Below are 125,839 nucleotides of genomic sequence, written 5' to 3' on the forward strand. Positions count from 1 at the left end.
ACTCAAAACTGTTTTTCAATGAAGAAAAAAATAGCTTTCCTAAAAACACGTAAAAAAAGAGAAGAAAAGATATCTAATTTTTTACATCCATTGTGGGATGAATAATAGGAGGTTTAATTTTAATAATATATTTAATAAATAGATGGCGTTAAATATTTGAATGCTTATTGTTATATTTATTATCAAAAGCATTTATAAAATTTTAAAATTATTAACTGTAATATATTATATAACTGTCAAATATGTCTGTAAAAGTGGCATTTTACTTAATATTTTATAAATATTATAATTTTCAGATGTCCTCACTACGTCATCGTGACGTCATGTCATCGCTACGTCATGTCATCGGTACGTATTTTTTTTTATTTATTTATTTTATTCAACAGATGATTAGAATTGATGATGTACACATACCTAATATGGATGAAAAACATTATTCCCTCAAATTTGTAAATATGAATGAAATTTTTATTTCACTTAATATTTTCTTTATTTTTTAGATTACCTTATCAATTTTCATCTCATATTATCAATTACACATTAATGAAAACTTTTTATACTCATATTTTTCTTTCCAATAATTAAGAAGATAACCAAGTATATTCAAATATTTAAATATTCTTATCCTAACCTATTTATACTTAATAACATTACATTCATCATATTATTTTTTAACTTTTAGAATATCATAATAGGCTTGATAAGTCCCACAAAAATTTTTTCCTGATGATAGCCAAACCTTATCAATTCCTTTAATTTAATTTTTATAATATAATATTTTATACCTTCTTTTTCCCCCCTTTTTTGATCTTATTTTTTAATTACCTTACAATTAATTAACCTTAATCTTAATAACATTACATTCATCATGTTATTTTTTAACTTTTAGAATATAAAAGGCTTGATAAAAATTTTTTTTGATGATAGCCCTCCAATTACTAGAAATATGCATCTAATATTGACCCATCTACCGGTTTTACATTTTAATGTTTGTTTAATTTCAACAATAGTTTATTTATATTTTTGCCTGATTTCTATATTTGTCTAGGCTACCCCTAATCACTCACATTGCTACAAAACATGATGAATCTATTATTAAAGATAAGCAAAGAAAATAATGACGATTAAACAAACGTCTTACCCGTTATAGAGTTACTGGTAGACATATTATTTTTTAACTTTTAGAATATCATAATAGGCTTGATAAGTCTCCCAAAAAATTTTTCCTGATGACTGCCAAACCAAACCTTATCAATTCCTTTAATTTAATTTTTATTATTTTGTCTGTAAAAGTGGCATTTTACCTAATATTTTATAAATAATTATATATTATAAAGGTATATAAACTATTTATCTACTTACTTTTTATAAATAAATAGCTTATACTCATTTGGATTTGGACCTTGAAAATAATTTTAGGAAGAGACATGATAATTAAATTTAAAAATCAAATTGTAGTTGATTAGTGATTTTAAACTCGGCTAATTACAATATTAAATTTGTTAATTTTCAATTAATAAATGATTATATTTATTTAATTAAGGTTATATAATAATTTAAATAATAAAAGTCAATTAATCTTCAACTGTTAATGCTAAATTAATATTTAGTGAGTGATATTGATATATTTTTAACACAGAATTTGATTTCATGCTGACAGAGTGAACATATAATCTAATCTAATAATTAAAATGGTATTCATTTAATAAAAAATTAGATAGTTTTATTAATTTTTAAATAATAAAATTAAATCTATATATTACTCAATAGAATTATAAAAGAAATCGTTCAGGGGGCTTAAAAAAAATTATTTTTAGTTTAAGGGGATATTAAGGAGCAATTTTTAAAAAAAATTTTGTTTATCAGTGGGCTGGCTATTCAAATTTTTTAGGGGGCTCGAGCCCCTGCACGCCCCCTCCTAGCGACGCCACTGGTTTAATTATTCAACAGGATGAATAAATTTATATAAATTTTTACATTTAACGCTGATAATATAAAATTATAAACAAAAATTAAAATTAAAATAGAAAGTATGACCATATAAACCATAAATTTTGTAAAATTATTTTATTGTAAATAATAAATTAACTTTATGTAAAAATTTTATAAAACATAATAAAAGAATATTTATTAAAATTATAAGAAAATTGAATTTAACAACAAGTGATTAAAATATTGTAAAAATAACTAAAAGTTTTAATTTTATTATGTGTTGAATTAATGAGGTAATGATATTAAAGCTCCTTGATCAGCTATTTAAATAAACTTTAAATACATCTAGGAAAATAAATATTTTATTGATTTCGTAAAAATATAATTTTGAGTCACAGTGACGTCTTATATCCTCATAAATAACGTTGACATAATGATTTCTCTCTGGCCTTATAATATATCAAGGTAAGACCTAATAAATTGATGTTCATTTAAGTTTATACAATTTTTTTCTTTAGATTATCAAATAAATAAACTATGACGACAAACTAATTATGACGATATTTACGTCCTACTATGTAAGCATTATAAATCTCACGTCATATTTGTGATCATATGTTTTATATTTTAACAAAACTAAAAAATGAATATTAATGTTTATAAAGGTGTTTTTTATATAGGAATGAATCAAGATCTATACACACGGAAAATACTCAAACATAATTTAAGAAATAATATCATGTATATAATTTAATATTAGGTAAAGAATAAAAATAATTTATAATTTGATTTAAAATTTATGCTTTAGGCATGTAATCTTCAAATCATCATAATATCAGAAAACCTGAAATTAATTATCACAATATATTATCTAGTCATTGATATATGTAAAACAGTGATTATAAAACTTTAAATGGCATCTGAAGATCCTAAATCTCTTTTAAATATAAATAAAAAACTTGATAATCCAGAAATAAGAAGGGAAAATGATCAAATTTTAAAAATGCATGATGAAGAGGGCATTAGAAGAAGAGAAGCTTTGGCACGTAGACCCTCCTACAGGCAAATAAAACTATATATACATATTGTTATATATTTTTGTATAACTTAATATATAATTGTAAATTAAAAAATTTTTTTTTTATATAATCCTTAATTATTTAATATTAATTAATTTTTATATATTAATTTTCATTTTAAATTTTTACTGATTCTGATATAATGTATTTTAAATATTAAGAGTTATTTATTCATTTTTTAGTTGGCATGATGAAATTTTAAAAAAAATTACAAAATTTTTAAATTTTCAATTATTTTATTATATACAGTAAATATTAATCTTATTTTTTAAAAAATTTCATTTTCAACAAAAAATATTAAGATTGTAAACCAGTCTAAACCTAAATTAAAATAAGAAACTGAAATATTAATAATAAGTATTTCCCCTTTATATTTGAAAAAAATATTTTTTAGATAATCTATATTTTTTTACTTTGTTAACTCTCACTCTTGGTAGAATAACATTGTTTTTCTAATTCCAAATTTATGGAAAATTTATTTAATTATAAAGCTTTAAGTCACATGCAGGGCCCTCTAAACCCACTAAGTGAATGAGAAAGAAACCACTCCCCCCCTCTTCCCCAAGCATCAATAATGCAGGTAACTACCCCTTTCATTCTACCTGTCATCACCCACTTGAATATTAAAATTTTGACTAAATTCGCTCCTCAGTTTACCCCTCAATGCTACAATTTTGTCACAAATGTATCCCCTAAATATTAAAACTAATTCCTGCCAATCCACATTCACCTATTCAATCCAATCCGATATTTCGTTATATTACTATATAACTGTTACGATCCGATATTTATATTGATTATTATTTACCATCTATCTTTGAACCAAACTAACTAATTTTCATGAAGCGTATTTTATTCTCTAAACGTTAATCATCTCATATAAAATATGGGCAATGTTTATATTGCTAAATTGCTCGATTTAGCCTTTTTAAAAACGGCTAAATTAATAGTCAAAATAATAAGCTTCAAAATTTTGCCAATAGATATTCAATTATGTCACCTGTGAGAAAAATCTCTAAACCTTAGTAATTTTATTTTGGCTAAAATCTTAGCCGTTTTCAAAAATCGGCTAAATCGAATCGTTTAACAATGCTAGTTGAATGTGACTCCTTAGATATGTTTAAACCCTTTTCTTGTTGCTGTTAATATAACAAAATATAATCAAATTTTTAGCTACATTTGCTTTTAAAATAATTTGATTTTTTTTAAACATTACAAATAAATTGAATTTTGGTCCTTTTATTAATATATTATTATGAAATTAAATTATATATAAAATAAAAAATTCTGATATTTTTAAAAAACGCTCTTAGAACAGATTTGATATCTAATATCGGCCATGCCCTATTCATTATAATATAGTTATAGGAGAAAATTTGATCCTGAATGCACCAATAGAAATATAAATAGCAAATATTTTAGCAAAGTGATATATTCTTCAGGGTTTTATATTTTATATAGTGCTACAACAACCATCTACAATCAACTTTTGTTGAAATTTTGAAATAGAAGATTTGATAATATTTTTTTTACTATCTTATTCTTAGTGATGTAAAATTGATTACTAGGTTTTGTCTCCACTTTTGTAAAAGGATTTTTTTTTTAACATTTTACAAAAATGTTATAACATATATACAGAGTTGGGCAGATCCTCAAAAAAAGAATTCAGATACAGATATATTCGTTTTAAGAAAAGAGATCTTGGATACAGATACTATTATCTTATAAAAAATATCAAAATAAGATATTTGTATCTTTTGCTAAACGAGAGTATCTTTACAAGATACTTTTTATAAAATAATTACATATCAAATTAGAATTTAATTATAAAATATCATTTTATATAATTTATTTGTAAAGAACATATAAGTATATACTATAATTAGAGAAAAGATATTAATTAATAATAAATATTATTAAAGCTTATTTTGTAATAAGAATGAATATTTACAATAATTGATAAAATATTTCAAATTATCATGTTTAATGATGAGGTAGATTATTTAATCAAGCATTTTAGTACTAATTTAGTAGCCCTTTCATAGACTAATATTTTTATGGATTTGAAATATAAATTTACAATAAAGAGCATTTTAAAATATTAAATTTATTATTCGTGTTTTTTAATCTGTAAAAATGTGAACTATTTAAAACATAACATATATAAAAACTATATAGAAAATATAATGGAATTAATAAAAAGAAGACTGCCATTTAGATCCGAAAAAACTTAAATAGTTATTTCGTACTATTTATATTAAATCAATTTTTCAAATAATTTCTCATTAAGCCTCCGTTTCAGATTATTTAACATTGTGTTAAAATAAAACTAAACACCTTTCAGAGCTGATGAAGTTATTGCAGTATTATACTTAAAAAATAATAATTAAGTGTTTCTAATATTTTACTATTTTTGGGATAATTCAAAACCTCCAGCTCAATGTTGCTTTTATTATTAAACTCAGAAATATTTGTTTTACTAAAAGAAAAATTTTATTTTCCTGGTTATTAGATGGTAAATCGAATGGCGTTGTAGTTTGATTATGTACTACTACATCTAGGGTTTATTTTAATAATATAGTTTGAAGGTTTTTTAAACATCTGACTCAATCCATAAGTTCCTAAAGTATGGACATAATAATGATGCCAAAAAATGCCTATATTCATCATCATAGGGAAAAACTCAATATTACAAACTTGAATTTTCAAGTTTACCTAAGTTCTTGAGCAATGAAGTCATGCTGTATGAGCTATTCCATGTTATGCATGGAACTTTCACAGTGGCGTAGCCAGGATTGATTCATGGGGGGGGGGGTTTAAATTATTTTTGAGGGCTTCGCCCCCAAACTGCATTTTAAAAATTTGCCAATTTTGTGCTTTATTGGTGTCTAACCACTATAGTAGCCAGCATAAATGAAAAAAATATTAGTAACAAAGTTTTGGCTAAATTTATGATTAATACGCGGCTGAAAGCATTATTCTGAAAATTTTATCAATGTTTAGTCAATTGTAATTAATTCAATCCATTCGGTATAGAAAGAAGAATAAAATCGCCCCCCCCCCCAACCAACTTTTCATTTTTTAGGATAACTCAATATATCTTATTCTATGTTAAAAATAATTATTTTAAATAAATTTTTTCATATAACAAAATTTTGCAGAGAATTTCATTATAGATTTTATTTATTATTTATACAATAAAATAAATTTTCAAAATGTATAAATTTTATACAGATTATATTAAAAATTTGTTCTAAATAACTATATTTAAAAAAAATGGAATTACAATAAAATATGAGTAATTCTTGTGCGGTATTTAAAAAAATCTAATTTAACAATTATAATATAATTAATATAAATGAGTATATTAATAAAACATAAATAATTCTTATTAGAGATCCGCAAAAGTAGGAAAATCGGGCTGGGTCGGGCCTAATATTTTTAAAAAAAATTCGGGCCGGGTTGGGTCGGACCTTGGAAATTTTTTAAAATATATCAATTTTATGTTAAATTTTTTATATAAAATAAAAATATTTTATTTATAAAAACTAGACGCCATATAACATATATCTTTTATTTTGAGTAATTATATAAATGAATTTCTATATTTAAATAAATTTGGGCCAGGCCGACAAAACTTTTTTAAAAAAAAATCAGGTTCTGGCTATCAAAACTTTAAAATAATTTTGGGCAGGGCCGGGCTTGAAAAATTAGGCCCGATGCAGATCATATATTCTTAGTGCAAATGCAATATATTTATTAAAAATAGTATAATATATAAATATTATGACTAAGAATTCATTATAATTACGTTTTGATTATAAAAATTTTATGACTAAGATCATAATATAATAATATAGCAATTTTATAATTTGAATTTATAAAGAGAGGTCTACTTTTCTCTGAGATTTGACTAATTCATCTAGAATCAAATTTTTATCTAGAATAATCTCCTTATAAATATTTAATATTACGGCTTTCACCGTATTTCTTAAATAGGTTTTTAACCTTTTCAAGTTGAAAAAGACCCATTAGTACAGATGCTAATCGGTAAGGTAGCTAAGATAAAAAGCAATGTTTTGATATTAGGCAGGGAATCTAAATTGCAATTATACATGGAAAGGGCCTGCAAAGCATATTTTGGCTCAAAGAGTACTCTATTCTGTCAAAATTTTTATACCAAAATTCGACATCACAAAGTAATTTATCATACGATCCTGAAAATTCATCAGAATAAAACTCTGAGATTTTCTTAATATCCTCTCGCGTTTCAAATGTATTTAGACTCAACCGGCAAAAGAAAATAAAAGCTGTTTAAAATAAAATTGTGACTAATAAATCTTTCCTTTAGTTGAAATAAAAATGTATCAATAAAGGGAGTAAAAATATTTATTTTATAAAAATCCTCAATCGTAGATGCATCAATATTTAAGCGATTGGACTATATAGAAACTACTCTAGGTTTAAAATTCTGGTCCATCATGGTATGTTTAATATAATTTCTAATTTTCCCTGGGGGAAATTAAAACTACATAAATATATCACTTGAACTAAATAAAATAAAATTCACAGTGTGCCACCTCTATTCAAGCTAAATCAAAATAGTTTTTTTTATTAATTTAAAAAAAAGAAAGTTAGAATTAAATCGCTTATAAACTTCTACCACGTTTATACGAAAACATTAATCACTTTTTTATCTCACAAATCCTTAGAAAAATTTTGAACGATTTATCATCGGCAACGACTGAATTACCTTTGACCTTTCCAAAATCACAATCCTCCGAAACATTTTTGAAACCTATGGATCCTCCTTCCTCTCATTCTCATATTTCCTCTTTTCCCTTATCTCAAAACCAAAGCTCGCTCATACCCTTGAAATTCGCTTTAGCCCCCAATTTTTCCATCGTTGAAGCCCCCCAAAACTCTTCTTTGATTTTGGGGGGAGATTATCACCCCTCCATACAAACCCTTCTTCAGCAACATCAACAACAAATGCAGCTTCAGCACCACCAACAACAGCAACAGCTGTTTAGAGCAGCTTACCAGAAAATGCTAGGAGGCGCTTCGGATCATCAGCCTTTATCCTTCGCCGCAGATCTGACCAACCTTTCCAACCTCCCTTATTTGTCAACACTATCAAATTTACCTAACCAACAGGCTTCCGCTATCGTCCTACCTATATCGTCTCTCCTTGCTTTAGGTTCCTTTCAAAATAACAGTTTACAACAAAACATGCAGAACGTACCCATAGTTCAAAATTCGCCTCGCGACATTCAGTATTTACTAGACAAGCAGAATATTAGTTCGCCGAACCTACAAAATATGGACTCTACCCTAAGCCAAACGATGATATTTTCCACTCACCAAGAACCCAATTTACTTAAAAATGATAAGATTAAAGGAAAGCAGAGCGTTGCTAATACAAAACTTGGCGATAATATCACACTATTTAATTCTAAAAATGCTGATAACAACGAGCCTCATAAGTCAACATCGGGGGAGATAAAAGTTATTAAATCGAGTCTCTCCTCAAATATCCTTACTACTATTAGCAATACCCTTTTCGATACGAATTCGGAAAAAGGCGATATTATCAAGAAAGAGCATGCAACATCATTGCTTTCTCCCCCGAGCCATAACGATAACGGTTCAGATAGAAATGATTCATCTGTCAATTCCCCTCATTCTCTTTCATCCCTGTCTCCAAACGCTACATTTAGTTCCAAATCCTCAAGTAATCATATACGAATGTTAATATCTATAATTACATTAAAATACTAATATCTAATATATAAATCATTTGAGTTTATTTTATTAATAGGATTCTTTAAAGATTTTTAGAAAGTGCAATTTGTCATTCAACTCTATAGCATTGTTGAGTTTAAAATCTTTTTTTTTATCGAATGCCAACAATTAAACCTTTCAAACTTGTTTCAACAAAGCAAATCATATATATAATTTAAGCTTATTTTGTAAAAACTTAAACTTATTCGTGTTAAAATATTGTTTTTCTAAAGTTTATATAAAATTTTTTTTACGATAATCAATTAAAGAAGTTAATTGTCCCCAAAAATATAAACCGTATAGTTTAAAAGTCCTCATAACATTTATGTTGTAAATTCCTTATAAAAAAAACTATGGAAACCCCATCTTATAATTCTTATTTGTATCCAAATGATCAACCTTTCTGGGAAACTCCTTACGAATTTAACAATCAAAATCTTTTAAATGATTATGATGGATATTTTGATAGTAAATTTCTTTATTTAAAATAAGTTGTAATTTCTATTTTATTTTAAAGGTTGATCTTGTAATTATCGTAAAACCTTAAATAATTTAAAGATCAAAGCGAATCAGATCGTCTTCCTAGGATAGGTCTCGATGCTGATAACGCTATGTTTAGACGGCACAACATCCCAAGTCCTACTGATCATGGCAATAACAATCTTTACCCACCCACTAGTTCTCTCCCCCTATCTTCGACCGTCGCCGTAAATTGTATGACTATCCCAAAATCTGAAAGTTTTTTTAACGATTACCATCAAACACTTACTTCCTCTCAACTATTAAGGTCCGCTCCCTTGCAGTTATCATCTGAGACTCATGGTAACAATAGCAATATTACCAATACGACAGCATTAGGATTAGCCTGTGGGCCCAATCAGCCACCTTCATTTATCAGGATTCCGCGTAATAATTATAAAAAAATGAAAAAAATTTATTTAAAAAAAAATACAATTATATTTTCTAATCAAGTCAACGAAGCTTATTACCAGCAAATGAATACCAGCAATATTCAATCACAGAATCTTCCTAACATGAACCCGACCAATATAAATAACAATCTAGTAAATTCTACCAACATTCATGTACATCCGCAACATCCAGTCATAGAAGAGGCTGCACGAAAGAGAGAAGTTCGACTACTCAAAAATAGGTTTACTTTAAAGATAGGGTTGAATTTATTTTTAAAAAAATTTATACGTTCATAGTTTTATTTTTTGGGTTGGCCAGTATTTTGTTTATAAAAAATTTGGTCTCATTACAATCTGGTCTGGATTTATATTTCTCGGCCCGAGTTTTAAAAAATTTGAATTTGTCTTTAATAAACTTTATTTTTAAACCTTTTAATTTTGAATGTCAAAAATTGTAGAGAGGCAGCAAAAGAATGTAGACGCAAAAAGAAAGAATACGTAAAATGCTTAGAAAACAGGGTTGTGGTCTTGGAAAACCAAAACAAGGCTCTTATCGATGAGCTGAAATCGCTCAAGGAATTGTATTGCCAAAAACAAGAATAGAGGGCTGCGAAAACTTTTTATCAAACAATTATATTCGAATAATTTTAATTGATAGGAAACAAATAATTTGCTATGTACATAAATTTTTTTACGACCTATATAATAATTAATAAAATATCCTTTTTTAGGAAAAGTTTATTTGACACAGAAGTTTGATTATTAAGGATTTTAATTTGAATTTGAAATGCAAAATATATTAATTCAATTTTATTATTAGTCCAGCTTGATTTGATTTTCGACAGTTCCATTATATTTTTAAATTAATTTATCTGTTCAAAATGTAAATATGTCGTAATTTATATAAAGTTAGTTTTTAGTATCATCCATCCAAATATGTAAATTACAATGTTGTATTTAATTATATTATTAATTATGTATTAGGTTTTTAATCATCCAAATATTTATTGTTTACAAAAAAATGTTTTATACCGGCCTATCTGCTCAAAAAAAACACTATTTTATGAATTTATTTTCTTAGTTCAATAAATTTTTTGCGATAAAATTATAAAAAAAAAACATTCTAATCATCGGTACTTTTAAATATTATTTTGTCAATATTTTTAAAGTATACTTATAAAAAACATTCACGCTATATTATTTTGTCTATACTTTTTATTTGTCTATAAATACAAAAAAAATGGTATTTTTTTATGCAATATTCGGAAGCGTGGAAAAATGTTATTTGACAACGCACTATATACATTTTCATTTGAAATCAAACCAGAATCGTTATTTTAAATAAGTATTTAATAAAACTTTTTGCGAATAATTTATTGGTTCTTATATGGAAATCGAAAATTTCTTTTTAAAACTATACCTGTGATATGACAATATTAATCTGCGAATATGTTGTATTTATATCAAACTATCGACTGGCGGTGACGCATCATTTTTTCGCCGAAAATTATTTTTGAAACGTTAACTTACGCCTAGACCTATGTATCGCCGTTTCACATCGGCTGAGACGTTCTTTTCTTAACCATCGGCTGACAGTGACTACCGATTTTCACCATAAGCTGAGGGTAATGATGTATAGCTTTGAGCGTTATTGATTTTTTCATGTGTTTTATTAAAATATTAGATAGCGTTGTAATTTTATCTTAAGAATATTTTTTAATCAGCTGATTCCTTTTTCACATTTGAATTTTTTAACAAGCTATTATTATAGTTTATTAATTTGAATATCGTTTATATTTTAATTTAATAGATTTGCATAAGCATGGATATTATTTCATCATCTGGTTCTGAAAATTCAAAATCAGATGAATTAGATAAATATTTTACAGTAACATCTTATATTGAAGGAACTAATTCATACTTACCAAATGTAAAATGTGCCCAAAAAGTATTATATTAGTTTCAAAATCTTCAAGTTCCAATTTAAAACTACATTTGATTGTAGTATTAATTATTTTATTAATTATATATAATATAACTAAGTAGCTATTAATAATTTATTTTAGTTTGTTCTAAGTAAAAATCATTAAATTTTATATATTATATACATAGATAGAAAAGGATATCATTTAGAATTTTTTTTTATGTCAATTTTTTAAATTATAATTTAAAGTAAAAGCTATTATTTTAATCAAGGATTTTATATTTTAATTGCTGAACACAATTTGAAGTATAAATTTATATATTATGATATATAAAAGTGATATCTTTGAATCTACTATACCTAGAATTTTTATTTACAATATAAAAATATTAATTATTGTTAGAGAGTAAAATAAAATAAAAAAAAAACAAGACGAAATTTATTTTGATTTTATTAATTTAAAAATATAACTAAATCTAATAAATTTTATATCTATATATACTTTATAAAATTCAATTTAGTAATAACAATCAAAGGAACTATTAAATTAATATTATATAAAGTGAAAGAAATAATAAAATCAGCTTTAAGTCAGGCGCATACGCAGGAATTTGGCCTGGTGGGGGAGGGGGGGGGATAAATTTTTTTAAGAAATATTATTGTTAATTAAAAATATCAAGTACAAATTTATTAGGAGTAATAAATATTTCTAATACACAATTTTAAATTATATGAAATATAAAAAAATTATATATATAAACTGGCACATAAAAAACTATAAAATAAATGTGAATTAAAAAATATAAAGTGAATATAACCACCATATGAATCACTTAAATGACCCAAAATAGAAATTTGAATTTTTTGAGCCTTTAAAATTTATATGTAAAGTATAAAAAATTTAAATGTTGGAAATATAAATATTAATACACAAAAGGTTTCTTAGGAATAATTGTATTTTATATTATATTTACTATGTAAAATCTAATCTTCGTTGGGATTGAGCTAATTTTTCAATTACTCATCCTTGCTTGGCGTCAAATGCCTATAAATATTTAAAAGAACCAAACCATTCAATCCACTTTCAGAAGTTGTACTTTTGAGGTATGTTTTTCAGATAACTGCAGGCCCGGTTCCATGGCCGGGCCGTATTTTTATATTTTTAAATATACCTGGGCCGGGCCTGAATTTTTCTAAAAAAATTATCCAGGCCAGGCTGTATATTTTAAAACCAAATATTTGAAATTAGCTGTAAAAATCAAAAATAAATATAATTTATTTAAAAATATCCGGGCCGCCTGAAAATTTTATTATAAATAAAGCCGAGCCAAGCCTGAAAATTTCTTTTAAAAAAACCTAGCCCGGGCTGAAAAAAATTTTAAAAAATCCTGCCGTGCCCTGCAAATGGTACCACTGCAGGGCTCTGTTATTCTTCTTAACAAGAGAATGTTCTCTCATTAGTTTACTAATGGGAAGAGTTGCTAATATATATATATATAATCATTTTAATACATTGAGAATATAATCTAAAATGTGTTTAAAATTATACAAAGCATCCATAGCATTTTTGGGACTATATCTTAGTTAATCTTTTAAACATAGTTATTCAGCTAATGCATCAAACAAATATTATATTTATATATCACCATCTAAAAAAGATTGGGAAGGCTTTTGTGGAAGTAATATCTGCTGATTGGTAAGTGCTGCATGATGAATTAAAAACCATTCATTTATTTGGAGTATAGTTTTATAATACTTTTCTACTGATCTTATACTAATATTTTGACAATGAGCTTGCCTTGCTGCAAGTAAGTCGAGGGAGACAAATATTAAGCACGTATAACTTTCCTTTTAACTCATAATAATATATAAAATTGAAATTCTTCATCAACATTAGCTCTAATTATCTTGTCTAATAAAATGCTCTCCGCTATTCCCATCTTCTTAATCAAGTCAATGCCATGTTTTTGAAAAGTATTACATAAAATAGTTGTATAATTAAATAATACATTTTAATGAGAAAATAAATTTGGAATAAGTATTGAATCCAATAATTTTCTTGCTTCTGAGTAAATATTTCTTTCAAGCCATTGTGATATTTTAGTAATAGCATTAATAATAGACTCTTCTAACTCCATAAAAGCTGTTACTTCTTGATGGCGGAGACTCGATCTCGTTGAACAAGCTTGCAATTTCTTTCTCCCTGTTGGACAAGGAGTTTCAGAGATAATTATTATTTGACTAGAAATTTAGATAAATAATACGCCACTAAAATTTGAAAATAATAGGTAAATTACGCCAAGGAAAACTTGAGATCGAAATTAATTGATAAAATAACTTAGTAGATGAATGTGATAATAAATGTAATTAAATATATATATGAGATAGGAATAAATATTATAAAATATAAATTAATATTAATAATAATATTTTTGAAAAATATAATCCGGCATCTGCATTTTTTTGGCTGGGGGGAGGGGGGGGGGTTTGTCTTCCATTCCCCCGCTGCGTACACGCCTGGTTGCAAGGGTGATATGTATATAAAAGAAGAAGAAGTTCGATCTCGTATATATTAATAAATAATTACCTCTGAAATTGAAAAGTAAATTTACTTACCAAGCAGAATGAGAAGTTATAAAGTCTATGGTTGTGAAATATGAGCAATTATAGTGGCATATAAAGATAAATTGTAAAGAACGGAGATGAGAATGGTTAAATGAATGTATGGGATTTAGATCTGCAAAGCCCAGCCCATTATAAATTTTTGCACGAGTTACCCTGACCTTAATTTTTTGGCCAGGCCCGTTTTTAAAAAATTGCTTAGCCTGTTATGATTTTTAAAAAATGCCCGGCCTGTCAAATTTTTTTGTAAATTTTTCGGCTATCCTATTTTTCATATCCAAATCTAATTTTTTCCTAATGTCGATTGCAGCTCTTATATCTCTTCTCTATTGCCATCTACAACAATCGTTTTATAAATTAAATGTGTTTGAGATCATTTATAGATTTAGTAATTTGGTTAGCTTTAAAATATACAAAGAAATAAGCTTATTGTAATTTATCTTCAAAATAGTATTGATCGAAATATTAGCCTAAAATTTAAAAAAATATAAATTTTAATGCTCGGGTTTAGCCTATTATAGTTTAAATAAAGTTTAGAGACTTACGAGGCCCTGCCTTTTATTTATGTATAAATTGTCAGGCCCGTATATTTTTTATATATCATTTGCCCAGCTCATTAAATTTTTTGCCCGTCCTATTTTAATTGAAAAATTTATGTGAGATATCTTGAGAGAGAAAAACAAGCAAGGAATAGCTAGAAAGGATTGGAATAGAAGCGATTGAAGTGGTGACGAGAAAAAATAGATTGAAGTAGTTTAGACATGTAGAATGAAAGGCGATTGAGTAAACAGATGTGCCCTGATGAAAGTCAGGGTTGCTAGATCTCCTGCTTTTGGCGAAATTTATCGATTTTTTACTTTAGTTTGCACCAAAACACGCTGTCTATTGATTTATGCTCTCCCATTTTTTTTATAATAAAAATAACTTAACCAGAACTTATGCCATCATTTAAATTCAATCATATATTTAAAAGGTCAGTTTAACATCCAAAAAAATTCTTAAATCGTAATACCAAAATAACTGGAATTCCACTTATTCATGGGTCAGAGAAGATAAAGAAGCTGGGGCATGCTTTATTATCAATAGACATAGAAATAATTACTATGAAATGATATGCCAAATTCAGCAGATCCACAAGCAGGATCAAGATAAATTATTCTATATATTTATAAAGAATAAATCTTATTATAATATTATATATTAATAATTCTAAGAAAAATGCTTCGCCTGGCAACAACTTACCTTTTTAGTAAAGGCATGGAGCATAAAGTGAATGCACAGATCTACTCACGCCCAATTTTAAAATACAAATAAAGTAAAAATTAGAATGTGATTCCTTTAATCCAATCCCAATTTTTAAAAATGCTCAACGTGGGTGCAAAATATTTTTATGAGCTAGGCTGGAATTTCACTAATTTTTTTAAAGCGTAAAATTAGATAAATTTATATATTAAATTATTACAAGTATAAAAGTATTTTATGGGCGGAAAAAAAATTAACGGGTCAGTCCAAAAAACCTTTTCAAAAATTCCCACAGCCCAATTTAGCATAAAAACTTCCATCTAGCCCAAGTAATAATATTCAAGGTCACTGCCTATAATCGTTTTACATATTTAAATACCCAGAATATATAATAGTTTATTTTTTTAATATATAAAAATATAATATAAATTTAATTGCTATAATTTATTTATGCATTTTTTTCCGCTATTGATTAAAAAATTTCACAGGGTCTTAATAATCCAAAAAATAAATAAATTGTTTTATAATATAAGGATGTTATTGCTATTCTTAAAAAGACAATATAGAGCGCAATTTATAAAAAAATCCAGATATTTTATAATATATTTCATTATAAAAATAAGGAATATTTAATTTATCCTATAACGAATAAATAGTGTTTAAAAAAATTAAATATCTTTAAATTTCATCATTGCCCATGCATCTTTAAATTGCTGATTCCTGCATTACAACATCTGACATTGTATTCCCACAATCACTAAACTTTTTCCAGGTTTTCGACGGATTCATTTCATAATCTTTTAAGTAAGCCTCAAATTCGGGAGCCACATAAAATAAGCGACCGGTGTGATGATTGTGATTAGATGATATATCAAGTTTTAAAGGAGGTTTGCCTTTTGTTGTAATAATGCAAAATACGTATTAAATATATCATAGCGTTATGGTTAATTATTCCAAAAAACCAAAAATTTTTTTTTAAAAAGTGTCTACTATAAAAAGATAAGTTTCCTTAATAAATTACTTTTCGATTATCGAAAAAACCCTAATCTAAAAAGTGTTTTATAATAATTCATGGGGTGCAGCGATGCCCCACAAGGGTTATAAAAACCTTTTATCCATTATAAAATGTTTTTTAAATGATCGTTCGCATTTTTGGGACAACTCAAGCTATTCACGAGGACGTTGCATAAAAAGTTATAAATAAGACATCTAAGGAGGGACTGATTGGCTAAGGACTCCATAAGACATGTCTAATATAGGCTACAAAGTTCGGTATTTAAGTTTTATTATAAAAGTCATACAATCCTCCCATTACAGACTTCTAAACGGAACCGCCGGTATAATTATTAGTCCCCTAATGTTCTCTTACTGTTCTAATGCCTTTTCCAAAAGTAATATTTGTCTTAGAGTTTAAAAAAATCTCACCTTTGATTATGTCCGCTGCTTTTTCTGCAATCATAATAACAGGCGCGTTAAGGTTGCCAGAAGGTATAGATGGCATGATAGAAGCATCGACCACTCTGAGATTACCGCTCGTCCCATAAACTCTTAATTGCGAATCGACTACAGGCGAGGCTTAAAAAATAAATTTATAATATAATAGTTTTTTTCCCATATAATAATAGTATGGAAGGAACCTCTGATTATTTTATGATTTTGCAATTATCTAATTCCAGGGCTGTGTTGATCCACAAATCAACTGGTAAAGTTTCGGTTCTATAAACATTTCTAATGTTTTTTTATTTATTAAAAATAAAAATGGTTAACTTAATTCAATTGAATAATAAACGTATACTATAAAAAAATAAAATAAATTATAATATAATATAAAATCTTTAATGATGTTAGTTGTGCAAGTGTAGAAGGTCCAGGCTGTAAATTTGGCAAGGACGAAATAAAAAGAGCAGTCAAAAAGATGAAAAAAGGGAAGGCAGCGGGTTTAACGATAACGAGGGTGGTACCAGAGATGTTTAAAGGTACTGATGACTTAGGGATTGAATGGTTAATGAATTTAGCAAATCAAATTGTCACAGAAGGATTATTCTCGAGGATTGGCGAACAAGTATAATTATTCCAGTATACAAGGGGAAAGGTGATACTTTAGATTGGGGGTCTTACAGAGCTATTAAACTTTTGGAACATGCAATGAAAATATTTGAGAAGGTGATAGAGAAGCGGGTAGGGAACAAGCTAAAATTGATAAAATGCAATTTTTACATCGATGAGAGCAATTTTTGTGGTGAGACAAATACAAGAGAAGTATCTTGCGAAAGAAAAGAAACTGTATTATAGTGCGCACAAGTTTAGCGTTTCAAAACGCAAATAATAAATTTTAAATGCATTCGTTTAAATTGGACAGCATTTTTTTTTGTTTTAAATTTAGACGTTTCATATTAAAAAAAATAATAATTAACGGTACAATTTAAACATAGCTGCGTTTACGTTTTTTATTTGCGTTTTGAAGATGGGTCTTGAGAAAATCAGGTGTGGAAGAATGGCTGGTTATGGAAGTAATGTATGTGGGAGCACAAACTGTGGTACGGACGGATGAGGATAGTGATAGCTTTGAAGTGAATGTAGGACTTCACAAGGATCCGTGTTGAATCCATTATTATTTATCTTAGTAATGGATGTGGTGGCTAGAGAAATGCGTCCTGGGAGCTATTATATACAGATGACCTTGTATTAATGGCAAACAGTGAGGAAGAACTTGGGAATAAAATTAGTAGATGGAAGATGGCTATGGAAGCAAAGGGCTTGAAAATGAATGCAGCAAAGACAAAGTTGATGATTGGTGGGTTGATGGAGGAATTCGGCAACTGGCCTTGTGGTGCATGTGAGAAAGGAGTTGCTAGAAATTCAATCCAATGCAACAGATGCCAGAAATGGCTGCATAATAGATGTAGTAAGAAAAAAGAAAGTTTGATGTTAGCAAGGATGACCTTTATTTGTAGACCGTGCATAAAAGGGATACATAATACTGATAACGTAGAAAATGGTGGTTTGGATATTGGCAATGTGTTAACCCTGGGAAAGGTGGACAAGTTTTGTTATTTGGGTGATATGCTAAAAGCAGATGGTGATGTAGATTCCGCTGTTGTTGCAAGGGTCAGGCATGGAAGAAGTTTCGAGAGATGTCGTTTATTCTAACAAATAAAAATGTCTCTCTGAAGTTAAAGAGAAAAGTTTACGTAAGCTGAGGAGTTGTTTAGTTTGTGGCGGCGAACATGGGCAACGAAAGCGATCCACGAAGCCAAATTAGAAAGAACAGAGATGAGAATGGTTAGATGGATGTGTGGGGTATCTCTGAGAGAGAGAGAAACTAGCAAGGAATTGCGAGCAAGATTGGAGTGGTAATGCGAAGGAATAGACTAAGATGGTTTGGGCATGTGGAATGTAAGACAAAAGATGACTGGGTAAAGAGATGCACCTTGATGGAAGTAGGAGGATCAAGACTTAGAGGAAGGCCCAAGATGACGTTAAATGTGTTAGCGGTTGATATGAGAAAAATATATTTTACAAATATTGATGCTCAGGACAGTCAAAAATGGAAAAGAAAAATCAGAGGGAAAACTGGCCAACTTGGGTAAACCTGGAAATCGCCATTAAACGGAGAAGAAGATAAAATCAATCAAGATTTTTTTTAAAAATATGATCTTATCTTATCGTTATAATAGACATTATTTAAAGCTATTAGTATCAAGATTTTGCCCCATCTAAAGCCATCAATTAACGTTTTATATTATTATACAATTTTAAAAAATTTTCAAACCTAATTTGCAAATTTTAAATTGATTCAATATAATTCAAAAAATGAAATTACTATTAGGTTTAATTTTGCACATATAATATAAGTCTTTATTTTGCATTTTCTGCATATAGGTTTCTTACATTTAGAACATTTTCTCGTAGTTCAATATTACATAGACCGCTATTACAGGTTTGCAATTTATCAAATTTTTTATTAAAAAAATTTTTTTTTTTATAAGTTTTACATCTGATTTATGTTAAAAATAAACAAAATATCTCTTTATATTTGATATACTACCCATGATTATATACTTGTCATACTTAGGCAACATATTTGCTTGTATAACCATATCTGATTAATTTGACTTAGTTGTATAAAAATTTTAAAAGGATGAAATATAGATGAGATTTTAAAAAATGAGATATTATACTTCTTTAAACAATAAATTAAATTCTTTAAGCCTAAAAAATGCATGTATGGCTTATATACAAAGGAATATAGTTATAAGTGAGCAAAACATTTTTTAAGGTTCTGGTCCGGTTCTCAAAGATTCCAATCTATGTATATGATATTTTTTAGAAGTAAATTGTAAATTATAATATTAATTTTAAATAAGAAAGAGTCATTAAATGTCTTTTACATCTAACTTAAACAATATTGGTAACAGAATATTTTACTCAAGACTTAAAAAGTTTTTATACAAATTCAAATAAAACCTTTACCTTCTCTTACCATTGTTTATTACAAAAATTTGACTTATAAACTTTCATTTCCCTTTTTCTCATGATCTATTCCCATTCTGCAAGTGCCCGATGGATGATAAGCACTATCGCATTTTTTCTTAAAAAACTCTTCGACATCATTATTAGGTCCTGGACTGATTTCGGCATCTCTAAAGGGCTCGAAAGCTGACTGAGAAAAGATATCTCTAGCTACTTGAATACAGGCTTTAGCTTCGGCTATATCCTTTGCAGTAGATAAGTAATTAGGATCTATGGCCGGATGACTAAAAGGATTGGAATCAACGAGTCTAATAAAACCCCGCGAAGATGGACGCATAGATCCTACGTGAACCTTTTATTTTTTTGATTGATTTATGTATCATGTAATTTCAGTTTTTAAGGTGATTAGAGAATAAATGTGTTTTGGAAAAAGATTTGTTAGCAGATGGTAATTAAGAAATAGAAATAATCTTTCTTTCCATAAAAATCCTAAGGAGTCCACTACTCCATATAACTTGAAAAAAATAAAAAAATTAGGGTTTTAAATTTGAAATACGTTGATGGCCCTTTTGCAACCATGAATTAATATTTAGACAAACACTCCCGTGGGTATTTTGAGACCGGAGTGGGTTTGGAACCATTTCGAAAAATCGGTCGGTCATATTACATTTTAACAAAATTTCGGCCACAAAAAATCCCGACTGAAGACATCTTAATTTTAAGAATTAATATACTATTAGTGATCTGCACCAGACCTACTTTTTTTAAGTCCCAACCGGACCAAATTTTTTTTTAAAAATTTGTCCGACCTTTTTACTACTTTATCCCGAAAGGCCAGGCCTGAAATTAAAATAAAAATTATTTGTCTGCTCGGCTGGACCCAAATTTATTTAAATATATTAATTTACATAAAATTAAATGATATTATATTAAAAATTTAAGCCCAACTTGGATTGATTTTTCTTAAAAAATATTAGTTCGCCCCTATTTTAAAAATATTTTTAAAAAAATTTGCAGATCACTAATTCCTAGCATGGTTAAAAAATATATTTCTCAAAAATAATTATAAATCGTAATTAACACTAAGTTAAATTTAAGTAAAACATAAGACATAAAATCTGCATAAAAATAGTAATTCTTTATTTCTCCTATAGATGCACTTTATTTGTTTTTCTCATATAAAGTGCCATTTGAATATATATACATGAACGACTCCCATGTTCTAATTTTTTTACTAACTCTTTTGTCTTGTCTTTCTTTATTTGATATCTTCCTAACAGGGAATTTTAGACTTTATATTTATTTGCCTCGTTAACCGACCTTGTTCATTATGATATCACATTTTGGCAGAAATACATTATCTTCGCGATATCGTTTAGAGTTATTATGACTTTCTGTCCATAAGAGCAGGCTGGTAGATTCGTCGTAATTCATTAACTCAACAATCTGATTTAAGGACCTGGGGTGGATTTTTGTTTCATAGGAGGACGCCGTTTGATTATGCTATATATTTGTTTCCTTTTATAATATTGAATATTTCATCCTTTTCCGGCTATTTAATTTCTTAACAATACCGCAAATTTAACCTTATTTAGGCTACACCTATGAATATAAATATTCCAAATCCCTCTCTCTTTATCAATTTTGTTCACATATAAACACAATGGATTGTACAATTCTAGACCAAAACTCATATAATATATATATACTCACCTTATTCATTGGCTCCTATACCACTTATTAACAAAGTTCCTTTACCTTCAAAATTAGATAATCAATTTTTTTTATTCTTCCAAGGATATACTAAGTATTACACCACATAGGATCAAGCAGGAATGTGAACCTGGACCCGGAACCCTCGTAATTTGGCTGCACCCGGACCCTTTTTAAAAGTGGAGGAAAACTTTTTTAAAAATTAAAATATTTTTAAAAAAAAATAATATAAATTTTTTTTATATTTTTAACTTTTTTTCGTGGAATCATTTTTTTATCTTCGCGTTTTTCTATCAATTTTCTTACTGGACTTCCTTTTATTTAGAAATTGATATCATAAATTATTTTCTAGTGTAGACAATAATATTTTATTATGTAAATTTATTAATATGCTATGTTATAGAAATACGTTGATTATTATGAAAATTATTTTGTAGTACAAGAATAATATTTTAATTTAAGATAATTGGTGCCAAATAAAGGACCTTACTAACGTATTAATTCCTTTAAAAATAACAACATTAAGATTACAATCAGAAAATTATGTTTATCTAATTTTTATGGCATATGGATTAGATTTAGATAAATTTACTAGTCCTTTTCCATATGAAATTACAAAACATGAAAATTCGAGAGCAACAATATTTGCAAAATAGTGTTGTATATGCTTCTATATATTATGACTCTCGGTAACAAGTTTTATTGAGAAACAGATGACTAAAGATCATGGGATTTATGGCATATGCAAAACTCCATTACAACATATTGGGGCTACGACAATACCTATTGATTGTATGATAATAATGATAATGATAGCAACATTGATGATCTTGAAATTTTACTTTTAGATAGTGAAAAAAAATGAAATTATCATCAGATAGAAAAGAGGATCAAAAAATGCTAATTATATCTTTAATAGAAAAGTTCTCAGTAAGAGAATAAATAAGGATATATATATTTTAAACTTCTGGGAAGAAAATTCTTCAATTATATGTCTTGTCTAGAATCGTCATGGCTGTACCGGCGACACAAGTACAATAATTTATGTATTATAAAACTATCTATTTTAGGTCAGTGTATAATGTTTCATTTTTGAAATATACATTGTCTAATTTACGTGGAAATCTCAAGGATGATATTTTAGAAGATATTATGATTGTGCGATTAAATAAAGCATTTAAAATATAAATTATTTCATTTTAAAATTTTTTATTTGTAAATTATTTTATATTGAAGTACAATAATAAATGAATGAAAAAAAAGTCTTATTTTGAGTCATTTTTTTATGTCCCCTGAACCCGGACCCTTTTTAAATTTTATTCCTTGAACCCGAACCTGAATCCTTTTTTTGTTGAAGGGTTTCCCTGGGATTAAGTTCACATATTGGGAGTTGCATTTTTATTTTCACTACACGTTAACTAACTATTAATCAACTAAGGATATGAAAGGCTAACCTTAAATGTTGAAGTTTAAATGGAGAAAAATTTAGGGACATAGCTGTATTCAAAAAATCTTCAAATGAGCATTTATAGATTTTTCCCAATATTAAAAATCTTTGTCTGCTTCCAATTTATCCCCTCACCCTTCATCCTTCTTTTTCCTAAAATATCTTCCACCCATTTTTCACTATGGTGATGCCAATATCAAATATAGATTCAAAGCTAATATTTACCATCAATGAAAAAATTCGGATCCAGTTAATATTCTCATTTGGATCGGTGAAAATTCTGTGGAAGTTCTACTACTTATCAACATTTTTTAATAGATATCTCGTCTAATATTCTATATTTCTCAACATTTTTTTTCTATAAATATGCATCTCTTAACAGCATGTTTCAACAATCAACATTAATTCATTTTAATATCGTCCGTTTTTTTATAATAAGATTTCCAATTTCAGTGATTGCATGTATTAATAACTTTAACCAAAAATATTTTAAAAAGATGGGGCCTCGCGGAATTCCTTATTTTTTCGGGAATTTTTTTCCCCTCTACCGGACCATCTGTTCATTGGTAAATAAATTATAATAATACAAAATCTTTATATATTGCGAACTTTGTTAAATAATTAAAATTCATAGCCATCAATAAAATCAGAAAAGATAACTGACCAAATATAAATTAGTGATTATTTCCATAAAAGATGACTTTTTTTTTGTCTGATACCCCTAAACCATCTAAATTAGTTTTAAAGAATGTTCAGCCAATACAATGATACTTTTTTTTATATATGATCAGAAAATAAAACAACATTAAAGGATCCCTTAAAGGAAACTTATATATTTACTTGATATGCGTGGAAGGTGGCTTCTTTTCGCCCGTGATCCTCGACGAGTCCGGCCAAAAAATGAAATTGTATATCGGGTTGTACTTTATCGAATAAATTGTTTATTCCTTCATTTTTTGTAAAATTGGCGCTTCCGCCCGAGTTAGCATCACGAAAACCATCGTCTATACAACTCCTAATGAAGCCCCCTGTTTCTAAGTGGGAAGTAGATGCTAAACCCTTAATGGTAAAATTTAGAAAATTATAAAAACAAAATATGCCAACACAACCAAATATTCAGAAATATTAAGCCTAGATGAAATGAATTAATTCAGGAATTAGTTAGTGTTGTAAATGTTATCTTAAAAGTAATTCCATTACTAATTGCGATTTTCTCTTATGTTGCTTTACGACGCTAAATTAAACTAAAAAACTCGATAAGGAGTTTTAATATTAACAATTAATAAAAGCTTACTGTTATTTTTTCCTTAGGACAGTAAAGAAAATTAACAAAACACACCTTTTGATTGAGGAACCAATTGAGTCCTATTCGTATAGTATTAAGAGGAAAATTCCAGGTGGCATTATAAAGGGTTATGGGTTGTTTACATCGGGCTTGAACATAAACTTCTAAATGGTCCATTAGATTTGAACCCACGCCAGGAGAATCTATCACAGATGGAATGTTTCGGCTCAGACAATGAGAAGCTGGGCCTGAGAAATTATATTATACAATAATATAAATCTTCAAAAATGATCATCTTACTAGTCACTCAAACCATGTAGATCCTTTTAAAGTTAAAGTATTAGTAACTACTTCTGCCATTTAGCCAAAAAATAAAATATAATACTTTTATTAGAAATGGTAAACAATATGTATATAACATATAAAGATGGTTAAAGGGCACATAAAAAGCGGCCAGAAAATATAAGTTGTCAGATAGTTTTAAAGTTTGATAAATGTCTAAATTTTATAGCGGGGTAGAGTCATGTTATGTCGATAGAGATTTGACATGCGATGGATTCTAAAACCCCAAACATCTGATACGCTTTATTAAGGCCTTTGCCAAAAAAATATTATAATAAGGGTAGTTACACAAAGGTCTAACTTGATTATAATTACGTTATATGCTGCTTAATTATTTTTATGCACAGATAAGAAATAATAAATAACCGATAATAAAAATCGCGAAAACAATAATTTCATGTGTGTAAAAGATGATATAATTTCAATTATATTAGTTAATAAATAGATGATTAAGATGAGATGAGAAAGGATTGTTTGGTAGTCTGAAAGCTTAGGATATTATGTGAGGAGTAAGGAATTGGGAGGCTAATCTCAGTCCGTGGAATTTCTCCATCAGGTCATCAACAGTTACGTTCTTATATAACTTACATTTTGAGCCGATATTTAAGTTGTACAGTTGTTTGCTTCATATGTCTTCTAAGCGATAGGTTTAAATCCAGAATGCTTCAAAATATTATGTTAGTTATTACATTATTGTTTAACTTCAAAAAGTGCGTTTTGTAGCGGAAGTTTATTGGTAACGTCCTGCTAATAACGCTGATTTATATTAATGGTTAAATGATTGGAGAAAGTAAATGAATAAATGATTAAATAGCATGAAAAATTAATTTAATTGATTTTGGGATTGTTTTTGTTGTAATATTCAAATAAGAAAAATGAATAAAAAAGATTTATTATTCAGATTAAATAAAGTTCAAGTATAGAAAAGTATAGAAAAGTATATATAATCGGGAATATTTTACTTGTAAGATGATTATAATTATTATTTTGCGAACTTAATTTTTAATTTTAAATTATATTAATTTTATTTTGATTATGTTTTCACTTTATATTTAAGTATAATAAAGATTTAGTATCATATTTTAGTTTTAACTTTTCTTTATTTGACAGTTTTTATTCAAAAAATATATATTATATTATAGTAAATGAATTGTATAAGTATTGGTAATAAAAGTAGGCATCTCAAAATCGCCAGATTAACCCGATATCAAATATCGATGGATTTCTGCTATTATGAATAGTGCACTGTAAACAAAAAATTTCCCATTTTGATTTTACTCTTTAAAAAGTGACTTTGGGTTTTGGTTCTATTTTTCAGGGTTTTATCACGTTTATCGGTTAGTTTAATTAATTTATAAACTAACAAAACAAAAACATTTTTTTAAATTTAAATATCACAACATTCGCAAACAACATAAAGCGACATTTAGGATCAACAAAAAAACAGGCTGAAATATGTAAACACATTTAAATTACCTTTCCTGGTGTAACAACCAAATATTGAGCACACTGTTTTTTAAAAAAAATTAAATTTATAATATAGATTAAATATCTATAACACATTTAATATAATTTCCAGTATAAAGAGAAATTCCAATATGCATACATTATATTATATCACACCATAAGATATTGTTTTAAAAATACCTAAAAAAACCGTCCAACTTCTTCAAATTTTACCAGATAAATATCCCACTTATTAAAATGTTTTGATTTATGGAATCCGATAATAAACGTCAATGTTTTACGGGCTTAAGTTCCTCGCAGTTAGTATTTTAAATTTCTTTTGGTTCATTGAGAAATGTTCACTTAAGCGGGTTATAATGATAAATCATAAATTCAAATTAACATTTTTAAAATTTACCGATTCCAGATAGCATAAGTAACTGAGGTGAATTGATAGCACCACCACAAAGAATAATTTCTCCTTTAGTTTTTATTGATAGGCTTTTATTAGATATATTAAACTCGATTGCATTCTTGGCATTGAAATTAGGGCATACAAATACAGCTTGAGCCGTTTTGTTGGCATCGTCCATAACTATTTTATGAACCAATGCATTGCTAAGCACATAAAGATTAGGTCTTATGAGTGCAGGTCTGAGGTAGGCTTTTGAAGTGCTCCATCTAACTCCCTTTTGAAGAATAAACCCAAAAAAATTATAATTTATTTTTATATTCAAAATTTTGATTCTCTTTTGTAAATAATCTCAGAGGAAAGTAAATTAAATTATCTATCATGGAATTCTTACGTGATTAGACTGGGGTATTTTCAATTAAATTTTTTAGGCCTAGTCCGGATGTTTATATACAATATTATAGCCCGTGTTAGGTTCTAGATCTCTAATTCAATTTATGAAGAGATATTTACAATTATATGAAACATATTTTCAATTTTGACTTTTAGAACCCCTTAATATAACCTCTATTAGAGTTGAAAGCTCAAATATTTTTTCTTGGTTATGTGATATATATTTATAGTGTCACTACAAAAAAATCTAGAGGGTTGAGTTAAAAATCGATTTTTTAAGGCGATTTGGCGTAAATTTGTATGAACATAATTTTAACTTGAGGAATAGTGTAAAAATTTTATAATAATTTTAAACTACATGATCTGATAGATAAATAAAAAATAAATAAACACAGCTTATATATTTCCAAACTCGGTTTATTAAGCTGAGTAATTTTTTTCCTATTAGAAAAAAAAGACGTTAGGAAATGGCCTAAATAAAACTTTGCAGAAATACTTGGTATAAAATAGAAGGACAATGATAAAAAAAACTATCTTCAGGCTTTTTGTAATAACAATTTTAAAATATCTGGGGTATAGCACTTAAAAAACCTTACGAGTATTAAAAAAATAATATGGCACGTTAAAAAACGTTATGTATAGTCATGTCCATCGGTCCCACGCCTTCCTGCTGAAATCCATTCATATCACTAGTGTAAGGATAACTGGCTTGTTGACCGGCTTCAATAAAAGCTTTATATAGAGGATTCGCCATCTTAGCTCTACTGACGTGGAGAGGACCTTTATCTTTATTATTGAATTGAATAAAAGGTATATGAATATTTTTTGTAAAATATTGCCAAAATAATTTAACAAAATATAATAGGAACTGTTTAATGAAATATAAAGCATAAAAATTTTGCCAATCAATCATATTATTCCGAAAGTTTTTGAACCTCCGATATACATATCTCCGGGCAGATCATCATGCCCTTCAGCTTTCTTAAAGTAGGGCAAGCAATCTCGATAAGACCAGCCTTCACAGTTGTACATGTAGCACCATCTATCGTAATCGAGGGCATGGCCTCTTATATACACCATAGCGTTTAGGGATGAGGAACCGCCCCATACTCTGCCTTTTAGGATATTATTTAAGTTTTCGAAATTTATAGTTTCTAAATTATTTTTTCTCTTTTATGTTCTAATCAGACTTAATTTACCAGTCTAAAAATAAAACTTTACTTTATAAAAAAAGGTGACAATAATTTGATTGGTCGAATTTTTTTATAATTTGCTTAATATAGGTTATATATATTGTATTCCTTATTAAATCAACCAAAAAATTCGATTCTTAACCCAACCCCCTTCAATTTTTTTAAAAAAAATTTGTAAGATAAATAGTATAAATGTCGTATTGGGATATATTCATGGGGATTCGGAATTTTTTAATTTAATCATTTACTGAGGGCGATTTTAAAAATTTTATTCGACAATAAATGTATTCCAGTAGGTGTAGAGTGCATGCTCTATGAATTCCAGGCAATTTTACCATGAACTTTTAAATATTTTTAAAAATTTCACGACAAAAGTATCTGAAATTTACATTGTGGACACTATACAAAATGAAATACATTCCCTGTCAAGTCAGATTTTCCAAATTTGAAAATTCCTTGGGTATATGATTATTGAGATATCGAATCTCCATGGATTCCATATCCTAATACGACATATACATAATTAATAAATATATAAAATTTTAATCTCCAACTCGCCTTACTTCTTGAAATATAGCCACCTCTAAAAACGTAAAAAATCCAAAACCCAAATTAAATAGTATTATTTGGAATTTTTGCATTTTTAAAGGTAGCCATATCTTAGGAAGTAAGGAGTTGGAAATTAAAATGTTACATTTTTATTAAAGATCTGCAACAGGTTGGTTTTTAGCCAGGCCCAGTTAAAAATTTAAATATTGAGCGAATGAGCGAGCGAATTTGAATATTTTTGGGCAGAAATGACTAATATAATTTAAGTAAAAACATTAAATAAAAAGATAAAAAACCAACCAATAAGCTATTTTTTAAACATTGGGTGGAAGGGTGTTAAACAAAGTTTCTTAAATGGGTGGGTAGGCGAATCAAAAAAAACAATGGACAGGCATTTGAGTTTAAACCCCGCAGATTGCAGACCTTTCGTTTATATGTTATCATCATATAATGTCATAAAAGATAGGACTGTACAGATAAATATTGGATCGAATCGGGACAGCGTTTTTTAAATATTTGACTGGGTCAATAATTTTTAAAAAACCGATGCGATATTTTTTTAATGCTTTTGGTCATATAATGAATATATAATTATAATATTAAATATCTTTTATTTTATACATTAATTTTATAATAATATCAAATTTATAAAAGGAACCAATTCAATTTTTTTGTAATGTTTAAAAAAATCGAATCATTTTAGAAGATAGTGTAACTAAATATATAATTTTTTGTTATACCTGCAAAAAATATCTAACGAGTCACAGGTTGTTAAACGATTTGATTTGCCGATTTTAAAAAAACTTAAGATTTTAACCAAAATAAATTATCCAAGCTTAGATATTTTGCCCACAGCTAGCAGAAAAGTGACATCCATTGTCTAAATTTTGAGGCTTATATAATATTTTGGCTAAAATCTTGATAGCTGCTTTTAATAACAGGCGAAATCTAGCCGTTTAACAAAACTACATTCAACCATAACCATTTCCCTATTTTAAATGAGATAATTAACCTTTTGAGTACAAAAAAATGATATACATAATAACTCGCGGAAGTTTTTCTGATTTTTTTTATGACGTTGAATCAAAGATAGATGGTAAATAAAATCAATTTAAATATCGTATCGGTTTTGTAGTAATATAGGGTACGTAAAATTTGTGGATCGACACAGCCCTAAAAAGAATATGGAATCTCAGAATATTCGAAATCCCAACGTGCAGATTCAGAATTTAAAATCCTGAGGTTTTTCGGATTTTTTTAAGAACCATGAGTTTATTTTTAGAGGTGTATCGATACTGGGTTTCAGGGCACATCTGAACAATTTTTCCGATATCAAGGTATATATTGAAATGACCGATATCAGTCTGTTCATAATAACAGAAATGAGTATATCGGGAATAAAATAAACAAATAGAATATATTTAAATTGAAAAATTACCATATTTTATTAATACGTCATTTTGGTATACTGAATTAAATCGATCAAATTAATGATATCGGCCGTAAACCGATATTCTTAAAAATTAGAATGATCGGGATAATTTGATATTAAAAAATCGGTACACCCCAGAGAAAAGTATTGGGTCTTTACCCCTCGGCCACCATGGTTGTGGAAAATTTGTATCAAATTATGGTAATTTTATCAGTTGTATTTTTAATATCGCCATTTTCTGACGAGGGAATAATTATTAGAATTAAATTTCTTTTCCATTTTATACAATTGAGACATGATTGAGAACAAACCTCTAGGCCAATACATAACCCTGTTGTTAAGGTGGCGTTGAGGCACAGTTTTATAAAACCAATTATACTTGTCGTGACAAAGATTGTACATGAGGGCGGCGGGCATACTGATTTTCCAATTCCACCAGTAATCCGGGGGACCAGCTTCTATTAGCAAAACCTTTAAATTAAAAAAATATATTAAGCATAAGTTTATATGAGCACTATTGGATGCAAATCATTCACGAATCTGAGCAAGATTTTTAGGATAGTATGTTCAAGACCAAATTTATTTGGTGGATTAATAAAGTATTCAAAATAGATTATATTAGTAGATTTATAAAGATATGATGTTAAAACTAATAACTGGCATTTGCTTACATATTTAAACTTTTTAAAAATTATTTTTTATGAAATTTATCCTTCCTCCTTTCTATAAAAATTTACTTAGGCTATGTCCTTAATTACGACACTTTTTTTGAAAAGTTTTAAAAAATTACAAATTTTAAAATAATCCTATGTTAAATTTTTGAAACTTTTTAGCAATATGTTTTGTACATATTTTTATTTCGATTAAAAAAAAGCTTATTTATTTATTTCCACTAAAGTTCCCAAAATTTGTTATTTCTTCAAGTTTTGGACATAACTTTAATCAAAATGTGAGAACAAAAAAACACTATTTTATCAATCAAAATATTACTTTCATACCAGGATCCTCTGTCAGCCTATTGGCCAATACACAGCCAGCAGATCCGGCTCCAACTATTATATAATCATAAGGTCCATTATCGGCGGCGGCTTGAACATCACCTATCCATCGTCGCCGCTTGCTAAACAGTTTCTTGAAAACGGAATGATTAAGTTTAGGTTCTTGTAAACCTTTACAAATTAATGTGGTAGAGGAGAAATGACGTTTAATTGAACCATGGATATTCGTTAGTTTATCGATATTTTGGGATTTATTATGAGTATTTGAAAGCGAGCCAAGATTGCTATGACCCTTATTTTTTAGGCCTTCCTCTCCGGTGGCATATAAAATTTCAATAAAGTGATTTAAATCGTCAGCTAAATGATGGGCCCCTTCCCGCGTTAGGAGTGGACCATCCCCTATGCCGGTAAGGATGCCTACTATAAGTCCTAGTCCGGCCGATTTACCCATCCCCATATCTACGCCCGTATCGCCTACGACAGCTGTTTCGCTGGGAGGTATGCCCAACTTTTCGCATATTTTGAGTGCGTTTAGCGGAGAAGGCTTGGGAGTTGAACCCGGGTCATCCCCGCAAACTATAAAGTCTAACAAGGTGTCGAGCCGACCTAAGCGCTTGAGAGTTGAAATTGTCAGGGCTCGGTCATCAGAAGTGCAAAGTGCAATTTTGAGGCCACGAGATTTTAAAAGGGTAAACAGAGAACGAAGATCGGCTAATTGTTTAAGCGTCATAGGCTTGGGTTGTGTTTCGATGGTTGATTGAAATTTCGAGGTAACGTTTGTATATTCCGGGCTATTATGGTGGGTGCCATCGGTATTATTAAGCGGTATCTTTTTTTCGTTTGATACGAAATTAGGAGAAGACGTGGAATTCTGAGAAGTAATATCGTTGTTAAAATGATCGAATTTACGAATATAAGTAGTACAAAATTTATTGTCAGAGGTTGAGTTATTTTGGTCATTATCATAAAATGGTGTATTATTTTGACCATGCTGAAAATCAACTACTATATTTTTGAAATGTGAGGCCGAGTTGGAGTACGCTTGCCCTACAATCTTTTCAGCGTAGTGAGGTGAAAAACCTTCTTGAGAAACCAGCAAATCTGTATGGTATTAGACATATATGAATCCTTTATATAGCGATGAAAAAAAACTATTTTTTTAAAAAAATTACTACAACAATCGTTATGGAAAGTACACTACACCAATACTTTATTGCAATTCTCATCAAGATAATCTACCAATATTTTGGAAAAATTTTAATTATCACTTTATAATTTGCTTATTTTGTTAAAATGATTGCTTTTTTGCTGTATTTTATGAAAAAAACATTTTTTTATCCCTAATCCTACACAAATAAAAGTTGTTATACAATAAGCGTTTGTTCTTTCTTTGTATTTACATATTTTTTTATTTAAAAAAGCTGAAACTTTTCTTTAAAGTATAAGGAAATTAAAAACACTTAAATTTTAGTTGAACTAATCCATTATATCGATGGCGTTTTAATTAACTTATTTAACATTATTTTGCAAAAAAGCATTATAATATTCAAATTATTTTATTTGTTACTTTTAAAATTCTATTTTTGTATATTAAATTGTTAAAATTCTCATATAATTTTATTTTAAATATATTATTAGTTGAAAATCAGAATATCTGAACCATGTCCCTATAAACTTTTAAATATATTGATGCATGTCTCGTTATAGTCTGGAATGTTTCGAAAAATATTCACGAAACGTAAATCTTTTCATTTACTTTAGATTCTATATAAAAAGCAATGATGGTTTATACACTTATACTCCAAATTTGGAACGGGAACCTCCTTAAAATTAAAAATTTATAGGAATCTGATAATTTTAAAAGATCCAGTGTAATTAATTTATATGTGTATTATTCAAAATGTTGAGTGACTCTTGAATTATTTTAGATACTAGTCCTAATAAATTTTAAATAATAACTCCAAGAGGAATTTTAGGATTTTTAAAAATTGTTCCCTCCAAAGCAAATGCCTGATTATGCGCCGGGTCATAATGGATCAGTTTTCATCAAGGATAACATTGGGCCCGATATTTTTTAAAATTAAATTCTAATACAGATTGCGGAGAATATCTTCTGAACCAAATAGGATTCTTACAATCATTTATAAGGGAGTTAATCGGCAACATTTTGTTAAAATCTACTAGTCACTATAATCACTTAAAATTGATATTTATTTTCATGTAATCAATGGATGAGCATTTTAAAGAAGATTCTTCAAGTGGAATCAAAATAATTTTTCATAAATAATAATATTTAAAAAGGGCTAAAAAAATGTAATTATAAAATTGTACAGATTGCGGAGAATATCTTTTGAACCAGATAGGATTTTTACAATCATTTATAAGGGAGTTAATCGGCAACATTTTGTTAAAATCTAGTCACTATAATCACTTTAAATTGATATTTATTTTCATGTAATCAATGGATGAGCATTTTAAAGAAGATTCTTCAAGTGGAATCAAAATAATTTTTCATAAATAATAATATTTAAAAGGGGCTGAAAAAATGTAATTATAAAATTGCAAATATTGTTGAAAATTGGCCAGATCATTAAATTCTAAATATAATTTTTATACAATCCACGTCATTAATGCTTAAATTTTTGAACCTTTAACAATCTCCAAATTTAAAAAAATCGGTAAGTAATAAAAAATTAATTCCAATTTTTTAAAGTTTGATTAAATGTAAGTATAACATAATTTTTTTTAAAATTATTAAATATTGATAATATTTGTCAGAAAAAATATAAAATAAATGCTGATAATAATTGATATTAATTATTCTAGCACTAAAAATTCACAATAAGCGGTCACTTGAATTGAGTTGCGTCACATATAAATCTAATAGTTGCCAATATTCTTTGAGGTATAGAAATAATTAGGTTTTGAGATTAATTTATGGATATGATTCCATATTTTCAACTTTTTTTGAGGGAATCTTCGGTTTTTGAACATTGCTTAGCTCATTTTAATGTTGCCCCATATATTTTTAATAGTTTCGGCCAGGGCTTGCCCCTGGACATTCTAAAGCTAGTTGTTATAAAATAACCACTTTTGGACAATTTAGATGTTGACATGAGGCTATATACTTCTGGAATACAAAGCGCCTACAAGAAAGTATCAAATGAACCAACCAAGGCTTGAGCTAATATATATCACACTAGACCTATAAGAATTCAATAATTAGATTATTGGTATTCGATTCGAAAACGCAAATCTAATAATTGGGTTTATTCATTAAGCCTCGAGATTTTGGCAAAAAATGTTCAAACCTTTCTACAATTTCTGGCGAAATCTTGAGGCTTTTAGGTATTTTTTGCTTAAATTTTAGTAATGGTTTTAAAAAATCAACACCCTGGCTAAAGTTTAAATAAAATTCAACTGTATATTTTTGTATTCTTATTTTAAAAAAAATTTAATAAAATTATCTTGTAAATGAAATTTAATGTGCTCGCCATTTTTGCACCAAAAAAATGTTATTCTATTATTCTGTGTTAATATCCATAAGGAACACAAACAAAATTTAAAAAACGAATATAGGCTATTGATATTGGCCATTATTCTTTAAAAATTTGGTATTATGATTTAATATTAATGGCTAAACTACCAAGGAGGCATGGTTACACGTCAATTCAGTTATTTAAAAATCATTTTATTAATATAAAATCAAATTGTTTATATATGGCATTTATCAAATTAAATGTGTTGATGGTTAAACGTTGGTTCTATTAATTGAATTCCGGGTAGAAATGTCCTGGACATAAATACCCCCGGACAAAAATATCCCAATTTTAATAAAAAAATTTAAATGCTTAGAAAAAAGACACGTAAAAAAATACATATTAACTTGTTCTACACGGTTTTAAATATTGTTAGATTTTACCGAATGAAGTGGGTTGGGATAAAATTAGTATTTTACTTATCTAAAAACACTACCCTTTCTTTGTTGCAAAGCTCTACGCTGCTAACGCGGTCGACAAACTTGGTATTATAGCCTGAATCGCGTAGTTAGGTAAAAACTTGGTTAATTGGTACCAAATGGAAAGTAAAAATGTGGTTGTTAATTATTAATTAATTAATTTAAGATAAAAATTAAGGATATAAAATTAATTTATTAAAATATTAAGTTAATTTATCATAATAAGAATGTTTACATTCAAAACTCGCTATTAACTTAATAAATTCTATACATATACTTTTCAAAAGTAAATAACAATCAATGTAACTATAAGATTAATATTATGTTAAGTGAAAGAAATAATATAACAAGTCCGTAGGTTAATACAATTTAAAATAAGTTTCGAATGTATTAACATTCTCCCTTCTGTTCTTTCTTCAATCTTTCAATGTTCCTTGCAGTCGTCGTGGAACTCGCTTCCAATCCTTTGTTGTTTTGTACGTTTTCCTATCTCTTCTATCCTCGATCCCGTTCTGTTCAAATCGTTATCATTAATTCGTCGTTTAGTATAGAATAATTTGTCGAATGTCAAATAAGAATAATGGAATTGGAATATAGAATGTATTAGTAGAATATTGAATTGAATAGGAATTATTGAATAAGAATGATAAAATTGGAATAATAGAATAATTGATACGTGATTCGCGTTTTAGTTTGACGATTAAATTTATTTTTATATTTTGTGTTTTAGTTTGGCGTTTAAATTTATTTATATATTTTGCGTTTTAATATCGATTTTTATTTATATATATTAATAATTTCAATCCATAAATATGCAAATAAATATTATGCACATTTCCCTCTCTTTAAAATTTTTTTTGAATTTAGCACCGTTGTTTTGTAATTTAAAAAGTGTTTTAAAATAATAATTCTGCTTTTAGTAAAAAATAATTTCTTAAGCCTCAAATGAAAATGATCTCCTCATCACATCTTTAAATATTTTTCTAAAATGAAGACGTTTAGTTTTTAGATAACTTCTCTTTATGATACTTTTAATAGTCTTCAAAGTTTTAAGTTTCAAATTTTTTTTATCACATTTAGTATTACTTATAAAAGTTTTTTTAATTTTATAATTTTCTTTAATATTCGTATCGTTAACTTCTTTAATCACAAATATTTCTTTAAATACAATCATATGATTTATATCTTTTAATTTATAAGACTTTATACAGTCTTCATATAAAAATTGTAAAGATATTTCATTAAAATTTTTAGTTACAATTTTTAAATTTTTATATATTTTAGTACGAAATATGTTCTTTATATTTTAATTTTATTTTTAACTTCATAAAAATTTTTCCTGTTTAGTCAATTAACGCCTTTCCAGTTTTGATAAGAGTCTGAATCAAAATCAGATTCAAATAAATGTTGTATTATGCTTAAATCGTCTAACTTATTTGTCTCAGTAATTTTATTGCAAGATTTATTTTGAGTTTTGTTATGATAGTTATTATTGTAACTATAAGTTTTATATCGAAAATTATTATGTTTTTGATCCCACTTTGGATCATACATATCTATTTTGATCTTTAAGTTATTTCTTTATTTTTATATTATTGTATAACACATTTTTTTTTATCTCTAACTCATCTTTTAGTTTATCCTCCAAATCTAAAGTATCTAGTTTAGTGATAACTTTATCAAAAGTAATTAGTATCGATGTCTTCTGCCTCACACACAGTTTTTATCATCTCATTAATTTTATCTAAATCTTTTATTTTATAAATTTTTCGTCCTTAGATTAACTTGCTCTATGATTCTAGGACTTACTATTTTTGGATATAAAATTTTAAGTTTTTTTTTATTATTCAGCCTCTAAGCTTTATCGATTAATTTGGGAAATTCGATCATATTTCTATCAGTTTTAATATTAAATTTATCATTTATCGGTTCGTTTATACACTTTATTTATTTTTATAATATATATGAATTTCTCTTTGCTTAAATTAACAGTGTCCTATTTGTTTTATGTAATATTTTTTTAAGGGAGTTCATCGACCTTGTACTTTGAACTATTTTTAAGATGGCCTTTGAAGGTTAAGAAAATATTTATTTTATTTATTAAATAAGTTCAGGTTCATCGACCTTGTACTTTGAACTATTTTTAAGATGACCGTTGAAGGTTAAGAAAATATTTATTTTATCTATTAAATAAGTTCAGGTTCATCGACCTTGTACTTTGAACTAATTTATTGTGGTCTTTAAAGGTTAAGAAGATATTTATTTCGTTAAATTTTATTTTATTTATTTATCTGTATTATGTATTATTATTATTTTTTTTTTATTTTTAACAATGACCTATGACGATTAAAAAAAAATCTTTATCAAATTTTCAAATAGAAAAATTATATAAAAAAATCGTAGCAAAATTAATATGTAAAAATTAAAAGACAAAAATTATAAAAAAAAATAAAAATTGTTTTCAAACAAATTTTATCATTCTTTATATAAACTAAAAAATATAAAACGTCTATGAATATAATTATAATATGCATATAAATTATATAATATAATAAATGTAAATAAATACAGAATATAAAATTCTAATAATAAATGCACTATTCAAATCAAGCAATTATTTCTTGCACAATATAATAATAGAAGTAATTATTCAAATTTAGTTTTCAGACATCACAATGTCTAAACAAAATTATTTCTCATCATTTTATACAAAGCACTAACATTTATCCTTGTTGCACAGCCCTGATCTAACTTCTAATGTAGTCCATGAGCTTGCCTTGGTATCAGGGCTTAGCCTGACCACGTAGTTTGGTAAAAACTAATAGATACTTATAAGCTGCTCACCTAAGTATCTACTAGATTTTATCAAATGTAGTGGGTTAGTTTCTAATAAAATTAAATATTTCTCATAATCTACTTTTGGTTAGATTAACCCAAGCCCATGTCAGGTTTTGCAACAATTGTAGCAATAAATTTAGCTAACATTTAAATATTTCCCCTGTACTCCACATATGTGCATGAATTTTTATAAAAAGTTGTGTAAAAATGCACAGCAGCTGTGCATCATTTGTTAAATTTTTAGTAAAGAATGAAACTTATTGTCCTCATTTTCTAAGCATTTAAAATTTTTATTAAAATTGGAGTATTTTTGTCCTATGTCTTTTATCCAGGACATGTGTTGAATTCAATTAAAAAACCAACATTTAACATCAACAATAATTTGATAAATGCTATATAAAAATAAATTGTAGCTAAATTAGATCAGTGATGGATTGCTGCATTAAGTTATCTATGCATAATTGACGTGATACCAAGGGGCATAGTCCTTAAGAAATTTATATTAAAGACCTACAAAATCAATTGTTTCAGTCCAAGCCAACCTGCATCTCTGTAGCAGAAATATTTTTAGATCAAGACATAACCAAAAATTTTAAAAAAGTTTATAAGGAAGATCTCAAAATATTTATTTTATTGATTAATGTTATGCATTAAATTTAAGTATTTAGCACTTTGATAATTTAATAATGTGTATCTATTTTACCTACTTACCTCATGATATTTTAAAAAAAACTTTTCTTAATTTTAAATTTATTTTGCAATTGTATTAATCACAGCAAAAAAAGAATAATGAAATATAACATTAATATTTTTTGGGCCACAAGCCAGGCCTATACTTTGTTTATGACGCTATCACCAGCTCCTGGCCAGCTCTACAGGACCCTAATTCATACACTATGAGGCAGATTCCAAATTTATGATTAATATTCTTTATTAACCCATTAATGGTCAACATAACATATCTGCAACAGTTGTTATTTATTGATTTTTCACATATAAATTTTTTGAATTGAAATAATTTCACATATAATTCTTACAGCTTGAAGATTGTATTATACCATAAAAAAACTTTTTTTTTTGAGTGTGCTTGATGCCATTGAAGTTTGACAATTTTGGACTATAATGTCATATGTTCTAGGCTTCTTCATTGAAAGAGTATTCATTCCCTTTAAATTCAATTGACATAAATTTATTTCTTATTGATGCCTTAACCTATTCTAATTAATTTTAGCCCATCATTCTATATATTCTCGGAATCATAATCATAACCATTTATGCAACGTTGACCACATAAGGGTTCAGAAAAAATTATATAAAAAAAATTTGGCATAATATTTTATTATAAATTTTTGTTTATATTCTTACTAAACAAAAATACTATTTTTTCCTCATGATATTTTTAATATTTATAAAAAAAAATCCAGAAAATTTATAATTTTATTGTTATTTTCATTATATTTTTTCATTTGAATATAAAAATTATTTATAAATTATTTATCATCATCTTATATTTGCCAAATTTTTAAATAATATTAGAATTATAAGACAATTTCAAACAGTTGATGAACTACCTTATCCATGCTCTTCGACGAAGGACCTGTTTATAAAACAGATGTTGTAATTATACCTCATAATGCTGTTTTAATTAGTGATGAAGAAGATTTCGATGAAAACGATCTAACTGACACACCTAATCTTCCAGGGGAGATCGAAATCAAATATCCAGCAGACATTGATATTGTTCATTTCGAAATATTTAAAATGAAAAAAATTGGTTAATACACATCTAAACCTACTCATAATGATAAATTTAATATCAAATCTTCAATTTGATTTGATCGGTAAAACTACAATAAAAATAAATTATTTTTTGATTAAGAAATCTATTCACAGCTTGTGGATCAATCATATATATTTATTTCAAACAAAACAATAGACCTAATTTTATTACAACTGAGTCAGAGATGAATAGTATAAGAATTATTTTGCTGTTACTATACCAATCATTAGGAATTCAATGATACAACATACATTTCGTGATATCAAAAGGAATCTACATTTATCTAATAACTCAACTCTTGATGAAGAGGATAATCTTTGTAAAGTCCGCCTATATTTAATTTGATTAAATAAAACAACTATTTGGTATATTTTTACATAATTTATGCATAAATGTTCATCAAAGATAAACCCATTTGATTTGAATGTAAATCATGGACCTTTGCTTCCCTGATGAATACATAATTGCATGTAATATATATCAAGGTAAAAATAAAAGCCCAATGGCTTCGAATCTTGGATTAGGAGGTACAGTTGTTACAAATTTAAGTACCTCCTTTGCATTCTTTCAATAATTTTTTTTTACATCTCTAAGGTTTTTATCATATTTGAAGCATCTGATTTTTCGCAACTGAAACTATAAGAGATTAAAAATTTTCTCCTAGAAACAATTAAAGTTATGGCAAAAAAGAGGGGCTATTATGACTACCAATTTGAAAAGGCATATGAAACATATGTAGTTAGATAAAATGATAGTTCAGTGGTGACAGTTGCATCAACATGTAAAGAACCCTCTATGCAACATATCGAAATTCTTTCGAAATATTTTCTCAAAAATAAAAATCACACATTCTAATCTCATAAATTAATATAATTTCAATATGGGTACCACCTAGTGGCAACATATAAAATAAATATATGAGATAAAAAAATGGTGGTGGCCTATTTTTAGCAATTTTATTGATGCAGCTATAGAATAAATGAGATAAAAAAATGGTGGTGGCCTATTTTTAGAATTTTATTGATGCAGCAGGAGTAAATTCATGGAAGTTATAGAATCAATTGAGTGAATCCTGATGATAAAAAAATAATTACCAACACTTTGGTGGGAAATAACTATAACACTTTTGAAAACTCCCCTGGTGAATTAAAAAGATAAGCCCAAGTAGAGGCCATCCTAGTCAATTTTTCTCACTAAGTAAAGACCTGAAAATTCATATGGTCATTATGTTACAACTATTATTGATAACAAAAGGGATGTTGTAAGCTTTGTCATAGACAGACAAGATATACATGAAATATGTGTTAAATACCAAGACATATTGATTGTTTTAAAAAATTTCATAAAATATAAAAATTACAACATTGTATCATATAAATGTGAAATATGTAAATAAATTTTGAAATTATCTATTGTATTTCGATATTTTAATAAATAAAATTTGAAAAAATCAAGAATTTTTATTGGCTGGAAAAAGGATAAAGTTTAATATTACATCAAAATAAATTTCAGCTATATATAATGTACATAAAAATCATAAATATTATTCTTTAAATATACAGTTTATAAATAACATTCTTCTTATAATTCTAATCCAATTTAAACTCAAAGTGTAAATAAATATTCAGTGTTTATGATTTAATATCGAAGTTAAATATACCTATAATTTTGTTTTTAGTTTGAAAAACTGTTCCCTCTGCAACAATTCCTGGTATAAATTTTTGACTAATCTCATTATATCCCAAAGCTTCATATAGTTTTGATTTTAAATCTAGCTGAGTGCTATTTTCTATACTATTTTTAAAGGTTATTAATATTATTTGATTATATTTTGATAATAACTTTGTAATAATGTTATCAAGCCATGGTTTCCATAAGGAATTAAAGCATATAAGTGTACCGTCTTTGTCAAATATGACTAGTTTAATTTTTAAGGGCAAATCACTGGTTAGATTGACTGTATAATTGGAGTAAATTGTTTTATTTAATGAAATATCATAGTATAAAAGTTTGCATTTTGATTTTAATACTCTTGAAGAGAACTTTATATTAGCTTGGAGTAAATTAAGATTAAAAAGAATGTATAAATGCCTTACCCAAAACAATGGTATTAGATATAGACTTTCCAGTTCTTGCCAGCATTATTCTTAATGAATGAATGCTAATTAATATATCATTGTTATCGTTATTTAATTAACCGCATGTTTTTATAGTGTTGTCAAATGGTTCGACTTAGCCAATTTTAAATTAGGATTGCAGCCAAAATCGTTAATATAGGTCTAAGCCATTTATGAGCAAAGTTTCCAGTCTTATGTAAGATTTTTGCCTAAAATATTGTGTTAATCATTTTTAAAATCCAGCCTTTTAACAACATTAGATTATACAATAATGATCCCGAACTTGAACAATATTATTTAATTAGTAGCATATTATAAATAGATTCAGAAAATTTGTGCTTTATAAATAATGGTCTAAGCTTTAGGGTGGGATCGAGATGTGAGTTATCAAGACAAACGGGGCAGCCTATCATGGCCGTCGAGATTAGAATTTTAGGGGCAGCCAAATTTTATAATTTAGTTCAATTATTTTTAGCCTCATAAAAAATAAAAAAAATTTGTATGTATTACCTACTACATCTTTTTTTTGTAAAAAATCCAAATATGATTCGAATCTGGGATGCCTAGCCTCATGTACTATAAGGAAAAATTTGATTTATATTTTAGTCATTTATTTTTTAGTTAAGAAATTTGATTTTTTATTGAAATTTCTTTTTTTTTATATAAATGATCTTTAAAAACAATTCAATAAATATTCTATGGTAAAAATATAATTTTATTTAAAAAAAACGATTTCTATTAATTGACTATTTTGATAAATATTTGATTGATTATCTCATTAAGGTCATGTTTTTGTAGCTATAATGTGGCACTTTTTGGATATTCTGTTTAGTCTATTTTAAAATAAAAGGGTTTGTACTATAGTCTTCACATATACCAATATGGTGGGTACATGTTAATATTGATATTTGAATTTATAAATATTTAAATTGTGTTGGAATTGTATTAATTCCACGTTTTGTTATAGATAATTATTTCACATTTTTTATTGATTATCATTTTATTATTAATCATAATTTAATAGTACCGGTGTCAACTTGCATCAACGTGGGTATGTTGTTGATGCTCACTGTCACGTTGTACGCGTCATATATGGTATCCTTGACCCTAAGATTGTACACTTCCAAATTCTGCAGATTATATTATTTAAGGTCTGTGTTTGAGTCGTCATCATCATCAAATACTTCGATATTCATAGCATGGTTCGTATTCAATTGACAATCACGATCTTTGTAATCAGAAGATGTATTGTAAGTATTATTGTCATTTTTGTACTGGTTGGACCTCAGAAGAATATTTCGAGAAACCATTAATATTTTGAAGATTGTGTTTGTGCTGACCACGACGGGGATAATTGGTTCGGTTATCACCTCTATAGCAGTCATTCCGTCGATCAGGGCTTTGATGATGGTCACAATGATAGTCGTGGAGATTGCCATGGACGTTGTACCCGCTATTGTTGTATCGATCGTCGTAGTAGTTATCGTTGCGATTATCGAAACGGTTGCAGTTATAGTGACAATTATCGTAGCTTTGATCAAAACGATTGTCGTGGAAGTTGCTGTGCCGTCCATCGAATCGTTTATCGCGGCCGTAATCGTAGCGTATATTGTAACGTTCATCAAATCGTTTGTCGCGGCAATAATCGCATCGTAGATCGTAACGTTCATCGAAATGGTACGGGGCGATTGTCATTTATGAACTGGGATTGCTTGATAAGAGATTTACCGTGTACGTGAGAGTCCTGAATGGGTTTTGTTGTTACGTAACTATTTTTGACTCTGCCCATATGATTAACCTGTTGTACACCAGGTGATTCATTCAAATGAAACAATTTCATCTCGCCCTTGATGCCACTTGGCTCCGCGATGTCTTCCCCTAGACCTAGATTGTAAATGTCTTCTATAGTCATAGAGCTCTTGACCACTTTCCTGACATCTTTGGAATTCGAAGATACTCTCACTTTCTCAATAATTCTCTGAATGCCATTGAATTTATATTCTTTATTGAGTCGTGCTACGCGCGTGACTAAGCCGAGAATGTCTCATCCTTTCCGTGAGTTGCAGCATAAAATAATGATAGTTTAGCGTTCTCAGTCTTCGATGGATGTTGTAACTTGAATTTGGCAAGCAGGGCCATTGGGTCCTGGAAGTCTGCCTCAGTGCAAATTGCCCCAATATTATTGAATTCGTCATCAGGAAGACTTCGGAGAAATAAAGCGGCCTTTTCTCTGTTGGAGATCTTGCTGGTGTTGAAGAAATTCTGCAATTTCCCTATGTAGGCGCTGTCATTGCTACGTAATTTGGGGAAATCCAGCTTGACAAATTCAGTCATATATGTGGAATTGTTCAAAGCATCCATCGTAAGAAAATTATAATCGATAAAGGCGTGAAATAGAATAAATGTACATTGCAAAATAAAGATTAAATTTTGAAATACTTACGCAAAGTTCAGACGTATATTGGCCTCCATGTTGGAATTGTATTAATTCCACGTTTTATCATAGAGAATTATTTCACATTTTTTATTGATTATCATTTTATTATTAATCATAATTTAAATTTTATTATATGATAAATTACATTTTTATTTTTAAAGATAAATTACATTTTTTTATCTCCCTTCAACAAAAACAATTTCATCTTTATATATCTTTTTTTTAAACAATAAAAAAAATAAGTAATACAAATTAATGTATAAAAATATGTTAATATAAAATTTTCACCGATTAAATTTAAATACAAATTGAAATATAAAAAAAATAAATCAATTGCCAAAATAAATAATAAAATAACATCGATCAATTGACTTCGCTTTTTAACCTGTTCTCACAATATTGTTTTGGTATTCTAATTTTTGTAAAATTTATATTCATTTTTAACTTCACTTATTTTTAAACTAGTTATCGCAAGATATTTTTGTATCCTTATTTTTTGTTAAATTTATTCTTATTTTTGTAAAACTTATTTTGTATTTTATTTTGGAAAAGCCTTCATGTTATGTAGCTATTCTAATATATTATATAAAATATTATATTAAAACATATACTTACGTCCACCACAATGGCCAAGTGAAATGTATGGTGAAAACATTTAAGATGCACATGAAAATAAATATTAAGAGTGATTTTGATACTTTACTTGATAAATTCTTATTTAATTACGAAAATACACCTAATGACACAACAGGAGTTGCACTTCTAAAAATATGTTTAATCGTGATATTAGAATTAAATGAGACTTATTAAAACCCTTAGAGGAAAAATAAAATAGAGAGATAACATAACACTATCACAAGGAGATGATAACTGGGATAAAGGCCTGATCACCCACAAATAATGTGACATGATGTTCCAGTTAAGACAGATAAATGTATTATAAGGAGACATTTAGACCAGTTAAGAAAAATAATATGCTATAATTTTAAATAATGATACTAACTCTAAGAATTTTTTGAAAGAGGGAAGGGTGGACATAAATAAAAATATCATAAATAAAGATAAATTAACACCAATTTCTAGACCAATAAGACTAAAACTAAAACCTGTTTTTTTAAAAGATTATTTAACTTAAATAAAACTAATATTTAACACTAAAACACGAAAATAAATTAAACATTGAAAAATTGATAAAACAATCTTATTGATTTATCATTCTAATATTCGATTAATCAATTGATTCTATTCTATATATTATTCCGAATTCCATATATTATTCGGATAATTCATTTATTCTAATATCCAATTTGATCAATTATTATTCCTAATTAATGGATTGATGATGTTAACAATTTTGAAAATTGATAATAACAACGGAGTACGACAAGCAAGATAACTAGACGAAATTATTTATGAAATCAACTTATGATAAGGATAACAAGCTAACGATTGGACTAACCAACGTACAAACTCAAAAACGATTGGACAAACCAACGTGTAAAATCAAATGCGATACAGACTTATGAAACAACGAGAACAGACAAAACGATAAATCATTTGAACAAGCTCTTTAAATGAAATCATGGGAAAAGCTTTTTAGAAGAGGGAGAATCTTAATATTTTTAATAATATTTTATTTTGATAATATTGATATTGATATAATTTTAAAAAGAAATGATAAAACACTAAAATATTAAAACAACTATATAAAAATATGTAAAAATTTATAAAATGACTAAATAAATATATATTAATAGTATCGAAGGCTCTAAAAAGAGCTTAATTTAATAATGAAAATGTACCTAAAAAGCAAGTATAATTAGTTTTTGTTTAAGAAATAAGGATTCGCGATTTTCGTTTGTTATGCTAAAAAAATTTCGTGATAAAGTTTAAAAAAAAATATATGTAGACTGTGAAAAATTGCCGTTAGTTGAAATGGCTATTGGCTGAAATATAGAGTTATTTAATTTTGAATATTTACTAATTTTTTTATTTTCCCCACAAGTAAGAGGGTTTGTATTAATTGATGAAGGAAAGGATGATACACAGGTTGCATCCTAAGAGATTTCCCATTGGACCAGGGGGTGCAGGTTATTCCGTCAGGTCTAATACCGTCTATGAGAGGTTGGTAGGTTCAAGGGGTATTTTTTGGCTTGGAAGTGCTTCGAGCCATTTATGCCCGCCGTATTTATTGTTGTTTTGTAATAGTTGTATATCGCTGATTTCGGTAGGGTTAAGACTATTTTGTAATTTTTTTATTATGAGGTCGATGATAGATTTGTTAGAGATTTCGGTAGGAAATATATAACCGTCTGGGGTTAGGAGATTCTAATTGCTGCTGAGAGAAGATCATCATAGGGAGTTATGAATGAAGAGATCGCAGAATTGAGCGATAGGCGATTTGATACAAATAGAGAAAAGGAAAGTAGTTCTAAGTGGATCAAGTCGATACCACCTAGTTTAGCGGGTAATTGGGCTAGGTGCCAATTAAAGTCTGATAATGAAAGGTTGAAGATCCTTTCCATAAAGGACTTTAAGCAAATATTGTGTTGAATGAAAAATTTTGAAGAGGTGAATGAGGAGGATGAGTGGAAGAGATGTAAGATTTTGGGAAGATATAAACACTTTTTAATAAGTAAAAAAGCTAATGTGGTTTATGAACTTTTTATCGATAATTTTTTCGGATATATTATTATTAAGTAATGGGGAGCCCAATAGTTGGATATCATTTTTTTCGATAATAGTGTATTCTTTAAATTAATCTAAGGGAATCTCGGGGTTGAGAAAGCAAATTTCAGTTTTAGTTTTATTTAATTTAAACCTATTTTGGAGCATTCTCTTTCGGGGTAGTTAAGGGCTTTGCTAATTTGATGTGGATTATCGCAAAGGGTGCCATCATCACCATAGGTTTAGGTGAGATCAAAATCAGATTTAAGACCTTTCATCATATTATGGTTAGCTAAGCAGAAAAGAATATAAGGCCGAGGGGGTCGCCCTGTTGTACTCCCTCTTCAGATTATATAACGCTACCATTAAAGATGAGGGGTTTGCTATTGTTATAGAAGATGTCAATTAAGCGCGAATATTTGGGGAAATTATCGAAAAAAGATTCGAGTGCCGAGGAACGTGATATTGTATTGAAAGCGTTCTTAAAATCGATATTACATAAAACGGAGTTTGTTGGTGGATGTTGGAGGTAGATTCTTAGCCAGTGAGAGCCTTTATCTATGCCTCCTTTTGTTCCGCATCCTAATTAGTATTTGCCAAGCAGAGAATGAGTATCGGATTTTATTTTTTGATATAATTTTAGCTAACAGGCATCTGAAAAATGAACCGATTGCGATTGGGCGGATTCCATCATTAGGTTTTTCAAAAGCTATCATGTTAGCTGTAAATATAATTTAATGAGCCAATGTGGGAATATCTTTAGTAGTTATATTATTAAGGAAGGTGGTAAGTGAGTTAAAAAAATTATTGGAATTATGAGATTTTAAAAATGTTTGGAATTAAGAAGGTCTATAGCTAGTGTTGCGTAAACGGCTTAGCCGAGATTTTAGGTAAAAAAATCGGCTAAGCCTAATTAGGTAAAGCCTAAAAATCGGCTAAGCCTAAAAATCGGCTAAGCCTAAAAATTAGCTAAGCCTAAAAATGGGCTAAGCCTAAAAGTTGGCTAAAATCTTCACGTTTTTAAAACCGTTATAACTCGGTTACGGATATGCAGTTTGCATTAATGTACACATTAAATACTACATTATTGCCAAGTTTCAGATCATGATCTTTTTTATTTTCGGTTTTGGCAAAATGCCAACACTTTCTATTTTGCCCATACAATTAGGATCAATTAATGGGCTACACAATGGTATAGGTTTCGGTAATTGATCCTCAAATCGTTCCGCCAACTTCAAAATTTCACGTACACAAAAGAATTCAGGGTATAAATATTGGTTTATTATTTTTTTGATATTACAGGTAAATAAATAAAGATTTTTGTAAAAAATGAAGAAATAATTAATAGGACAGACCTTCAAAATGACTTCTATTTAATCTTCCTTTTGTTTTATACTATAATAAATTGCAACTGTATTAGATACGCGCCGAATTGACGCCCTGCTGAATTGTCGTGCGTCGTGATACTACCAAATATAGTCCACATAATATTTAGGTTCGGACCCGATTTTTCCTTTTTTTAAAAAATCATTTTACGATTGATTTCTTTAAAACGAAATTAAAAAATATTAGGTTACGTCAAAACTTACTTATTTTCGCTCCCTATGCATTAATATAAAACTGTCCTAACTTGATCTATTTTTAAAATTTTAGATATAAAGGAAATATCAAAATCTGCAAAGCTTTTTTAATTTTTATAAAATAGACTTACACTCAGGGCCTGGGATCGGCATGTCTGGACACACTGGATCCAACCCAACATTTTTAAAATAAATATCCCAAACTTGGGCTCTACCGAACCCGGCAAAATTTATGTCGGGTAAAGAAACCTAATATATCAATTCACCCCGATTTTAAGGTAGGTAATATTTATTTTAATAAAACATCATAATTAAAAATTTTGCCAATTTTGATATATTGAGCTTGTTGCATTAATGCAATTTTTCTAGACCCGTGAAAGTTATTATTTATTTTTTGGTAAATATAGATAGATATGATAATGAGTAGAATTTGACCCTTAAGTTATTATTCTAGCGTTTGCCTATATACCCTTTAATGAGTTAATTTAATCTTATTGATCGCGATACTTATGCTCTGAATTTTATTAAATTAGGTGGTGTCTGCGTTGTATAATTCCATCAACTTAGAGACTTAAGTTGATATTAAAAATTCCTGTAGAAGTTTTTTTACCAATGTAGGATTCAGGTTGAATAACGAAATTCACTATTGCATATCTAATTGAATGATTTTTTTGGCTTTTGTATTTTGGCGATTCAAAGGAATTCTGCAAATAAAATTTAAACACAAATGGGAATACAAGATATACATTGATTCATATGATATGAATTCCTAATCGGTTATTCTCATTTGTTCATGGGATATTTGAAAATTGCATTTAATAAGCTTGTAAATCATATAATATCGAAAAGACTAATTATATACTAATAAACTATTCGAATTTTTCAAAATGGCATTTTAATGGTAACAAAATTATGCACACATAATAATTATATTAATCTAAAATAACAGTACAATACTTTTTTTAACCCCTTCTGGCTAATTTTAAGAAACTGGTGGGAATTAACCACTCACTTGAAGACACTCCAATCCTTATACGGACAAAACTCAGGCCATGAATGGCTTGAAGCTGTCGCTAGTGGGTCATTCCACGTCAAATAGAATAAAAAAACGCGATTTTCGGACGACCATCTTTAAAATAAACGAAACTTGGCATGATAGTTATTTATTTTGTATATTTTTGTAAATTCTAAATTTTAGAGTGCTAGCTCAACCAAATCCAAAGATATACACCTTCAAAGTAGAGAATCGCATAATGCGTGATTTCTTAAATCTTGTTTTTCTTAAAAAATACTTAAGATAAAATTACAAATAATACATCATTTTATAGCCCTTAAAATTTTACATTGGAAAATATAAAAAAAAATTAAAAAATTTTAAGTGTTTTTGTATTTCCGGTAAAAATAAAAAATTAACATTCCTGGGAAGGGATATTTTTTTGGTGTTGATACTCTCTAAAAATGAAAATCTCGATAGCCATTTTTGTTTTTTTAATTTTATTAAAATTTTTATTATTTTTATAAATAAAAAAGGATAATATAGATGGCGTTATATTAATCTTAATAATAATATATTTAATTTAATAAAAATATGATTTATATCGGTATTAAAATAAAAAAAAATCAATTAAATATAACCAGTATGATGTCTTGGGGCAATAAATAAGGAAGCGGCCCATACGGATATGGTTGTTAGGACGCTATATTTTAAAATAAACATATAAAATTTCCGCCTAGCGACATTTTATCACACGACACTTTATCATGACGACACTTTATCACGACGACACTTTATCACTCAGTCATTTGATAACGCGACACTTTATCACGCGACATTTTATCATGATATACTTAAAACTTAATTTATTATAATTGAAAAGTTAAATTTTGATAATATCTCATTTTTTGACTTTCATCATGATATACTTAAAACTTAATTTTATATATTTGAAAAGTTAAATTTTGATAATATCTCATTTTTTGACTTTCATCATGATATACTTAAAACTTAATTTTATATATTTGAAAAGTTAAATTTTGATAATAATTTTTTGACTTTTCCGTCTAAATTTCAATATTTAAATTAATTTTTTTTTGTTAACGCCACACTTTATCATGATATACTTAAAACTTAATTTAATATATTTGAAAAAATAAAATTTTGGTAATATCTCATTTTTTGACTTTTCCGTCTAAATTTCAATATTTAAAAAATTTAAATTAATTTTTTTTGTTAACGCCACACTTTATCATGATATACTTAAAACTTAATTTAATATATTTGAAAAAATAAAATTTTGATAATATCTCATTTTTTGACTTTTCTGTCTAAATTTCAATATTTAAAAAATTTAAATTAATTTTTTTTGTATTTTTTTTATTGAGAAAAACTCATATTTTAATTTACATAAATATAATTTTTTTTAACTTAATTATCATCTTATATAGGGAAACAGGAGACATAAGCAATAATTTTCTATTTATACTTTTTATTAATAAGTAACTATAAATCAATAAAACACTACACTTAAATTAATGTGTTTATCTATTGATATTTTTTAAGCTAATCGTTTTTTCACAAAGATTTATAATTTGTACAAATTCAGGTTTTGTATTTACCCATAAATATAATAATATTTTTTTTTCTATATATACCTCAATTTTCTATATTATTATATATTAAAGAATTTTTTTTTTATTAATTATAATGTTTGAATTAGGATTTACATCGAAAAATAAACCTACCCTTTTATATCAAAATTACGAATATACTAAATTTAGGACAAATAAAAATGAATCAATATGCTGGACATGCGCCAAATATAAATCTCTAAAATGCCATTCTTTTATTACAACAAAATTGAATGATATCTTAAAAGGTCCTCTTGATCATACTCATGAGGGTAACATTTCAAAATCTTATGTAGGAAAAGCAATATCAGAAATGAAATCCAAATTAAGTGAATATTCTAGTCCTTCTTTGGTCCATGCAACAACATTGTTAAATTATGATAATAATACCTTGATGGTTATGCCAAATAAGTCTGCCCTTTATCGATCCTTACAAAGGCATAAAAAATCGATCTCTACCATTATATTGCCTCCTATCCCTAAGGATCTCACTTTCTTATATCCGGAATGTTACAGGGATATGCTCAAATACGAGTCTGGGCCAGATGATAATTTAAGATTTATAATGTTGAGCACGGACGAACTACTCGAAGGATTATCAAGATCGGATATATGGATATGTGATGGTACCTTTAAAATTTTACCTGAAATATTCTTCCAACTTTATATACCATCCACTTTCAAATTGCACCGGGCGCGAATCCTGTTGGTATATATTGCTTATTACCAAATAAAACGGCGCATACATATGCAAGGATGATAAAAGTAATCATATTATATATTTTAAGAGATGTAATTTAAATTTTATTATAGGAGCTGAAACAATTACTACCAGGGACGCATCCGAGGAAAATATTGGTGGATTTCGAACAGGCACCGATAAATGCGTTTAGAGCTGGGTATCCACTCGCAGATATCCTTGGATGTTATTTTCATCTAAATGAGAGCGTTAATAGAAAAATAAACGATTTGGGATTAAAAGAGATGTATGAGTCGAATGACGACTTTCGATTGTATAGTAGGTGTTTATCGGCTCTTGCATATGTCCCAGAGGATGATGTTGGAAACTCATTTGATACTTTGGCAGAAATATTTGGTGAATTGAATGGCTCATCTGAGCTAATTTCCTACTTTGAGAAGACCTATATCCGAGGACGTAGAAATCCCAGTAAAAAAATATTTTTTTTATTATAAATTTTTATATTTATAGGGCAACGAAATAACTTTGCAGCGCCTTTATATAATGTAAGACTATGGAATAAACACAATTCCACGTTAGAAGGTGTCACCCGAACAACAAATTGTGTTGAAGGGTGGCACTATGGAATTCAATCCCTATACCAATGTTCTCATCCAACACTATGGAAATTTTTAGATGGGATACAAAAAGATATGCAGAAACATAAGCTCTATATCTTCAAGTCGTGATGGGAACAACACCGTACTTATCAAAGAAATATGAAGATATAAAAAGACGAATTCAAATTTGTGTTTCAAATTACGGATTGTCGGATTCTTTAATATTTTTAAAAGCTATTGCCCATATTTCGTGCAATTAAATATATTATAAATAATTTATATTTTTTACTCGTGATATATTGATTTATAGTTACTTATTAATAAAAAGTATAAATAGGAAATTATTGCTTGTCTCCTGTTTCCCTATATAAGATGATAATTAAGTTAAAAAAAATTATATTTATGTAAATTAAAATATGAGTTTTTCTCAATAAAAAAAATTAATTTAAATTTTTTAAATATTGGAATTTAGACGGAAAAGTCAAAAAATGAGATATTATCAAAATTTAACTTTTCAATTATATTAAATTAAGTTTTAAGTATATCATGATAAAATGTCGCGTGATAAAGTGTCGCGTTATCAAATGACTGAGTGATAAAGTGTCGTCGTGATAAAGTGTCGCATATAAAAGAGTCGCGTGATAAAGTGACTCCAAATCAAAATTTCATATACAAACAATTATAAAATAAAATACCTCTTGTTTTAATCTTATCCCATTTTGCACTTATTAATAGAATTTCCTGAAGCGATAATTTATAGGTACGTCCTGTCACTGTTATAGGATCTACTATCGTTATTATTTGATTCATGGGCAACCATATCTTTTCCTCAATTGTGGGATAAAAGGATGGTGATGGTCCATGGGCATGTAAAAAGGAAATATATATCTCCTCAGTATTTTCATTCTTTTTCAGTACTGTGGCTAACCACCAAAAATCGTCATAAACACATGTTACGAATCCTTTAATATCAGCAAAACACAAATTATCGGCAAAAGACAAATCGGCATTTGAGATATTATTAATTTGAAAGTCCTTTGCATATGAATATATTTTTGATTTAAATTTACTTAAAATCAAAGGAAAAATAGCATGTATTTTCCGAGTTCTTGGAATGGGACGAGCTAAATTGAATCTTTCTGTAGTTTAATCTCTTCTAAATTGTATTGTTCGTTGGTTATATACGTAAAATTTACTGATGGCATATTTTGTTTTGCAAACTGATATAAATCAAATGGTGTTAAAATGTGTCCAGAACTGGTGCGCTGAAGGCTTGAACGTGCTGCTAATCTTTTTAATGTTCCGCCAGCCGTCACATGGACCTTTTCCATGAGATGTAGCTGAAAAATGCCATTCAGCTGCTACACCAAAATCTGATTCATGATAACACAGATTTATGAAATTTTTTCTGTTTTTATATTGAGCAGCCGATCCGTCGAGCAGTAATAGATTTTACATGGCTTTTTGTTAAAATGATTGGTCAAAAATTTTATCATTTCAGTCTGGTATAAATGTACTGCAATAACATCATGTTGAAGTGACTCTGATATTACCACATAATTAAGGTTTTCTATATTGTTATTATAATATGCTATCATAGGATGGATAGTGGCCTGATTATTATTCCAGTGAAATCCTTGAACAGAGTCTTGGATTACAAAGGCATAATTTTCAGAGAAATCACAAATTCATTTTGTTGTAAAAAATGTTTAAGTTTTGAAATATATGATGACTGATTGGTAGCGATAAAGGAATGACGTAACATAGGTGGAATTTTTTCTAAAAAAAATTAAAAATTCTTGAGAAGATTTTGTTATTGTTTCCAGATTACTTCTATCAACAGACACGCACTGTTTAAAGGATATATGATCTATGTCATTTTGAGCAAATAGAACATCTAATTGTTTTTTAATTGAGAATGTGCCTGGACAATAGTTACAATCTCCTAAATAACAAATAGGGAGTGCTGGATTGCATATTGTTTGAGCTAAAATATTTTTATAGTTATGTAATGGATATTCTGGCATAGCTAATAGTTTTGCCAAATTATAATCTACAAACATAAGCTTAAAGTTTTGATGAATTACACAAACACATACACTGTGTGTTCCACTGGCTCCAGTCAGAATACAATTTTTTGGCCGTAAATCTGCAAATTTAGAAAATCCAACTTTAATTATCGGGTACCTCTCTTTAAATCGTTCATATAATTCTTTTAAATTGTTTAAAATTAATCTTTTTTGAAACTGCTCTCTTTTCCCCTTGATCATTATGGATTTATAGTCTTTTTTCCCGGGCATCGCGCGACTGACTTCATCAGAAGAGTAAAAATTTTCAATAATATTCACGGTTTCCTGATCAATTGTTCGCCCAGGTTTTATATTGGGAGATGACATAAATCCTTTTAATTCTATTAGTTTTTTTGATTTTCTTATCAAGTAATTCGTGGCTTTGAACTCCATCTCAATTTTTTTAGAGGTCCAAGAAGGGGGCAATATAGTAAGAAGTTGATATTTTTTTTCCTTAGAAATAATTGGATAATGATGTTTTAAATTTTGAAGAAGTTCGTCATTTTTATTATTTTGTATATCAAACTCAGGAAGGCTGCTTCTTAATATGTTTTGACTTAATGCTTTTGTTATTTTTTTTTGCAGATATTTCTTTTCTCCTATTCTTTTCTTTTTTATTGGGGATTGGCCTATTTCTTCTAGCGATACATTTATTATATCCAAAGTTGAACTGGATGGTTTCGGGCTCTTCATTTTCAGATATATCCTCAATGGATTCCATATTTATCAAATATAAGCGACATGAGTGACATAATGATTGGCCTATTGTTAATTAACCTTTGGATTTTTTAATCATCTTTGGTGTAACCTAATTTTATATATAATAAAAATAATCACGATATCCAATAATAAAAAAGATATTATATTAGTAAAAAATCCAGAATCTAAAATTAAAAAGGTTTTAATCCATAATATAAATAAACTTACCTTTTGTAGATTTTTTGAAATAGACTTATGGCCTTCTCTAATGAATGGATTACTACACAATGATTTCATTATTACAATTTTTTAAATTTAAAAAAAAATTTTAAGTAAAAAAAGAATAATTTTTTTAATCCTAATGTTCTTTTTAATCATGATTGATTATTAAATTTCCTATTTATCGATATAAAAATTTAATAGAAAGAAAGGAATGAAAAATAAAATAAGATGATAAAATCTTTAATTTCAAATAATAACGATAGTAGATCCAGAAGTGTGAAATATATACAAATTACGGCCTCAAGAATTTTTATTTAAGCGCAAAATGGATTGCGATAAATAGATATATTTTTATAATAGCTTGAATATAATTTTAAAGTATCTTTATATGGGCCGCTTCCTCATTTATTGCCCCAGGACATCATACTGGTTATACTAAATCGATTTCTTTTGATTTTAATAACGATATAAAATATATTATTATTAAATATAATATATTATTAATAAATTTAATATAACGCCATCTATATTATCCTTTTTTATTTACAAAAATAATAAAAATTTTAATAAAATTAAAAAAACAAAAATGGCTATAAAGATTTTTCATTAAATAGTTTAATATAAAGGTAATAAACATTTTTAGAGAGTATCAACACCAAAAAAAATCCCTTCCCAGGAATGTTAATTTTTTATTTTTATCGGATATACAAAAACACTTAAAATTTTTTAACTTTTTTTCAATATTTTCCAATGTAAAATTTTAAGGGCATAAAGTGATATATTATTTGTAATTCTATCTTAAGTATTTTTTAAGAAAAACAAGATATAAGAAATCACGCATTACGCGATTCTCTACTTTGAAGGCGTATATCTTTGGATCTGGTTGAGCTGGGGCTCTAAAATTTGGATTTTATTAACATTTGCAACATAAATAACTAACATGTTAAGTTTCATTCATTTTTGAGATGGTCGGCCGAATCACTGGTCGATTTGTCATGGAATTACCCTAGTGCCAATCTCGCCCATCCGATGTTTATATTCGAAAGGTAGGTTCAGTCGACATAGGGCTATTAACTAAAATCTTAAATTATGGTTGGTCATCTACCCTAACCTTCTGGAACCCTTCCATTTATCCCTATTGGATGGGAAAAGACCAGATGAGCTCATAAACATTCCTTGATTTAGAGGAAAACATCTTATTTGGGATTTCACTTGTGCCTTCCAATATTCGTCTAACCTAAACAATGATCCGTATTACAAGGTCAAAAATTATAAATCACAACTTTTCTGATTTTCACTTCCCAATAGTTAAATCTACCTATGGGTCCCTAGGATATCATTTTTTTTTAAATTTTGGGTAAAAAAATCTCTCAAATTATGATCATGAATCCGCTTTTAAAATGTTACAATAAACTCAAATGGCTGTATTTCGAGGTAACTACTTTGGATCTCAATAAGAGTCCTTATTTTTGCCCCCCATCCCTCTCATGTTGCCTTTTAATTTATTTATTCTTTTTTAAATATTATTTTATAGATTTATATATCACGCTGTTTTTAATATAATAAAGGCAATACAATTGACCTTTGAAAAATATTTTTCAATAATATTCCAAAGACATCGTGTAATTAAATTCTCAATTTATAAATATATTTACTAAAAATCTTAATATTTGATTAAGGTAGTTTTTTGTTTTGATTAGGATCCCAAGAGAAAATTTTCTTTGGCATAGTACTGAAAGGAACATATTTATGATGTGTGCCAGTCATATTTTGCTGATAAGGTTCCATCCAATCATACTTTGGATCATTTGATTTAGGGGCTTGATCAGTCATATAATGGATCCATGCATGCCTAGTATTAAGAAACATTTAAAATTATGCTCTACATATACCTTTTTAAAACTCTTATTCAAATTATTTCAAGAAAGAAAGTTTTTAACCTATTCTTGAATTTGGAGCCATATTTATTTCTTTCTCATAATAGGCTCGTTATTAATGGTTAAATTTATTTAAACATCCTCACCTTATAATCTGGGCTCAAAAATCAAAACCGCCAAATAATATGATAGATCATTACTTCATACCTATAATCATCACTAAATCTCATTTTTACATTATTCCGTCTTTCATTTAATTCATCTTAACCCATAATTTCATATACTAATATATTCCTTAAACCAATGAATCATTTCTTTTACACTACGAAAAAATAATTAATTTTCCAATTTTCCTGAAATAAGAACTCCGAACAAAAAAAAGGATAAAGAAATAAATCAGCTAACAATAAGCGAAACAAGGCTAATGAAAAAAAAATAGTATTAAAAAAATAAAGTAGGATGGGCTTATCATTTACTTTGTATTGAATTTGGGTAAAATATGAAAATAATGGAAAATCATAGGAAATACAAAAAAAAGTTATTTATATAAGAACCGTCAGCGCCTTAACATGTTTTATTGGGCTTAGTTCAGCCTTAGCTCATTAAGTTAATTTAAAAATAGCTGATTATGTAATGTTCAGGGTTTAAACGATTCAATTAATTGTTATGGTTGTTTTTATTAAAAACTTAACATATATATATATTATAAATATAATTTTAATTATTATATAATATTCTAACATTCTATTTTAAAAATGACCAATTATATAATGTTCAGGGCTTAAATGATTTAATTCATTATCATGGTTGTTTTTATTAAACTCAAAACAAAATGAGTTAAATAGTTCAATAAACTCTTCTTTTAATTTAAAATCTATTATTTTATCCAGGTTGGGAAAAAAAGACATGTGGACTTTATTCATGTATTCCATTGAGGGTAGACATATAAATCTTATTTTGTTGATTGGAATAATTTTTGTATTTATAAAACCAGCTTTCTTCATGTACTCTTCATAGGTTTTGACTGGATTTTCAGTTAACATATGTGGTCTTTTCCATGGGAAATAAAGCATCGAATCTAATTTTGACAATTCCTCAAGATATGTACCAATCTTTTTATACATTATTCTAATTTCTTGTGTTATTGTTGGTTTGATCTTATTGAGTTTACCATCACTGATATCCTCTTGATTGTTATTAATTGTTTTTTGTATATCTAATACTTTATCCAAAGAATTGATCATAACCTCTGTACGTTCACCAATTAAAACTGATATAAAAACTCCATTTGGTTTTAAGAATTTAGCGATATTTGATAGGGCTTGTATTTGATCTTCCATCCAATGCATGCAATTAAATGACAAAACTAAATCAAATGCATGGAACCATTCTTCAGGAAGTTCATCTATATTTAAAATATTTCCTACTTTGAAACTCAAATCATTATTGTTTCCTTCATCATCTTTTATTTTTATTGTTAATTTTTCATTTGCATGAGCAATCATCTCAGGCAGAACATCTAATCCAACAGTTGTTCCTTTCAATCCATTTTTGCTATTTAGTATGGTATCATGGATAAGCATAGTCGATGCTCCATCACCACATCCAATATCTAAAATGTGATAACGTTCTTCAATATTATCTTTATCCTTAATTCTCGCACCATTTAACTGAGTTTTATGATAAAATAATGGATTGATTCCATCATGAAGCCATTGATTAAGTATTTTCCTGACAATTAAACTTTGAAGGTTATTCCTTGAAGCATAAATTTTGGCATCTGAGTTCATGGATATGCAGGGCCTCACTTTTACATCGCAAGTATCCAAAATAATAGAATCACTTTCAATCATTTTATGATATTAGATTTATATCAAATAAATTTAACTATGATAAAATTAACTATTTTTTATTATTTTTATAGGAAAAACAAAATCGTTTTTATCAAATCACTATTTAATAAATTAAAATGTTTATATCATATCCTGCCTCCTATTTGTAATTGTAGCCAACAATTGTTATTGTTTTGATAAATCATATGAATATTTGAATAATATTTATGTGTTACGTTAAAATTTAGAATGAATATTTGAATAATATTTTTGTGTTACGTTAAAATTTAGTGAATATTTGAATAACATTCTTTGTGTTACGTTAAAATTTAGTCGGGAGTGCCAATTTTTTATTGAAAATATTATAGTATTTACTAACTAATTTGTCCTTGAAAATATTTATGCTCCTGATGTAAACTTGGGGTGCTAAAATGCGCAAAAATCTGGCTTGGATTACATTTTGGAAATTTAAATCAACTAAATTTCCAAAATCCTGTCCACAAATTTCAAAATAAAATCATAGAAAAGAAGAAAACATATTTCCACTTTTGATGCTTCTCGCCTGCTGACTTAACATTACATGGGCAAAATAAAGAATAAAATTCGAATTCAATATGATTTACTATAAATCTTATTAATTATGGCTTTTGCCCTCCCATCATTGAAAAAATATTCTTCAATTAGTAGAAATAAAGGATTTTTTGAATGAATCAAATGCCTAAAATGAGGACAAAGCTTCACATTTGCTTCTTCCTCTCATTTAGTTATGATTTTCTATTATCGTCAAATGTATTTTCCCCCTCTAAAATATGTCATATTTTAAACTTTAAATCTTGAGTGCGTCTATTAATTTTTCAAAATTTTGAATTTATTAAAAATGTATGCCAACATAGAGTACTTACCCTATGAATTTCAGATAATGTTGGCGTTAACTTTTATTTATATAAAAATCTATGGAAAAGTCAATGTAAATTAAAAATAGTTCAAAGATTTAAAAAATCATATGTATTAGAGGTCTGAAATAGGCAGGTTTTAGCCAGAAAGTTCCCCACCAATGTTTAAAATTTCTAACCAGCTCGCCCGTCGGCCCATAGCTTCAAGCTCGCCTAGTAATCTAACAATTATTTTGTTTAACCCGCCAGTCCAATGTTTACAAATTATTTTATTGATTGATTTAGTTCAATGTACTTTCACTTAAATTTATATGATATGTATTATTTTTTATAATATTTCAAATTCATCAGCCCATTGTCTTAAAAATATATTTTAACACACCCGCTCATCCACTCAATGTCTATAATATTTTAACTCATCTGTAGAAATGGGCGAGCGGACTAAAAATCCGTGCATTGCAGACCTCTAGTAAATATCCTGCACATGATTAAGCATATTTCCAATAAAATACGATTTTCGAAATTTAAAAAACACTAAAAAATGATTTGAAAAAAATAACACATAAAAACTAACAGCATTATATCTTAAAACAAAAATTTTAAATTCTAATCTTAAAATCGCTAAAAATATTAGAGGTAGAAGCACTTTTTTTTATATTAGCTCTCAGACCATTTCTAAAAAATAACACTTATAACTAATCTCGAATTATGCTCCTGTTCTATTCCAACTGATATCAAAACAATCATCTAAAAAAATACATGATTCCATTTAATCCTTGGAACATAGCAGCCATCGTTCTTTGAAAAATTGGGGCAGATACTTTCAACCCAAAAAACAATCGGCACAATACAAACAACCCTCTATGAGTTGTATTAGTAGTTTTGCTTCTCATTCACCTTAATTTGTAAATAAGCATTAGAAAAATCCATTTTCGAAAAAAATGTCACTCCTTTTAAATTAGTCAATAATTGCTCTATTCTTGGTAAAGGATATTTTACTTTATTTTCCAAGGGCAGATAACCTAGTCTATGGATAATCTCAAGCTATTATCTGGTTTTTTATGGGGAGGTGTCGCCCCGACGCTATGAAGTATTAATCTTATTATTCCTTTTTTTAGCTATTTGTCGAGTTCCTTATCTATTTCTTCTAACCAAGAAAACGGTAATCTTCTTAATTAGAGCGGTGCCGATCCACATATTTTCACCGATCCGATCCGATATTGCTTCAAAACCGATCCGATATTTATACTGATTTTTCATCATCCCCCATTGAACCAAATGTAATTAAGAAATCAATATTTTTTATGTAAAAAATCGAATTATGCATTTAATTTATTTCTACAATTAAGACTAATTAAAAAATATAAATTTAATAATATATCCATTTTATGTTGGTATGAATTATAAAATTGTAATATTTAATATATAAAACTATAATATTAGATTTGTTTTTAATAAATATGAGAGCCTCTAGATTTTCTGGCAATAAACTTGTACAATATGGACTATCTATATACCCTGCCGTACTGAAGGCAGACTCAGATGATTCCGCAGATAACGCATTTTTCAAAATTATCTTTGTCTTTTGTAAGATATTTCATAATTCAGATACCATATTAAAAAAAATTCTTTTATTTAAAGTATAAATAATAAAATTGGCGTTATTATTTAAAAAGAAAAATAAATAAAACTTTGGGTGTTCCTTTCTATTTTTATAAAAAAAAACTTTTAAAATACTATAAATCTATTTTAAAAAGAAATAAAATTTAGAGGGTGTTGTGCATTGCATTTAAAAAAAATTATTTAGAAAATATTATAATAATGTAAAATAAATATACATAACATAAAATAACAAAAAAAATGAAAAGTAAAAAGATAGGATCGGATCGGATTTTCACAGGTATCTACCCGATCCTATATTTTTGGAAAACGCTAAATATCGGTGCTGACCCGATCCGATATTTAATATCGGCACAGCCCTATGCTTAATTCACAAAATTTAGCCTGCTAGTTTTTCAATAATCTTATATCTTCCTCAAAATTTTTTAGAGCACCTAAATCCTTTTTTGAAACATCATTGTACTGATTTAAAATATTATTTGTTTCATGCAGAAATTACTTACAACAGTCTCCTCCGGTTCTACTTACACAAATTTACAAGCCCGAAAGTCCGATGGATGTGGACAAAAGTGGAACAAAAAGTGTTTAACATAAAAAGAGAATTGTCGAGTGAAGACACGTTAATATAATATTGTAAAAAAATTACCAATAATTTTAAATTGTGATGCATTAAATGATGGCCTAGGGCACTGTTACCACATCGGTTGGAAAATGGAACTGATATTCCAATATCATATGCCCCTCCTACGCTGTCGGCTTTTGGAGAAAATTCCGCGCCTCTCGACAAAGAAGCAGAGTTGGCAAATAGGCCATTTGACCAGTTATTGGCCGAATAGTATTTGACCTAGTCAAATACTTTAAATATTTTGCCGAATAAATATATTGATTTAATTAACTAATATATATTTAAAGCATGTTTATTAAACTAATTAGGATACTTAATTTAAAAATATATTTGTATCATCTAGACATAGATTTAGTTATAATTATATATTAAAATTTAAGATTTTCATATTTAAATATTAGGATTTCATTTTAAATATATATATATAAATAAAAGATTTTTTATCGCCGGGGTGGCCTAATGGGTAAGATGTACGCTTGGAAACACGAGTATGAACAAGGAAGCAGGTTCAATCCTGGTAAGAACCATAAAAACTTTCAAGTTTTTCTTCGATGACTGATGTGAAAAGACATATGGAATTTCGGAGTTTAGAGAGACACCCCGGTCACCGACAGGCCCAGACAGTCGGGTGCTAAGGATACCTGTCCAATAAACAAAATGAAGAAAACAAATGGAAATATGAATATGAAAGATAGGGCGTTCCCTCCAAGCGACGCGCAGGGTGTAGACCTCCATCCTTTGAAAAGTAATAAAGGTCAAAGCAAAGAAAACAAGATTAGCAAGTTTGAATATTGGGACGCTTAAAGGTAAGACGAGAGAATTGGCATCAATGTTGAACAAGAGAAAAGTTGATATAGCGTGCATACAAGAGACGAAATGGAAAGGACAGACGACTTTGATGATAATGGGCTTGTTAGCAATAGGAACGGTGTCGGCATCATCCTCAGTCAAGATCTAACCTCCTCAGTTGTAGAAGTCAACAGGATCTCTGATAGACTAATGAAGATAAAACTCTGCATTGGTCAATCAATACTACACATCCTTTCATTATATGCTCCTCAAACGGGTTGCAAGGAAGAAGAGAAAGATGAATTTAGAGCTATCCTCGATGAAGCTGTAATGGAAATCCCTAAGGATGACCTAGTCATAATTGGTGGTGACTTAAATGCGCATGTGGGGAAAGCAAGAGATAGCTACAAAAGGCATCATGGTGGTTTTGGATATGGAGAAAGAAATGATGAAGGAGAGCATATACTGAAATTTGCGCAAGCCTTCGACCTTGCCTTCGACCTTGCCTTAACCAACACCTACTATAGGAAAAAGGATAGTCATTTAATAACATACGAAAGTGGTACAAGGAAAACACAGATAGATTACATACTAATCTCTCGCAGAAGATTAAAAGATGTAATAGACTGCAAAGTCATCCCAGGAGAAGATATCGCCGCACAACACAAGCTACTAGTCATGGATTTACACATCTCAAAAAAATCTACTCAAAACAAGATAAAACTGGAACCATGCAAATGGGGCAAATTAAAAACAATGACAGATGCCTTTGCAATCAATGCAAACATTGAAACAATAGATTCCTCACAAGTCAGTGAAAAAATGTGGACAGACCTTTCATCCAGATTAATACACTGCCAAATCGACACTAGGCTTGACAAGAGGAGGCAACAAATCATATAAAGAACTATGCTGGTGGAATGAAGAGGTACAAACCACTATACAGGAGAAAAAAGCCCTTTATAAAATATGGTACAAGTCCAAAAACGCAGATGACAAAGACAAGATACAAAAAATCCAAGAGATTAGCTACAAAGGCGGTGGCTAGAGCCAAATCTATGGCATACGATGACATGTACGAAGATCTACATACCAAAGAAGGGCAAAATAAAATATACAGATTAGCCAAACAGCGAGAAAAGAACTCTAGGGATATAAACGGAGCTCCGAAAGTAATCAAAAATAAAGATGGGAAATTGATAATAAAGGAAAAAGAAATAATGAGTAGATGGAGAGAATATTTTCAGGAGCTTCTCAACTTTAATCCGCACATACTGCATCTAGACGAACACTCCCCTTGTCAAAACCTTGTACAACCTATAACACAACAAGAAATATTCACATGCCTCAAGCATATGAAAAACAACAAAGCTAGGGGTCCAGACGATATTCCAATAGAAAGCCTTAAAGCACTAGGAGATGATGGAATACATCTCCTCACAAATCTATATAATAAGATATTGGAAATGAAGAGGTTCCCCAAAAATGGAGGCAGAGCTATCTAGTTTCCATCTTCAAAAATAAAGGGGATCCACATAATTGTCAAAATTACAGGGGCATAAAACTAATGTCACACTGTCTAAAACTATACGAAAAAATAATAGAAAAAAGATTAAGAGATATAATCGAAATAGGAGAGACTCAGTTTGGCTTTATGCCTGGAAGATCAACAACCGATGCTATCCATGCAATTAGGCAAATGAGTGAAAAATACAGGGAAAAGAACAAAAAGCTACACATGGTCTTTCTCGATCTAGAAAAACCTTTGATAGAATCCCAACAAAACTTATCTGGTGGGCGCTACGCCACAAAAATGTTCCCGAAAAATATATAAGAATAATACAGGATATGTATATGGGCCATACAACAATGGTCCGTAGCACAACAGATACTTCAGCAGGTTTCACAATAGTCGAAGGAGTTCATCAAGGGTCGGCTCTCAGCCCACTTCTCTTCATTACAGTAATAGATGTATTAGCACAGTCTATACCTCAAACAGTCCGGTGATCCCAACAAAACTTATCTGGTGGGCGCTACGCCACAAAAATGTTCCCGAAAAATATATAAGAATAATACAGGATATGTATATGGGCCATACAACAATGGTCCGTAGCACAACAGATACTTCAGCAGGTTTCACAATAGTCGAAGGAGTTCATCAAGGGTCGGCTCTCAGCCCACTTCTCTTCATTACAGTAATAGATGTATTAGCACAGTCTATACCTCAAACAGTCCGGTGGAATATGATATTTGCAGATGATATTGTGATACTTGCCGAATCTAAGGATGAAATGAAAAAAAGACTAGTGAGTTGGATAAATATCCTAGAAACCAGTGGCGTAGCTAGGAATTTTCCTTAGAGGGGGTCCATACATATATAAGACTGGGGGGGGGGGGGTCATTCCACGTCAAATGAGCAAAAAAATGAGATTTTCGGCCGACCCCTTTCGATTTTTTTAAAATTTGGTAAATGTAACTAAGAAATAGCACCTCCTAACATTTATATTTTTGAAAATATTAGGGTTCAAAGTAGCAAAAATGACGTATTTTTTCCATTATCTGCGTTCATTCAATTAAGCATATCTTAAAAACTACATAATTGTAAATAACGAATTTAATATCAAAATTACGTACAAAGATTCTACTTTTAGATAAAAAAAAATTTTTATTTTTTTTTCCAATTTCCGGCCATTTTATTTAATATAAAAGGACTAAAAACGATTTTTTGGAAATAATACGACCTTCAATTTTTTTAAAAAATTTAGTAGAGATTATTAACTCTTCCTTTATATTTATAAAAAAAAAATTGGTCTGGGACGCGGCCATCTTCATTCTCAAAATCAATAAAAATGTTTAGAAAAGTGTATAAATATTTTCCCGAAAGGGGGCGTCTTTGTATAAAATTATATATTAATTAGTTTTTAATGGTTTTTCTTGGACTATTTGATATAATTTAAAGGAGTATTCATCTTGTAAGTGAAAATAACAATAATTCAATTATAGAAATTGTCTATCGATAAAAAATTTAATTTATTACAAAATTTTTTGCCCATATAACATATATTTAATGAATATTATTCAACCAAGTATAGTTCTTGAATATATGAATCAGAATCTTGTGCATTTCATAGACGCCAAAAATAATATCAAAATTTTCTCTACTCAATTTTTTAAAATAATTTGATATTTTTAAAATATTACAAATATTAATTTATTATTATGAAATTATATAAAATAAAAGTATTATCATAAAATAACCCAAAACAATATAAATATTGGATCGGATTTTCTAAAATCGGCATAGCTTTACTAAATTAGAATAACCATAAATAAGTATTTCAATCAATAAAATAAATAAAAATTTTAAAATTGATTAACCCTTTCGCGCCCAGCGAGTTCATTTGTCATCAAAATTTTTAATCAATTAATTTTTATATTTAAAGAAACTAATGGTTGGTACTTAGAGATATTAATTTATAAAACAATATTTATTATTTCGTATTTTATCAGTAACCTGTCAAAATCATTATTTTATATCAAGTACATGTATTTTTTGTTCATGGGAAATATTCCTGGCGCGAAAGGGTTTTAATCATTCAATAACACATGCTCACTATATTGATTCATTTTTTAATAAATTTCTTGGTATTTTGATTTCTATCAACACCGCCTGGAAAAACTATAGACGAATATACAGTTAAAATTGTACAAGAATTTTATTGTATGGACAAAATAAGCAGAATCATGCCAGGCAAGAAAGATTGCGTTTCGATTTTGACCAAAGACAAAAAAAAGAATATCATACATAAGAGATTAATTTTAGATAATTTGAAAAAAATTTATATATTTTTTAAAGAAATGAGACCTGATGTTAAAATTGGTTTTTCGAAATTCGCAAGTATTCGCCCAAAAATTGTATACTCGTTGGAGGTAGTGGTACACATGTATGTGACTGCAGCTACCACCAAAATTTTAAATTAATGATCATTGGATCAAATTTAACCAATGATATGTTGCCCTTTAAAACATACAAACATATTTTACACTTAATAATTTGTAATTCGCCTCAACCATCCAGTTATATGGGCAAATGTGATAATTGTCCAGGGTCAACACATTTACGCGATCAAATAGAAATATTGTTTCGTTCTAAGGACATCGAATTTATAACATACAAACAATGGCTATCCGTAGATAGAACCACTCTTGAAACAATAACCAAACCAGTAGGTGAATTTATCAATGCCTTTTTTGAAAAAATGGAATCTTTATTACTCCATTTTTTTATTTCAACGCAACGTTGTATCAAAACAATCTAAAATTGAACTTAGACGAAGACCAATATTTAATTTTGTGATTTTTAAGAAAACTATAGCTTTATACTTCAGGATGAAGTACAAAATTATCATTGGAATAGGGCTCAATTAGGGCTCAATCCACTGTTCACCCTTTTCTTATATATTATAAAGATAATTTTGCCAATATTTGTTGCCTAAATTATGTAATAATATCCGAATCTTTGCAACACAATACAATAGCAGTACATAATTTCAAAAAAACATTGGTAAATTTTTTAATTAATAAAATTTGTAGGCCAAATAAAATTTTTTATTTTCCAGTGGATCCGCTGCACAGTATAAAAATCATAAAAATTTTATTAATATTTGCCATCATGAGATGGATTTCGGGGTACAAGCGAAATGGCATTTTTCTGCTACAGCACACGGAAAAAGTTTGTGATGGGATTGTGGCACTGTTAAAAGATTAGCCGCTAGAGCTAGTTTACAAGGCCTTACTCAAAGTACACATCATATGAATTGTATGAGTTAGCTAAAGAAAATATTAATGTCATATATTTTGAAGATGACTATGATTCGAAGATCTATTACTCAGGGAAAGATTTTCAAAAACTAGATCTATATCTGGAACACACAAAATACACACCTTGATTCCAACAGATCTACATCAATTTAAAATTAAATGTATTCCAATTCAATAGAAAGTACTTTAGAATAGTTATCATTTAATGATGAAAGTATAATTATTGAAGATATATCAGGATACCTAACGTATCCTTACTATTCTAATTGGTGGTTAGCTTTGTTTTAGTGAAAAATCAAAAGCAGGAAGAAATATATATAAAGTTTTTACACCTATCCCGACCTTCTAATTCCTTTACATTTCCAAGTATAGATGACACTCTTTACTTGCCCAAATGTCTTATCTTAACATTAGTTTCACTGTTAAATGCTACTGGCCGTAGTTATACATTGTTGTCACAAGAAAGTAAATGCGCTACCAAAAAATTAGAATCTTTTGAAAGTGAGTTTAAATTTAAATTATTTCAATTTTTTTAATATTTATCGGGAAAATATTTATACACTTTTCTAAACATTTTTATCGATTTTGAGAATGAAGATGGCCGCGTCCCAGATTAATTTTTTTTTATAAATATAAAGGAAGAGTTTAATAATGTCTACTAAATTTTTTAAAAAAATTGAAGGTCGTATTATTTTCGAAAAATTGTTTTTAGTCCTTATATATTTAATAAAATAACCGGAAATTGGGAAAAAAATAAATTTTTTTTATCTAAAATTAGAATCTTTGTACGTAATTTTGATATTAAATTTGTTATTTACAATTATGTAGTTTTTAAGATATGCTTAATTGAATGAAGGCAGATAATGGTAAAAATACGTCATTTTTGCCACTTTGAACCCTAATATCTTCAAAAATATAAATGTTAGGAGGCTAAAATTTTGGCTATTTCTTAGTTACATTGACCTTTCTTTGCTTACCAAATTTTAAAAAAATCGAAGGGGGTCGGCCGAATCGTGGTTGATTTGTCATGGAATGACCCTGGGGGGTTTCTCCCCCAGACCCCCTTTATTTATCTTAAAAATCATAATAATATCTTCGATATTATATAATAAATATAGTTAATGCATCAATAATCAATTATTATAATTTATTAGATTATCTCAATGATTTTATAATAATACTATCCAGAATAATTTCAATAGTAATATATTATCCTTCCACGAACATCAAAAATAGAAAAATATAAATATTCATGGTATTTTTTTGATATAAAGTAACTTTTAAGTCTTTTGAACGTATAATCTAAAAAAAATTTTGCTCTGGGAGGGGTCCAAACCCGAAAACCACCCCCGTAGCTACGCCACTGCTAGAAACGCACGGATTAAAAGTAAATAGAGAAAAGACGGAGTATATGGTGATAGGAGGAGATGAAACAGAGAGTATTGATATAAATGAATGGCAGATATCGGCAATTGAAAGCTGCAAATATTTGGGCTCCACTATACAAACAAACGGCACAATAGAAAAAGAGATAGTGGCTAAAGTGGAGATCTTTATCTGGAGTGCTATTTGATAAAAGAATAAGAATCCCACACAAATTGAAGGGAAAATTTACAGTTCCATAATACAACCAACTATTCTATATAGTTCGGAAACATGGCAAATCTAAGAATCAGACGAGAGAAGTCAACCATGGAGATGAGAATGCTGAGGATGATTGCTGGGGTAACAAGAAAGGATAAAGTGCGCAGTACAAGAATACTAAGTAGTTTAAAGGTAGTGCCCATTAAGACTAAGTTAATGGTAAACAGACTTAGGTGGTATGGGCACACAATGAGAAGGCCTATGAACTACATAGGAAATAAAGTTAAGAGTTTGGAAGTGATATGCAAACATAAAAGAGGAAGGCCAAAACTTCAATGGGGCCATAAAATTAGAGCCAATATAAAGAAGTATAAATTAGATAAAAGAGATTGTATTAATAACATAAAGTGGAGAGAGATGTTGAAGGAGCTTACCACCAGAAAAGGTGAAATCTAAAGAGAAAAAAAAATATAAAAAAAAGATTTTTTCTCATTAATAATTTGACTGGATCTCAATATAAAAATAAATATAATAATTTTGCCAAAGTATGGGTTGATAAAATTATTATGCCAATTTATATTACATTATATACAATTATTCAAGCAAGATGGGCATCGTCAATAAACTGTAAGGAGCAAATACAAATATGCAAGAAAGCTCTGAAAGCAGCTGTTGAAGGAGGTAGATATTTATCCGAAAGGAAATATCAATAATATATTAAATAAAGAAATATTTTGGATAAAATTTTAAAATTTCAAACTATTCTTTAACATTTAGCTACTCATTGTTGTATGTGTGGAGGGACAAATGTACTTTATCTCAAATAAAAAACGAGATGCTTAATTTGGAAACACAATTCAATAATGTCATAATTTTATAATTTCTCTATCTGAAGAAAAAAAATTAAGGATACTTTTGAAAAGAAAAAACAATCCAAACAGCTGATTATTAATTGGATCTCCAATATAGGGGGAGCATCTTAATAGTAGTGAGTTTGATGAAGTATGTGATTTAAAGAATTAAGCATTTTACAAGGTGATGATAATAAAAATATTTTAAGTGTTACAAATTTCAGAAGTAAACGCAGCGGTATTTTTAATAGCTAAAATATGAGGAAAGCAGTAACTTTCATAAAAAAAATTAGATTTCAAAGTTGTTGGAATGGGCTTTGCCCACCTTAAACATTAAAAGAAGTGTCTAATATCTTACTAACAATTCCTAGTATTTTCTTTTCATAAAGAAATTGGTCGGTTTGGGGTAATGTTCAGACGAAGAAAATAAATCGATTGAAGATCTTGACAACCAGAAAATTGGGAAGGTATATCATAATCTAAGATTTATTAAAAATAATAAATAAAATCATTATCAGAACAAACTCTGCCATGGATAGCAAAACATCAATTATAGATATTAAAAATATAATATTATAAAGATTCATTTTTTACAATTATATATAAAATAGAGTTAATATTGTCTTAAAAAACATTTAATTTGACCATATTTGACTGGTCAAATATATTGACTGAATCATATCTGTCAAATGCATAACCCTGCAAAAATGCATGAGAATTAGTATTTGGAATCAATAAATTTAATAATTTTTTTATATGGTATACATTTTATTATACATTCTGAACATAAATCTCTAGAAAGAATTTTTGAAAGAGAGATTAGCCTAAAATATCTAACAATCGATTGCTTAGAGATGGATACTTTCAGGGTATAACTATCATTAAGATGAAGGTCGCCTACAAATTGCAGATGCATTATCACGATTGCCAATTCCCCAGGATGAAGATAAAGGCATTGAAGAAAATCAAATAAAAGAAGTTGACTTAATTAAACAAGGTTGAGTGGTATCGAAGGATTATCTCTCAGCTGAGTTAAATCATTTTATAACAAGAGATAAATTATTAAATCATTGTTTGGAATGGTAGATTGGTGATGCCTTTAAAAAAACAAAATTGACTTTTAAAAATCACACACCAAGGACATTCAGGCATGGTGGTAGTGAAGAATATAGCTTGTATATTTTGTAAGATTACTTAAATAGAGACATCAACACGATTCATATTATTGGATGGTCGTAATACCTATTCTAAATGAGTGGAAAAAAACACTGACAACTTAATTAATGATTTGTAAATTGAGGAAATGGTTTCCTTATTGGTGGATTCAAAAACAACTAGTGAGTGATAATGGGTCATAATTTACATCCCAGGATTTGAATTGTTTTGTAAAAGTACTAATACTAATATTGGTAACACCATGCTATCTAAAGAGTATTGGTTTATCAGAGAAGATAATACTGACCTTAATGACATTTGTAATAACACACACCATAGCAAAATCACCAGTAGAAAAGTTAGTAAGACATATACCAACTTGAGAGGGTTAAGCCAGACCCAAGAGATAGGTTGCAGAAGAGCAAAAAGAATATCGTGATTAAAAATCAAAAAGATGAGTTTCGATAATCAACAGGTGTGGGAATTGAGGTTTTTTATATCTCTACTCAATGGGTACCTATTTCTATAAGCAACAACCATTTTATATATCAATCATATTGTTGTCATTATTTTTTTCTTTGAATAATAGTAACCTTTAATTTTTTTCAAATATCTTAGGATATTAGCATATTTTTTTGTTTATTGTCCTATATTAACCCAAAAGCAATCTATTTAGTTTAATATATAGGGCAAAAAAAATGCAATCAAAATACTATTCTTAATATTAAAAAATTATATTAATAGTATTAAGCATATTTAAAAATAATTATAAATATTAAATTAATATATATTGTTATAAGGTACAAATAAAATGGCTTAGAAAACATATTATTATAAATATTAAATCGATTGTTAAATAATCTAATATAAAATGTCTTAAAAGTTAGATTAGTTCTATTCTGAGATTAGGTATATATCTGGTCAATATAACTACCAATGAATACAGTAAATAAAAAAAGCTTAATTATGGTTGAATATAAATTTGGCTTTGCATACTTATATTTACATGTATATAAGAATAAAATCTTAAATCAATATTAAAAAAATATATACCAGCCAGGAGGAACTTGAGTTGCATTGTAATCTAAGCCAACCTTACGAGTATATTCAACCCATCGATTACGTCCTAAATAATAATAGTAAATAGCCAATCGATATATAAATACCAAAAAAGTATGAATTATTTTCAAAATATTCATTTCCAAATTGATCTTTTCCAATAAGCCTGCCCTCTTTTAAATCATCAGTGCTAAAAATTGTTATATTAAACTATAAATTTAATGAAGCTCACTAATAAATTTTAACCAAGGATTTTAATAAGCCCCCATTAGCTTGAATTATAGTTCGTAACCTCTTAACTTTTTCTAAATAATTTGTTATAGGATTCATCGAATCTACTATATTTTGCCAAGAGATTAATTATCTTCTGACAGTTATTAATCATATTTGATTTCTGTCAGATAAGAAACTTATAACAATATTAATACGTCCTTTTACTATAAATGACATCATCAACTTGTACTTAATTTTATAAACATTTAATGATTAATAATTTGACATTACAATATAATCATATAAAATATACAATCGTATTTGATTAACTAACAGGGAACATATATTCTTGCATCATAGAATACCCTCTTTTATCTTCTAAGGATCTCAGAGTCATATTAAGTCAAAATTTTATTTATAAATTAAAGTTTTTAGTGAAATATATTATTAATCATATATTTTTCTAAATATTTTACAAGCATTTTGATAGTAGCATATTATATTTATTTTAATCTCGCGTTTTTTAAATAGATTTCATAATATATGGTTTTACATTTATTTTAATTACGCCTTTTTTTTAAAAAATAAATCTTATATTATATGTATTTTTTAATAAATGATGGTATGTACGTCTGTACATCCATCTCTCTCTTTAGAGATTTAAACTTTGTGCCCTTGTTTTTTAAAGCAAATAATAACTCAATATTATTGTTTTCTTTTCTTCAATGAAAATAATTTGTTGTCACTACTTCCATATGTTTGGTAATTAAAACATAATTTAGAGTTTTTAAAATTTAATATTTGGAAAATTTGTTCACTTTATCATTAATTATATAAGGTAAATGTTTTTTTGTGTTGTCTATTCTCTTGATATTTTTATACTTGTAAGTGTCACCTTTAAATGCGATTTGATTCTATTTTATTTTAAATTTTATGTATATGAATTTTATCTACTTCATTTATATTATGTGTTATATTTACGTTATCAAAGTTTTCTTTAGTTACTGAAATTTCTTTATATAATATATTTTCACTAACTTTTTTAATATTAAGATTTATATCATTATATTCTTTTGAGATTACACCATGTGATCTTAAGGGTATATTTATATTATTATCATTTTTTTCTTTAGATATTAAAATTTCTTTAAATGATAAGTAATCAACAAGAATTTCATTTAATTTATATATATTAATTTTATGTTTATTAATATTTTTATTTATAAGATTTATACCATTGTTTTTATAATCATTATAATGATAATTTTCCTGTCTAATATTAAATAAAAGCTTGATCCTTTTCAGTAAGGCGTCTGAAGATTGAAACTCCTCATCTGTCGATATGGCCCTAACTAAACTAAAGATGTTATCGGGTAAATTAATAGTTAATAGCATAGCCTCACATCTACTGTTGAGTTTACTATCTTTAAAAAAATTCTCAGCCCACGAATATATTCCGGAAAAGACAAGATAATGGTCTTGGACATCAAAAAAATTTAATTAATTTACTTTTTATAAAAAAATTTTTTTATTATATTTATATTTATGTGAAAATAATATATGTATTATATTTTTTTATTAATTGATCTAATCTCTTTATCAATTTTTATTTTTATTTTTTTACAATATCTTTATTTCATAAATATTTTTTTAAACTTTATATATCCAATCTGTTATGATAATTAGAATTCAATGAATATAATCTTTTAGAATCCTCTTTAATTTAGTTTGATCATAATCATTTCCATTTAGTCTAACAACTCCACTGCCCATAATTGATTCATCTAGTTTGATCATATTCATTTCCATTTAGTGTAACAATTCCGTTGCCCATAATCTAATCTTAATTTATTAAAGAAAAAAATTAAAAGAAAATTTTAAAAGGATAATTTCCGTGGCCACCATGCAATGAGGGTAAGTAAGGAGTTATAGAAAAAAGTAATTTTATTTAAATTTTACAATTTTACTTCTAATAAATTTAAAATATATATATATATTTCTTTAAATTAATTGAGTTAATTATTCCGTGATATATAGCGCATATGCCCTCTGGCGAGTTAATTATTTAATGTAATATAATCATTGATTATAATACAAATTACTTGATGGAATATAATGTATGAATGAAATAAATTACAATCTATGCTATACAACACCTTAGTAATTAAATAATTTAATATATAGTGTTTCTAAATTGAGGTTTGAGGGTACCCCACCTATTTTTTTTATATTTTTCTACCTGTGCAATGAATGCTAAGTTTTGAACCGAAAAATAGATCCACAACATGATTTCCAGGTTCTGCCACATTAATTAGTAGCCTGTCACAAATTTAAAAAAAAATCATACCCTCCTAAACCAGGGTTTAACAAAAATCTTCAAATTTGAAGATTTTTTTCGCCCAAAATTTTGAGGAACAAATCTTTGAAGATTAATTTTTTTACGAAAATTTTTCCGCTAAAATAAATTTGAGCTTGCTCAAAGAAGAGAGCAAAATAAAAAAAAATTTTTGTAAAAAGAGAAAAAATTTTTGTAATTTTATAATATACTAAAATCTTTAGTAAGAAAATCTTTATTATAATAAAACATTTTTGATCCTATTGTACAAATATTTTGTGATTTTTTTAAAATAAAATTTTTGAGATATATGCTTTTATTTTATTTTTTGATCTTAGAAAAATATTATTTTTCATAAGTTGTAAATGTGAGAATTTAATTACATATTTTTTATTATTTGGTGTTTTGTCATAATTAATGTTTTATATTTAATGTAAAGTATAAAAGTACTCATCTCAGAACCTAACCCTAACCCTAAAAATAATTTTAATTAAAATAAGCTAGTTGAGCATGTTTCAAGATGGTTTCAGTGATTGTAAAGGATATAAAGGTGACAATTGTCATAATCGTAATTTTTGAACTTTTTTGAGTTTTTTTAAAGTAAATAAGTAAAAATATGTTTTGTAAACATGTTAAATTAAAATGTCAGTGAAGATGTACCATAGAAAAGTGACAATTGTCATAATCGTAATTTATGAACTTTTTTGAGTTTTTTTAAATTAAATAAGTAAAAATATGTTTTGTAAACATGTTAAATTAAAATTTCAGTGAAGATATATCATAGAGAAGTGACAATTGTCATAATCGTTAATTATCAACATTTTTAAATTTTTTTAAAGCAAATAAGTAAAAATATATTTTGTAAACATGTTAAATTAAAATTTCAGTGAAGATGTATGATAGAAAAGTGACAATTGTCATAATCATTATTTTGAACTTTTTGAGTTTTTTAAAAGTAAATAGGTAAAAATATGTTTTATAAACCTATTAAATTAAAATTTCATTGAAAATGTATCATAGAAAAGTGACAATTGTCTCATTATTTTTGAACTTTTTTGAGTTTTTTAAAGTAAACAGATAAAAATATGTTTTGTAATTGTAAATATTTAAATTTCATGAAATATGCAGAGTTGTTAAACGCTATTTTTAAAAGTAGCGCGCTACCGCTATAGCTATTTGTCAAAAAAAGTAGCGCGCTATTAGCTACTTTTTTTCAAAAGTAGCTACTTTTAAGCTACTTTTTATAAAAAAAAATTTAGAAACAATTTTTTTTTATTTTTTTTTTGCTTATAATGTAAATGTATAATAAATAATATATAAAAATCAACATTTATAAATATAAAAATATAGTTAGTTTAGATTATAAAAAAATAAGCAATATAAATAAATATTTGATATAGAAATGAATCATTATTAATTAGAATTACTTCTGTATACTCTTTTGTAAAAGTATGCTCTTCATCGTTAATATATTCAATTTCAACAAGATCACAGAGATAATTAATCTCTAATCTTCTTTCCTCCAGTTGTACGATTAGGGGTTAATAAATACCTCCCTAATTTTTTTTAAACATGTCAGAACTTTTAGGAGATTTGTTCTGCTTATTCCATAAAGTTTGACATTTATAAAATGTCGATCTTGACACCCTTTTAAAATCTTCATCATTTAAAGCTCCTTCAGCATCTACTGTTGCTATCAAATTTAAATTATGACAGGAGCATCTCTGATGGCTGGGTAACATTGTGGAGTTAGTTGAAGATCTTATAGAATATTGATTAGATTAACATGTATTATAAAATAATTTAAACCTTTTTCTAAGATCTCATTAATATCATTGGCATCAACACCTATTTCCTCCTCTTCCAATACATGTTGACTATCATTCTGTATCTCATCTTCAGCATTATCGTCACCAAATATTCTATATTCATATTAAATGGGACAAATTAAATTATTCAACCAGTTTTAATAGAAATGTCTAGTAATATTTATCGAAAATGGTGTGGAAAAATCATTTCTTAGTATTCTAAATTTTGAACCTCAGGAATTATAATGTAACTAAGCAAAAATATTTTATAAATGAATACATTGAATGAATTCCCTGTACTGTATATAAATTGATGGCAATTAATCAATAAGAAATAAATATAGTAAAAATCTAATCATCCATGAAATATTCAATAACCATATCTTATTAAATGTTAGATTAGCTCAATGACACTGTACAATAAAAATTAATGAAATAATCCACCTCTGTTTTATATTTTATTAGTTAATTTCACTAATTTTATTTATAATTTGATATAAATTATGATAATCATAATATTACTAAAATATGTGTGTATATTTAGTTAATAAAAATTCTATAAAAAATGTGAAATATTAAAATACTAAATATTTTATAGATTAAATAATAACCATTCCATTCTGATTAATTTACTGCCAAAAAAATCATAACTTAAAATAAATATTATAAATAAATTTGTGATATAACCTAAATGCCTTCAGGTAGTTAGACCCATTATCAGTAACCATCTTGCAAACTTTATTATGAATCCTAAAAGACTTGTGGATGTCAATAATTTTATTTTCAAGTAAGTCATATGTCTGGCATCCTATATTCCTTTTAAGGGCTAAGGCTACAGATCTTCTTTTTAAAGTCCTAGGGTCTAACCAATGACCTGTGATTCCCAAATGAGCTCTAAAAATATTTAATCAGATCAATTTATAAATATAAATAAGTTTTTACCTTCTGTGATGTGTCCAACTATCTGCCGTGGTACATACATAAGATATATCTGATAACTCTACTATTAGAGCATCTTTCATCACTTTGAAGTTGTCGGCTATTTTATTCATAAGTGTCTGGCGACATAAAACTGTTGTTCCAGGGGATAAAGTTTTAATCATCATAGTAAATGATGGATTATCAACCAAGGACAATGGCTGAACTGTGTCAATAATAAAATCAACAATTACTTTATCAGCCAATTTTTGTGAAATATTGGCATGTTTATTATCAGTTAATTTGGTTTGGATAGTATTTGTCTTTTTGAATGAAGATTCTCCTATATCAAAATTTTTTTTATTTTTCTCTATTTCCTTATAGCAATTGGCGTGAACAGTCTAATAAAATAAATAATATTATAATGTAAAAATAACAATTTACCTTTAGGTGTTTCTTCAGGTTATAGCTACTCAATTGATTTGATGATATATATTTTTTAAAATTTTAAGCACAGGAATATGAATCCAGATTTTGTTTTAATATTTATTTTAAAAAATTTTTCAAATCTAGGGAATGGGAAATCGTTATTAGAGTTATTAAGTACATTTTCTTCCATTGAATCTTCCATGTCCGAATCACTTTCAAGGATTTGGATATCCATGGGTGATGCCATTTTAGATTATTAACACAGATTGAAAATATAAATTAAAAATTGAAAATATATTTAAATTTCAAAATTAAATAATAAATTATAAAAATTATAATTAATTATGATATTATATTTAAATTTTCATGTTTATACTTACATTCATTATATTTTTTAAAAGTAGCGAAGTAGCGCGCTACTTAGCTACTTTAAAAAAAAGTAGCGCGCTAAAAAATTAAATAATTAAAAAAAAAGTAGCGGCTATTAGCTATAGCTACCAAAAAAGATAGTTGTAGCGCGCTACTTTAACAACTCTGGAAATACGTATCATAGAAAAGTTACAATTGTCATAATCGTTATTTTTGAATTTTTTTTAAGGCTAATAGGTAAAATTATATATTGTAAACATTTTAAATTTCAGTGAAGATATACCATAGAAAAGTGACTATTGTTATTTTTAAGCTTTTTCTAATTTTTTGTAGTAATGAGCTTACTACCTATAAAGGTGACAATTGTCTTATTACTCATTTTATATATTTTTAAATTAAACATAAGTAAAAATGTTCTGATATAATTTAAAACTAGACAATTATCTAATTCTCAACTCCCTTTTGAAATTATTTTAGTACATATGTCGTATTGGGATTCGGAATCCGTAGGGATTCGGAATCTTTTGATTTCAAATCCTTTATCGAGAGCGATTTAAAAAATTTTAAAGTTCGATTTTAACCGGAAATGTATTCTAGCATGGGTAGAATACCCAAACTGTAAATTTCAAACAATTTTGCCATGAAATTTAGAACTTCTTCTAATTTATATTAATTTTTATATGGATTATAAATTAAAAAATTACTAAAATGTCTATCGCTGAAATTGGCTGAAATTTATAGGTTAAATACTTTACACATGCTGGAATTCAATTCCTGTAAAATCAGATTTTTAAAATCCAAAAATCGTTTATAGTAAATGATTTAAAATTGAGAGATGCCGAATCCCCACCGATTCCGAAACCCCATACGATATATATATATTTTTGAAATTATCATATTACTCATTTCCATTATTTTTAAATTATATTAATATAATATTTTGTTGGAAAACACTTAAATTTCTGTGCAGATGATAATAGTATTATATATGTTAAGTTTAGATGCAAGAATGGAGTTCAACTAGAAAGATGCACTAAATAAAAATGATCTTTTTACGACAAAAATATTTAAAAATATTAAATCAATTTTAGTGAGTTATTTTCTAAGAAATATTATAGGGGAATTATTTTCCGCTTACCCATTAAAAAATCAGAATACTATTATGCAGCCTGTAGAGTTTGTTTGTAGAAGGAAAAAAGGTTTGGACATCTATTAGCAAAATCTCGATGATTAGGTATTATTTATCTGGCTAAAATATTGAGCTAGCCATTTTAAAAATCGTCTGAAAACGAGCTTTAACACTAGGGGTCAGCATGGTTTAAATTTATTTATATTGGCTGGGGCAAGAGGAAAAGCCTGTAAAAATTATTTATATTTTATTACATTCTTTCTTTCTCCTTATTGAATATTTAAAATAAAACTACTTATATAAAAAGTTTAAAGAAAAATACATTTAAATTAATTCAATTTATTAATTAATTAATGTACACAACATAGAAATATATTATTAAAAAAACGCGTATAATCTCAATCTCATTTTCGATGTGCCAGCAATCAATGGGAAAATATTGTTTCAAGGTTATGGTCCATCATCTTTACTAAAGTAACGAAATATAAGTCATAACATAAAAAAAATAAAATTAAAATAATATACCCTACAAATAAAAAAAATATATTGTTAATTAATGGTGAAGAAAAACCAGAATTTTTTTTACTTTTTTAACCTAATAAAAACCGCAAGGTCTAAAAGTCGAAAGGCTTGGTAATACGAAAGGCTAAAAAATAATATTGAAAATAAAAATAAGATTAATGAGATATTTGATTGATTTATTGCTTTTTTTAGAGAAAAAATATTATAAAAACATTACATTATTAAAAATATGGAAATTTTAAGATCTTTTCAATTTTTTTATTAATTCTTTGAAATAATTTGCGGTTTTTAAAAATTAATTTTATTATATTAATTTTTAAATTAATATTTTTAATTAAATTAATAATTTTAATTAAATTAATATTTGGTTATGATTTTATATATTAAGTAAGTATAAATATATTGTAATTACTTGATAAAGAAGTAAATGAGAAACATAAATTTTTTAAGGTAGTTTTAATTTGAGAAAGCATTTAAGAGGGGAAAGGCTAACATCTTAAACGTAATTTTGAATATAATTATATCATTGAACTCAGAATTTAATTCTCTATCCAAAACCGCTTAGATGTATTTTTTTACGTTTCCGGTTCACAAAATAGGATTTATGTTCCTAAAGCATATTAACGTGGAAAGGCTTTGTGAACAGGAAACGTAAAAAAATACATCTAAGTGGTTTTGGATAGAGTTCAATGATATAATTATATTTAAAATTACGTTTAAGATGTTAGCCTTTCCCCGTTAAAATGCTTTCGCGACAAAAAAATTAATTTGTGAACCGGAAAAGTAAAAAAATACATCTAAGCGGTTTTTGATAGAGAATTAAATTCTGAGTTCAATGATATAATTATATTCAAAATTACGTTTAAGATGTTAGCCTTTCCCCGTTAAAATGCTTTCGCGACAAAAAATTATTTTGTGAACCGGAAACGTAAAAAAATACATCTAAGAGGTTTTGGATAGAGAATTAAATTCTGAGTTCAATGATATAATTATATTCAAAATTACGTTTAAGATGTTAGCCTTTCCCCTCTTAAATGCTTTCTCAAATTAAAACTACCTTAAAAAATTTATGTTTCTCATTTACTTCTTTATCAAGTAATTACAATATATTTATACTTACTTAATATATAAAATCATAACCAAATATTAATTTAATTAAAATTATTAATTTAATTAAAAGTATTAATTTAAAAATTAATATAATAAAATTAATTTTTAAAAACCGCAAATTATTTCAAAGAATTAATAAAAAAATTGAAAAGATCTTAAAATTTCCATATTTTTAATAATGTAATGTTTTTATAATATTTTTTCTCTAAAAAAAGCAATAAATCAATCAAATATCTCATTAATCTTATTTTTATTTTCAATATTATTTTTTAGCCTTTCGTATTACCAAGCCTTTCGACTTATAGACTAGTGAAGGTCACGGTCCGGTCTTTGGTCCGGACTGGACCGATACCCTCGGACCGGACCGGACCACGGTCCTTAAGAAAAAGATCGATAAAACATATTTTTTAATCTAATTTGATTTGTTTTATCATTTTATTATAAGAGTATTATATAAACAATAAAATTTATCCAATGGTATTGAAAAAAATGATTTTTTTGCTTGTAGAGGGCATATTAAAATTAAGAGTAGATTGTGTTTTTTGAGATATTTTCATTTTCATCATTAGAAGTATATATTTTATGTTTTATCAGATGTCTGCCTAAGGTACCTAATTATTTTATTAAGAATAAGGTTAAGTAATTTTTACAATAAATTATACAGACAGTTTCTTTAAAAAAAAATAGAACTATATAATAACTAAAATATTTTAATAATATTATTGCTTATTTTGATTAATTTATTGCTTAAAAAATTATAAACAATTATTTTGTTACTAGGTGCTGACGATACATTAAATTTGGTACTGCAGTGAACACATACTCTATGTTTTTATTGGGACTATAAGTAAAATGTTTCTTGGACAAACTTATGGTTTTCATATTGTAAAATAAAAATTAACAAAATCTAAAATGATTCCTCTAGAAAAATATCATAAAATAAAATATACAAAAAAATTATATTAATTGTATAGTAAAGCAAACTTAAACAATAATAAAAGACCGGTCCGGACCACGGTCCTCAAGAAAAAGATCGGTCCGACAATCGGTCCAGTCCGATCCCGGTCTAAGACCGATAGGACCGGACCGTTGACCTTCACTATTATAGACCTACACCTAGTGTTGTTAAACGGCTCGATTTGAGCCGATTTTTGAAAACGGATAACTCAACATTATAGCCAGGAAAATATTGCCTAAGCATCGTAATCTTGCCAATAGATGTTCAATCCTATATGCCATCTATAAACAAAATATTTAGGCTTGCATAATATTTTTCTGGATAAAATATTTAGTTAGCCGTTTTTAAAAATGGGTTCAAGTTGAGCCGTTTAACAAAACTACCTACACCTACCCCATTTTTTATTAAAAAACATCAAATAATAAATAATATGTTGTTTTTCTTTAAATAAATGCATTCGCAATATATTTATTGTTTCGCGGTAATGCGCTCGCGATAATGACTTCGCGCAAACATATTCGCGATAAAAAATTGGCTGTAAAGTATTCACGTAAAATGTTTCGCTAAAATGTATTCGCTCTAATAAATTCGCGGTTAAGGCTTCGCGGAAATTTGCGACAATGGCTTCGTGAAATTGTCTTCGCTATAAATGTTTCGCGGAGATAAATTCGCAGAATTGGTTTCGCGATTTTACCTTCGCTATAAAATCTTTTCGCGATAAACGATATTCGCGATAAAAGTTTCGCAAAAAAGTATTTTGCGATAAAAGTTTCGCTGAATTGACCTGATACGGATTTTTGATAAGGGCGTAGCGTTGAGATTGAACCATTTATTTTATTAGATTATTTTAAAAAACAGATTTAATTTTGGAAAGAGAAACGGGGTAAAAAATTTTTAAAACATAAGAATTTTTTTTTAAATAAAACAAAAACTTACTGGTGCCATGCCATCTAGGCGCTATAATCATTGAAATTTAAGATAATAAATATAATATAATACATTTTAAATTGAAATAATTTAAAGAACCAAAAAATCTCGCTATTGTTACAAATTTTAAATAACAATGGGAGAGAGAGACGGGGGAGGGATTGGTCATTTATTTTCTAAAATAATTTAAAAAAATATACAAAAAGACCCGGAAAAAAATTCCCATTAAAAAAAAGGAAAATCGTTAATTTTTGAAAAATTTTTCTTGTCAAATTCTTAATTTTTTTTCTCAATTTATATTTTTCTTCCCATTTTTCCTTTAAGTCATTTTAATCTTTATTTTTCTGATATTTTCTCAATTTTTTTCTTCTCAATTTTCATTTAATTTTTTTAGTATACCTAGCAATAATAAATGAGTCTCATGGCATATTATATTGATATGGGTGGAAATCTTATGTCCCCAGAAAATTTTCTGCAATTATATATCAGTACTCAAATAAAATACAACATTTTACGAAAAAATATTCGAAATAATAAGTCTAAATGTCAAGAAAAGGATTTATTTCCTGATCCATTTTATATATATGGATTTCGAAAAGTTTGCTATGAGCGCGGTTAAAACTGTCATTAGTGTGATCATTAATATGTTAAATTATTATATTAATTTTTCCAAGTCAATAAACCCATAGAAAAATACAAAAGCTAGGTCTGGAAAGCCAATACAGAATCTGAAGCCCTAAGCTTCTTTTGTGGCATGATAGACGGCTTAGCATTTGTTCTTTTATGTGATATGAGCAATGCAATGACATTCCTGAGATCGGTTACTCCGACCAATGGTAAAGAAATTCTTGAATATTTCGATAAAAGTTACATCTCTCAATCCTAGACACGTCGAATTGGGCCTCGAATTCCTCCAGAAACTTGGAACGTGAATGAGAGCACCCTATCCGATGAAGGACCCACAAATAATCAATGCGAAGGTTGGAATCATCGTTTTTCATATCTGGTTGGGAATAAACGCCCATCAATCTGGGTATTTATTAAAAAAATGAAATGCGAGGTGGCTGCCGATGCAACCAAACTTGAACGATGGCATGTAGGTAGTTGGACACCAAAACAAAATCGTAGAGTTACAATACCCAGATTCGGTTAAAAAAACTCTGCGAGTAATATCGTGATGGGGTGCAAAGCTTTCCAGATTAGATTTTATGAGGGCGATTTCCTTCTTAATTTGATGTCAACCGATATAATTATTAATCTAAATTATTCAATTTGTATATACATAATAATGATTTTTCAATAAAATAAACAGATCTTATTCAAATTTTGTCAAATTTAATCTACTTACTTAATATAGTAATTAAGGATAGATATTTATAGCAAATAATTTTTACGAAAATTAGTAATATATGGGTTATTTTACTAGGTTGTCCCAGTACCTATTTGAACATCAGCATTTTTTATGGAGTGTACATGAGTAATCTTTACCTAATGAATTGGGGCCTAAAAAAATTTATTATTAAATTATAATTTTATAATATTTTTTTTCTAAAATACTAATTTGTTTATACTTTATTAAATCCAATTAAAAATATACCGATAATATTAGATCTTAAGTAAATTCGAAAAAAAATTTCGGGGTTTTTTTCCGGGGGTTTTTTCCCGGGATTCGATATTTTATTATATGAAATTAAAAATAATATTGACATTAAATGTGCTATGAATGACTATGTTTTTTCTTTTTTGAAAAAAATTATTAAAAGAGGAAAAGATTTGTTGACTTTTAAAGAAAACGTGGTACGTTTGATCAATAAAATTTTTTTTTGAGGGAGAATTATGAAAATCGATTGTGTTAAAAAAGTTAATTAATTCCCTCCCCCCCCCCCCCACCATTTATTCTTAAATACTTTATATAAATAATAACAAATTCAGTATCGTTTTGTAATATTTTTCAAAGAAAATACATGTTCGCATTTTTTAGGCGTGGCGATTAAGTGTGTGAACCCCGGGTCTTTTCCCGAGGTTCATGATCATAGCTGGTTTAGTCAATTTTTAGACTTAAATCATGGGTCTGGGGGTTACATAACTAACCAATTAACAGAACTTATTATTTAAATAGTTTTCAAATCAAAAAATTTATTTATATGCGAGATTTACAAATCAATCTCCTTACTTTCAAATTTAAATGGTTAATTAAAGTGTGCTCTCCATCTAGCCTAAAGGATAAAAGTCAGCTCGTTTCAACAAAAAAGTTCAGTTCAAAAATAACGATTATGACAATTGTCACTTTTCTGTGGTATCTTCACTAAAATTTAATTTAACATGTTTACAATATATATTTACCAGTTTGCTTTAAAAAAATTTAAAAAATAATATTATGACAATTGTCACTTTTCTATGGTACATCTTCACTAAAATTTTAACTAAACATGTTTACAATAAATATTTTTACCTATTTGCTTTGAAAAAATTCAAAAAAGTTCAAAGAAACGATTATGACAATCGTCATTTTTCTGTGTTATCTTCATTAAAATTATAATTTAACATGGTTACAATATATATTTTTACCTGTTTTCTTTGAAATTCAAAAAAGGTCACAAATGACAATTGTCACTTTTCTATGGTACATCTTCATTGAAATTTTATTTTACCAAAATATATTTTTACCTATTTGTTTTAAAAAAAATTAAAAAAGGTTAAAAGATAACAATTATGTCTATTGTCACTTTTCTATGGTACATCTTCACTGAAATTTTAACTTAACATGTTTACAATAAATATTTTTGGAAAAATTCAAAAATAACGATTATGACAATTGTCACTTTTCTGTGGTATCTTCATAAAATTTTAATTTAACATGGTTACAATATATATTTTTACCTATTTTCTTTGAAAAAATAGAAAAAAGTTCACAAATATCGATTATCACAATTGTGACTTTTTAAGGTGCATCACTATAACTTTAATATAACATGTTTCGATATACTATTTGCTTTGAAAAAATTCAAAAAAATATTAAAAATAACGATTATAACAATTGTCACTTTTCTATGGTACATCTTCACTGAAATTTTAATTTAACTATCATTGAATTTAACATGTTTACAATATATATTTTTACCTATTTAATTTAAAAAAGTTCAAAAATAACGATTATAACAATTGTCACTTTTCTAAGGTACATCTTCATTGAAATTCAAATTTAACATGGTTACAAAATATTTTTACCTATTTACTTTAAAATAACTCAAAAAACTTCAAAAATAACGAACATGAGTATGACAATTGTCACTTTTCTATGTTACATCCTAATTTAAATTTAACATGTATATTTTTGCCCATTTGATTCAAAGAAATTAAGAAAAACAAAAAATTCTTATAAATAACGAATATGAGATTTGTGACTTTTCTATGGTTTATCTTCTCTGATATCTCAAGTAGTCGGATGAACTAGACTAACCCCGACTATACAGTGGTTAGGTTCAAAAAATTTATTTAGTCGACTAAATTAATCGATAAGCATGTAGACTAAATGGGTCGACTATGCTGACTAAATAGATCAACTTAGTCGACTAAATTAGTTGTTTTAGTCACTATATTAGTCTTTTTAGTCGACTTTATTAGTCGTTTTAGTCGACTAATTCTAATTTAGTCGCTAAAGTTTTAAGTTGATTACTCGACTAATTAACAACACTACCCACTGATGCATCTAATAAAGGTAATAAAAACATTTCCTATAGCTTTAAGTTATCTCACGAAGAAGAAAAAAAGGTGCTAAACTCTTTAAATTGTAGCAAATAATATTTTGACTCCTTCAACCTTCAAGTATGTTTTTTATATTCAGCTTTTAATCGTAGTATCTTTCAAAGAGAAAGGAATAATGAAAAAATATAATTAATATTTATTTTCGGGCTAGGGGCCGATGTTTTATTTATGTTAAGCCCAGAGCAGATATATAATCACATGTTAAAATATATCCAAATTAATATAACATATTATGCATGTAAAAACGACGTATATAAATGGCGAGCACATTTAATTCCTTTAAAATAGCAGATAAATAAATTTGATTATAAATAATACTATAAATTTATAAACAATAAAAATCATTGAGATTTAAGACAATTAAAACATATCCATTCACCATCAGGAATTGTTTCCATACCAACACAAAATGAGTGGAAGCCTCTATCACATTTATCACAGCACATCATTTCAGCCTATATATGTTCAATTGTATAATAATTTAACCATTCAAAATGTAATGTTTCAAAAGTTTGAGAATCGTATTTTTTGATATTTTGGACTTAGGCTGCATTCATAGTGGCTATCACAATGCGAAAAGATTTGTAGCGACATCGCAGCCATATAATTTTTCGCAAAAAAGACCGTCGTTTTATTGTTATTTATCAGGAAATAAAAGGCAAGATTTAAAACAAATATCTAATAATTAGTTTTTAATATAAAAATTTTTTTTAAAATGTTTTTGATGGAAAGAAATAAACTTTTTTTAAAATAGAAAATTAAAAAAGTACAAATTTTAACATAAAGTTGCTTAAAGTCTTGAAACTTTTCAAATAAATTTTAGAAGCAGTCTTATAAAGAAAATTAAATATTCTTCCATTATTTTAAATTTTAAAAGAATTACCATATATCTAGAACATTTTTAAAAGCAAAACCCGAAATAAAAATTGTACTCAATAATTTAAAACCACAAAGGTTTCAGATTCTGATTTCAAAACTCTTTTTGAATAAGAATGTAAAACATTTTATTTTTCAAAAGTCATGTTTTTTTATATAAAATTTCATAAATAATATTTAATATTTTTTTATCAATTAAATAAAAATAATTTTATGGATCTTCACCTATCAAAATTGCTAAGGCTGTATTCAAATATCACTAAATTTTGATTCGCAAGCTTTTGAAATTTTTTTAATTTAAAAATAAATAGATGTCCAAAATATAATTCTATAAAATTTTGACACTTCTGAAAGTTTTAAAACTATTCGAATTAAAAAGATTTTGAGCATAGTCTAATGAGAAGAATTATGCACCCTAATTTTAACTATATTAAATATTAATATATTTTTACTTGACCCTGTGTTATAATTCTTTTTAAAAACTTTATCAAAAAACATGTGATATGTAATAAGTCTATTTTAATGGAAAATAAAAATGTGGCTCAAATATTTTTTTAAAAAATTTTCACGTTATATTTCTTTATTTTAAAACTTTTGAAATAAGTTTTGGAAACATCTTGAAGAGATATAATAATAAAAAAAAAATAATGCAGTTATAAAATGTTGATACTATTCTATTCATATCTAATTTTACTTAGTCTATATTAGGTAATATCCCAATTCAAATTTTAAGGGCTAGGGTTAAGTCTAGGAATTAAATAATATCTATTGTAAAATCTGATTGACATATTAGCATTTAATGGCATCAGCATTTCTATATAATTATTTTATAAAAGACGACGAAATAAGAAGAAACAAATATAAATTTCCTTCGTGGAAATGTTAATAGGAATATAATAAAGGGAGAAAACGATTAAAGAATCGCTAAATTCCTGGCTATAATAGGGAAACTTTATCGACCTTTAAAAAATAAGCCCTCTCATTCAAGCAAAAATCAGAGTAATCAAAAGAGACTTACTATCCAAAACAGAGGTTAATCTTAGACATACATTGACTAACTCTTAGCTTTGTTGGTTCAATGGAAAATAAAAGGATTGATGAAGTTCCCATTCCTTAACTTCACCAAAGGTTTATAAAAAGAATGCTGCAATACTTTATTTTAATTCTATATAATGTTCATAATGCAAAACATATAATTTGTATTTTATCATATATTTTTATTATCATTCAAGTGAAAAATGAAAAGTAAAAATCTTTTAAAAATAAAATATTTATAGATTATTGATATTTAACATCATAATATAAGTAAAACCTTGCTCCATTTAAAATATTCATTTTAAAAATAATATAAAATAATTATAACTTCATTCCCAGTATTAAAGCATTTCGCACAATTTTTACAATCTACACATTGCCACGCGTAAGTATTAATAATATTGACCATTGTTGAAGTTAGACCTAAACATGAAGGGTGACCTAATCGAAAAATATATATAAACTTTTTTTACCAATAAACATGGCAAATTGATATATTTAAATCTTTAAAATGTCATCATATCAGAGCCATTCAATGATCAAGAATCGCATTGATTAGTTATTGGAAAAAAATGTAAGGAAAGTTTAGTTGAAAATATATGAACTTAGTTGAAAATCGAAGGGAAAATAGAATTAAAATATAATCATTTAAGATTTAACATATTGGCATATAATCTATCGAATTTCTATGAAAAGTTATGGGCGTGGCTAAGGGGAAAAGAAATCGTAGAATCTCTCTTCCCTCTGGAAAAATGAATGATTTATTTGGCAGACTATAGAAAATGTGGTTTAGGATTTATGGATGTATTTGAAAGTAAAATAAACAAATAAACATTATATTAAAATTATAAACCCGTTTTAAAACACTCGGCACAACTAATTAAACTTCCTTTCAATAAAGAATCAGCTAACGCCGGAAAGCCACATATATGACACCAATCTCCAAGAATCTATAAATTTATTATTTTGATAGAAAATTATAATAGGAATATGAAGTAGTTACAAAATTTAAAAAAAGATATATTATAAAAAAGTTAACTTGTGATTTTTGTAGTGAATCGATAGAAACCGTATCCGTTTCATCATTAGTAAATTTAGAATGCTTAAGTTATATATAAATTTACGAATATAAAAAATGTTAAAATTTTATAAAATTTTTAGTAATAAAATCAAAGACTTGGATTGGGGATAAGAACCGGAAGGTAGATGTGAGAGACAAAAACGGAACAGAGATTTGAGCAGAACGAAAACAGGACAGAAACCCGATTAATGAGCCCTAAAAAATTACACTCGGAAAAAACCATCACGTAAAATAATTACTACATCAAATTAAATATTTTTATTATATAATAGAATGCTTTCCTGCATCATTAAAAATTTAAAAAATATATTAGTTGTATGATACACAAAAAATTATTTAGTAGTTAACTTCGTAAATTATTATAGTAATAATTAATAAAAATTATTATCAATAATAAAAACGATGATGTATATATGACTAGATTGATGATTCATTTGTTAAATTCCTTTAAAAGTCTACACATAGGAATCAGTTGTAGAACGTGGCTTGCATATCAATGAAATGAGATTAATGTGGATTAATATATTGGTATGGCATTAAGCCACAATGCAAACCACAAAATGACGCTACAGAGGACTCCTATATATATACACTAAGTAATGAATCGCCAAGCTAGTAGTATATATACATCATTGTAAAACTAAAACAATATCTGCTCACTTTGTATACAATTTATAAAAAAATACATCTGCCCAGGAACAAATTTGATGACAATATTGCTATGTAGACAACTAAATAGACATATAAAAATCTGATATGGATTAAAAACAAAAAAATATTAAGGGAAGATAGATGTCAATGAACTCCTAAGAAACTAAGGAAATTAATTCGGAACACCACGATTTGAGATGGTAGAATAATTTTAAAAAAAGATCCGTGATCCCGATCTGAGCAATTCGCCCTTTCTTAAATTTTAAAAATATTACAACCTTGAGGTCCAACTATATAAAAAATTAAATAATTTAAGAAATAAAGAGGAAAAGTAAGAAAACAAACTACATATTACCTGATAGGCCTCCCGTATATTTAGTTTCACAGAAATTAAGCAATATTCAATAATTTTTTCAACTTTAGAATCAGAGTTTGGATTAAATAAATACTTTGATTACTGATGGAGCAGTTTTTTGTCAATTTTCTAGTGATTTTATATCAGGTCAGGGGTGTTTTTTCCATATAAAATATTTGAAAGAACCATTTTCGAGGACTTTTTTTCCAGTTTATTAAGGTGTTATTTTTTCCTATTACCGCTAAATAAAGGCAAGTTTATATTAAAAAAATAAGTGAGACCTTAAAATTTTATAGTGAACATTTATTTTTGGGAAATTTTATAAAAAAATTAGTAAGTATTATTAGTTTATATATTTCAAAGAAATGAATAAAAATAAATAGAGGAATTATGAAGATCTTAGTTGCTAGTATGTAATATTAAGATAAATAGATTCATTTACCAATTTATTTTTAATAAAACCTTAATACATATCAGTTGTTCCTGAACAATTTTTAAATAATACTGACCATATTTATAAATTTACTAACCCAAAAAATTATAGCCATTTATTTATATTATAAATGTAATTTTTAATGTCAGAAAATAGTTTTATGGAAAGCTGCACAGAAACCTCTAGTACAAATATAACTTATTCAATTCTGCAGAAAATAGGAAAATTTGGGAGAAATTGGAAAAACATCTGAATTATGATCAAGTGTAGAAAAACTTTTAGCTGTATAAAAGGTGCTGGTGCTCTTAATATAAAAAGTAAGGATCCCCAATATGTAGAATAATATTTGTGATAAAAAGAAAAGGTTGATGACATTGCCAAATATTCTGAGTCAAGTTTAAATTTTTCACAGCCCTAATTTTCAGAGTCAAGTTTTAAATTGTCACAAACAAATGTAAAATATTAAAAGACAAAAATATAAAAAAAATTTTTATTTTAGGAATCTGAAAATTGCCACCTAGGAACAGCATTATTTAATATTTTTATATAAAATTAATAATAAGCTGCATCATACCTTAATGCAATTGCTAACCCACTTTTTAATAACATAAATACTAAGCAAAATATAACTATTGATTCTTTTGATGATACTGTAATTTGATATTTATTATTGAATAATAGTTAGATCAAAATATTAATGCTACCAAAGAAAATGAAAACCCTACATTTTTAACAAAAATATGAATATTCCTATTCCTACCCTTAAAGGAAAAAAAGGATTGAATCTGAAAGAACAGATATCCTAAGGGATAAATATATATTATAATAAATAATATTTTCTTTAAAAAAAATAGATATACTAGATTCAAATAAAATAGAAAAGCTTAATGATTCACTTCATATGATGGGATTTTATGAATCTTATTTAAATCAAACTAATGTTATGATAATAGAAGATATTTTTAAATTTAAAAACTATTTTGTGAAAATTTAGTTTCATTTATGTAAATTATTCCTATTTTTGTATTATATTATTTCTATTACAATTTTATTATATAACTCAAATAAACTAATTTATATAAACTTTATGAAAAATTAACTTTCTAAATAATAGTTGTTATTATGTAATTGAAGGCTATTATATTTGGGTCCTTATTTATAAAACTTGGATGTGTCCTAAATGTTTTGTTATTAATTTGCGAAAACTATTTTAAGGATTTTTTCAAAACATTTTGGACACAGCTTAATCACAAAAATCTCCTGAACCTGAAGGTTTGATGTAACCATTGAATTTTTATAATCCGAATTAGTGTTATTTATTATAAACCGTGCTTATATTTTTGTGTAAAAATGAAGACTTTATATTATTTTTGAGTATATAAAGGATGAACAAATTTTGTAAAATGTTTATGTTTTTTCTTGAAGGGGGGGGAGGATTTTTTTAGAGAATTTGTTTCTGACTCATGGGCGTAGAGGAGCCCCCGCTGCATGGATTGATGTTTTCCTTTTTTAACTGAAGTCTTTAACTTTGAATGAGTACTCCGTACCCCTATAATTTAATTCATAACCTTTGTATGAAATTGCCGTTTAATAAATAATTACTATTCACTAAACGGTCCCAAATCAGGAAAAATTACGATCTTTTGAAGGGAGCACGATATTTTTAACTGACATTTCCAATTTTAAGGAACTATCGGAAAATATGAAATGTTCAAATAATAAAATATAAATAAACTAGCCTATCCAGTCTTAAACAACAAATATGTCTATGGGGAACTTAATAAATTACAACTTAGGCCTAGGAACATTATGGAGTCTAAAGGTAAAATATTTTAAAGGATACAAAGGAATATAATTATTATTTTAAAAAATTATCAGGAATAGGTTCCGGGGGGTTAAAATTTTTTTTATAGGTTCTCATAAAATAACCCAGCTTCTCAAAACGTTTTGTATGTGAAAATTGGAAGCTACTATTAATTGAATATTTTTAATGTTAAAAGAATTGGAACAGAAGTGGTACCATAGGCAACAAAAAATATCAAGCAAGTAACTGGAGGAGCAGAACAAAAAAAATGTCCTTATTTCTGATTATAACCTAATAATTTATTTATTTTTATTAATACTTCGATGGTTTGATCTAAGAGTTGATGATAGGTTCGATTCATATCGAGAGGGTGAGATTGATTATTTTGTAATGCTATAAATATATTAAAATAAATTTTGACATATTTAATATTTTTAAACCCAACCCTGACCCGATTTATATCTTCGGCTCAAGCCCTGCCCAGTAAAAATTTCATAAATCTTGGCCCAAGCTTTAATTCAAATAATTGTGAATTGAATAGCAACTAATTGATTTTAGGTTTGATATAAGAGCTGGTTTTACAGTGTTTGCAGGATGAACAAACAATTTCATAGTTTTGCCTAGAGCCAACATCTGCCATCTTTTTTGGGGGATATTGCATTTTGGGTTAAAAGTTTTTTGCCCTCTTTAATCAAATTAATATTATCTTTCAGAAAAAGTCTAACCAATATTATACTATCTGTAAATGTTGGGGTGACCCAACTTGTGAAAAATTTATATTGAGATTTTTGGCCTGACCCAGCTTATAATAATTTTTATATGGCCTGGCCAGTAATAATTTTTCATGAAGGAAAATGTCATAAATTTAGTTATAAGCTGTAAAAACATTTAAGGCTTTGGTAAGGCCTAAATATTTGGTATGGGTGACCTTAAAAAAACGGATTGGCCACATGCTGGACTTTTGGGTTGGGCTGTATGGATCTCTAATATTTATTATGATTTAGAGGCAGTGAGGACTGATAATATTTTGCCTAATGGGGAAATTTTTCAAGCAATATAAATTTTATGGATGGCTTCACCCACATGCTTCCCATTTTGCGGGATTTTTCTTCACCTTTGTCTGGCTTTCAGTAGGGTTTCCTTCAATTTCAAAGGCACATTCTTATAGGTAGTATATGACAAGTTAGTTCACATTTTATTTTAAGAATTGAATAGAGAAGATAGTACTTAGCAAAATTATACAGATTGCATATAGACCTGTGCAAACTTTTTGCTAATTTGGATTTTCTTTGCAATGGCGATTTAAAAGGGCCTCCAAATTTAGTTTTGCCCTCGCAACCAAAAATCTCATATCCCAGTGTACAGGGAAAAAAAATTTTAACTTGAATTTTTGTAATATTATAATGGGCAGGGAACTTGTGAAAATTTTTAGCAGGTCAAAATAGGCAGGGCTTTCTACAATGCATTTTTTCTTCAACTTTAAATAATTTGAGTACATTTCAAATTCTAAAAATCTGATTTTCAAAAGTGTATTAAAGCATGTTTAGTATTCAAAAAATTTTGCCAATAACTTTTGAGCCCTAAGCCCAGTTGGGTACAAGGGCCTGGCCTAGCTTAAATTTTTTTATAAAATACCTGGGCTGTACATTCTAAAGCCAAATATTTTAAATTGCTATTGCCATAAAAATTAAAAATATATTTAAAAAAAATCCAAGCCAGGCCTGAAAATATAAAACTCGAGCCAGGCCAAAAAAAAATTATTTAATAAAATCTCGCCAGGCCATATAAATGGCACCTTTGCAGGTTTCTGATATTCATGATTATGGAAAAAATTTTTAACAATCAGAAAGAAGGATATGATTTCATTAGTCTAGCTTCCATATTTATTAATTATTAAAATTTTACTAAATAAATGTTACACAATTTAAACAGTTTCACCATTAAGAATTTATCTTGGTTTATATTTTAAAGCTTTTATGTATACCTTGTACCTTGATAATCTGTTAGAGTGTTACTATCTATCAATATATTGAAATTCAATTTATTTTGTTCCAATTTTTGTAAATAATTTGAATTATATAATTGATCTTTAGAACATGTCAAACTTGTTGGAGTATTGAGAGGTAACCTTTTAAGATCATGTGGTGTATATCTTAATTTAATTAAAAATATTATATAATATTAAAGATGTGGGACTTTTTATAACAATCTTGGTACTGCCAAGGTAAAATTGCAACTGGGTACAATCTATTAGGTGGAGGCTGGATAATAAAATCATCTATGTGTTTTTGAGGATAGTGAATGGCCTAAAAATATTTAATAATTTTATATCAAATAATAATTTCAACCATTGTTTGTAGATCAAAATAAGCTTTGCGGTCTTCCATTCTTTGTCTATTAAGCTTCCTATTAAATTTTGAGGATGATTTCATAGCTTTTTTTATGGTAGAGACTGATTTATACTTCTCAAAAAGTGGATTCTATATAAAAAATTTAAGAAAAATTTTATTAAAAGTTTTACATAATTTTCAAATGTTTTGTCATTAGAATTAATAGGATTTATTGTTTTTTCATCAATATTATCATTAAGATTCAATGTTTGCACTTTATCACTATTTTTATTATCAAGATTCGTTGTAGGTTCTTGCTCAAGATCATTGTTAGCAAAACTTTCAAATTCCATACCTAAAATTAAGTTTACCTCCAACTTTCCTAAATTATTTGATTTCATAGTGCTCATAATCAGCTGTTTCTATGAGTAGAATTTAAGTACAGCTTTTTATTTTTTAAAAGATTGCCTTTTTTTTGCGTTTTATAAAAGTTAAAATTTTTAAAATAATTTGAGTTGATAAGAGTAGGGAGACTTTAAATATATTATCTATATATAAATATTTTTATTAAAAATATCATGATTATTTCATCCAAAATTAACCCAGAGCTTTAATTATTTATTAAAAATGATTAAACAAAACATTATAGTTAAATAGATTAACAATTTATTATAAAATTAAATTTATTTCTTTGAAAATTAAATGAATAGAACATAGCTTTATAATCACGCATTCATCCGCGATTTAAATTTCAAATTTGTATTTAAAAATAAGCGCATTCCATATCAATTTATTCCATGGCAAATAGACCATCTAAATCCGGATTGGCAGCCGAGGAAGACAAAAAAGTATAATATATTTTGATTAATTATAATGAAATACTCAATTATTAGTAAAATTTAAAAGAGAAAGAATTATTTGCAATGCTTTAAGACGAAATTCATACTTTTTCCGGGCAATAAGTTTCATATTGCACAGTTTAGTAATTTGTGGATGGGCAAAAATAAAAATGAGATTTGTTTATTATAAGTTAAGCAGTATTTTTTTAATTTATTTCAATTTTAAATTATCAAAAGCCTAGCCAGGGTATAGAATTCTATTATAATATTGCAACATGATAAGCTGTGTAGTTTAGATTACACATTTCCTACTTCCATATCTACAAGGTCTTTTAATGGATAGAATAGAAAATAATATAATTTATTAATTAATATCATAAGAAGCTTTTAATAAAACATGTCCTAAAATTTACAAATAGAGACCCTTAATTATTATTTTTTCCTCCCAACATGATACTCTGTTTAGGTGGAGGTTATTGCTATGGTATATATGTATTCCTTAATTAAATCACCTTTATAAATTGACCCTGGTAAAAATTAAAATAAGCCCTCGTTGGACATCATATAAAGATGGGTATTGGTTGGTTAACAATTATATATATTTTTTATTTCAATTTAATAAGATTTATTATTTAGTTATATCTTCAGAAAAAAACATTATATGTAAAATGCAAGTAAATAATTGAAAAAAGGCATGGGTCCATCCAAGGGAGGAGTGGATGCTCAATCATTAAAATTTCCAGTGTTTTCAGTTATTTTTTTTTGAAGTTTTTAATCAATTGGAAGGCCTTGAAATTCCCAAGATATTGATAATGATGGGCATGAAATTGTATTTTAAAAGTTTGAGTATTTTTTTTTAAAGATTTTGGTGTGGAAGGGCAAAGTGAATTATTTGATCAAGCTGAGAAATCTATTAAAATGTTTCCCAAACTAGAGCAAGGCAGTTAGACTAAGGTATTAAGGTAATACCATCTGGCCTTTTTAAACAATCATAATCATTTCAAAAACAAAAGCTTCAAAGCAAATTCGATGAAGAAATAGCTGGAGATGTCATGCTATGGTTGAGTGAAATGTTAGGAGATGAGGAAATGGAAACATCTGGTGAGAAGGACAAATTTCATGAAACACTTCGTGATGGTATCATTCTTTGCAGGTATAATGAGTTTAGTAGTTTAAAAATATTTTTAATTTTACCTTATCTCCAAAAAATATAACGAACTTTAAATTTATCATTTGAGCCATTGAATCTTTAAAATTATCTTTTTTTATATATATAAGTGTGTATTATTTTTGTAGCAATTTATTTAATGAGTTTTTCCTTATAACAGGCATAGCTTTTTTATTTGTTTCCAAAAGTATTTTTTTTTAATATAGATGGTTTTCTAGGAGGTATTCAATCAGAATCAGGGATAGATCCTGGGCAAAAGACCCAAACAAAAATACCCAAATTTTTAAAATTTTTTCAAATAATTTTTTTTTTGTTCAGGTCGATTTACCCAGGACATTTCTATCCAGATTTATTCAATCATAATGTATTTATAACTTGCACACTTTGACTTCTATTTTAACCCCTTTCATTATTAATTATCTCAAAATTTTGGTTTCAAAGTTATCTTGAAGCAGGTCTTGCTCCTAAAAATAAAGAAATTTTTTTTAGCCAATTTAAATCACTGGTGATTAGTGTCAAACAGAATGATTTGGGGCGATTTTTAAAAACAGCCCTATTAAGATTTTAGCCAAAATAATATTATGTAAGCCCTAAGATTTTGTAAATATAGAGGTTAAACCTTTCATCTATGAGCAAAATCTCCAGACTTATATAATATTATTTTGGCTAAAATTTTAATCAGGCTTTTTTAAAACATCAACATATCGTGCTGTTTAACAACACTACTGGGGATAATAAAAAGCATATAAGAAATTTTTAACACTCTTATTATTGTTACTGAATGAAACTTCATTTTTTTAAGATAGCCATTATATGCAAAAGTGATGCGTTATTTAAACAATCATTGCATAAATTTATTTCTTATAAGAAAACCTCCCATCAAGATTTAAAACTATTTTTTTTGTCTTGGTATTATAAAAATTTAATATTACAAAGATATCTGATTTTTTAAAGATAATATTTATTTGAAATGCATTTTAACGATTTTAAAAATTTCATAAAAATTTTTCTCTCTTAGTTATTAATTTTTTTATAAAAAAATTATATTTTATTACCCATTTGGGACTGTTTATAATTTATTTAAGTATACATTTCATATATATATATATACTAAATTTAATTTATTCTAAGGAAGGTGGTATGGTATGTAATTATTTTAAAATTTTGGGGAATAAGAATAACACGATCTCTTATGGATCGTTCTCAACATACCTAAAATTTCTATTCGAGCGAAAGGGCTTTTTTAATCACACCTAAATAATATTGACCACTATCTAGATGTCTTTACTTGTTTATTTTGAGCCTAATTGTTTTCTTTATTACTTTTTTTTTTATATAATTAGGCCTCAACTTAAATAAAATATTGAATTTATGGCTGATTTAACCCCTATACTTGTGACATTAAACTCAGGAAATTATGGGCAGTTTTAAAAAAAATACTAATTGTTATAACTTCTTCAATAGATGAATCTTAATGTCCGGCCAATCCCATTAATTGATCCATCTAAGTTTTATTTATATTCGTAATTATATCTCTAACTATATAAGTACTCTCGCCAGGTCTTCCTGCTACTACACTGTACATGTTGAACACCACTCTTTCTCAATCCCTTATCGCATTCTTATCAAAAAATTCTATCGATAATTGTTTAATGTATAAAAGTTAAATCAATATAATTTTTCTCTCGATATCCCCCCTCCCCCCCGATTTATTTTAAAAATATTAAAATGAAACTCAAACTAACTTACCTAAGTCTCAATTCGCAAAATTTAATTATTTATGACCTTTAAATTGTGTCATTATTTTTAATATTATATATCTTCCTTCTTTTTTTTTTAAAATAAAAGTATATTATCTTCTCTTTTTTTTCTCGTGAAGAAAATATGGTGAAAAAATATTTTTTTGGTATAAAATTATTGCATCTTGCAATATCAAAGGTGACCTATCAGATTACTTAGTAGACCTATTCAAAAACTAATACGAAATGAATAGTTAATTATTCGTATTCGATTCCTTTAAACGAATCGAATAAGTTACTATTCGCAATTATATCAATCAAATAAAAATAATTACTATTTGTTCCATTACTTCTCCATTAATTTGTCATTCAAACCGTATCGAAAAGTTAAAATTAGCCAACTCTAAATAAATTTGGCACCTTCGTCGTTTAATATTTAAGGAGTAGTTTTTTATATCTATGATATATTATTTAGCAATAAATTTATAACTCCTAGCTTGACCTTGGAAAATGATTTCATATTTTATTTGTTACATAATTTATCATAATTTCTCGACTAAATTAAAATTAAAATATATAAATAATGCGATATATTTGAAATCATATCATGACATAATATTTTTTTTTAAAGAATAGAAATAAAAATCTTTTTCCTTGCTTATTTGATTTCTCCGGTCAATTTTTATAGTTATTGTACTCTTATTTTTTATTGCATAATTTAAAAATTATTATGATAATAATTATTGTAATTTTTTTCTTTTTATTATTATTAATGGCTTCTTCATTAAAACAATTTGCATTCATTCTTCCATCTATCCATTGCTTTATACAGATACACTTTTCTTTTACTTTTTTTTCTTTATTTCCTTTTTAAATTTTAAAAAAAAATAAAAGTTGTGAAGGTTTTGTGGATAAAAAAAATAATTAATCTCATATTCACGACAAACACTACTATTTTTGGGTTTTTATAATTATCTAGATGATTTTTTTAGTAACCTCTATTGTTAATTAAGATATTTGAAACCCCTGTCCGATATGTTGGCTATTCAAAATCTAATCTAATATTCGATTTATTTCGAATAATTCAAATCGATGGTAATGAATACGATTGGTAAATTATTTGTCTTGTTCGAGTGTGTATAAACGATTATCCGATTCGAATAAAACAAATAATTTGAATTATTCGGAATAATCACGAATATGTTTTTTAATAAAATCGAATTTGTAATTTTTATTGATAATTCGTAAATCTGACAGGTGGTGTGATTAACCAACTGCTTTTGAAAGGCTTTTCTCGTTTAGAACTAATTTCCTTCAAATAAATCGCATGGCTTTTAAAGAAGAAACAATAAGAAAAACCCTTTCCCTTAAAAATAATATGTATTATAGTTAAATTTTTTTTAAAAAATAATAATTTTTATATTTATATTAGACATGCAATAAAAAAAAATTGGGCCTACTGTAGTGGGGTTAAATAGTTGGTTTTACACAACCATGACCCTGGTTTTTGGTCGAAAAATGAACCAACCCAACCAAATAGGTAGATCTGGTCGACCATATCCATTGACCTGAGCACCAATTCAAAACCAAATTATTATTATATTTTATTTGAATATTGTACTCATTCACATTCTTATAGATATAGAGGACCAATATTGGCATAGAAATAATTGTTTAATAATATTAGATTCCTTTTAAAAAAAATTGTTTTCTTCTTATAATCTGAATTGTATTTTTTACTTTAAACTAGCAACTCGTGTTCTGATCGCGAAACCAAATTGAAAACTTGAGGACGAGTAGTTCAATATTCACATAAAAATAATTATCGTAAAAGGAATATATTAGATTTTTTTTTATAAAACGTTCTTAACTTGAGATAAAAATTTTATATAATTTTTACTTTACACTAGAAAATCGAGTCACAAACTCGAGTTGTGATTGAAAACCCAATTCAAAAATAGAGTACAAGTAATTCAATTCCATATTAATTAAATAATTAACATCGAATTCGAAATAATCATCTACTAAGACCGGGAAATTTTTTTTATAGGAATTTATTGATTTTTAGATATTTATAATTCATATATCATTAAAAAAAATAAGAGTAATATATGTTTATTTGAAATAATTTTCGGGATCTGGCCTAAAGTCGTAAAAATTGGCTAAAGCTCAAGCCGATTAGATGAGTGGCTCAGGAGTTGGCATTAGTCAGCTTAGGAATTGGTTCTAGTCGTCCAAATAGTTGGTTCTAGTCGTCCTAATAGTTAGATCTAGTTAGTTGTCCCAATAGTTTTCTCGAGTTTAATTTTGAGCCGAAATGCATTTATTTGTTATTTGACTCTAATTCGCTAATGGATATTACGACAAAAATTAATTGCTTTGTATAGCCAAAAATTACCTTCTGATCAAAATATTTTGCAATATTGGCTATCCAAAAATTTCAAGAACCTGTATTGTATGCCCTCTAGTCTATAGTACTAGCTGATCCTTGCTCGCTATCGATGGAAAGATCCTTCAGTGCATTACGATTAAGTAATCCCACTACAAATCAGATTGGACAAATGTACTGGATATTTTAATCATTAAACTTAATAAAAATTTGTTAAACAACGTTATTTTTTGAGTTTTGATATTCATTTTTATTTTTATAAGATTTTGAATTAAATCTGTTGTTAATATATTGTCTTAGAATAAATAAAATTAAGGAATATAATTTTGAAATGACATCATCAAAAAAGGTGGGACAGACATTTTTCGAACTCTTTAATTAAAATTTTTTTTAAAAATCCAAATGGACTCGGATTTTGGCAATAATTATAATTTTGCTTAAAACTAATCATTTAAACAATTACAGAATGTCAATAATGATATAATTTCAAAAAATATACTTTTTAACACTTTAAAGAAATTTTTTTGGATTGGATAAATAAAAAAACTTCTCCGATCATTGCCTGAAACGAAATATAAATTTTAAAAAGTATTTTATATTCCCAAAACTGGGATTTTGGATAATATTTCCTCCATTTTCGCGATTTTTTTAAAAATTTTAAATTTAAATACAAGTGTTTACTCCACTAGCATTCTTAATATTAATTTCAAATTTACTTTAAAAATTTTAAGGAGATATAAGCCAGAAACCCAATTTTTAGCGATTTTTGTTTTAACGATTATGAACGGGAATCGATTTTGAATTGAATCCGTTATTAATATTTGTGACTAATTTTGAAATGACATCATCAAAAAAGGTGGGACATTTTTTAACCAAATGGACTCGGATTTTTGCTTAAAACTAATAATATAGAGAACTACAGGATATCAATAATCATAAAATTTCAAATAAAGATGAATATCAAAACTCAAAAGATATGTTTAATAGATTTTTATTAAGTTTGATGATTAAAATGTTGTAAGTATATTTGCCCAATCGAGTTCTTAATAGGGTTACTTAATCGCAGTGCACTAAAGGATCTTTCCATCAATACCTGCGAGCAAAGATCAGCTAGAACTACTCTCTATAGGGTATATAATACAGGTTCTTGAAATTTTTTGGATAGCCAATATTGCAAAACATTTTAATAAGGCAATTTTTGACTATTTATTAACCAATTAATTTGTCGTAATATCTATTAGCGAATTAGGGTTAAATAACTAATAAATATATTTTAGGTTAAAATTAAACCTAGCCAACTATTGGGCCAACTAACTAGAACTAAATATTAAGACGAATCCAACTCCTGAGCGGATTCCAGCCAAAGCCTACTCTTCTAGTCAGCTTGAGCCTAAGCCAATTTTTACGACTTAGGTCAGACCCCGAAAATTATTAATTAAATACATATTTACTTGCATTTTTTTGATGATTGAATTATGTAAAAATTATCAAATATTTTCAGTTTTTTTTTCAAAAGAGTAATCTTAAATATAATTATTTCTATGCTAAAATTGAATACTCGTCCACTATGCATAAAAATATGATTGAGCAAAATAATCACAATGAAATATAAATATTATATTAATAAATTGGCCTGGAGTTGGTGCTCGGGTGGTTTATGGATTTGGTCGACCAGATCGGCCCATTTAGTTGGTTCTGGTTCTTTTTTAGACCAAAAATCATGCTAATTCGACCCAACCAATAATTTAACCTTACTAACCTACTGCATACATATTATTCTGCCAATTAAAAATTCGGCAATATCTAAAATCCATATCCTGCTATAGAGTGTCCTAAGTCTTCTTTTAGTCTTTAGATAAATCTGGATAGACTAGTATAACATAAAAAAATGCAGAGCCAAAAAAACCAAGGTCATGCCATTTTTTCATATTTGAAATCAACTATCCCGACAGTTTTAAATAAGATTCCTTCTTGAAAAAATGTAACATACCATGCAAAAAATTAATAAACGTAGTTTGCGGGGTAGGGGGGTGGTTAAGGGGGATTTAAGTCATGGCGTCCAATACATTTTTTTGAGGGTCATTGTAATTAATTTATTCTTTAAAATTATATCTTATATAGAATTGTAATATATTTTTTTTTTAATATTCATATATTTTTTTTGCCTTATCAGTTTATTTATTTCATTTTTTTTAAATTCAAATTGAATGTAAATTTTAGAAATGACTAATAAATCAAACATTCTTATAATATTATCTTCATCTAATCAACTCTGAATCGCAAGATATATTTTTAAATATTCACGACTAGCCATAAAATTTTTAATTTTACTATTTTATTCAAATGTATAATTGTATTTATGAATATCATGGCAAAATAAAGTGTCGTTGTCGAAAAAAAAACTAGGTTATGAAGAGAGTAAATTTTAATTAATTCTTTAAGATTATCACAAGATTAAATATTTTTTTTCCTGTTTTTTATATAAAAATATTTATTGCTATCATAATCCTTATGGAAAATCTAATGTATACCAATAATGTATTGCAAATACTATCCTCCTACCATAGGCATAGCGAAGAGGGTTGGGGACGCCCTCCCCCTCTGAAATTTGCCTGTTTACTTAAATTTTTTAAGTTAATAAAAAAAATTCCCTACACCTCTGCCCCCATCTCCTCAAAAAATATATAATTATATAAACCAGGGATGAGAACCCGAACTCGAATCCTCCATATTTTGCTGAACCCAAACTTGAACCCTTTTTTAAAATTTAGGGTTCAGGGTCTTTTTTTTTTAAAAAATTTTTATTTTAATTTTTAAAAAATTTTATTTTAATTTTTAAAAAATTTTATTTTAATTTTTAAAAAATTTTATTTTAATTTTTAAAAAATTTTATTTTAATTTTTAAAAAATTTTATTTTAATTCTTAAAAAAATTTATTTTAATTTTTTAAAAAATTTTTATTTTTTTTATTTTAAACTTTCATTTTATTTATTTTAATTTATATGTCAAAAATATAAAAAACATGTAATTTCGATTTTCATTTATAAAAGATTTCCTATTTAAAAAGAGTTCCTATTTAAAACAATTGTTTTATTATTCAAAAAAAAATATTAATTTAAAAAAACATTTTTTGATCATTTTTTCATGGAATCATTTTTGTTAATTTAAGATAGTGTTGTTAAAGGCCTCTTTTTGAGCAGATTTTTAAAAAAAAACTAACTCAATACTACTTACAGAAAAATATTACGCAAGCCTGAAAATTTTGCTCATAGAAGGAACAAAATATATTATCGAAATCTCAAGGTTTAGGCAATATTTTTCTGGCTAAGATATTGAGTTAGCCGTTTTTAAAATCAAAACGAGCTGTTTAACAACACTAATTTAAGAATCGGCTAATTTTAAAAATTTTGAATTTTACCCAGCAAAGCAGATTTTAAATTTTTTTTATAAATGATGATAATATCTATTTTAGGATATTGTTATTAGTGGATTATTAAATTGAGAGCAAGACAAAGAGAAGTACAAAATCACGAATATATTATAATGATGATAAATTATTTTTATGGCACCAATTAAAATAAATTTTTTAATAACTCATTATTTTTCTCCGAACCCTGAACCCGAACCGGGTTCAGAGACTTTTCCCTGAACCCATACCCGAACCCATTTTTTTAGGAGGGTTCAAACAATAATTTGAAAGAAAATAAGTTAAAGTTAATAATTTTTAAAAATAATAACTTTATTAAAATTTTCTGCACAAAACATTTTTAAATAAAATGACAACCCAAATTTATTTTTGTAGTAACATTGCCGGTCTATAATAAGTAGACCGACTTCCAATAAAATAACCATCCAATTGTGTTCCCCATTTAGCAAAATCCTAGCTGCGCCTATGATCTTAAATATAATCTATCAATATTTTTTTGGAAATTTTTCATTATCACAATCACCATGACTCGCCTATTTTGTTCAAGATAATTTTTTCGTGCTTCAAAATTTCGTTATAATAATTTTTAACGTGATATAAGCTCTGTTTTTCCCCGAATTTTTTTTAGACAGTTTTTTTTGTTTTTTTTACATCCCTACTATCACACCATTTTTACAAGACTCCTATAACTCATACTTTGGAATAGGGTATATAATTACTAGTTGTAATTTAGTTATGTTCAAGGTATTCTTTACCCACTTTACATTAAAAAAAAGCTCAAAAATTAAATTTAAATATGTTTTCTATATATACAAAATACAATAATAAAATATTTGTCAGAGAATTTGCAGTGGTGGAATATTTAGACCCCCATATCAATTTTTTTAAAAAAAATATAATTTTAATCTTTATTTTTCTTTTTAAGTTTTGATTATTTTAGGTCCAGCCTGGATTAATTTTTTTAAATTATTTAAAATAATTTTGCCTGATTTCAAATTGTTTCAATGTTAAATTGAATATTGAAAAATATGAAGAGTAAATGAATACTGGATAATCTATTTATTACTCAAACCTGAGGATTTTGCTTATAGATGGCACAAAGGTTTTGACATCTATTAGCCAAATCTCGTGATTTAGGCAATATTTTTCGGTTAAAATATTGAGTTGGTTGTTTTTAAAAATTGGCTCAAATCGAGCCGTTTAACAACACTACCCGCACGTCGAAAAATATATAAAGGTTTAATTAATTAACCCAAAAGGCATGTCGCTTATTTAATTTGCTCTCATGTAAAATTCGTTATAATTTATAAACCCTAACTATAAATGCGATTTAATTTAAAAAAAAAACAATCATTCTACCCTCTCTGTTTTTTATTTTTGTAATGTGATCAATAAAATGCAAACGTGCTTTATATGTGTAAAGAAAATTATGAAAAGCGTTGGACATTGGAGATTATTTCATTAATTTCACTGATTTTTTTAAAAAAAAGTATTGGACTTTTTAAACATTAGGTATGCATATGCTCAAAAACTTTCTGCAATGGGAATCATTTTCTTTAAGCGTTTTTAAATTAAATCTACCGTGCCGAGCACTTTTTGGCTTTATATTTACAGACATAAACATAGATACTTCAAATAAAGATATTATACATTTTAAAGTTTTTTCTCCCGTTGTTAATGAACATATTTAAATGAATAATATGACATAAATTACATTTAAATAAAGTAATTATAAATTCCCTTTGCTTATACTGTTATTAGCTCATTATCATTAATCAAGGTCATTATTTTAAAGAAATAAATATTTTTCTATTATCTTAAATTAAATTTGTTTTTATTAAACCGAACTTTTTTCTTATCAGGTTTATTTAGACAAGTCATCAATTTTCCACTATGCGTGCTTTATTACTGTATTTAAAAAATATTTATATACGAAATTTCTTTTACCTAAGAATTAAAATGCTTTCATCAAATAACTTCGCTCTGCCTTATCATATAAGCCAAAAAGTGTTTTATTAATTTAATTTGGCTTCCTAGCGACAATTGGTTTAATCTTAACCCAAATATATATTCATTTCATCTTTTCAAATTTGAGTTCTTTACAGTGGGCTCTTTATTAATAAATTTAAGTGATTTCCATTTGCAAAAAATTTGGTTTCATAGAGTTTTTAAGATAGACCGGATCAAATAATGTATAATATCATTTTAGTGTTGTTAAGTGGCTCTATTTGAGCCGATTTTTAACCGCTAACTCAATATTTTATCCAAAAAACTAATACCCAAACCTGAAGATTTTGATCATAGATAGCACAAAGGTGTGAATATCTAATAGCGAAATCGAGGATTAGTCTATCCTTTTCTGGCTAAAATTTTAAGTTAGCCGTTCATAAAAATCGGCTTAAATCGAGCCTTAAGATAACACTATATTAATTGATAGGGTTCTACCTCCACTTAAATCAAATTAACAGGAAAATAATTTTTATAAAAACCCAATGTCATCTAGTGAACATTATTTTAGGGAAGGGAAATGTATAAGGTTAGGTTGGATCACATCGGATAAGATTTTGGGTTTAACACAATTTAGACCAAAGACGATAAGATATATATGATATAAATTTTTTTAAAGATTGGCAAATGTCCTTAAACCCAATTCGATTGCTAAAATTGTGGAAGATGGATCCATGTTTCATTACATGGCGAACATCGACGCGTTTTTGAAAGTGGCTAAAACCTTGGGAGTCGCGGATCAAGAAACCTTCCAAACGACCGAACTAATCGAAGGGACCAATCTCTACGGTGTCTTGTGTTGCTTACTCGCCTTAGGAAGAAAAGTTAGTAGAAGTCTTATTTAAATTTTATAAAATTTTTACTGTCTAACTCTCCAATTTGAGCATAGACTCCAAATAAATTTATTTTAATTATGTGCATCCATATTCGAAAAATCGTGGCATTTCTATGTTCAGAATTTTAACTAGGTTCTGAATGTTTCTATAATTTTAGTTTAATATTCTCGACGTTACCATTAACTTATTTGTTTCCTTATATATCATAATCTGTTTTGGAATTTAAAATCAGCCCATGTTTTCAATTTCACATAAATAAATAAATTTTGTTTTCGCGTAATATTAAGTTTTTTTAAAAAAGATTTTTCTAATAATTTACAAATTTATATTTTGTCTTCCCACGCAGTTTAACCAACTTCTAATTTCTATTTTTTTTAAATAATAAAAAAAATTTTCCACCTAAAATTTTTTAACGAAGTCAGTTCGACGACATTTTTTTTAAATGGCGGAAAAAGTGTTTTTTTTACTATATTTGGATATTAATAATAATTAAAATAACTCCTTTTTTGTAATTATAATTTATTATAAAAAAATATTTCAAATATTTTGTATAAATTATTATTTAAAAGGGGTTTATATAATTATTATTATATCTTCATTATTTTACAAATAAGTGTGAATTAGCTCGGCGCCCATATTGATCTTTTTCTAAACCCGATTTTTAAATAGATATTTTAAAACATTAATCTGTATACGATTGAATCGATTTTTTTAAAAATAATATGGTTTAGATATCTATATTAATTATTTAAAATAAGATGTACTTGATGGAGTTTGTTGAGAACGCGAACCAATTCGATCCTCATGATTTTGTGCTTATAAAATAATGAAAATTAATTACTAGTATATAGCTCAAATTCTAATTTATATCTGAATTGTTTTAAAGATTATTTTTTTTTAAATTTTTGTATATTGCCACACCATTTTTAGCTTATAATGGATATTGGTTAGAGATAATTGAATCCAATATATAGCATTATAAATGATAAATCAAAATATAATATTTTTATATACAAAAGTTTTCAAACCGGTTTTTAGAGGTTCGAACCTAATCTATTTTTTTACGAGCACTTGAAACTTAAACCGTTATTTTTATCCGAACCAGGATCCCTGCTTGTTATTTTAATACTATTTATAATACAATTATAAGCATACTTACGAAAAAAAGACAATTTTATATTTTATAACAATATTTAATATACAGCACCCTGCCGAGACTTTTGGCGACTTGGGTCAAAAAATAATTTGGCGGCTCCTAAAAAAACACAATTTGCCTAAGCTTATTTGATAACTTTTCGCAATTAGAACTAAATGCATAATCATAAATGAGTATGTGTAAAAAATATAAAAAAGTTAATAAATCGAATTTAAAAATTATTGCGATTATATAAAAACAATAAGCATGATTTTTGTCGAATGTAGATGATATAATAGCTAATATAGGGACTAAAAAATATAATAATGAATATATTATAATGACTTATCAATATCATATCAAAAGTATCACAAAGTGAATAATTGTGAAACATAAATAAGAGTAGTCCAGTTTATCTGGCTTTAAATGAGTCCTTTTCTCTAAGACCTTACAAGCAGCTGAAAACGTTCTTTCACTGCTAGCCGACGAAGTAAGGATAGCTAGGAATTTACGAGCCAAAATACTTAAATTTGGAAAGTCATTATGGTTTGTCTTCCACCAACTTAAAATATTCATCTTAATATAATTTAACATCTAGATATTTTTGAAGTTCGTCAATTTCAATGCTAGCATCAGAAAACGCATTGTCAGTCTATAGAGAGAAATCCAAAAACGTATCTGCCTCAGTATTTTCTTAAGGAAAAAAAATATTCATCTAAATAATCAAAACATTCGTTTTCCTATCTTCTTAATGTATTTAAAATTTAAGGACTAGCTGACGGGGTTGAAGGATAATTATTTAGTTTGTGTGTATGGTACTAAATATACTTTATTAATAAATTTTATATAAATATTAAAATTTAGGAGAAAAAGAGGTAAAATTATTGCAATGTATACCGTGAGCATGTATTAGAAATATCAAAATTTAAATTTGTGATGGAAATCATAATGGATAAAATTTTAAATTGAATTTTAAATATGGTTATACATTAGCCTGAAAATTATTTTTTGCAAACATAGCAAGGCCTGATCAAAAAACCAAGTCCCATGCAACTTTCATAAAATTTTGCCATTTATTTTTATTGTAATTTAATAAAAATATCTTAAATTTAATTTTATATTTAGAATAAAATTTAGATTTGTGATAGAAATCATATTGGGTAAAATATAAAATAGAAATGCTTGAAAAATTTTTAATTTTAAATATGGGCTAGACATTAGCCTGAAAATTTTTTTTTGCAGAAATCGCCAGGCCTAATTAAAAAACCAAGCTTATGCAACTTTCATATTCTGATTTTATTTTTAAATGAATTATGACTTTTATATATTTTATTTCAGTTATCAACTAACAAAATTATTATGATCTTTGGCGGGCTTGAGAAAAATTTCCCAACAATATGGTTTTCAGAGATTTACCTATCTCCAGGTTTGGGAAAAAATTACAAAATTATTATGGGTTGGCCAGGTCTGATAAAAAAAAATCAGGTCAATGTCTGGTCCATATTTAAAATTAAAAAATTTTCAAGCATATCTATTTTAAATTTTACCCAATATGATTTCTATCACAAATTTAAATTTTATTCTAAATGTAAAATTAAATTAAAGATATTTTATTAAATTACAATAGAAATAAATGGAATATAAAATTAAATTTAAGACATTGTTATTAAATTACAATAGAAATAAATGGCAAAATTTTATGAATGCATGGGACTTGGTTTTTTGATCAAGCCTGGCTATGTCTGCAAAAAAAATTTGAGGACAATGTCTACCCCATATTTAAAATTAAAAAATTTCCAAGCATCTCTATTTTAAATTTTATTCAATATTCTATCACAAATTTTATTCTAAATATAAAATTAAATTTAAGACATTATTATTAAATTACAATAGAAATAAATGGCAAAATTTTGGGAAAGTTGCATGGGACGTGGTTCTTTGATCAGGCCTAGCTTTGTCTGCAAAACAAAATTTTATCAATGTCTAGCCCATATTTAAAATTCAAAAATTTTGAAGCATCTCTATTTTTAATTTTACCTAATATGATTCCTATCACAAATTTAAATTTTGATATTTCTAATACCCTTAATGCTCACGTGCAACAATTTTATCTCTTTTTCTCCTAAATTTTAATATAAAGCATATTTAGTACCATATACACAAACTAACTAATTACCCCTCAACTTCGTCATTCTTGACGGGTTATTATCTAGTAATATAATAATTTTAAAAGATAGATATTTACTTTATTATTTTTTAATTCATAATTTAATTATTAATTTAATGAACCTTTATTCACTACTCCATCAGTTAAGTAGGACCTATGTGGTGAGTTAATATTTTTTAGATTTTTGCCCAATCATTCTATTGATCTTCTCGGCACTAATCAACATGTTACTATGCTGGCACAAATATTTATAATGTTTTCGGGATAACATTTTCATATCCCTAAATTTTTGGCACAAAAATGTCAAAATTTGGTGGAATAAATTTATTCACCATTATTTCCTGACCTCTGCGATATATGGTTAAGCTGCAAGTTTAAGTTTGGATGAGCTAAAAACTCAATATTTTGTGATAACACTATATAACTTTGTGAAAGGTGGGTTTTAAATCACTTTCAATTTCATCACTCCCAATTTTAAAAGGCGTCAGAAACTTTATAAGATATCTCATCATTTCATAATATATTTTCGAGCCTAATCGTCTCTCCTCTAGTGAGAATCTTTAATATTTCATTCAATTGATTAAAAATCGATAAATCATCTTTAGTCTGCTATTCTATCCAGTCTCAATATACAAATTGAGCTAAGTTGATTAACTAATTTAAAATTTAAGGCTATATTTTAATAAAAAGTTGATTTAACATGCCCACTGTTTCATACAAGTAACTAAACATTGATATATCTCTGAATCTTGAAATTCAATATTTTATCAAAGGTATTCCTTAATACTGTATTTAAAAGATGAAAAGCACAATTCAAACGTTTATGATTTTCAAATGCTTTAATCATATTATCTCCTTGTCGGTAATGAATGGCTTAAAATAAATATGCCCTTATGTATCCTGATATAAAAAATACATTGATTTTTATAACCATTTTTAATGAAATCAATACCTAATAAGGTGGAATTTTTAATTATTTCACCCGTCTTTTTTTCTCCTTCAAACTTACATGTAAACAATACAACTATTAAGTTTCCAAGAATCGTTTAAGAAATGAAAAGTAAGCGTTACTTAGGATAATTTCTTATAATTGTTTGTCCAAAGGTCAGTGGTGGCTATAAATAATGTAACCATGTTTTCATATATTTGGTACCAGCACATCGACCATTTTTCATAGCGTTTTGAAATAATTTACTGCGTAAACCATCAGCAGTATCTATTAAATTTCTGGAAATTGTCGCGGGATTTGTAGCTTTTAACACAATATTTCCATATATTGAGCCAATTTTGGCAATAATCAACAAAGCTTTTCCTGTGTATTGTATCAAATGATCTTAAATCACGCCCTCAAAACATATTAAGCACATTTGTACAATTTAATTTGGAACAACTTTTGTGTTTTTTGGGATCAGTATCAAAAAGGCTATCAATATAATTGAATCTTTTTACTCTCTATTGTAATACACATTTGCCTTTTTAGTTAATTTATGCCAAAAATAATTAAATAATATCATATATTTAATGTATAAATATACTAACCTGTTAGGAATTATAAACTTATATATATTTGCAAAAATTACAAATCACATAAATAATTTTTTCTTTGTTTTCATCACATATAAACGAAAACTCTTTCCAGACCTCAGATAGAAGAACGCTTCAAAGAAACCTTGATATATTTCTCTATTATTTTCACATCATATGGAAATTGGTTTAAGTCCGAGTCATTTAATTTACTGGATAATATAAATATTTTGTAATATAAAATAGATCAGCATCTTAAAATATCAGAATTATTTTAAGTATTGGGTCAATGAGATATATTTCCTAATTTCATTTATAAATGCATCTAAAGATATAATAATTATTAAAGGCAACATAAACCAATGTTTGGAGATATTGATTTTTTTATATATAAAGTTCATACAAATTATCTTTGACCATAAATATAAAAACCAAGACCCTACTTTGTAACTATCGGGGCTTGAACCAGAGCCCCCTAACCTAAAAACATTTAACAATTTTTTAATATATCGTATTCTTAATTTTACTATCTGCCAAAATTCATGTTTAATATATTTAGTCTAAAATCCCTTTAAGGTTTTTTTAAAGTTTTATATTAATATCTAAGTTATTATATATTTCACGTAATTTAAATTCAATTGTGCGAATTGAAGCCTAAATGCATATCAATGGAAATTTTGGCGCTCTTTATCTTGCTAGGGTAGATGCTCAGAACAAAATTCAAATTATCTGTAAAAAACTAAGAACTCCTTCACTTCTAAAATTTTAAACCTGAACCGAACCTGGCTAAGATTAAAAAAGGTTTTAATCGTTGGTTATAAAACGTTTAACATCGAGATAGGAAGTCACAAAATAGACTCCAGAAGGTGCTTCCATTTTTTAAGGAAAATAAATACATGAAGATTTTGAAAATACAACGTGATTTTGATTTTATGTCATATATATAATATCCGAAAATTGTTTTTTTATTTCTTAAAAAAATTAACAAGGCTTATGAAATACCTGGACTAAAGGGTTTTGGAATCAAGGAATCGAAAGGCGAGAAAAGGGAATGGACTAAAGAACAAATGAAAGCCGGAGACACTGTACTAAGTCTGCAATACGGATCTAACAAAGGGGCCAATCAGAGGGGCATGAATTTTGGAAATACCCGCCATATATAAGTCCAACATGCAATCATAACCTATAAAAAAATTCCCGACTTTATTTGTCAGTTATTACTTTTATACGCAATCAAACAATTTATATAAATAAATAATTTAAATGAAATGAAATGACAAAAAATCTTTGGACAATCAATCATATTAATTTTCATTGATTTTGGTATGTTTTATATATACCTATTTTTAAAGCCTAAATTGTAACCACCTTTAATTAATCATTTATAATACTCTATATATTCTCGATAAAATGCAAGAAAATAATCTGCTTAAATTTTAAAGAAAATATGAATTTTTTTCATGGTAATTATCTATTCTTTTATGATGAAATGTTTCGAAGTTCTTTTAATGTTTATTAATCGACATTAAATTCTTTAATTTTATCCCTTAAAGAAAGTATTTTCTTTTATTTCAGGCAATAAATAAATATAGTATATTTATATATATATTTAATTAAGATAATTATGTTTTATAATGATTGTGTTGCAATAACTTTGATGTGTTAAATTATTAACATTTTATTATATAATTGTTATAAACAAATTTAATGTTTTTGATAATTTATTATAATTTCTATAAATAAATTATTATACAAAATTATAATGAACATATATTTAATTTATATAAATATTCAAAGAATTTGCAGAATCTTAACACATTTAAAAACTCTTTATAAAAAAATTATTATGAATAAGTTATTAAATATCGGGTAATTTCAACAAATTATCTGTTATATGTTTGCTCTCTTCTCTAAGCTTAGGTGTATTATAAACAATGGAAGAAACTTTATCCGTCCTTTCTTTGGCGTAGCTATCTTTACTCCTAATTTTAGGCGTTTTGTTACCGCTATAAATCTTGAGGCTATTAATTCGCAGTTTATTGGAGGAAACTAGTTTATAAGCTGCGGGTGATAGATTTTTAAACCTGCTTTCCAGATTATAGGCTTTCATACTAGGTGTGCTTATTTTTGAGAATGGTGAATTGATTCCGTGGGGCGTGAAAATTCTAGATTGGTGTTTGAGATATTTCAGCTTTTCTTCTTTGGATCGTTTCGTCATTTTTTCAGTCATTTTCAAGGCTAGCTTTTCTTTGGGGGTTATATCTTAAAATTTTTCCCAGAGTGAAAATAATATTATATAATGCATGTTGATATAAAATCAATATATATTTTTTAATATTTATAACGATACATAAAAATTGTGTTATATATAGTATATAGTATTTAAGATAAATAAAAGCTATTTGGAAAATGGCTAGTTAACTTTAAGATTTTAGGAAAAATTATATTTTAAAACAAAAGAAATATCTGTGAAATCACCCAATGTTTTTAATATCCCTTTTTTAAATAAATCTTGTTATGATAGTCGTATATTTTTTTACTAAAGCATTGTAGCTCTAGCTTAAACCAATCCAAAGACATTGGCCTTGATTCTTGAAAATGTATTAATTTTTTCAATAGCTATTGATCTTTATATAAAATCAGGAATTAAAAAATATTTTTGATCCCCAAATTCATTTAGCGGAGAGTCGCCTGGATTTGTCGAGGTTAAGGCAGAATTATTATTTCGAGGCTATTTATAAAAATTTATTTGATAAAAATAATTAGGTTAAAAAATCAATTGTCTTTATCCATTTTATTCATATACCAATAGAATTTCGGTTAATTTTACTCCAAATCTCTAGTTCATTGAGGTATTTAAGAAGATAAAGAGGGAGAGAGGGAGTGTGAGCATTTGACCACAAATCCCTTCCCCTCCTCCGAAGTATTTTTATTATTGATAAATGAGACTAAATATGTTTAGTGAATCAAACCTTTAAAATCAAAAGTAAAAACATCAAACATCAAAAAAGAACAAAATTAATGTGTTTTAAAAGTCTTATTTTGTAATACCTTCTATGTATAATTTGATTTTTCTAAAACATCCATTTGGATCTGACGCATCAAAATAATGAATACTGGAATCTATTATAATTAGTGACTCATATCGGACCTTATTTTCAATCATGGCCCTATTTTTTAAAAAAAATTGTCCGGCTCACCCGAATAAATTTTACTTGTCCTAAAAAGAACGACCCGAAATAAAAATCATTTGTCCGCCCGACCCGAATTTCTCTAAATATATAAAATGAACTCTTTTTTCAATATAATTTTACATTTTTACAATCATTCTACAAACAAATAAATAATATTGACCCTTGTTTCTTACAAAAACAAAATATAACCATTTTCAAAATTTAAGCCCAACCTGAACCAATTTATTTAAATATTAGTCCCAAATCCATAAACCGATTTTTTTTAAAAAAAAGAGCCTAGCCTGGGTCTTCTTTTGCAAATCTCTATTTACAATTATTCTTAGCTATTGTGCTCTCTAAATTCCATTTTTAAAATATAAAATTAAAAAACGATTCTTTTATTTAAATTTAAAGGTAATTTTATTTTACTAGAAACAACATTCCACTGAAGATTATCAGGAATATTTTTATGGGCTACGAATGATATAGTATAATTTGTGACTCTAGAATAAATATCAAATAATTTAAAATTTTAAAAGCCAATGTCTAAGGAGCTAGCGTTTTAATAAAATTTACCCATATATAAACTGTTATATTAGGATTCTTTCATTTTGTAAAAGAATGACCTAAAATCTGGTTAGTCATGGGATGACCTGGAAGACATAAGGTATGGTATAATATATAAAACTTTTAACTACTTACCAGGCATCGAAAACCCGCGAATAGGCATAATACCGGCAATGGAAGGGAAAGCTTTGGCCAAAAAGTCATCCCTATCCATCCTATCCTGAATCAATGGTGTTTGCGCAATGTTACCCCAAGTCATAAGAGGTGTAGCATCTTGAGAGGCGGAGAGTTCGGGGGTTTGGGGTATAAGCTTATAGCAAGAACCAGTATTTGATGAGAGATTTTCGTCTAAGCGTAACATTAAATTTCTTCCTTCCAGAATGGGTTTGGCATTAATGGCGGAGGTAGATAGTATTTCTTTGCCGTCGGGACCTTGATAAAAGTATAAATAATATTAAAAATTAGGATTGAATTAGGCTTAAATAATAGTTGATGAAAAAAAAGATTAATTAATATAATTCTCAAGAGCATCAGAGTTGTTAAAGTACTGAGACTATAGTGCAGCGGAAGCGAAACGCGTTTCTTTTCTGGAAAGTAAAGAGTAAGGTAAGGAAAATTTTTTTTCTAGAACACAAACGCAAAAGTAATAAAATTATAGTAGGGCTATGTCGATATTACATATCGGATCTGCATCGATATTTAGCATTTTCAAAAATTATAGGATAGGGCCGATATTTTTTAATTTTATTGTTTTTGGTTATTTTATATAATAATAAATTAATGAAAGGACTAAAATACAATTTATTGTAACAATAAGAAAGAGATTTTAAAATATCTAACGAGTCACTAGTGTTGTTTCGATTTCGCCAATTTCTAAAAGGGTCAAAAGATTTTGGCAAAAAGTAAATTACTCAAGTTTATTGATTTTGCCAACAGATGGCAGAAAGGTTAGGAATTCTATTAGCGAAATTTCGAGGTTTACGTAATATTTTGGCTAAAATCTTAATTTAGCTTTCTGAAAATCGGCCAAATGAAGTGTCTAACAACACTACATTCATTTCATAAACACTGTAAAAATTTAAATGAGATTATTAACTTTTGGAGAAAATAAAAAATATACACTTAATCACTTGTTAAAGTTAGTTGGTTTTTATAAAAAAATTTGATATTTTTATGACAGAGGTTTAAAGATAGATGGTAAATAAAAATTAACATATAGTCGGATAGGATCGGTGAAATATTTGTGAATCGGCACAGCCCAAGATTTTATTTAAAACAATGTTATTAATACTATTTAAAAAATGTCATGAGTAATATGCTACACAAAAGAAAAACAAACCTATTTTCCCCACATGAATTCCATTAAATTGTCTAGTAACAACTCTTGCCAGAGATTTTCTATCTAATAAAGAACCACTTAATTGGCCATTATCACTTGGATCATTAGACAAGCGAATTTGTGGCAACATTCTGGTATTGGCAAACACCACTCTACTTTGAGAATAATTGTTTTCATTATTTTTATCTGGGATAGGGACCATAATGGAATTAGCACTACTATTATTATCATTTATTGGAGATTTATTTTCAATGGAAAACACATTTTTGGTACTTCCTTCTTCTATAGATAAGCCTTGATTTCTGTAAAACCATGGATATTTGATCATTTTAAGCTTTTTAGCCTTTTCTAAGAGCTCGGAAAATGAGGCATTATCCTCGCTCGTATACCGATTCAAAAAACTGGTTAAAGTATAAGCATTTATATGTATTTTTTGTTCAAGAACCTCTGAATCTGTTTTATAAATAAATAAATTAAATTTATATTTATATTTCTAATAAATTTTAATTTTGGAATTGTATCAAATTTAATAGTATAAGTGATAACAGTAAAACGTTTAGTTTACAAAAATATACACACAAGAATTAGGTAGACGAACAAACATGAAGAATATATATTAAGCTTTATTAAAAACCATATTACAAAAGGAGTTCTAAATCTAGGAATCAGTTCTTTGACGAACTAAAAATTATATCAGAACCCATTTTTAATTTAATAGTCTTTATAAGATTTCATTTAGATTCAAAAAATAAAATATATGGAAATATATTTTGCAGTTGTCATTATATTTTACTGTAGATTTATTAAGGATGCATCGATATTTTTTATCATCGAGCCGATATTTCATATTTGTTATCGGCCAATATTATATAAATTTCCCGATCCGTTAGAATAAAACGGCATCTTAATTTGTTAAAAGTATATATAAGATGAGTAGATGTATGCATTAAAAATTAAAACGATTAATATATTTACAATCAGATGATATTGGATAGGTAATCGGCCGATATCAATTTAATATCGGATTGGTCTCCAAAAAGTGGTATATTTTTTCTTCTTATCAGAAATAACATTATGTAATGTAAAGAAGTCTTCATGCTGAAAATATCTCTTCATTTTATACAGGCTTACTTTATAGATATAAAAAATATTAATTGATAATATTAACCAAAATCATTTCAAATAAATAAATAACTTTTTATATAAAATGTTACAAAAATTTTACAGTTGGGGGATATCTAAAACCTACAGCCCTAGATTAGAAAAATATTATAACAAACAAGTAGACCCTTGTACATATTTTCTGTAATATATATATAGAATGTTGTCAAAGAATAAAATTAATTTATATATTGTAACTAACTTTTATTAAAAATCCAACAAAACAGAAAAATTGGATAAAATATAGAGCAAACAAAAATACCAAGGCTATGAACCAGAACCCAACCCCTTTTTTTAAATTTAGGGTTTGGAGTTATCAAAAATAAGATATATAAAACTATATTAAATTAAAATATAAAATAACATGTAAATTATTTAAAACATAAAGCATAATTTTTTTTATTTTCAATGTAAAAAGATTATTTGATGAAAATTATTTTGAGTGAAATCCTTTTTATTATATTTTAGAGTACTCCATTTTATGTAAATATTTTACCAGCATATTAAGTTACTTTCTTTTAATAGATAATTAGAAATATTTATTTTTGTTTATTAGATTATTAAATTAAATGTGAGACCAAAGAAAAAAAAACATGATTACTATGTAAAATAGTTTTATTAAATGCAAGTTGCAATGAACTGTCAAAGTTAGCCATAAAAAATCAAATTTTTTTTAAAATACAGTTTATAAAACTCTAAGTCTATTTTTCTTGACCACAATCCCTGAACCTGGTATAGATATATTTCACTGAACCAGAACCCAATCCCTTTTTTAGAACAAGGGTTCACAGCCTAAATATAGTTGGAGTAACATATCAACCACCACTTCCAAGACGATTCAAGGCTTGAGGGGGGGAAGATATTGTACAGAACCCATTCTCACAGTAAACAACGAACTGTTAATGGTTGAACAAAACATGCCTGATTGATGAGTCAACAAGGGATGAATACCAGCCATATGATTAACAATACAAAGGGAAATGGTGTTGAATACATGTATTATAAAGTTTTGGTATTAATTGTAAAATGATTAAATAATAATATAATAAAGGTTAAAAGAATTGTCAAATTATATTTAAACTAAATAACAATTGTGCTAAAGCAAAAGAGAAAAACGATTTAAAAAAAGGTTTATCTTATTAATTTGTAAATAAAATAATATAAAATATTGTTTGTATTAATTATATTATTACTAGAAGATAGCTCATCAAAAATGATGGGGAATGAGAATTTTCTTATTACTTTTATGATAGTTGTTACCTCTTATTTGAAAATATCATTCAATTATTATTCTTTTAATCCCTCCTCCCCCCCCCCATTTATGCCAGGTTTAATTCATTAAAACTTAGTGTAAATACTATGGTTTAAAATTAGATTTAAAGCTTTTACTTGATAATACCAATATTATTTGATAAATATTACTGATCATTTATACCTAATATTTAATATTAAAAAAAATTCCCAGGCAAAGTACAAAGCCATAATAATTTTGAAAAATTTTTCCAAGCTCAGTGAATATAATAATTTTGGTAGTTGAGAACTGAAATAAAATATATAAAAAGTCACAATGCATTTAAAAATAAAATCAGAATATGAAAGTTGCATGGGCCTTGGTATTTGATCAGGCCTGGCCATGTCTCCAACAGAAATTTTCAGGCCAATTTCTAACCCATATTTAAAATTAAAAAATTTTCAGGAATATAAGACTATATTAATTTAAAAAAATGTTTCCCAAGCTACTTCCAAGTCCATATTAATTGTGAAAAATATTTCCCAAACCTAGAAAAATAGGTGTGATGTAGGGGTTTATAAGAAATAAATCTGTCTAATATGTATATATTTTTTTTGCCATTTATATTATTGGGAAAATATTTCAAAATTAGGATCAAATGAAGGGGAAATATCTGATTTACCTATCATTCTACTGCTTAGCTCCTGCCTGGTATTTATATGAAAATCCTGAATATATATTAAAGTACCATGCTAAAAATATGTTCATTCTAATTTAAATTTTAAACAAACCACCACCCTTCCAAATGATTTATTACTTAGTTACGAAATATAAATTTAAGACATTGTTATTAAATTACAATAGAAAAAATAAAAAGATAGTTAACAAATAATAGGAGGTTAACTTTGATCATAGTCAAATTATATATAAGTTAAATAAAAAAGTTATACATTTAATCAAAAATGTTATAAGTTATGAAAAATATACATCCTACAATTAAATTATGAAGTTATGAGAAAATAAACAAAACTATGGAATGCATGTAGAAAGGCCAATTTCAAAAAAGATAAGAGAGATGCAAATATTTACTTATGCATAAAAATTACCTAATTAAAAGATATAAAGTTGTATAAAATTCAATGTGGAATGGATCCTTCTTAAGGGTTATAACATAAAACTCTCATCTGCAAGAATAAATTTTTAAATTATAATATACAAATGAATAAAAATTTATTTTAAAAGACTTTTTAATTGTACACATAAATTAAAATTACTAAATATATACTTTATTAACATATTTTATAAAAATAATGGAAAATTTTAGAATAACCCTAAATAAATATAAATTTTCAAATAACACCTCATAAGATAGGAAAATTTCTGATTCATCCCTCATCAAATAAAAGAGAAAATTCTGATTAAATTTTAAATTTTACATAAATTCAAGAATTAAAAAAGTATTTAAATAAATCTTGTACTCTTTGAATCGTATATATTTGATTAATTTTGTCAGATTAAGAAAAAAAAATATTTTACCAGATTAAGAAAAAAAACATTTGGCGAGATTCGAACCCAAGTCCAATAATCCATCTAAATTTGTAAGTTTCTTGCCCGATTGGGCCAAAGGCACTATTCAAAATTAACGATTTTTTGAATATATATTATAAAGTGAGACATAAAAAGTGTGACATGAGAGCGTAACGCTATTTTTGTGACAAGGCTTTTATATATATTAGAGATATTAAAGTTTTTTGTTTTATGTAACAAAGAATTAAAATTCATTTTTTCTTGGATAATTAAAAAAGTTTTTTTTATGTGATTTTAAATAAAAGTTAATTAACAACATATAAATTCCTTATATTCTTATTTGACAACCTTTCCTATATATTATATTTTCTTTCCATAAATTTATTTTTTTTGCATTTGGGCAAAGATTAACTAATTATTTTATGTAATTTGGTCAAATCTAAAATGTTGATTATGGCAAATAAGGCACTTAATTTAGTTTCTGGGATAAAATAAAATTATTGAATGACAATCGTAACACAATAAACCCAAATGAAAATGATGAATTACTAGATTCATCTAGTAATGAATTTGAATTATTATAATTAAAAACATAAATGTATGAATCAAATCAATGTCAGTAAAAAAATGACAAGGAGCAAGTTAAACAATTTTTTATCTATTATGAATGTAAGGAAGATATTTTCAAATTTTGGGGAAAAATAAAATGAATTTTAAAATATCGCTTGTTGTAATTACATTATTTTGATTTATACTTATTTAAAATCTTGTACATATAAATTTAAATATTATAGGAAAATAGTTTTTTTTATATATAAAATTGAATATTTAGAGTTCATGTAAAATTTGAATATGTATATTCTTAATAATACAAGTATTATATTATAGAAAGAAAAGATATTTGGTCCCTTATCTCACAATCCAAATTCTCCTAGCTGCATCACTTATCTCCAAGGAATGATTATTATTACTATGAGAGGGGAGGGGGAAAAAAGATTATGAATAGAAATGAGAAGGGTAGGAGTGTAATTTAATTTTTATTTATAGAAGTGGGAAATAAAATTTAGAGGTGGGTGGGTAAAATTTTATAATAAAGCAAATCTTGACAAAAATTTTTAATTAAAATAGCCAAATAATTTTTTTTAATTTAAAACCCATAGTTTTTTTTATTGATTATTTTATATTGTAGTTTAGAAAATTTCTAATAAAAAAAAAATTAAATAGATTTCCTAATACATTTAAAATATCTTATTAATGTTATAAAATAAAATATTTAACAAAAAAAAAGAGGAAACATGAATTAATTATAAACCTTTATTAGTATCTTCAATTTGATTGCTTATAATACTGTCTGTGAATGGTACATACTCAGAATTTATGCTTCTTGTTGAATAATCAGTTTTTACATCATGGGTTGATTTATGAGTAGAAGTGAGATTATCTGTTAAGCCCAACATAGATATATTGTTAGTAAAATTTGATTTTTGAGAAGCTGCCATTTTGTCTTTCATAAAAAGTTTCCTATATTTTTTAATTTCTGGAAAGTAGTCTCTTTCAATTATTTGGTCTAAATGCTCTAAATATATATCTTCCTCTAGAATTTTCATATTTATAATCTTATCGTCTGTTTTAACGCTAGAAACTTGTAGTGATTTGCATGTTTCATCATTGTTAATGGATGTATTTGATTTCAACTGTGTTAAGATACTATTTTTGTATGAGACCGATTTATCATTCATATTGTTCAAATCGGGATGTTAAAGGATTTGTAGATTTGACAGGTCACCTGATAGACATATTTTATATTAAGTTTTAAAGGATAATAAAGTATGTATATTCTTCATCTGCTACAAAAATAATTTTGTATTCGTATTTAATGATGAAAAATAACAAGAGTCAGATCCTAAATAAACCAATGAAGTTTATCAAAATATTTGTTATTTATTTTCTAAATATACTATGTATTTGATTTAATTTTTATTTTTGATTCTGTTAAAATATTTAACTTAAACTTTATTATTTCTTACAATTTTATCTTTGTATTAATTATTCTAATTTTACGTGGTGATTCGAAATAATTTTTGTATTTAGCAACTGTATTTTTCTTAAATTATTTACCTTTTCTTTAGTTTTAAAAATAAACATTCATATATCATCATTTCATTTCTTTATTACACATATATATGGGGAGTAATATGATTGAGATAAATAAAAAAAAATATATTATAAAATTTTACTTTAGTTGCCTTACTTTACCTGATACGTGATAAAAGCGTTTTCGCCATCTGGTTGTGGATACAACAGAGCTACGCTATGTTTTCCTCAAAAATATCAAACTGGATAGTTAATTAGGGGAGAAAAATGAGGAGCCCTTCACACGTTTGTGGGCAAGCCGCACGTACTTGTAAGCGCAACAATCCGAGAACTGTTGCTTAAACGTCTACAGGCTAAGAAACAAAAAGAAATGGACAAAACAAAAGCCTATACCCAAGAACTGCAAAAATAATTTAATTACTTTAAGGGTGGGTGATGGCTAATTTTATTAACATCTAATGTAAGACTTGATAATTACTATCAATAATTGAGAATGTGTTCATATCAATTGAAATTAGAATTTATCCATGAAAATAAGAAAAAGCTAATGGGTTTACCGCAAATTGTTTAAATAGATAAAAATTCCAGTGAATAGGCAAAACTAGTCAGTAATATGTTTATGACTATCCAGCAACGAACACCACACAACAAAGGTTTTTTTTTCTTTTTTCAGAGAAACAAAATACTCTATGGAGTGATAGATAGATTATATAAAGAAAAGGGTCTTTGATATTGATAAAGATATGAGAGAAAGGAACTACGACGCAGAAATAGGAACCAGCTCCGTGAGTTTTAGGAAATAGAAAAGTAATTTTTGGCCAGGATTAACAAAAGGCATTATGGCTTGATTGTTATATGATAGTCTATCACTCAAGGAAAGACTCTACCAACAAACATGATTACAAACCTCGCTACCCTCCTGTCGACTGGTTTCTCCATAAATGAAATAACAAGTGGTCAAAGACTAAGGGAAAAACAAAGCTCCGGGGCTAGATAATATCACAGCAGAAAAACCATAAATACCACCTATCGCTACCTATTAGCCCTCTTTCAATAAAATATGGGAGAGTGGAACTACTGCAGTGGGATGGAACAAATCCTACCTAAGTAACTACCCACAAAACTAAGACCACAGAAATTAAAGGGTTACTATGCTATGGCCATCACATCCTGTAGCATGGAAATTTTTTTTTAACTTTTATGGTGGTACACCTCTTATGTCACGTGTTAGCAAAATTTATATTATAAACACGTAAAATATATATTTATATATAACATTTATTAAATCATTAAATTAACCAATTAACATAATTATTTAAATATAAATATTGCAAATTTATAAGTTATGATAGATAGAATAATTGAGAAGATCAAGATATCCAGCGTCTACATGACAAGATTTTTAATGGATGCAAACCCCCTTCAAAAACCTTTGCCTACCCCCCCCCCCTAAAAAATTATTGCCGCCGCGGCGGTGTCTCTTTATTATTATTTTTACCTATTTATTTATTGATACTCTTTTCAAAGAATTTATAAAGGATAACTTAAATTGATCTATCTTTACTACCAACTATCGATATTTTATGAATATAAATAATTTATTTTATAGATAATAAATTCAATTAAAACCTCCATTATTTACAATGAATTTATTAATATGGCATTATGAGCTTGCTGAAATATCTAAACCTTTTAAATGTAATTTAAAAGGATAATAAATTTGGAAAACAATGTGTATGATTGTTTGCAATATATAGATTTGGTCGATGAATTGTATTATAATAATACTATAATAAAAGTATTAATTTTTACAGCAATAAATTTTGTCCTATTTCATCTCAAAATTTAATAGATACCCCCCCCCCCCTCCCCAAATTTTTTTTTTATCCTA

General features: G+C 27.0%; 7 protein-coding genes across 12 annotated transcripts; 3 read left to right on the forward strand and 4 right to left on the reverse strand.

Annotated features, from left to right (window-relative positions):
• The first annotated feature begins 2,450 nt into the window (after positions 1-2,450).
• On the forward strand, positions 2,451-10,923 carry LOC135923586 (uncharacterized protein DDB_G0281497-like). The gene is made up of 7 exons (XM_065458419.1): positions 2,451-2,510; positions 2,613-2,692; positions 2,741-2,994; positions 7,724-8,745; positions 9,354-9,701; positions 9,768-9,948; positions 10,165-10,923. The coding sequence occupies exons 3-7, from the start codon at positions 2,846-2,848 to the stop codon at positions 10,307-10,309; spliced, it is 1,845 nt and encodes a 614-aa protein (XP_065314491.1). The 5' UTR covers positions 2,451-2,510; positions 2,613-2,692; positions 2,741-2,845; the 3' UTR covers positions 10,310-10,923.
• A 5,043-nt stretch (positions 10,924-15,966) lies between these two features.
• Positions 15,967-41,923, reverse strand: LOC135925063 (uncharacterized). Of its 4 annotated transcripts, none has more exons than XM_065460219.1 (14): positions 41,850-41,923; positions 41,596-41,806; positions 41,414-41,547; positions 31,170-32,278; positions 30,491-30,650; positions 27,941-28,120; positions 27,637-27,791; positions 26,619-26,889; positions 26,231-26,263; positions 24,467-24,660; positions 23,968-24,186; positions 20,010-20,319; positions 16,920-17,069; positions 15,967-16,387 (listed from the first exon to the last, which is right to left on the reverse strand). In XM_065460219.1, the coding sequence occupies exons 1-14, from the start codon at positions 41,893-41,895 to the stop codon at positions 16,200-16,202; spliced, it is 3,360 nt and encodes a 1,119-aa protein (XP_065316291.1). In that variant the 5' UTR covers positions 41,896-41,923; the 3' UTR covers positions 15,967-16,199. The 4 variants fall into 4 exon arrangements, with proteins under 4 accessions (XP_065316291.1, XP_065316292.1, XP_065316294.1 ...); XM_065460221.1 differs by lacking the exon at positions 15,967-16,387 and adding an exon at positions 17,132-17,222 and having other exon boundaries at positions 16,930-17,069; XM_065460220.1 differs by lacking the exon at positions 26,231-26,263 and having other exon boundaries at positions 15,968-16,387.
• Positions 41,924-51,843: 9,920 nt separating this feature from the next.
• LOC135924991 (uncharacterized) lies at positions 51,844-52,610 on the forward strand. The gene is made up of 3 exons (XM_065460122.1): positions 51,844-51,947; positions 51,996-52,350; positions 52,393-52,610. Exons 1-3 carry the CDS (start codon positions 51,939-51,941, stop codon positions 52,608-52,610), a joined length of 582 nt encoding a protein of 193 aa, XP_065316194.1. The 5' UTR covers positions 51,844-51,938.
• A 3,546-nt stretch (positions 52,611-56,156) lies between these two features.
• Positions 56,157-72,949, reverse strand: LOC135923668 (probable NADH dehydrogenase [ubiquinone] 1 alpha subcomplex subunit 12). The gene is made up of 4 exons (XM_065458540.1): positions 72,810-72,949; positions 72,685-72,767; positions 72,572-72,644; positions 56,157-57,323 (listed from the first exon to the last, which is right to left on the reverse strand). Exons 1-4 carry the CDS (start codon positions 72,905-72,907, stop codon positions 57,146-57,148), a joined length of 432 nt encoding a protein of 143 aa, XP_065314612.1. The 5' UTR covers positions 72,908-72,949; the 3' UTR covers positions 56,157-57,145.
• A 14,260-nt stretch (positions 72,950-87,209) lies between these two features.
• On the reverse strand, positions 87,210-96,244 carry LOC135923156 (PHD finger protein 10-like). 3 transcript variants are annotated; one of them, XM_065457750.1, is made up of 10 exons: positions 95,817-96,244; positions 95,644-95,775; positions 95,492-95,601; positions 95,401-95,447; positions 95,287-95,313; positions 93,615-93,688; positions 90,011-90,073; positions 89,825-89,921; positions 89,300-89,412; positions 87,210-87,515 (listed from the first exon to the last, which is right to left on the reverse strand). In XM_065457750.1, the coding sequence occupies exons 1-10, from the start codon at positions 96,033-96,035 to the stop codon at positions 87,402-87,404; spliced, it is 996 nt and encodes a 331-aa protein (XP_065313822.1). In that variant the 5' UTR covers positions 96,036-96,244; the 3' UTR covers positions 87,210-87,401. The 3 variants fall into 3 exon arrangements, with proteins under 3 accessions (XP_065313822.1, XP_065313821.1, XP_065313820.1); XM_065457749.1 differs by having other exon boundaries at positions 87,210-87,337; positions 87,379-87,515; positions 95,287-95,447; XM_065457748.1 differs by having other exon boundaries at positions 95,287-95,447; positions 95,817-96,243.
• Positions 96,245-96,324: 80 nt separating this feature from the next.
• Positions 96,325-114,128, forward strand: LOC135923157 (myophilin-like). The gene is made up of 4 exons (XM_065457751.1): positions 96,325-96,473; positions 97,478-97,617; positions 107,814-108,018; positions 113,846-114,128. The coding sequence occupies exons 1-4, from the start codon at positions 96,423-96,425 to the stop codon at positions 114,017-114,019; spliced, it is 570 nt and encodes a 189-aa protein (XP_065313823.1). The 5' UTR covers positions 96,325-96,422; the 3' UTR covers positions 114,020-114,128.
• A 553-nt stretch (positions 114,129-114,681) lies between these two features.
• LOC135923155 (splicing factor ESS-2-like) lies at positions 114,682-123,616 on the reverse strand. The gene is made up of 4 exons (XM_065457747.1): positions 123,167-123,616; positions 117,936-118,388; positions 116,732-117,028; positions 114,682-115,118 (listed from the first exon to the last, which is right to left on the reverse strand). Exons 1-4 carry the CDS (start codon positions 123,591-123,593, stop codon positions 114,715-114,717), a joined length of 1,581 nt encoding a protein of 526 aa, XP_065313819.1. The 5' UTR covers positions 123,594-123,616; the 3' UTR covers positions 114,682-114,714.
• Positions 123,617-125,839: the final 2,223 nt, after the last annotated feature.

This window comes from Gordionus sp. m RMFG-2023, chromosome 2 (genome assembly GCF_954871325.1).
Source record: "Gordionus sp. m RMFG-2023 chromosome 2, tfGorSpeb1-WG-v2, whole genome shotgun sequence".
Lineage (NCBI taxonomy): Eukaryota > Metazoa > Nematomorpha > Gordioida > Chordodea > Parachordodidae > Gordionus > Gordionus sp. m RMFG-2023.

What these genes read in the sequence shown, in the direction of transcription:
- LOC135923586 (XM_065458419.1), top strand. Translation starts at nt 2,846, where the DNA reads ATGGCATCTGAAGATCCTAAATCTCTTTTAAATATAAATAAAAAACTT. An exon ending in GCACGTAGACCCTCCTACAG is followed by an intron (nt 2,995 to 7,723) that starts GCAAATAAAACT and finishes ACAAATCCTTAG; the next exon opens with AAAAATTTTGAACGATTTAT. An exon ending in ATTTAGTTCCAAATCCTCAA is followed by an intron (nt 8,746 to 9,353) that starts GTAATCATATAC and finishes AATAATTTAAAG; the next exon opens with ATCAAAGCGAATCAGATCGT.
- LOC135925063 (XM_065460219.1), bottom strand. Translation starts at nt 41,895, where the DNA reads ATGCTGGCAAGAACTGGAAAGTCTATATCTAATACCATTGTTTTGG. An exon ending in ATTGGTTCCTCAATCAAAAG is followed by an intron (nt 24,187 to 24,466) that starts GTGTGTTTTGTT and finishes TTTACCATTAAG; the next exon opens with GGTTTAGCATCTACTTCCCA. An exon ending in TGAGAAAAAGGGAAATGAAA is followed by an intron (nt 17,070 to 20,009) that starts GTTTATAAGTCA and finishes TTATTTTTTAAG; the next exon opens with CCTCGCCTGTAGTCGATTCG.
- LOC135924991 (XM_065460122.1), top strand. An exon ending in CCGAGGACGTAGAAATCCCA is followed by an intron (nt 52,351 to 52,392) that starts GTAAAAAAATAT and finishes TTATATTTATAG; the next exon opens with GGCAACGAAATAACTTTGCA.
- LOC135923668 (XM_065458540.1), bottom strand. Translation starts at nt 72,907, where the DNA reads ATGAATCCTATAACAAATTATTTAGAAAAAGTTAAGAGGTTACGAACT. An exon ending in TCCTTGGTTAAAATTTATTA is followed by an intron (nt 72,768 to 72,809) that starts GTGAGCTTCATT and finishes AACAATTTTTAG; the next exon opens with CACTGATGATTTAAAAGAGG. An exon ending in ACTCAAGTTCCTCCTGGCTG is followed by an intron (nt 57,324 to 72,571) that starts GTATATATTTTT and finishes TCTTAATACTAG; the next exon opens with GCATGCATGGATCCATTATA.
- LOC135923156 (XM_065457749.1), bottom strand. Translation starts at nt 96,035, where the DNA reads ATGAGCACTATGAAATCAAATAATTTAGGAAAGTTGGAGGTAAACTTA. An exon ending in TACCAAGATTGTTATAAAAA is followed by an intron (nt 95,448 to 95,491) that starts GTCCCACATCTT and finishes AATTAAATTAAG; the next exon opens with ATATACACCACATGATCTTA. An exon ending in CACTCTAACAGATTATCAAG is followed by an intron (nt 93,689 to 95,286) that starts GTACAAGGTATA and finishes ATATATTTATAG; the next exon opens with CATTACAAAATAATCAATCT.
- LOC135923157 (XM_065457751.1), top strand. Translation starts at nt 96,423, where the DNA reads ATGGCAAATAGACCATCTAAATCCGGATTGGCAGCCGAGGAAGACAAA. An exon ending in CAGCCGAGGAAGACAAAAAA is followed by an intron (nt 96,474 to 97,477) that starts GTATAATATATT and finishes CAAAAACAAAAG; the next exon opens with CTTCAAAGCAAATTCGATGA. An exon ending in TACTCGCCTTAGGAAGAAAA is followed by an intron (nt 108,019 to 113,845) that starts GTTAGTAGAAGT and finishes AAAATTAACAAG; the next exon opens with GCTTATGAAATACCTGGACT.
- LOC135923155 (XM_065457747.1), bottom strand. Translation starts at nt 123,593, where the DNA reads ATGAATGATAAATCGGTCTCATACAAAAATAGTATCTTAACACAGTTG. An exon ending in AATTGAAGATACTAATAAAG is followed by an intron (nt 118,389 to 123,166) that starts GTTTATAATTAA and finishes TTTATAAAACAG; the next exon opens with ATTCAGAGGTTCTTGAACAA. An exon ending in AATTCATGTGGGGAAAATAG is followed by an intron (nt 117,029 to 117,935) that starts GTTTGTTTTTCT and finishes ACTTTTATCAAG; the next exon opens with GTCCCGACGGCAAAGAAATA.